We start from the raw sequence: 144,179 nt of genomic DNA, 5'->3' as shown, positions 1-144,179 counted from the left end.
ATTACGACTTGTGATATGGGTGTATACAAAGAGCTGTCGTCATTTCTCATTTACGAACGAATATCTTTAGAAAACTATATCATATCTGCACGAATGATAATTCGCAGTATCCCTTTCATCCAGACCAAATCTGCTGAATATGTCATGTTATATGTGTGAATACAAAGATCAGTTCTCATTTCTCATTTACAAACAAATATATTTAAAACTACAGATCATATCTGCACCGATGATTATTCACAGCATCCCTTTCATCCAGACCAAATCTGCTGAATATGTCATGCTATATGCGTGACTACACAGAGGTGTCGTCATTTCTCATTTACAAACGAATATATTTAAAAATACAGATCGTATCTGCACAGATGATTATTCGCAGTGTATCTTTCATCCGGGCCAAATCTGCATATTACGACTTGTGATATGGGTGAATACAAAGAGCTGCCGTCATTTCTTATTCACAAACAGATAGCTTTAAAAATACAGATCATATCCTTACAGATGATTATTCGCAGCATACCGTTCATCCGGGCCAAATCTGCATAGTACGACTTATCATATTCGTGAATACAACGAGCTGTCATCATTTCTCATTTGCAAACAAATATTTAAAAAAAATAAACATATTATATCTGCACAGATGATTATTCGCAGCATCCCTTTCATCCGGGCCAAATCTGCATATTACGACTTGTCATATTCGTGAATACAAAGAGCTGTCATCATTTCTCATTTACGAACGAATATCTTTAGAAAACTATATCATATCTGCACGAATGATAATTCGCAGTATCCCTTTCATCCAGACCAAATCTGCTGAATATGTCATGTTATATGCGTGAATACAAAGATCAGTTCTCATTTCTCATTGACAAACAAATATATTTAAAAATACAGATCATATCCTTACAGATGATTATTCGCAGCATCCCTTTCATCCAGACCAAATCTGCTGAATATGTCATGATATATGCGTGAATACATAGAACAGTTCTCATTTCTCATTTACAAACCAATATATTTAAAAATACAGAACATATCTGCACAGATGATTATTCGCAGCATCCCTTTCATCCGGGCCAAATCTGCATATTACGACTTGTGATATGGGTGTATACAAAGAGCTGTCGTCATTTCTCATTTACGAACGAATATCTTTAGAAAACTATATCATATTTGCACGAATGATAATTCGCAGTATCCCTTTCATCCAGACCAAATCTGCTGAATATGTCATGTAATATGCGTGAATACAAAGATCAGTTCTCATTTCTCATTTACAAACAAATATATTTAAAAATACAGATCATATCTGCACCGATGATTATTCGCAGCATCCCTTTCATCCAGACCAAATCTGCAGATTACGACTTATTATATGCGTGACTACAAAGATTAGTTCTCATTTCCCATTTACAAACAAATATATTTAAAAATACAGATCGTATCTGCACAGATGATTGTTCGCAGCGTATCTTTCATCCGGGCCAAATCTGCATATTACGACTTGTGATATGTGTGAATACAAAGAGCTGTCATCATTTTTTATTCACAAACAGATATCTTCAAAAATACAGATCATATCCTTACAGATGATTATTCGCAGCATCCCTTTCATCCAGACCAAATCTGCTGAATATGTCATGTTATATGCGTGAATACATAGATCAGTTCTCATTTCTCATTTACAAACCAATATATTTAAAAATACAGATCGTATCTGCACAGATGATTGTTCGCAGCGTATCTTTCATCCGGGCCAAATCTGCATATTACGACTTGTGATATGGGTGAATACAAAGAGCTGTCATCATTTTTTATTCACAAACAGATATCTTCAAAAATACAGATCATATCCTTACAGATGATTATTCGCAGCATACCGTTCATCCGGGCCAAATCTGCATAGTACGACTTATCATATTCGTGAATACAACGAGCTGTCATCATTTCTCATTTGCAAACAAATATTTAAAAAAAATAAACAGATTATATCTGCACAGATGATTATTCGCAGCATCCCTTTCATCCGGGCCAAATCTGCATATTACGACTTGTCATATTCGTGAATACAAAGAGCTGTCGTCATTTCTCATTTACGAACGAATATCTTTAGAAAACTATATCATATCTGCACGAATGATAATTCGCAGTATCCCTTTCATCCAGACCAAATCTGCTGAATATGTCATGTTATATGCGTGAATACAAAGATCAGTTCTCATTTCTCATTGACAAACAAATATATTTAAAAATACAGATCATATCCTTACAGATGATTATTCGCAGCATCCCTTTCATCCAGACCAAATCTGCTGAATATGTCATGATATATGCGTGAATACATAGAACAGTTCTCATTTCTCATTTACAAACCAATATATTTAAAAATACAGAACATATCTGCACAGATGATTTTTCGAAGCATAACGTTCATCCGGGCCAAATCTGCATATTACGACTTATCTTATTCGTGAATACAAAGAGCTGTCGTCATTTCTCATTTACAAACAAATATTTAAAAAAAATAAACAGATTATATCTGCACAGATGATTATTCGCAGCATCCCTTTCATCTAGACCAAATATGCTGAATATGTCATGTTATATGCGTGAATGCAAAGAGCAGTTGTCATTTCCCATTTACAAACAAATATATTTAAAAATACAGATCGTATCAGCACAGATGATTATTCATAGCATCCCTTTAATCTGGACGATATCGGCTGATTATGTCTCCTCATATGCGTGAATACAAAGAGCTGTCGTCATTTCTCATTTACAAACGAAGATATTTAAAAATACAGATCGTATCTGTACAGATGATTATTCGCAGCATAACGTTCATCCGGGCCAAATCTGCATATTACGACTTATCTTATTCGTGAATACAAAGAGCTGTCGTCATTTCTCATTTGCAAACAAATATTTAAAAAAAATAAACAGATTATATCTGCACAGATGATTATTCGCAGCATCCCTTTCATCCAGACCAAATATGCTGAATATGTCATGTTATATGCGTGAATGCAAAGAGCAGTTGTCATTTCCCATCTACAAACAAATATATTTAAAAATACAGATCGTATCAGCACAGATGATTATTCACAGCATCCCTTTAATCTGGACGATATCGGCTGATTATGTCTCCTCATATGCGTGAATACAAAGAGCTGTCGTCATTACTCATTTGCAAACAAATATTTATAAAAAAACCAGATTATACCCGCACAGATGATTATTCGCAGCATCCGTTTCATCCAGACCAAAGCTGCAGATTACGACTTGTGATATGGGTGAATACAAAGATTAGTTCTCATTTCCCATTTACAAACAAATATATTTAAAAATACAGATCGTATCTGTTTGTGAATATGGGTGTATACAAAGAGCTGTCGTCATTTCTCATTTACGAACGAATATCTTTAGAAAACTATATCATATCTGCACGAATGATAATTCGCAGTATCCCTTTCATCCAGACCAAATCTGCTGAATATGTCATGTTATATGTGTGAATACAAAGATCAGTTCTCATTTCTCATTTACAAACAAATATATTTAAAAATACAGATCATATCTGCACCGATGATTATTCACAGCATCCCTTTCATCCAGACCAAATCTGCTTAATATGTCATGTTATATGCGTGACTACAAAGAGCTGTCGTCATTTCTCATTTACAAACGAATATATTTAAAAATACAGATCGTATCTGCACAGATGATTGTTCGCAGCGTATCTTTCATCCGGGCCAAATCTGCATATTACGACTTGTGATATGGGTGAATACAAAGAGCTGTCATCATTTTTTATTCACAAACAGATATCTTCAAAAATACAGATCATATCCTTACAGATGATTATTCGCAGCATCCCTTTCATCCGGGCCAAATCTGCATATTACGACTTGTGATATGCGTGAATACAAAGAGCTGCCGTCATTTCTTATTCACAAACAGACAGCTTTAAAAATACAGATCATATCTGCACAGATGATTATTCGAAGCATAACGTTCATCCGGGCCAAATCTGCATATTACGACTTATCTTATTCGTGAATACAAAGAGCTGTCGTCATTTCTCATTTGCAAACAAATATTTAAAAAAATAAACAGATTATATCTGCACAGATGATTATTCGCAGCATCCCTTTCATCCAGACCAAATATGCTGAATATGTCATGTTATATGCGTGAATGCAAAGAGCAGTTGTCATTTCCCATCTACAAACAAATATATTTAAAAATACAGATCGTATCAGCACAGATGATTATTCACAGCATCCCTTTAATCTGGACGATATCGGCTGATTATGTCTCCTCATATGCGTGAATACAAAGAGCTGTCGTCATTACTCATTTGCAAACAAATATTTATAAAAAAACCAGATTATACCCGCACAGATGATTATTCGCAGCATCCGTTTCATCCAGACCAAAGCTGCAGATTACGACTTGTGATATGGGTGAATACAAAGATTAGTTCTCATTTCCCATTTACAAACAAATATATTTAAAAATACAGATCGTATCTGTTTGTGAATATGGGTGTATACAAAGAGCTGTCGTCATTTCTCATTTACGAACGAATATCTTTAGAAAACTATATCATATCTGCACGAATGATAATTCGCAGTATCCCTTTCATCCAGACCAAATCTGCTGAATATGTCATGTTATATGTGTGAATACAAAGATCAGTTCTCATTTCTCATTTACAAACAAATATATTTAAAAATACAGATCATATCTGCACCGATGATTATTCACAGCATCCCTTTCATCCAGACCAAATCTGCTTAATATGTCATGTTATATGCGTGACTACAAAGAGCTGTCGTCATTTCTCATTTACAAACGAATATATTTAAAATACAGATCGTATCTGCACAGATGATTGTTCGCAGCGTATCTTTCATCCGGGCCAAATCTGCATATTACGACTTGTGATATGGGTGAATACAAAGAGCTGTCATCATTTTTTATTCACAAACAGATATCTTCAAAAATACAGATCATATCCTTACAGATGATTATTCGCAGCATCCCTTTCATCCGGGCCAAATCTGCATATTACGACTTGTGATATGCGTGAATACAAAGAGCTGTCGTCATTTCTCATTTGCAAACAAATATTTAAAAAAATAAACAGATTATATCTGCACAGATGATTATTCGCAGCATCCCTTTCATCCAGACCAAACATGCTGAATATGTCATGTTATATGCGTGAATGCAAAGAGCAGTTGTCATTTCCCATCTACAAACAAATATATTTAAAAATACAGATCGTATCAGCACAGATGATTATTCACAGCATCCCTTTAATCTGGACGATATCGGCTGATTATGTCTCCTCATATGCGTGAATACAAAGAGCTGTCGTCATTTCTCATTTACAACGAAGATATTTAAAAATACAGATCGTATCTGCACAGATGATTATTCGCAGTGTATCTTTCATCCGGGCCAAATCTGCATATTTCGACTTGTGATATGGGTGAATACAAAGAGCTGCCGTCATTTCTTATTCACAAACAGATAGCTTTAAAAATACAGATCATATCTGCACGAATGATAATTCGCAGTATCCCTTTCATCCAGACCAAATCTGCTGAATATGTCATGTTATATGGTGTGAATACAAAGATCAGTTCTCATTTCTCATTTACAAACAAATATATTTAAAAATACAGATCATATCTGCACGATGATTATTCACAGCATAACGTTCATCCGGGCCAAATCTGCATATTACGACTTATCTTATTCGTGAATACAAAGAGCTGTCGTCATTTCTCATTTACAAACAAATATTTAAAAAAATAAACAGATTATATCTGCACAGATGATTATTCGCAGCATCCCTTTCATCCAGACCAAATGCTGAATATTCATGTATATGGTGAATTAAAGAGCAGTTGTCATTTCCATTTACAAACAAATATATTTAAAAATACAGATCGTATCAGCACAGATGATTATTCAAGCATCCTTTATCCGGACATATCGCTGATTAGCTTTATATGCGTGAATACAAAGAGCTGTCGTCATTTCTCATTTACAAACGAAGATATTTAAAAATACAGATCGTATCTGTACAGATGATTATTCGCAGCATACGTTCATCCGGGCCAAATCTGCATATTACGACTTATCTTATTCGTGAATACAAAGAGCTGTCGTCATTTCTCATTTACAAACAATATTTAAAAAATAACAGATTATATCTGCACAGATGATTATTCGCAGCATCCCTTTCATCCAGACCAAATATGCTGATATGTCATGTATATGCGTGAATGCAAAGAGCAGTTGTCATTTCCCATTTACAAACAAATATATTTAAAAATACAGATCGTATCAGCACAGATGATTATTCACAGCATCCCTTTAATCTGGACAATATCGGCTGATTATGTCTCCTCATATGCGTGAATACAAAGAGCTGTCGTCATTCTCATTTGCAAACAAATATTTATAAAAAAACAGATTATACCCGCAGATGATTATTCGCAGCATCCGTTTCATCCAGACCAAAGCTGCAGATTACGACTTGTGATATGGGTGAATACAAGATTAGTTCTCATTTCCCATTTACAAACAAATATATTTAAAAATACAGATCGTATCTGTTTGTGATATGGGTGTATACAAGAGCTGTCGTCATTTCTCATTTACAAACGAATATATTTAAAAATACAGAAATATCTGCACGATGATTATTCACAGCATCCCTTTCATCCGGGCCAAATCTGCATATTACATGTGATATGGGTGTATACAAAGAGCTGTCGTCATTTCTTATTCACAAACAGATATCTTAAAAAATACAGATCATATCTACACAGATGATTAATCGAAGCATATCTTCATCCGTGCCAAATCAGCATATTACGACTTGTGATATGGGTGAATACAAAGAGCTGTCGTCATTTTCTATTCACAAACAGATAGCTTTAAAAATACAGATCGTATCTGCACAGATGATTATTGGAAGCATATCGTTCAACCGGGCCAAATCTGCATATTACGACTTGTGATATGTGTGAATACAAAGAGCTGTCATCATTTTTTATTCACAAACAGATATCTTCAAAAATACAGATCATATCCTTACAGATGATTATTCGCAGCATCCCTTTCATCCAGACCAAATCTGCTGAATATGTCATGTTATATGCGTGAATACATAGATCAGTTCTCATTTCTCATTTACAAACCAATATATTTAAAAATACAGAACATATCTGCACAGATGATTATTCGCAGCATCCCTTTCATCCGGGCCAAATCTGCATATTACGACTTGTGATATGGGTGTATACAAAGAGCTGTCGTCATTTCTCATTTACGAACGAATATCTTTAGAAAACTATATCATATCTGCACGAATGATAATTCGCAGTATCCCTTTCATCCAGACCAAATCTGCTGAATATGTCATGTTATATGTGTGAATACAAAGATCAGTTCTCATTTCTCATTTACAAACAAATATATTTAAAACTACAGATCATATCTGCACCGATGATTATTCACAGCATCCCTTTCATCCAGACCAAATCTGCTGAATATGTCATGCTATATGCGTGACTACACAGAGCTGTCGTCATTTCTCATTTACAAACGAATATATTTAAAAATACAGATCGTATCTGCACAGATGATTATTCGCAGTGTATCTTTCATCCGGGCCAAATCTGCATATTACGACTTGTGATATGGGTGAATACAAAGAGCTGCCGTCATTTCTTATTCACAAACAGATAGCTTTAAAAATACAGATCATATCCTTACAGATGATTATTCGCAGCATACCGTTCATCCGGGCCAAATCTGCATAGTACGACTTATCATATTCGTGAATACAACGAGCTGTCATCATTTCTCATTTGCAAACAAATATTTAAAAAAAATAAACATATTATATCTGCACAGATGATTATTCGCAGCATCCCTTTCATCCGGGCCAAATCTGCATATTACGACTTGTCATATTCGTGAATACAAAGAGCTGTCATCATTTCTCATTTACGAACGAATATCTTTAGAAAACTATATCATATCTGCACGAATGATAATTCGCAGTATCCCTTTCATCCAGACCAAATCTGCTGAATATGTCATGTTATATGCGTGAATACAAAGATCAGTTCTCATTTCTCATTGACAAACAAATATATTTAAAAATACAGATCATATCCTTACAGATGATTATTCGCAGCATCCCTTTCATCCAGACCAAATCTGCTGAATATGTCATGATATATGCGTGAATACATAGAACAGTTCTCATTTCTCATTTACAAACCAATATATTTAAAAATACAGAACATATCTGCACAGATGATTATTCGCAGCATCCCTTTCATCCGGGCCAAATCTGCATATTACGACTTGTGATATGGGTGTATACAAAGAGCTGTCGTCATTTCTCATTTACGAACGAATATCTTTAGAAAACTATATCATATTTGCACGAATGATAATTCGCAGTATCCCTTTCATCCAGACCAAATCTGCTGAATATGTCATGTAATATGCGTGAATACAAAGATCAGTTCTCATTTCTCATTTACAAACAAATATATTTAAAAATACAGATCATATCTGCACCGATGATTATTCGCAGCATCCCTTTCATCCAGACCAAATCTGCAGATTACGACTTATTATATGCGTGACTACAAAGATTAGTTCTCATTTCCCATTTACAAACAAATATATTTAAAAATACAGATCGTATCTGCACAGATGATTGTTCGCAGCGTATCTTTCATCCGGGCCAAATCTGCATATTACGACTTGTGATATGTGTGAATACAAAGAGCTGTCATCATTTTTTATTCACAAACAGATATCTTCAAAAATACAGATCATATCCTTACAGATGATTATTCGCAGCATCCCTTTCATCCAGACCAAATCTGCTGAATATGTCATGTTATATGCGTGAATACATAGATCAGTTCTCATTTCTCATTTACAAACCAATATATTTAAAAATACAGATCGTATCTGCACAGATGATTGTTCGCAGCGTATCTTTCATCCGGGCCAAATCTGCATATTACGACTTGTGATATGGGTGAATACAAAGAGCTGTCATCATTTTTTATTCACAAACAGATATCTTCAAAAATACAGATCATATCCTTACAGATGATTATTCGCAGCATACCGTTCATCCGGGCCAAATCTGCATAGTACGACTTATCATATTCGTGAATACAACGAGCTGTCATCATTTCTCATTTGCAAACAAATATTTAAAAAAAATAAACAGATTATATCTGCACAGATGATTATTCGCAGCATCCCTTTCATCCGGGCCAAATCTGCATATTACGACTTGTCATATTCGTGAATACAAAGAGCTGTCGTCATTTCTCATTTACGAACGAATATCTTTAGAAAACTATATCATATCTGCACGAATGATAATTCGCAGTATCCCTTTCATCCAGACCAAATCTGCTGAATATGTCATGTTATATGCGTGAATACAAAGATCAGTTCTCATTTCTCATTGACAAACAAATATATTTAAAAATACAGATCATATCCTTACAGATGATTATTCGCAGCATCCCTTTCATCCAGACCAAATCTGCTGAATATGTCATGATATATGCGTGAATACATAGAACAGTTCTCATTTCTCATTTACAAACCAATATATTTAAAAATACAGAACATATCTGCACAGATGATTTTTCGAAGCATAACGTTCATCCGGGCCAAATCTGCATATTACGACTTATCTTATTCGTGAATACAAAGAGCTGTCGTCATTTCTCATTTACAAACAAATATTTAAAAAAAATAAACAGATTATATCTGCACAGATGATTATTCGCAGCATCCCTTTCATCTAGACCAAATATGCTGAATATGTCATGTTATATGCGTGAATGCAAAGAGCAGTTGTCATTTCCCATTTACAAACAAATATATTTAAAAATACAGATCGTATCTGTTTGTGAATATGGGTGTATACAAAGAGCTGTCGTCATTTCTCATTTACGAACGAATATCTTTAGAAAACTATATCATATCTGCACGAATGATAATTCGCAGTATCCCTTTCATCCAGACCAAATCTGCTGAATATGTCATGTTATATGTGTGAATACAAAAAGCTGCCGTCATTTCTTATTCACAAACAGATATCTTAAAAAATACAGATCATATCTGCACAGATGATTATTCGAAGCATATCGTTCATCCGTGCCAAATCAGCATATTACGACTTGTGATATGGGTGAATACAAAGAGCTGTCGTCATTTTCTATTCACAAACAGATAGCTTTAAAAATACAGATCGTATCTGCACAGATGATTATTGGAAGCATATCGTTCATCCGGGCCAAATCTGCATATTACGACCTGTGATATGCGTGAATACCAAGAGCTGTCGTCATTCTTTATTCACAAGCAGATGTCTTCAAAAATACAGATCATATCCGCTCACATGATTATTCACAGCATCCCTTTAATCTGGACAATATCGGCTGATCATGTCTCCTCATATGCGTGAATACAAAGTGCTGTCGTCATTTCTCATTAACAAACAAATATTTATAAAAAAACTAGATTATACCCGCTCAGATGATTATTCACAGCATCCCGTTCATCCAGACCAAATCTGCAGATTACGACTTGTGATATGGGTGAATACAAAGAGCTGTCGTCATTTCTTATTAACTAACAAATACATATATTCACTGGTGTCTAAAATAATTCTTAGAATAAAAGCAGAGTTTCCCTTTTTATCACCTGTAATAATCTCAGCTTTAATATTATGTTTGAACAGTTTAATTATTTTCAATCTGGTAATATTGCAAAGGCCATCATTTGTATTTATATTTCGAATGAGCATGACTATTGTACTTTTTTTTTAAAGTCAATTTATCTACTGGGAAACTTGGGAATTTCAGAGAATTTGAATATTCTGTTGGATACTTTAATTCAGCATCACTATGAGTTTCATCAACACCTTTATGTCTAGCGTAATCGATACTATAATATCCCACTCCCGTGAGTGACACCTTCTCTTACCGAGATTACAAGTGGATAGACACTTCTAGTCTTGTCGACCTCTTGTCTTGTTTTGACCGGACAGCCATGAATTCCATCGAAACCGATCTGGAGGGCGCTTTATGCGTTCTTAACAACAATCTAAAATTAGCGATTGATGAATTGGCACCTTTGAAAACGGTTTTCCCACGTAGGAAATATGCTCCTTGGTTTAGACTAGAGCCGAGGATCCTCATAGATAAACGAAATGCTACACTCAAGCGCTATGAGCGCACGAGAGAGCGGAGCTTTTCGATGAGGTTCTTCGACTCACCAATGAGGTCGACATGCGTTCTGCTCAAGAGCGTGAATCCCTCCTTCACCAACAACTATCGGAAGCTCTTGATGATAACAGAAATATATGGAAGGCGATGCGTCATTTCGGCCTCCTGCCTGGGCGTAAGGAGGACAAGAATTTGTTGTTATATGTTGTTGATACGTTTGCTATGCATTATGTTATAGGTAACCACTGCGAGTTTAAATAGAACAGATTTACGAATGTCGAATACAATTAAAATTAGAACTGCAGTAGAAATATTTTCAACTTATAAATTACTACCTATTTTAAAATTGGAGGTTGGCGAGCGAAGCGAGTTTAATTAAAAAATTAATCATTTTGGAATGCACAATCAAAATCGTAATAAGAAGATTTAAAAATTATAAAATTATACAATTAAAAACGAAAATTGAAATGAGGGGGTTGGCGAGCAAAGCGAGCAGCCCCCCCCCCCTCCCCCCTAGTGATTAAATATAATAAACTGGACTTTGGTTAATTGATCTCAGTTCTTTTTTATCTGTTATTTTGTTGCGGAATATATCAAACTCGCCTAACCTTTTGCTTTTTTAAAAGTTAATTTTTTTTTTAATTTTAGTCTTTTTAGTAAATTTTTTTAGGTATTTCATATTTCTCCTAAAAATAAAATATAAGCATCCTTAGCACCTTTTGACCATGGTTTTATTGTAACATTTTTATCACTAACATGAAATTACTGATTGTTCTGATACAATGCCCGCGAATGATTACTCCTAGACACCAAAACCAAGTGCGAACTACATAGACCTCGTCATCGGTCACATTCTACACCTAGACACTGCCCTCGAATTATTTTTACACCTAGACACAAAAAACCACGAAGCGCACCACCTAGATTGGTGATTGTCATCGGCCACCCTGTACACCTAGACACCGTCTTCGAATATCCATTTATCGTCTCTATTTATATCGACCAAAATTGCAGATTTCATCTTGTGATGTGCGTCATTTCATATTCACAAACACATAGAATTAAAAAAAGATTATACCTGCACAAATAACTATTAACAGTATTCCTTTGATCTCGACCAAAACTGCGGATTTTATCCTGTGATATGCATAAATACATACAGCATTCGTTATTTCCTATTCACAAATAGATGGCTTAAAAAAACAGCATATCTACATATATAATTTGTGACATGGGAAGGATTCGCCGGTGCGTAGTGTTCGTTTCTAGCCCTGCCATGCGTCGGGCTGTTGCGCGGATCTTTCCCAGTCAACAAAACGTCGTCTAGGCGACGACGAAAGTCTTACCTTAGCTGCTCAGCGTCTCCGTCTTGACGGACCGTGAAAAGTGGCAGAGTCCTTCTCTACTTGGCTGTGATGCGAGTTGAAAGCGGGGCGAAGAGGATGCATAAATAAGGACTCTAATAATATTCACGCTTAAAAAACTTTCGAGCTTGATCTGCCCTTAGAACGTTTATTGACTCAAAATAACAATGTGCACTACGTGCGATTGTGCGTGCTTGTGTTGTGCATCGAGACGATCATCGAGATCGGCCGGCGCACTATGCGCAATAATCGGGCTTTGCCCTAAGCCCTACTTTAAGCTATGCCTGCTTGTGCTTTTCTGCACGTGGTATGCAATGTACTAATTTAACTATAAGAGAGAGAGAGAGAGAGAGAGAGAGAGAGAGAGAGAGAGAGATGGGCTGTTCGCCGACACAGGACAGACTCATAGATTCACTAACGGACGTTGCGCTGCTGTTGCTGGAAGGGCTAGCTGCTCTGGCTGTCGCCTCGTCGATGCCGTTGTCTGGTCGGCAGCCCACCAAGTATTTCTATAATGAAAGTTTTGCGCGTATTTTGACATGCTTTTAAATCGATTTTTATTTTCGATGAATATTATGCTTTACAAATTTTTGGAGGCTTATTTAAGTTCTATTAGCTAGCTTTATAGATCTAATTAGGCACTTTAATTATTTGATGTATAAAGTTTCTATTTTTCCCGGAGCCGGATAGTCATTTGGATCCAGGATTAGTTTAGGGGGAAAGGATGATTATATACTCCGTTTTTAAATTTTAACAACAATAATCATATATTTGATAGTTAAATCAACAATGTGGCTGATTGATGTTATGGCCTACCTGTAACAGAAATATACATTCGCGAATGTTAGGAATATTTCGCTTGTACAATTCAAATGATTTCAAGCATCGTGGTTACAATAATTTGGTACGATTACAGTGTTACGGTGCGATTACAGGTATAACGATGCAGCATTGGTAATACGGCAAGGTGTCGGGCTTACGGAGCGATGACGGGGATTCCACTCTCAGCACACCTGAGCAGCAGGTGACAATCGGCTGCTACGTAAGGGCGCAGGAGACAATTTTGCAACTATTGCGCGAATTATCAAGCTCTCTCTCTCGCTCTCTCTCTCTCTCTCTCTCTCTCTCTCTCTCTCTCTCTCTCTCTCTCTCTCGCATGCTGCATCACCGCGGCTAAGCTGCGGCTTCTTATGACATGCGTCTGATATTAAATGCAGCTTTTAAACGCTGCATTAAAAAGTATACAACGGTGACTTTGGGCAGCATACTCCCTGCTATCGCATTACATTACAGCTTGCAGCATCTTTCGCTGCAGCTACTAATGAGCATTGACCGAGGGCGGTTCGGGCGGCATAATCCGTGCTGTCGCGACTTCTCTAGGGCAGCACATCTTCCCTTTATCGCTGCGTTCGACTTGTTGGCTGCGGTGACGTCAGCAGCTGGCGAGCAGCTTGTAGCATCTGACCTAGAGAGGATGAAAAATGCCACCCAGCCCCTTTTTACTCTAAACGATTATTTTTTATGAAGTACAGCATGCATATGGATTAGGGAAAAAGAGTTAAAAATAATTATAGTCGCATGTAAAAGAACATTTTTTTTTATTTTTCTAAATATCCAAATTCTATCTTATTCATTAGACCTCCAAAATACTGCATGTTAATTTTTTTTTTTATTTTACATTCTGAACATAATTGCTTGAAAAAATCTTTAGCTAGAATCTTGCTCATTCTTGCGGGTAAAAAGACGCCAAACGAATCCTCTAGTTCGATGAAGGCTCTGTCCCCATATTTTGTTTTGATTTCTCGCACGCTGGTGATCTTATATTTTTTGTCCAGCTGAAGACTTGCTCGTTTCTTTGTCAGTACGAAATCCTTGCATCCAAGACGATTTATCTCATTGAAATCCATTTGTGACGTTCAAGTAACGACGAATGATCTATGAGTACTGACTGAAGCTGATGTTCAAGCAGCGAGCGATCTACGAGGACTGACTAAAGCTGATGTGTTTGCTGCTCTTTTATAAAGCACAGATGATTCATACATATAGCTAAAACCTTTTATAACCTTGTTTTTCAGGCATCAAGTATGTGTTTGTAGAAAATTTTTGAGAAGTATTCTTTTTCGTTGTATCTTTTTTGCTCTTGCAATCTGGAAGTAGAACGTATATTTTTCAATAATATAATATTTTAACCTCTGTAATGAGGGAAAGCCCATTTCATTCATATCGACTACGTGAAAACTGAATTTCTCAAGCCATTGCTTCTTCTCGGCTTCTTTGACATACACAACACTCGCGTCATGTAAAATAATTTTCAATACATTTCCAAGCTCTTCATACGGTAAATCCCCTGAGCCAATTCAGTCATGATGCGTCCGTTGCACTCATCTTTCATTAAGCCAACTACTTTCTTGTTTCTCCTTGGCATTCTAAACATATTGTCCTCTGAATAGTCCGAAGTGTCAAAATGATGAATATCCCGCTTCATAATTTCATATATGTATATTTATATCACATAATTCGTATATTAAACTGTTCGTATCTGTATACAACAGCTTACAGCTATCACCGAACTGCTTTTTCATATAATCATAGTGAAAGCTGTATAGTAAAGTCTTTGATAAATCAAGCACTCAGAGCCCAATATAAATAGGTTTATCCATATTAACTTCGGTTTTAGTCAGTTCTATAATTGCCAAATTTTCATCCAGTATGATGCGACTGTGAAAATTAGGTTTAGCAATAAGTGCTTTACCACTGTATCTTCTGTCCCAATTAGTTACAATTTTAAGATCAACTTGCTTTCGCCGGACGTTCTCCATAGTTTTTCCAAAAACTGCGTTATTCATTAACTTGTAAAGATTGTTTTTAAATTCGTTTTTCTCTTCCTTTTGCATGCTACTATTCAAATCTATATAAGTTTATAGCCATGCCCTCTGATTAAATTGTAAAACTATGTATTCGTTGAAGTTGCAACCCATTAGCCAGAGCTTGCTTTAAATTTTGATAATGTAAAACATATCGCTCTTTAGAGTGTAAAGTCGGCATGAGCTTTGAGTACGTTGAACCTAGTGACTTCATGGATACTTTAAGTACACTTCGAGAATGTAGCCAATTGATGCATCATCGACGCTAGGAAAGTTGGTTTGACTGATTGCTATCTCTGTCATCCACTTAAAGCCGCCATATGGTAGTGATTGTTGCATTGCCAATCCATACAGATTATTAACATCATAATAAATTAAATATTTGGTATCTTTATCATCATCACAGTCGGTGCCCATGTAAATGTTAATAGCTCGAGAATAACGGTTACAGCATTGACTTACTCCTCCTCTTATTCCACGATCGATGAACATTACTTTGTCTATGTCGGTGAATAGTTCTAGTTCAATCTTTGTATATTTGAGCATTGCATCCCATGTTAGGCCTGGAGTTGTATAATAGTGTGCTGGATATAATCCGTATGCTTTCAGACAGCTGATGCGAAAATTTTCAAAAACTTCAGCTAGCAGCAGCACATCTATTTTTAAATAAAGGTCTGAATATTCACCCAAGTAAGAGATTTTGAATTTATCCTAAATATTTTGTACATGTTTGTAATCTTCATCGAAGATCTGGTTATTCAATTTGATGTAGAATGCATCTTTTGACGGCAGCTCGAAATCGTTGAGTTCTTGTTAGAACGAGAGATATTCGCGCTCTAAACTTTGTAGAAGGAAGTCAGGAAGGTGCGATAAATGAGCAGACGTCGTTAATATAAAATATAGGAACTCTTGAACGTTTATTATCTTAGAACTGAATCTAACAGCCTTTGATTCTCTCTCTCTCTCTCTCTCTCTCTCTCTCTCTCTCTCTCTCTCTCTCTCTCTCTAAATCTCGAGCGTGTAACTTCTTCGAGAGCCGAGCGAATTCTGATACTGCGTCGAAGCTCGAGTGCACTTCTTACTTCGCCACCCATCGTGGCGGTTGGCTTGAGCCCCCACATTCTTTCAAAGAATTTAAATAATTATAAGGGAAGACGGAAGCGTCTATGCGCCACCTGCGGGCGTATGCGCGTGCATGCTGCTTTTACGCACAACTGCGTTGCAGACGGTCTGCCTAACCTCGAATGTCGGAACGGAGTCGGAGCAGACGCCTTCGTTGATTTATACCTAAAATTAAATTGTTTACGTTTGAGTACATGGCTCGAAAGTCGATAGCTGATAAAGGAAGGGTTGTTTACTTTTATCATATTATCAAGGTCAGAATTTAACGATGAAGGAGATATAAATCTCACGTAATCCAAGATTTCAAACTACTTTTTTCGGTTCTGCTGTGCTGATGGTAATCCTAGTTATAATTGTTACTTCTAATGATAAAGAAAGACACATTTTCAGAAGAGAATTATTAATGCGAAGCATTAAAAGTGAAGAACTTTATTTTCTATTCAAGGGTTACAAAGTTTTATTACACATAATAAAAATGCAATAATGATTTTATAAAATCGTAACCTCTACAATTTTGAACATTAAGCATTATATAAAAATGTTTGTTTTACTGATGAAATTTTCGGAAACATTATATGAAAAGGAAAGGGTGATAAAACTGTACTGTAAAGGCCAATCAGCTAAGAATGTGCTAATAACAGATAATAAATTAAGAAATCTCTTCTACAAGATTAATATCCTAATGGGAAGCTGGCATATGAAATGAACAATGAGATATTTTTGCTTGATTCCGATGTAAATTTTGATATGTTGATACCGAACATCTCTGATTACAAAGTCATTCTTCCAGCAGGTATTACGAAATAATTTACTGTTTTAATATTTTAGTATTTTACTCACTTACTTATATTTTATCATTTTGGACGTGTGGTAGAAGATAATACCCCTCGTCTTGGTGCTAATCAAATAAGATTGTTTAATGAGATGCAAGAAAAAATTTATGGAAACATTAATGATGTTACAAAGAAAAGAAAGATATGGATCAAAGTAATTTATTTGCATTTATTGATACATTTATTTATATCTATAAACAATTATTTCTGTAATTTTTTCTCAGCTATCAGACCAATGGATAGGAAATAAGAAACAAATAGACTCAACTAAGTACCAAAATGTAAAAACTTTAGTAAACTTGAAATATCAAAAAAGAGTTGTAAATCTTCAGTGGAGATATGCTACCTCGCTCAACGGACCATATAAAAATATGGGAGAAAAAATTTGCCCAAATAAGAAAATATATCTGAATGGAAAACAAAGATATTCCTTTGAGGAAATAGAAGATCTTTTTCTTTAAGAATACCCTAGTGCGATAAATAAGGGTTATTTTGAAAGTTGTATAAAGCCGATAAGAACTGCACAAGGTGTTATAATACAACATTTTGTAAACGAAGAGAATGAAGTCATTGATTTTTGGACATATGTGAAATTGTATGTACCTTGTAACACTAGTCATTACCTTAATATTTTCTTGTACACGCTTAAGGTTGAAACCAAATCAGTACAAGGTGATGAATCAACGTTGAATCTGGACTCCAGAAATCAAAAAGCTAAGCATGGTGGCCCTGTAAAAAAATATTTTACAACAATCAGTATATTTAGATAATTTAGATAACATTCATTCCATGAGCCAGTCACAGACAGTGACAGATTTAACCAATGGTTTAAACCAAAGTGAAGAAAATGATAGTACACTAAAAAACATTGAAGTCAGATCAAAAAATAACAGCCATGAACCTTTTCCATGCTATTCTAAACTTTCCAAATTCAGCATTGTTTCATCGGATCATCGGTAATGAATTGTCGCGCGGGAAGCCGCTTAGGCGTGGATTCCGACTTGTTCTTGTTTTTGAAATTTGCAGAGGAGAGAGGTGTGGGAGAGAAATAAGAGAATTCGATTGAGCGAAAACAAGTGTGTTTTTAATACGCTCAGAATGAGAGGGGAAAGCCGTCCGGCATAAAACCCCTCTCGAAAATCGTACAAGCTGCGGAAATTAAAGAAGTGTGGACTGAGTGTGTGTGTGTGTGTGTGTGTGTGTGTCGTGATCGTGTTCGATTCTCGGAGAGAATCTTCGCTTCGTGTCAGCGGCGCAGTTCCGCTGACTCAAGTCGGTAGCGAATTTTTCTACCGACTTGCATGTTGTCGACGCGCGCGCAACCACGTTCGCGGTACCGATCGCGAGCTAAACACGGCGTGCAACAAGTGATCGAGAGATCGCAGGACCGCAATCAGATCTGGCAATGTCGTAGGCAGTTGTGTGTGTGTTTCTAATGCGGTGTTTGGAGATTGTGTGTTTGTTTGTGACTCTTTTTTGCGCGCTTGTGATGAGTTGCTTGGAGATTGTGTATGTGTTTGTGTGACTGATTTTTTGTGTGCTTGTGATGAGGCACTTGAAGATTGTGTGTGTGTTTGTGTGACTGGTTTCTTGTGTGTTTATGATGAGGTGTTTGAAAGTTGCAAGTGCGATTGTGTGGCTGATTTTTTGTGTGTTTGTGATGAGGTGTTTGAAAGTTGCAAGTGTGATTGTGTGACTGATTTTTTGTGTGCTTGTGATAAGGTGCGTAAGTTTTGTACGGGCAGTTTATGAGAGGAAGTCAAGGTCTTGACTTCCTTGATCATTGGCACACTTGGTGTGCCAAGAGCGGAAGCACGAAGCGACTCCATCGCCTGATCCAGTTTGTCCGCTGCGGTAGCTGTCGGAAGAACTCCCGAATCCCGCAGCATTTGTTTTTTTGACATAATCTAAATATTTATTAATAAAACAAAATAAAAAAAGAAAAGATCCTAAAGCCTCTAATCCCTAAGTTCTCTCTGGTAAAAATAAGCGTCAGGACTCGATTATAATTTTTATAGACTAAAAATCTAACTCTTAATGCCATTTTTTTAAAACCTATTTTCCCTATTTAAAAAAGTCATGACCGGATGAAGTGAAGCCAAGAATGCGTCAATATGATTGGCTCATGTAGTGCGCATGCGTCAAAAGTATCATTAGAATTTTTTGATTTGTTTATGATTTCTAAAATTGATTCGAATATTAAAAATGTAATATAATACTATAATACATATCGAATTATAATTTGCGTATTTATAATATTCTATATTGTAAATATTATTATTGTTACAAAAAGAAACATGATGTGAACGTTGACACAAACTGAATTGAGACACAACCTTAAAATTTTAAAAGGAAGTTGGCGACGAAACTGCTGCAATTTTGAAATTTATATGAGCGCGAAATGAATCATATTGTGTAATGTTTGATATATTTCCGTGATAGAAAACAAATATTAAAAATATCAATCAAGCATTTATTTAAAAAATTATTTGTAATTTTTTAGATGGTTTAAGTAACAATTTTCATGGATCTTACTGTATTTTATCAAATTTAAATTTAAAAAATGGCATTAAAATTTAGATAAATCAACACAATTTTGAACAATAAATAATGTTTATAAACAGCATCACTGACAAGAGCATAAAATATAGCTGGACATGAATATAAAAGAATTTGTCGAAACTCAGTAGCTTTAAATTTGCTATGCTTTACAATATCAATTGGTTTTCGAGCAAAGTCTAGAGGACAGTACTCTTTGACTTGCTCTAACCGAGTACTCAACACTTTCACTTAAACTGCGGATGAAAGCTTAACTGATTCTGAAAACCTACCATCGATCAATCCACACAATATTTTTTCCATGATGCCAAGACAAACTAAGTGCATGTAATCGACCACTATATTGGAAACAACATTAAAAGGAAGAGCACCGATAGGACAGTCTGGTCCCTTATGATGACCACTATCAACTCTACTCAAATACTCATCTAGTGTACGAGCAACAAAATCTACACCTTCGTATACCATAACACCTGCACGTAGACATTTACCTCTAACCCAACACCTAGAACATGGGGCAGTAGAATTGTGTCCAAGATGACCTAATCCAAGGGATCGAGCAGGTCCATCAGCAATAAAACACCTTAATTTTATTAATATTTTGTTGTGAAAAAACTGAAGCCCATCTTCTAAAATTTGAAGCACTTCCTGCACAAATGGTTGAAAAAATTCTACTGCGTCAACTGGTTACCTAATCCTCTATATATGCCTACAACTTCAGGAGCACTATTTTCTATATTTGCAATCCTTACTTGGATTGGCCACAATACTATTTTGCTATTTTTGTCCAGTGATGCTCCATCCGTGTTGAAATCTAATTTCAACTCCTCAGGAATCAAGTGCGAAGGAGTTGATTGAAGAGCCCTGATCAAACCATTAGCTACGCCTAAATGCACATATTCACCACCAGCAATCTGCATAGGAACAGTAGATAAGCTTGGTGTTTTCAAAATTGTCCTTGGATCTACGTGAAGAGCAGAAAAACATTCATGAGTCTTGAGCACTTGAAGTATGGCTTTCGCTTGCACATGAGTCATATTTGTCTCAGTGAATGCTGAAGCCAACTTGTCTTCAAACGCTTCTAAATTTTCTCTGCACGGATGATCAGATTCCACTGTAGAAGCTCCAGAATCAGAATCAGATACAACATCTTAATGCGCATGGGTGCTGTTGTCATCATCACTTGCATCAGAATCATCTTGCAAATGATTGTCAGCATCGTCGATCATACTTGATGAAAGATGATCGTCGTCAACATTCATAGCAACACTAGAACCACTATAACCACTGGCACGATCACCATCATCGCTAACACAAGAAGCTGCAGCAGAGGCATCAATATTATTCGATGCACAACCTCTATCCGACTCTACTGAAATATCATTTCTTTCACTATCAAAAGATTTCCTCACTAAACTAAGCATACGTGCCCTATAAGACTGACTGCACTGAGCTAAGGGTTTGCGAGAACGAAATTTTTTAACCCTATTATCTATTTTAATTAAAAAATTATACACAAGGGCTACTTAGATAAATAAAAATTGAATCTAACCTCAAAGAAGAAGGAAAACAATCTATAACTTATATATAATAATTATAAACTAATTATACCTTGATTCGTCAGACCCTTACACTGCTTGCACTCTACTTACTTTTTCTGCTGCACCCACTATTCATACGTAATATAAATATATTAAATATACTTATGAGCGTACAATTTGTTGCAAACTGGCCGCCGGCGAGATGTATACAAATGAAAAATTGACCAACATGGCGCGAAGAACCCCATCGCATGCGATATAAATTCGAATATATATTAAAGTTAACTATTATCAATTTTATGATAATTATATACAAATATATAATTTTTGTATATATCTAACTATTAAATTAAATTATTACGCCTCAAAAACGTAAAAAACCATCCATTCCCGACGAATATCGTCAGCTGACAGCAAGACGGCACAGTGCAAGCATGTCCTGCTTGACATACACGACAGGAAGTACCGGTACCATGAAAGCACAGTGCCAGCACGATGTGCTGACAAACGTGACGACACCTCGACAACACAGAGACGGCACAGCGTGCCGCGTCATCTGGGGTCTCCGACGTGCGTCGTAGTACAGCACAAAGACATGTTATCCGGGATCCCAGGTAACAGCACGTGCTGAGCATGATGTGCCCACCTTATGCCGCACGTCGTGCTGTCGCTGTGCTGTCTTATCGACTGTTCCTATGCAGATTGCTGCATGTGCTGGTGGTGAATATGTGCATTTAGGCGTAGCTAATGGTTTGATCAGGACTCTTCAATCAACTCCTTCGCACTTGATTCCTGAGGAGTTGAAATTAGATTTCAACACGGATGGAGCATCACTGGACAAAAATAGCAAAATAGTATTGTGGCCAATCCAAGTAAGGATTGCAAATATAGAAAATAGTGCTCCTGAAGTTGTAGGCATATATAGAGGATTAGGTAACCAGTTGACGCAGTAGAATTTTTTCAACCATTTGTGCAGGAAGTGCTTCAAATTTTAGAAGATGGGCTTCAGTTTTTTCACAACAAAATATTAATAAAATTAAGGTGTTTTATTGCTGATGGACCTGCTCGATCCCTTGGATTAGGTCATCTTGGACACAATTCTACTGCCCCATGTTCTAGGTGTTGGGTTAGAGGTAAATGTCTACGTGCAGGTGTTATGGTATACGAAGGTGTAGATTTTGTTGCTCGTACACTAGATGAGTATTTGAGTAGAGTTGATAGTGATCATCATAAGGGACCAGACTGTCCTATCGGTGCTCTTCCTTTTAATGTTGTTTCCAATATAGTGGTCGATTACATGCACTTAGTTTGTCTTGGCATCATGGAAAAAATATTGTGTGGATTGATCGATGGTAGGTTTTCAGAATCAGTTAAGCTTTCATCCGCAGTTTAAGTGAAAGTGTTGAGTACTCGGTTAGAGCAAGTCAAAGAGTACTGTCCTCTAGACTTTGCTCGAAAACCAATTGATATTGTAAAGCATAGCAAATTTAAAGCTACTGAGTTTCGACAAATTCTTTTATATTCATGTCCAGCTATATTTTATGCTCTTGTCAGTGATGCTGTTTATAAACATTATTTATTGTTCAAAATTGTGTTGATTTATCTAAATTTTAATGCCATTTTTTAAGATCCATGAAAATTGTCAGTTAAACCATCTAAAAAATTACAAATAATTTTTTAAATAAATGCTTGATTGATATTTTTAATATTTGTTTTCTATCACGGAAATATATCAAACTTTACACAATATGATTCATTTCGCGCTCATATAAATTTCAAAATTGCCGCAGTTTCGTCGCCAACTTCCTTTTAAAGATTTAAGGTTATGTCTCAATTCAGTTTGTGTCAACGTTCACATCATGTTTCTTTTTGTAACAATAATAATATTTACAATATAGAATATTATAAATACGCAAATTATAATTCGATATGTATTATAGTATTATATTACATTTTTAATATTCGAATCAATTTTAGAAATCATAAACAAATCAAAAAATTCTAATGATACTTTTGACGCATGCGCACTACATGAGCCAATCATATTGACGCATTCTTGGCTTCACTTCATCCGGTCATGACTTTTTTAAATAGGGAAAATAGGTTTTAAAAAAATGGCATTAAGAGTTAGATTTTTAGTCTATAAAAATTATAATCGAGTCCTGACGCTTATTTTTACCAGAGAGTCTTTTCTTTTTTTATTTTGTTTTATTAATAAATATTTAGATTAAATTAATAAACACAGGTCTATAAAACAAAGAGAAACTTTATTAAAAAAATACACACGTGAGTCCGTACGCTAAGGTGTCCCACGGGGATCTGAGCCTCTAGGCCGGTGCTGCTCAGTAAGCCTCTATGGGCGACGATTAGATGGCGCTGTTTGATACAGAAAGCGCGATATTCATGTAATTTTTGATACTCCCACTAATTGAGCGCTTTATAGTAAATCTAAATTATAATAACGATTTAATGCATAACTTATATTAATGAACTTTATAAAAGTATTTAGACAACTACGGAGTGACATAAGTTATACATTTACAATAAAATTTTACATTTTCTTTACACCTAGTTTAGTTCGCAATATTTCAAATTGGTTACAAGGAATAGCTTTGGTCAAAATATCCGCAATTTGCTCTTTACTTGTTATATAATAAACACCTATATCACCATTGGCGTATTTTTCACGGATATGGTGGTAACGCACATCTACATGCTTTGTTCTCTTGTGAAATTCCGCATTGTGCACCAATTTGATTGCACTTTGATTGTCCACATAAATCGATGTTGGTTTTACAATGGGTTCTCGTAGGTCACGTAATAATTGACATATCGACATTGCTTCTTTAACTGTACATGATGCCGCAATGTATTCCGCCTCTGTAGTTGACAGGGAGACTGTTGACTGACGTTGACTGCTCCATGTCACTAATCCATTGCTAACCTTGAAAACATAACCAGACGTGGATTTCCTTGTATCCACATCATTTGCAAAATCCGAATCAGAGTATCCTTCTATTATTTCTGACCCTTGAGTCCTTGTGTATAGTATTCCATAGTCTACTGTATTTTTAAGATACCGGATGATTCTTTTAACAGCAATCCAGTGAGAGTCTTCATGGTTGTCCAAAAAACGGCTTACTACTCCCACTGCATATGCAATGTCTGGCCTTGTGACTATAGCAGCAAATATCAAGCTACCAACAGCCTCTCTGTACGGTACTTTCCGTTTCGTGTCTTCTTCTTTTACTGTTTTTAGTTGTACATGATTATCAGCAGGCGTGCTGACTCCATTTGCATCTTCCATATTGAATTTTTTAATAATCTTATTGATGTAATTTTTCTGATGAATAAGTACCGTTCCTTTCTTTTCATTATGCAAAATCTCCATGCCAACGAAACATCTTACTTTATCACATGTTGTGATCTCGAAGTTCGATTTCAGCTGAGAAATAACTGACTGAAGTTCGGCTTCGTTGTCGCCCATGAGGAGTCCATCATCTACATACAATCCAAGAAATATCTTTGAGTTATTAAAAGACCTCTGAAAAACACATGTGTCTGCTTCACTTTGAATGAAACCTATTCTTTTTAGGAATTCATCAAATCGTTCATTCCATTGACGAGACGCTTGTTTCAGTCCGTATAACGCCTTTTTTAAACTACATACCTTGTCAGATTCAATTTCAATTCCTTCCGGCGGAAGCATGTACACTTCTTCTCTTAGATAGCCGTTGAGAAATGCAGTCTTGACATCAAACTGTTTTATTTTCAGTTTTCTTTGTACTGCGATCGCAAGTAAAATTCTTATCGAGTCATACCTTAAAGTGGGCGAAAAAGTATCGGTGTAATCAATACCTTTCTCTTGTGTATATTTCTTCGCGCATACGCCTGCTTTAAATCGAGGAGAATTTCCGTTTTCATTAGATTTTAGACTAAATACCCATCTGGAATGGATTGCGTTTTTATCCTTTGGTCGAGGCACTACCTCCCATTTTTCATTTTTAATAAGTGCGCTAATCTCTTCTGAAACTGCTTCATTCCACTTATCTTTGTCATCACATTTCATCGCTTGCTCAAACGATTGGGGAATATAATCTTCAGCCCAATTTGCTTCGTAACGTGTTTTCCTGATTCTTGCTTTTTAACGTGTCTTCTTGATTCTTTCGGTCGCAATGAGTACCGTTTATCATTTTTATCGGCGTCTGAGTTATCGACTACATTACGATCGTTACTTACACTACTGTTTACATTTTTGTCTGCCTGCTCATTTTCACAATTTTTATCATTATTTAAATTTTCATGCGATGTTTCATTCTGTGTGTTTACATCTGTTTCAATAAATACTTTCGCAATAATTTTCTTACTTCTAAGCTAACGTTATCTTCATTGAATGAAACATTGCGTGAAACATTAATCTTTTTCGTTGCAGGATCAAATAAACGATAATTCGTCGAATTCCCTTCATAGCCAACAAAAATGCGCTTTTTACTCTTACTCGCAAGTTTGTTTCGTAATTCTTTCGGAACATGCATGAATGCCTCACATCCAAAAATTTTAATATGACCTAACTCGGGAGGTTTTCCCGTCCACATCTCAAACGGTGTCGAATTCGGCGCTTGTGATGTTAGTGTTCTGTTTAAAATATAAACAGCTGTATTTACGGCTTCGGCCCACAAGTACAATGGTGCGTCTTTCGCGTACAACATAGACCGAGCGCTCTCCACGATTGTTCGCATGTCTCATTCCGCTCGTGCGTTTTGTTCGTGGGTATAGGGGGCAGTCGTTTGTAATTCAATATCTGCTTCTGAAAGATAACTATTGAACTTCGCATTGCAATACTCTCTTCCATTATCGATATGTAAAATCTTTACCGAGTTGCCGAATTTATTTTTCGACAAATTACAAAATTGTTTGAAACAGTAATGAACAGTATTGAAATCTAATGTATCATCCTTATGCTTAATAAAGAAAACCACCCTATAGCCCGACAGATCATCTTTGAACAATGCAAAGTATTTAGCACCTTGCACAGACGGAACGGACATCAGTCCACAAAGATCGCTATGTATGTGTTCTCCTAGTTTCGCTTTTATATGGTTTGACGGAGCAAATGACAACTTATGTTGCTTGCCGTACATACACGCTTCGCAAAAGAAACTATCGACATCAGATAACTCTATACCCTGAATCAAATTCTTAGAGACCATTTCCTTTATATATTTTACATTAACGTGTCCTAGACGCTCATGCCATTTACGTAAACTATCTTTTGTTACTACATTCGCCTCTTGTGATAAAACAGTCTTAAATTGCATGTAATACAAATTATTATCTACGCGTTCTGCTGTCGCTATTTTTACATTGTTCTCATACAAACTAGCATTTTTACCTTCATTGATTATTTGCATACCTTTCTTTGTAATTACACCTTCCGAAAAAATGTTTTTATCTAAATTTGGTACATACAGAACGTCAGTAATTAATGAATCATGCCACTCGTTATCTAACAATTTTTTGATTTTAATGTGGCCTTTTCTTCTCACAGGTAATTCTTGTCCGTTTCCTATAACAACTACGGGGTTGTTGTCAATTCTTTGAAAGTCGCTAAAAAAATCCCGACGGTAAGTCATGTGCGATGATGCACCGCTATCTAGTATCCACCGTTCGTTATCTAAATTTGACATCGAATCATTATTCTCTAGTACACTAAAAACAGAATAATTTCCTTGATGAAAATTCTGTTGTTCTTTACTAGTTTTACCTTTTCCTTGACATTATCTGGCAAAATGGCCTTTCTTTTGACATTTGTAACAAGTAATCCTCGATTTGTCAAACTTAGTATTACTGCGCTGTTTGTTTTCATTGCGGTTAGCTCCTTTGTTTACATTCGACGACGCGACAAGGGCTTTCTCGGAATCGTCTGCCGCGGTGAGACTCGTGTCTTCGTCGATCAAGCGCAAAATACACATGGTACAGAGCTATTGACCATCAAAACCGATGGAGTTTAATGGTGTGGAGTGGGATCATTAATGGTTACCTGATTGGGCCATATTTTTTCGGTCAAAATGTTAACCAGAATAGCTATTTGGCATTGCTCAGAGATCGACTGCCAGAGCTTTTAGAGGATGTTGACTTTCGGACGTTTCGGACATAAAATTTCCTGTTCTTTCCGAATCTGCTATCAAAAATAGGGGTTCCTATTTTAAAAAAAAATTTTACGTTCAAATGACCTTGAAATTTGAGTTCAAGGTCAAAACTAATTGCACAAAAAGATGTCCCCCTTGATCCTGGACAACTTTCACCTGAACAATTTTTCTGTTCATGGCATAATTTAGGAGTTATTAGACTGGTTTGATTAAAATGGCCCACCCTGTAGAACGTAACAATAAATAATTTAATAAAAAAAAATTCTAGCGTCGGTAAGACTTGAACCCGGATCCTTTGGGTTAGTAAGCTGAAGGTCTTTTTTTTTTTGTCTAATTGTTCGTTTTATTGTCAAAATAAGTATTACATGGATTGATTGAACAAACAAGTAAACCAATTACATTGAGAATTGTTTACAGAATGGCACAGTGTGCGCTCGCTGCCTTAAATTTTACTACAATTAGATAATCTTGTCGTACATTGTTACAATTGAATTGTATATGGTATGTTAATATTATGCCTAGAAAAGAGACAGATTTACAAAAACTAGACTTACGTTTGTATAAAAAGATTTTACATGAGTTTTCCGTAACGAGATAGAATGCTTCCACGCTTTAATCTGTTATAGCTATATACATATGTACATGAGACTTAACTACGCAATAGTTAGTAAGTGAGTGCTACTTTAGTGTCTTATAGTATCTAAATTTTTTAATTACATCAATATCTAATTTATTTATATCTGTACTGTATACTAAGTCGTGAGTTCTGATGTTCTCTGGAATATATAGTATTTTTTTATTGGCGTTGTTTCTAGCTATATGGTATATTATAGGCCGAGCCATCTCATTTACGATATATCCATTTATGTCCAAGTATAGGAAGGTTTCTGGTGGTACTAGGCCTGATTTTAAGGCATTTTCGTGGTATAGATCGTTTGGGTAAAAGGGACCATAGATGAGGCTGTTGCTCTTATTATTGATTGCACTCTTAATGTGACTTCTGCTTAATTTGATTAAAAAGATATCAATCCTTATTGTGTTAGCTAATCTGTAAAGTTTACTATTTTTAATCATGTACTTATAATTATCTTTTGCTTCCCTGTAATAATCCAGGCACACTCTCAGGCATTTACGCTCAAATTTTCTAATTTGCTCCATTCTGCATGGGCTGATATTATACCAAATTGGGCATGCGTAGCTAATAATGGGTCTTATTAAGCATAAATATGCGATAACTTTCGCTCTTGATTCGAGATTCCTATTATAGAAAAGATTGTGTAATGATTTGAATGTGTTTGCTGCTTTTTTAAGCTGCTCAGTTATGTGTGTGTTATAATTTAATCGATCATCAATATATACTCCAAGGTATTTAACAATTCTCCTGTGAGGGATGTCTGTTACTACATTATTTTCTTTGTCCTTGATTGTAAAATTTCTCCAATTTTTTTTTTTGTTACTTTAGATTTTGCGCTTAGATTGTGAATAAAGAGTATCGTTTCGCATTTACTGGGGTTAATTTCTAGTAGCCAGTTGGAATAGTACGTTTTGATTTTATCGTATAGTTCCTGAATTTTGGTCTGTATTTTGTTTAAGTTCTTGTCAGCGTGGTAAATTATAAGATCGTCCGCGAAGGCTATCGTGTATGAGTTGTTATTACTGTTTAGTTCGAACAAGTTTAATGTATCAGCATTGTAAATGTTGAACAGAGTGGGAGAGTTCACGGTTCCTTGTTGGAGACCTCTTGTTATTATAAATGTTTTTTCCGAGATTTTTTTCCCAACTAGTACCTTGAACTTACGATTTGTGATCATGCTAATTATGATTTTTATTAAATGTTTAGGAAAGTTTTTTTTAATAAGTTTAAAGATGAGTCCTTCTAACCACACCGAGTCAAAGGCTCTCCTCAAGTCGATCAGACATGCTCCTATCATTTCCCTTTTGTTTTGGTGCCAAATTATATCTGAAGTTAGTTTATTTATAGCGTGAATTGTTGAATGATTATTTTTAAAACCAAATTGTTGGTCAGGAATAATATGATTTTGGTTAGAGTAGGTTACTATGGATCTTTTGATTATTCTCTCAAAAATTTTGCTAATGACAGGTAGCAGGCTGATCGGCCTAAGGTTCTCTGGCTCGGTGGGTTTGCCTTTTTTTTTATGAGTGTGATAACCTTGGCAGTTTTCCAGTCATCTGGAAAATATCCAATGTTAATCATATTGTTAAACAATATTGTGTAATTTTTTATGATCTTTTTAGTGCAGTTTTTAAGCACAATATTAGGTATATTGTCAAAGCTGTATGAGATTTTGTTAGCTATTATTTTTATTAATGAGTCTACTTCTTTAAAGTTAGTAAAGTAGTTTAGATCAGGGGTTGACTTGGGGTTTAGTGCTGTATTTTTTTCCGTGAAGATCGTTAGTGGAGGGGCCTTTATGCACTCTTCTTTAAATTCAGATACTTTTTTATTTACTATGTTGTATAGATTTATGTGTTCAATGTCTGGTAATTTGTTTATGTTTTCAAGGTAGGAATCTATAATGTTTGGTGATATTGTCTGTGATATTTTGCCCATCTGTGATATTATTTAATTTATGTTCCTTAATGATGTCCTTGTGTGTTGTATTGTTTAGGGTTAAGTTCATTATATTTTGATCTTTCTTCTTGCGGAAAATTCTGTTTATATTGGGGAAGAATTTCGCTGATTCTTTATAATTAATTTTTTTGATTTCTTTTATCCAATTGTTTTTAGAGTTAATACAAAACTCTGTATGAATTTGTTCTTTGATCTCTTGCATTTTAGCTTTAAGATTATTAATTTCGTTTTTCACATTCGGGTCAGTGTGATATCTTTTTTTGTGGATAGCTGTTTGCAGCTTCTTTTTTTGTTTTTGTAGATTAATAATCTTAAAGTTGGTGAGTTCTTTTAGTTTGTTCTTTAATTTTAGTTTGGGCGTACACGCATCTATTGTTTCGTTTATAGCTAGTTCTAGACTGTGAAGGTGTTCGTTGATTTCATCAATCGTCAAATTCCTGTCAATTGGAATATCTACATCATAGTTTTTGTTCAGGGTGATTTTAAACTTATCCCAATTGGTTTTTTTGTACAGTAGTATCTTTTCCTTATCTTTTTCTAAATCTATCGGTAATGGTTCGTTTATTACTATGAATAAATTAGTAGCTTCATGGTCGCTGTCGTAATTTTGCACTAGAAGCTCTTTATTTAGATTATTTAGACGATAGTCTATTAGTGCAATGTCCAGTAATGACCCGTTTTTGTAGGTGGGTTCATTTGGTATTATTATTTTGAGTTTATATTTCAAATTGTTGTTTTGGTACCAAGATGCTAATTGCGTGCCCATTTAATTCGAAGAGGAATTACCTGTGAGAGCGTGCCTGGCTTTAAGATCGCCCATTATTATATAAAAGTTATTTGCTTTGTCCAGTTTTAGTTCTTGGAATAGTATATTCAAGTCAACGTGTATGTTGTAGCGCTTATTTGAACCTGGAGCGTAGGCACTTATTATAAACAGTGTATCATTTTTGTTTAGTTTTAGTTTAACAATAAACACTTCTAGGAACATCAGTTTATTTATAACTACTATTTCATAAGATAAGTTTCTGTTTATAATAAGTGCTGTGCCCCCGCCTCCCTTTTTTCTGGGGTTACTTACAACGTCATAATTTTCAAAACTTAACCTATGCTTAGAACTAATTTTGGTCTCGCATATCGCTGCGATATCAGGTTTATTTTCTTTAAGAAAAACCGACAATTCAAACCTCCTGCTATTAGCAATCATCGAGTTAACGTTTATAAATACTAAATGTAGATTACATCGTTTTTTAAATTCAGATATGCTATTCTGTACTGCCATTTTTGATTTCTATGTTTAGGTGTTTTGCTATCAATTTAATATTTTCTGCATTCAAGCATACAGACTTTTTTATCTCATCATTTTGAGAGTTGAAATGACTTATAATATCATCTTTCATGTTACTCATCATGTACGCAATAGCGTTGATTGAGTCAGCAGTAGTTGTGTCCTTGTCGGTTTTTTGTGGGTTTTCGATTCTTATTTCTAATGGATTCTTACTAGTCTCACTGGTTACTTCTGCGTAGGATTTATCCCCGTTCACATTTGTACTATCGCTTGATAACTTAATTCTATTTTGATCATTGTTTATTTTTTTTTTTACATTTTGGCTGGCCATGTGCTCTCTGAATACTCTGCAACCTCGATAGGAGGCTGGGTGTCCGTTCTCTTTGCAATTAACGCAATAGAGTAGTTGTTTGTCGCCTAGGGCATTAATTTTACACTCACCCGGAGGGTGTTCATCACCACATTTGACACATCTGTATTTCATAGAGCAGTTAGAGGCCACATGGCCAATACATTGGCATTTCTTGCACTGGGAGACCTGCTGCTTAATGAGCGGTTCCCATTTTATTGCCTGGTATAGCAAATTTTTTATTTTAATAATTTCCGAGACTTGGGAATCTGCTGTTAGTTGAATTAGAAAGATTTTAATCTTAGTGTTTTTAGTATTAAATTCTTTGACATTTATTATATTAACATTCTCTAAATTTAATTCTTTTAATTCGTTGTTTACGTCATCGGCACTAGTTTCCGTGTTTAGGCCTTTTAGAACGATCGATTTTGTTTTGATGCTTCTAGGTGTAAAAGTATAGAACTGTATACCAGCAGATTCCAGAGTCTTTTTGATCTCATTATGTTTGCTTATACTAACGGTTAAAATACTACAACGCTTATCACTAAGATTCTTAATGCTAAAACCTTCACATTTAGGATTTTTTTTCAAGATGCTGATTATTTGGTACGAAGAGTAGTCTTCGGTGCAGATGGGAGGCTGCTTTTTGTTGTCCTGTGTGGCCCTCTCGTGGTCGCTGCTTGTAGTAGATCCGCCGTCGTCATCATCCTCGTTGTGCGTCTGCTTGGTAGGTAACTACGCTGCCGGTCACTGTGAGAAGCTGCCTCCGTCTTCGTTGTACGTTTGGGTAGCTGGGCTCTCCTTTGCCGACTGTGCTTCTTTGTCGCTCTGTTGTTTTTGGCTTTGGGTCGCCTCGTGTTTTTTCTCGGGAATTATGCTTGCTGGCTTTTCGTTCTCATAGTTTACGAGATTGATGCTGTTTGTAGTTTGCAGTGTGTTTAACCCTGCGTATGCGTTTTTCGCAGTTAGCTTACTAGCGCCTATAATCGGTGTCTTTGGTTGCTTGCCGCCGATTACACCGTTCGTGTTTCCGTAGATCATATTGACCATTTGCCTCGTTTTGTAGTCGAGTGATTTTAGTTCTCTTCTCGGGATTTTAGGTGTTTGGGCTATGTCGTTTTCCATTGGCGATATCTTTTTCCTTTTTGAGTTTTCACATTGCGTCAATGTCTGTAGTGACATTGTAGTGGTTTTGCGTTGCAATCGCGCTCGCCTCGTGGCTGCGATTGAGGTTAGGAACTTGATTTTTCTTTTATGCTCTGTGTTAGAGGCACTATTTATGTTTTTGCATATCGAGGAGTCAACCCATGTTACTAGAGGTGACTCTTTCACTGCTTTTGTGTCTATTATCACTTTAGAATGATTAATTTTCTTAATGTAACTTACTGAACCTCTTGGACGCGTGCACAGGTCGCGGCGACCCCAGCGACACTGGTAAGCTGAAGGTCTACCACTGAGCCACAAGTACTCGTTACAGTTAATACAAAAATTTAAACTCATGTACTTCAAGCAGCTTTAGATACTTAGTACTTTTACAATATTAAGTAACAATTGCCCGTAATTGCCTTAAAGCTGCTGTCCGTCGTAAATGTTGGAAAAACATGCCTCAACAGGGGAATCCGTCGGGAATACAAGTTTTCCAGATTTCGTACAAAAATTTCCTCAATTTCCGAAAAACCCACGTGTGTCAAAATGTGCCAAAGTGTGCCAGAGTGTGACAAAGTATACCAAGGTATGCCAAAGTGTAATAAATTTCCGAATTTGAACACCTTGGAACATTATGGCACACTTTGGCACACTTTGGCACACTGTGGCACATTTTGACACACTTTGGCACACTTTGGCACACAATCCATTTCTACTAGGGTGGCACCATATATTGCAACCCCAAATCTCTTCAATTTGTCATGACCATATGCATTCCAAATATGATTTGGCCCAAGAACCGTGTACATCCTTCTCTTTAAACAGTATCTACAACAAGCTTCTACTCCATCAGGATCCAGTATTTTTAGTATTTTCATAACAGTTTTTTGTTTCACTATTAAACTATAAATTTTTCGCAGACTTTTCCACATTGCCTTGTAACCCAAATTGAAACCACTTCCTTGTAACTCCAAAAGAATCGCAATCATAATGTCTTTTATAGAATTTTTATTTAGATTCTTCCTTTGCAATTAATTTGCTGTACAATTCTTGAAAGAGGACGTAGTGAAATTTCAACATTGTGTTTTTTATTCATCATGTGACGAATTTCTTTGAACCAGTAATACTTTTCGAATATATATTAATTTATATTATTATATATTATATTTATATATACTAGGAGGGGTTTCCCCCTGCTCGCTTCGCTCGCCAACCCCCCAAGTGCAAATTTTGAGTGATAATCAAAATTTTCTATGTAATTTGAAAATGAAGCTATTATGTTAATAAAATTTTATATATAATATATAATATTTATGTCAAAATTCAAGCTTACAACTGTTATATAACATTTTTTAAATATTTTTAATTTTATATTCAAAATTTTTTTAAATTTATATCATTAACTTCAACTCAATCAGTATCTCCACCTGTAACTTCATATTTGAATTACTTGTACCTTTATTCTGATGTCGGACTCAGACCTAATTATATTAATCTGAATTTATATTATTTTTATGTCTAACTCTATCCAGATCATCGAACTCTATCCTAATTTTTATTTATATCTATCCTTTTATTAATGCTCTATCTCTATTTTAAACTTTAATTATGTATCTATTTCTTTATTAGTATTTTACTTTTTTGTTCGTCTCTCTGACTATCCATTAACAACTCCAAAATCTATCCCATTCTCTTTCTTTATCCTTCTCTTGTACTTTATATCTAAATTTAATATTTTATACTTATAATTTACACCAACTCTGTTCCTATCTATGTTGTATTTCTATCTTGAGCTTTTCATTTGATCGTTTTGCTTTATCATCCCTATCTCTTTCTCTATCTTTCTGTTCACAGATTGCATTTTTATTCTCGATTTTGTTTCTTTACTTATGTTGACCTCTGTCGCGATTTCTATTTCTGCTTGTAAGAAACAGACAGCAGCGTTCCCTGAAACTGCGCTGCGTACCCTGTGAAACAGGGACTGTAGCCATATCCTAAACGTAAGAGGAGCTCTGTCCTTGCTCAAAGACGGCTGATGTCAGAAATTTTTGTTGTTTTATTTTTATACCCTTTTAGAAACCCAGCGATAAAGATAGCACTACATATGTAGCTCTATCTTTATTGCTACCCAAGCTTCTGATTGGTCTAATTTATCTCTATCTGTAACCTAAACTTTTACGCGCACCTTCGGAAGTATGGACGCCTTTCGTATTTCTTACTTTATAAGGACGCCTTTTGTATTTTATACTTTATCCCTATTACTCATTCCATCTCTACTTTTATCCCTGAGTCTATCACGAAAGCCATCGATATCCCGAAATCTGATTGTAATTCTATCTCAAACTTTTAATCTGATTCTTTTTCTTCATCTCTAATTATTTTCTTTATCACGATCTTGATCCCGAATTGCATATCTATCTTTCTTTTCAGGTTTCATCTCTATTTCCGATCTCTGTATCTGTCTTTCTAAAATGTGTATATAACTTTTTGTTACAAGACAATCCATTAAATATAGGACAACTGTTTGCTTTCGAAGCTCTTAAACTACACTACTATGATCTCAAAGAAAAATTCTTAGCATCAGATAGTGTTACTAGGAATAGAAGTATTATTATACCAAAAACAAATAAGAGAATCAGCAATAAGAACAGCTATATGAAAGCAATTAATGTATATAATGAGCTTCCTAATCGACTAAAAGTATTAAATATAAATAAATACCCTCAAAAGAAAATCATAAAAGACTGGATACGATACAACTGTTAGAAAAATAATAAAAAAAAAAAATTGTTTCTGTATGCAATACACAAACTTGTTATTAGAAGCTAATGCCAAATGTATATATCTTAGTTTTAAGTTTTAATTTTAAGTTTTGTTTATATTTTTCTTTTTCCTTTGTAACCAGACTGCGAACAGGTAATTTTATTTACCTCTGCAGGTTTCCAGGTATGAAATACATACCTTGTAAATTTCTTCTGGTAATAATAAATAAATAAATCCCTATTGATTAATCTCAAATGAGATCTCTATTATTAGATATATACTGCTCTATAATGTTTACTTCTAAAATATTCTTATAAAGTTTGTTATAATTGAAAATTATTTTTGAAATAGTAAAACCGTATTAAAAAATAAATGCATTGAAGCATTCTGAGCAGTAATTTGATTTTAAAATATTAGGCATGAAAATTTCAGGTGAGAAACTCATAGTGATTCGACAAACAATAAAGTGTCATTCTATTATTGACAACTAAATTTTATCGATTTATAAAATTTTAAAAATCAACTTTTCGCATGTGTATCGGACGTTATTTCCTAATACAGGGGTCGGAAAATGTGCTTGCACAGCTGCATTCGACAAATGATATTCTTATTGTTCTTTTATAGTAATAGAAACTGCATGTACTGGCCTGACATCCGGTCAGTACAAGCAGTTTCCACTTGATGCAAACTAGCCTCGTACTTAACGCTCGGGAGGACGCAGCGAGTCGAAGAAATTTCGCGAACTTTCAGCTATTTAAAGCGTTCTTTTTTACTCGACATAGAGTCGCATTTCATTCTTTCGAAAAGTGATTTTCAACGAAAATCTATATCACTCTTGTGATTTGAGTGACTTCCATCACTCTTTTCATTGAATTAGTCATTTTTAACTTTTAAGATTGAGAAATCTTTCATAATCACTCTTTAAAGAGTCATTCGGGTAGTCACTCTTTTGAAAAGTGAAAATTCAACTCTTGCGATTTTAGGGAGTAATGGACGGCAACTGTATCGTGGTACATTGTGATTTGATTTTTGTTGTTTGTTATGAGTGAAATAAAAAATTTTTCTGTCTGTTATATTGTAGCGCGAAATTTTCTTTTTCAATTGACATTTGAAAAGCCCGCATATAGTTTTAAAATAAATCTAATAAAGCGGATTTGTAACTTAAGGGCGCTGATTGAAATTGATTTATGAGATGGACTACCTATCATTTTTAGAAAGTTTCAAGTTAATAATTCGTAGGGGTTAAATAAAAGAACAAAATTAAATGTGACAAATCTTGTGACTTTCGTCAACTTTTATCTACTATTTCGGAAGAGCATTGAAGTTATAAATACCTATATACGTTATCACATATAACGACGTATATAATGGATATATCGTAACGGATTATAACTTAAAATTGATTCAAATGGATTAGGTAACCTAAACAGATTGATACGGATTGGTAAAGTTTATTTTAAAACTCTTCATTAAATGTACTAGAATGTATAATTTAAAATAAATCTATATTAGTTCATGTTTATAAATATCAATTTGCAACTAATTAGTTTGTGTATGTTACGGATTTAAACGAATTTCACACCTTTAATAGTTTCATATAATTGATATGGATTACAATGTATTTTAACGGATTGAATACTACATTTTGATTTACTACTGTTATGGTTTGAAACGGATGATTACAATAATTAAAAAGTTATAATCCGTTACAGTCCATATATACGTCGATATGAATTGGATGTAACGGATATGGATTGTTACGGATTATAACTTTTTAATTATTGTAATAATCCGTTTCAAACCATAACAGTGAATCATAATTTATTCAATCCGTTTCAAACCATAGCAGTAAATCAAAATGTATTCAATCCGTTTCAAATCATAACAGTAAATCCAAATTTATTTAATCCGTTACAATCCGTTATACATGTCATCATCATGTATAACGACATATATATATATATATATATATATATAACAGATTAGTAACGTTTATTTTTTTATTTTTTGTATGTTACAGATTGACACGGATTGAATACTACATTTTTATTTACAGTTATGGTTTAAAACGGATTGAAACCAGGAAAAAGTTCTAATCCGTTACAATCAACTTCAATCCGTTCCAATCTTTTTCTTTTAACGAGGGACTTACATTGGCACTGAGACTTTAAAAACTTTGGAGCTGATCCACGCAGTGCCTTTTGCGTTAGACAAATCGGTAGTACAGCAGTGCCGCGATTCTGGTGAAGCGGCGGTGTTTGCTGATGTTAGTTTTTGGAACGTGCTAAATTTGTCCAACACCCTGGGAGCGTACTAAATCTGTCCTTTGGCATAGCAAATACCGGAGAGCCCTATAAGAACCCAGTTAACAGACTGTTAAGAGACGTCCGTACCAAAGGGACCGCCGAGGGGAATTTCTAGCGTTAACCAAGAGCAATTGACCACCTTTAATATTGATAGCCACGAGAGACCGTGTAGTATAGAACAATCAGCAATCGCCACGTGGGATCTTAGAACCATCGGTTTGTACATACTAGAAATGCCACGCGCGTTGATTTTGTTGTTGTTGAACTCTCTGAAGTTGCTCCTTATTTCCACTGTACGGCCCACCAATGAAATTTTTTGATAACGGTCTGAATTGGCTCCGTAAGAGCTTCAATTCTATACTATATATTACAATCTCCCTTTCAGAAATGAAAATAATAATAAATTTTGAACACCATTTTCGCATAGAACCCTACTGGAAAAAATCTCACGACAATCGCGCGTTTGTCGTGCAAGAATCGCGTAAAGTTTTCAACCAATTTCTCGATTATCGCGTGGTACATGAAAAAAATGTCAGTAAAAAGTTTCTCGCGGGATTATCGGGGTGAGGGTAAAAATTTTGAAAAATATAAACGAGAAAGGGTAAAGATTAGAAATTTAAAATTTATAAACTGAGATTTTGTAATGAAAAAATTTATAAAACAAAAGTGTTGAATTGAAATATTGCGAAAGGTGATATTTGTAGTTAAAATATTGCGAAAGCGATATTTTTAGGAATTTTCAAATTTAGGTTTTCAAAATTATACCTTTCCAATATTCTGGGACTTAAAATTTTACCTTTCGTTATAATTCAATTCGTAATTTTTGCCTTTCAAATATTTATTTTTCAAAATTTTCACCCTCACCCGGGGTTATCGCGCGATGATCACGCAATATTTAAACCAACTGTCACTATTTAAAAATTTATTTTAGATAAATCGCGTTATTATCGCGTGATCATCGCGCAATAATTGCACCATAATCGCACGAGAAACTTTTTACTGTCATTTCTTCCATGTATGGCACGAGAAATTGGACCAAAACCTCAAACGATTTTTGCGCGTTTTTTTCAGTAGGAAACCCATCGACCTTTGAAGCTGCAAATTTCAGGATCATCTTTTTCAAGCTTAATTTACGTAATAACCAAAATGCTGTCATCTATCCATCGCAAGTCGATTTCAGACCTAATTTTACTGGACTAAATGTTGAAAAGACAGAGGTCGGAAACTTAGAACTTATAAGGCCTGGACACTTCAAAAAGGAATATGAAATAACATAGAAATAGCAAGGAACAGCGAGGAACAACTCGCGCTGTGTATCGATATGCCTCGATCAAGTGCACACTGAAAAAAAACAGCTTTTTTGATGTAGAACACGGCAGTTTTAGCAAGTTTTGCCACCGTAGACACTGTTCAGTAAAAACAGCGAGTGGCCACTTGTAGTTTTGCCCTGCTAATTGCTGAAGATTAAAAGCGATAAAATTTGATTAATTTTAATTACATTTTTAATCGTTCTTAATACTTCTAATCCTCTTGATCATTTTAGAAGAATCAATTTTAATACATTTTAATCGCATAGTAATTAATGCTTATTTTTAGCATTAATTTTAATCGTTTTCGATCCGCATTATCACTAACAATTCCATTTAATCTATTTTAATGTCCTTGAAATCGCTGAAAATAATGCGGCAATGTCAGGTTTAATCCGAAGTAATCGTATCGTTTTTAAAAGACTATATTATAACTAATTAATGTCGAAATAAATAAGAGACTCCATTCGGGTAATGCTTGCTTCTACGCCGTGAGTAATTTACTTAAGTCGAGGCTGTTGTCTAAAAACGTTAAAATAAGAATATACAGGACAATAATACTGCTGGTCGTTCTGTACGGGTGCGAAACGTGGGCTCTCACTAAGCAGGCGGACAACCGTTTTAGGGTATTTGAAAATAAAGTCTTGCGAAAAATATACGGGCCGCAGAAAGATGAGGAAACCGGGGAATGGAGGAGACTACACAATGATGAGTTACACAATCTGTACGCGTCACCAAATATTAACAGAATAATAAAATCGCGCAGATTGGGATGGGCAGGGCACGTAGCAAGAATGGGAGACGACCGTACGGCAGCGCGTGTCATGAAGGGCAGGCCGATGGTAACGCGACCTCTAGGTAGACCTAGACGTAGATGGGAGGACAACGTAAAAGCGGATCTAGTAGAAATAGGACGGGTGGGTGTCGATCGGAGAGGTGCATCTTGGGTGGGGCTGACACATTATAGGGCAGCGTGGAAGGCTTGCGTAGATGAGGCGATGAACTTTCGAGTTCCAAATGCCATGTAAAAAAAAAAATGACATATTTTGGAATGATATAGGCACAGTTTTGCTCGATATTGGCCCAGTTCGTCACGATATTGGCACAGTTCCCCGCCCCGATAACATGATGTCGGCGGAATGACGGCACCGAGACTGCTCGGAATGGGCCACGCGTGACGTCCAGGTACCCCTGCTCCGGGACACGGGATCACCAAGATTATTATTAACGCGTTTAACAACATTTATATTCGCCGCTTATTTCGTGTAAGGCGCGAAACTGGCAGGCTGCTGTAACGTCGCCGCCTTTTCCGAAATTTAATATTTTTCACTGAAAATAATATCAAATGCTCGACAGACGAAACGATAAGCTGTGTATACATTAGATTGTATATGCACGCACATCCCGTTTGCCTACGAAAAAAAAGTAATCTCTCCGCGATATACCTACAAGTTTCTGGGTTTTCGGCTTTTCCGTTCCCAGAGACCTTTTTCTTAGTAAACATGATAATAAACCAAGTGGAATCTCGAGTGTCGCTGGTTTCCTTCGGAGACGCGCATCTCAAATTGTCACTGAGTTTATTTTTCCGTAAAACTATAAGTTAACAAAGCCAGCTGCAAGCTATAAAAATCCAGATAGGGCCCGACCGCTCGAACTTTTACGACCCGAAGCGCTGAGAAAATTTCGGGCGGGGCGGAAATCGGGAGATGTTATCTGCCTACAGCCGCGCACGTGTACAGAAAATCGATATTTTTTTTCCTCTTGTCCTCTCAAATAAATCTTCAAACCACTCAACCCCCCGCGCGTGCTGTCCGTTTCAAAAATCGCTCGACAACTCATTTTATGGGTTAGGGCGATAATTTTTTTTCTGAATATAGTAGGAAGAATGTACTACAAGGTATCACTGCGGAAAAATCGATATATGTAAACATAACCTATCAGAGGAAGCGTTTCTGATGTTTCTCGATAAGAATAAAGTTCTCGTTAAAAATAAATTACCGTGAAGGTGAAATGAAGTGCAGACAGTGATCTGGAATGTGTCCATCATTAAGAATGCATACTCCTTACATCTTTCAGGCCCGCTAATAACCTAATATTAAGAATGTTATGTTGCATTTGAGATATATATATATATATATATATATATATATATATATATATAAATTAAATCAAATTAAGTATAAGCCTATAAAACCTATAATCTCCAAAACCCATAATCCCTAAAACTCGAAACCTATAAACCCCAAAATCCCAAAACCCATAAATTCCAAAACCACAAAACTCATGAACTTCAAAATCCATAGATCCCAATGCTCATAAACCCCTAAACGCGTATATCCCAAAACCCATGAACCACAAAATCCATAGAACCCATAACCACAAAACCCATAGAACCCATAACCACAAAATCCATAGACCCCAAAACCTTAAAATCTTATTTCAAATACCATAAAGTCAGTCAGGTGAAATAAAATGATAGAACGATTTGTGATACAGAGAAAATTTATCAAATTAAACATCTTCAAATATTTGAAATTTTATTTGACAGCGATAATTAGCTCTGCAGATTTATAACCTAATAAAGTACTTTTATGAGAACATTCTGTAATGTATACGTTTTTGACCAAAAATCCAGCACTATGAGTTCAAAAATAAGTAGCGGATAGGGATAAAAAAAATATAAACGTTTGCCAACAACAAGATTTTAGGTTAACTCAGGTAAGAGATGTGCCATACACATCTCTTACCTGAGTTAACCTAAAATCTTTAACGATTCGTACAATTGACATGCTGATAAATACGAGGTAAATAAGTGTAACAGAACAGATGAGCAAAATTTCCCATAACTTTCAAAACTTTCACACATATAAATTCAATTCTGCATTGAGAGGAAAATTCAATCTAAAATTATTTTTCAATTTTAAAACCGCTGAATATGTACAAGAAAAATAAATTTTAATATTCAATAAACTATTCATATGTTTTTTAAATAAAGCCATTATAATTTTAACGCTTCACAATTTATAACGCTTTTATATTTTACATCACATTACAATTATATTTACAATAACATGTTTAGGACTTGCTTTGAAAGCTCTTTTTTCTTCTTAACATACTTGATTCTGAGCGAACTTATCATCGGATCGCTTCTTCTGATAGGTTATGTTTACATATATCGATTTTTCCGCAGTGATACCTTGTAGTACATTCTTCCTACTATACTCAGAAAAAAAATTATCGCCGTAACCCATAAAATGAGTTGTCGAGCGATTTTTGAAACGGACAGCACACTGTGGCCCCGCTTGCTAAAGTACCCCGGCCGAATAACGGAAAAACTATTTTTAACGACACTGCATATCTTTCTTATTTTACAAACAAATAGTTGCTTAAATATTAAGAATTAATATTGCCTGTTAAAATATTAAGTTAGTCAATATTTTCTCTCTAAAATTTAAGTCATTTTTAATCTAAATTAAGACTGTTGAATAGCTACAAAACTAATAATAAAAAAAATACTGACCTATAGTTATTAATTAACAATAAAATTTAGTACAAAAGAAATGTGTATCGCACTATTTCAACACATTACTATGTACAGTCAATAAATCCTAATTATTTAGTTAAATAAGATTTAATGTTAGAATTAGTTTATTTACACGTATGCATATGAACATATAGAAAAAACTAACCAAAGCCTACCCTACGAAAGTTATACCGGATTATCAATTATTAAACATACATTAAATTATAAATAAATAATATCAATTGTTAAATGCAGAAAAATCAAAACACTGAAAATTCATCCAAACGCTACAAAATTCTAGTAATTAATATGATGATTATTATTATTATATGTAAAATTAATCGCAACTATTTGTTATAATTTTTATTGTAAGCTATTTCTAAGTTAGAAGATAAGTTGCGTATAACGGACTGAGCATTGCAATAGATTTTTACCCGTGTTCATTAACGATTATTCAACAATTCATTTTGTACAAAGAAGGGGAGGTGCGGGTAAAACGGCGCATAGTTGAACGTGATTTTCCTGTAAAAATTATCTACAAGACATAAACATTTATAATAGGAAATATTATGACTAATACTTATACAAGATTGTTTAAACAGTATTTTCTAAAGAGTAATTATTAAACAAATAATCAAATTACAAAATTTATAATTATTTATTTAAAAATCTATACTTGAAAATAAAAATTTTAGCGAATCAAGATAATAGTCAAATATCTTTACTAACAATAATAAAAATAATCCATGAATACTATATTTTAAACAATCTTTTATAAATATTCATTTTTGCATCTGTAAATGGCACAAGCGTCGCCATCTGTCTCGGGGACAGAGAATCTATTTTGGTATCTCCCCCGGAAAATTTGGTTAGAGTAGGGGGTCTCCAGACCCAAGCGTAGGAGGAGGAAACTCTCGAGGAAACTCGAGTCCCTCGAGGAAACTCTCTTTCCATTGGAAAATCCTCCGAAAATCTCTCGAGGAGGGAAATCGAGGGATGGGCCAAAGGTTATGAGTATCCTCGAGTTGCAATTCAAAAATCACTCCGGTCCCGGCTCCCGCCCGGTAAACAAACTATTCGCGCTCAGTCCGCATTTTGATTCAATTACGACTTCGGTCCCGGCTCTCAGTCAGTTCGGAGGCAACAATCGCGCTTAGTCTGCATTTCTTTTTATTTTACAAAATTCTCAAACGCGCTTAGTCCGCATCTACATTTTTTTATTACGCGCTTAGTCCGCAACTTTATAACTTACAAATTTTACCACGCTTAGTCCGCTTCTCAAATTGTTACAAGTTTACGCGTTTAGTCCGCTTATTGAATATATTACATTTTTTTCAAACGTGCTCAGTCCGCACCTTGAATTTATATAAGTTTGTACGCGCACCGTTCGCTCATTTATTTTTATAATATATACCTCTGACATTTGAACTACGTGTTTCTTTTATTACTAAAAATCCGACACCTTATTCGTATCAAAGGAAAATTTCATTTCTACTTTTACTCGAGAAAGCTCGACGAGTGCAAAACTAACAGCCCAAGCAGCGGGTCAACAACAACATAAAAAAAAGTAAGTAAAGATTATTTCATTTATTTTACTCTGTACTATATTTTATATCGTTATTTGAACTGGTGAATAAAAATAAATTGAAAAATTCATGTATAATAGACTTAATACTAGGAAACTAGCCCGTGAGTTAAAAATTGACCAGTTGACAGCCGAAGAATTAGCTGCATACGACCCTTTCGCGTCCCGAGATCGCATCGCGCGCGATAACGAAAATACTGTCCCTCCTATTAATAGAGAGACTGTAGAAAATTCTAGCCACGAGGAGGAAATAATTCCGGCAATAGAACCTGAAATAATAACGCCGAATAATATTAACGCTGCCAATATGACGGGAGGCACAATTAACGCCACTCCTGGCACTGCGGCCCTGCAGTTTAACCAGGTAGTTTCAATCAAAGATGCGTTGCGAGTCATCCCTGATTTTGATGGCGATAATAGACCTTTTTTGCAATTTGCCACCGGATGCAAAGAGGCAAAGGAAATGATTGAGGCCACTGCTGAGCCCAACCTGACTAAATTAATTCGGTGCCGTTTACAAGGAGAAGCGCGTCAATCTATAACTGATATTTCGTTCAATGCGGTAGAGGAATTATTAAGTTTTCTTTAAAATATTTACGCTCCCGTGAAAACAGTTGTTCAGTTATTGGGTGACATGGGTAATGAATATCAACGTGACGGAGAGAGTGTGATAACTTTCGCAAATAGAATCAAAGACATAGGCAATCGCGTAATCGAATCACATCGGTTAGAGAACGCCGGAACGGTTGTAGAGGCTTTTCGCACTTCGACAGAAAACACTCTCGTCGATTGTTTTAAACGCGGATTAAAAGCCGAAATCGAGCAACGTTTAAACGTTATAGCCAACGAAAACGTAAATGACATCGTAAAAAGAGCAATATCAATAGAAAGAAAGTTAGCTAACCAGCAAGCTTTACGTGGACGTGGTGACGCGAATTTGGGGACTAAAAAGAAAGTATTTACCTGCAAAATTTGCAAAAGTCTGGATGATACGAGTTGTAATTGCGAGACAGAGCAAGAAAAAGAATGCCAATTCTGTAATACAAAAGGGCACACTCTGGATAATTGCGTAGCCCATGCAAAGATCATACTGACAATGAAACTTACTTGTCAGTTATGTAAGACGGAAGGTCACACGGCCAGTAATTGTAAAACAATTGAGACATGCCAATTGTGCAGTAAAATCGGTCATTCGGCCAAGGAATGTACTGCTTCTAACAATATTTATGCAAATAGACCTAAAACTATTTGTCAAATTTGTCAGAGAGTAGGTCATCCAGCCAGCTCTTGTTATTCTTTAAAAATCCGAATAGCTCAACTCACTCGTACACCAACGACAGGAGCAACTAATACTTTCTGTCAAATTTGCAGATTATCTGGACACAACGCTAATACGTGCAACCAGAATCGGCAAAGCCAAATAGAAGCTCGATTTAATTTAGTCTGCCAAACATGTAATGCTCGTGGCCACACTGCTGCTACGTGCAAGCAACGAAATTTACATTTAGAATGTACATACTGTAAAATCAAAGGTCATACAATTGAGACTTGTCGTAAGCGAAATTTTAACAATCAGTCGGGAAACTTGCCTGGGTCTCACCCACAGAACGCAGGGACAGAGACCCAAACCAGATAGTCGCGTTCCAACGAAATGAGCGAGATAAACAAGCTGTTAGACGAGTTAGTTCAATTGAACTAAGTCAACCTAATAGTTTAATTCCGTTTGTATCATTTTTAATACCTTCAACAGATACTATAATTAAATTTATGTTAGATACAGGCTCTGAAGTCAACCTGGTAAAAATCGGGTTTATTAGGGATAGATCGTTAATTCAAAAAAACGAAATAATAAGTCTACGAGGTATAGGACCTAGTCCACAAAGTCGTTAGGTACGTATAAATGGTTACTGCTAGGAGTAGAAGTGACTTTTATCGTCGTGCCTAATGAATTTCAAATACCTACCGATGGTCTTTTAGGAGTTGCGCTTCTCAGTTCTCGAAAATAGATTTCAATTCACGAATTTTTACCTTAAATAATAAAGTCATGACCTTCTATAAACGAAACCATCCGCAAATAAAATCTGAAGTCGGTCGAATTATTAATATAAAATCTGATAGAAAAGAATCACTTTTGCCATTTATTGATGCAGTTAATCCACCTACGTATCGACGGGGTAGATTAATGTTAGATTCTGGTTCCGAAGCTAATATTATGAAGTCATTCTTAATACCGGAATATTGTGAAATTAACCGTTCTGAATTCGCGTATTTAAAAGGAATCGGTGACGAACTTACAGAAACGTTAGGAACTGCGGAAATAACTATTTTCGGGGAGAAAACTATTTTTCATATTGTACCCGACGACTTTGGTATTCCATGTGAAGGAGTTCTAGGAGCCGCTTATTTCTTTTTAGCCCATTGTACAATCGATTTTAAAAATAATGAATTTCGAGTCGGATCTAAACTTGCCACTATTCGTTATGATCATACCGTATCTGATTTTAATTCCTCCAATGCTACGGAAATGGAAAAATTATTACAATCACCTACACCACGCGCCGGAAAATACGGTGTGTCCGATATAGATTTTTCCCACAAAACTGAAAATCAAACTTCCTCGACAGATACTTTCCAAAGGAAATACATTAATTGCGAAGAGAATATTTCGGAGTTAGGGTTAAGCGGTGATTCTAGCACAATAGCTAATCCCTCAACTGAATCTTTATATCGTATGTTATCGGATTTAGAAAGTTATAGCGATTTCGAAGAGATGACCGATTTAGAGGATTATTATTCAAGTAACAGCATAGCTATATTAAGAGAAGATCCTAATTTGCCTATGTATAAAAAACGATGCCCAAAGCGACAAATCTTTTTCATTAATCAACAAGAAATATTCACTGACCTTCACTTGGATGCTCCGTCTAAGGAAGAATCAGATGAATGCTATGATTTATTTAATAACAAGGAAGTTGAGTTATACGATCCATTTGACTTGCCTACGGCTCGCGTTATCAACATTCATGTAAATACCGGGTCAATTTTAGATAAACTTAGGTTAGATCATTTACAGGGTGTTGAAAAGACACATGTTCTTAAAATTATTAATAAATATAAAGATAGATTTCTCTTAGAAGGCCAACATTTAGGTTCGGCAACTAATATCAAGCATAAGATAATTACTACTACTGATGTACCTATAAATGTTAGACAGTATAAGTTCCCATTTTCACTGAAAGATGAGATTACTCTTCAAGTGCAAAAACTTCTTGATGACGGTATAATACGACCGTCCACATCGGATTTTAATTCGCCGATTTGGATCGTCCCTAAAAAGGCAGACGCCAACGGTGTAGTTACCTATAGATTAGTATCTGATTTTAGGAAGCTGAATGAAATTACAATTAGTGATGCTTACCCATTACCGGCGATTTCTCAAATAATTGACGCTATTGGCGGTTATAAGTACTATACTGTCGTAGATTTAGCTTCCGGTTTTCACCAAATTTTAATAGATCCAGCCGATGCGCATAAAACTGCCTTCTCAACTCCTTTTGGACACTACGAATTTGTTCGAATGACGTTCGGTTTACGTAACGCACCCGCGACGTTCCAACGTTTTATGGACGATACGTTAAGAGGCCTACAAGGTAAGGTTCTGTATTCGTTTATCGATGATATAATTATTTTTGCCAATACGCTTGAAGAACATGAGGAAAAAATGAACTTACTCATGGAAAGGTTAGAACAACGTAACCTCAAACTAAACCTAAAGAAATGCGAATTTCTTAAAGAGGAAGTTTGCTACCTCGGGCATATTATTAGCAAGGATGGTTTAAAACCTGATCCTAGGAAATTAGAAGCAGTAGCTAATATCCCTCGTCCTAAAAATGTGAAAAATATCAGACAGATGCTAGGTTTATTCGGTTATTATCGTAGATTTATTCAAAATTTTGCAAAAATAGCCAAGCCATTAACGTGTTTGTTACAAAAAGATATAGAATTTATCTGGACTGACAATTGCGAAAAAGCATTTATTACTCTAAGAGATGCTCTATGTAAGCCACCCATTTTAAGTTATCCGGACTTTTCAAAACCTTTCATTATCACCTGCGATGCTTCAGGAATAGCTGTCGGAGGAGTACTCTCTCAAGGAAAGGTCGGTAAAGACAGACCTATCGCTTATACTTCTCGCGTACTACGAGGACCCGAATTATCTTACGTAGTATACGAGAAGGAAGCTTTAGCCATGATACATTGTGTGAAACAATTTAAGGATTATATTTATGGAAAGAAAATAACAATAATCACTGATCATCAACCATTAGTATGGTTTAGAACCGCTGATTTAAACACTCGTGTTTTGAAATGGCGTTTCAAACTATCGGAATACGATTATGAGATATTATATAAGCCAGGCAGATTAAATTTTAACGCCGATGCTCTCTCCCGTAATCCAATAGAACCCGTCGATGTTCATGTAATTACGAGAAGACAAAAACGTTTAGAAAATGAACTTGCTCAGCCAACTGACAAATCAATCGTTAAAACACCGATAAAGACAAAAACCCAAATTTATTATAAAACTAATCCTAAGTTAAAACCTCAGCCTAAAAGGAAAAGAGGTCGTCCTAGGAAAATTACTAACTCTAAGGAAACTAACAATACTAATATAAAAACATTAACAGATAAGATTAGCCAGATTATTGCAGAATCGGAGAAAAACGCGAAGACCATTAAACCTAAAAGTACGAATGAAACTCCGGCTTTGAACCTTGAATGGGCACCGAGTAATAGGAGCTATTCGAATGTTCAGGAGGACGGAAGCGTACCCGCGGTCGATATGACTGTCGCTAATTCTGTAACTACTTTAGATAAAAGTGAATTAACTATTAAAACTAATAAAACTAACAATAAGAGTAAAATCGTAGAAGCTAAGGATTTATTAAATTTTCAGAAGGAAACGATTATTTGTTTTGTAACTTCGGAAGGCAAACCTTGTGATGAAGGAGCTAAACTTTTAATCGACTCCAATAAAATTGAAAGATCAACTAAATTAGAGATTAATTTTATACATTGTAAAAAACGAAATACTAACAACCATTACTTTATATCCTTATGTATTAGAGGACCTGAATCAGAATCCTTATCTAAAATTAGGGAAAATATTACTAACACCTTATTTCAAGTTAAAGATTTTGTTATAGACAATAATTTACCTATCATTAATATAGCTCGTAGTGAATTTATAGAAAACCTTGATTGGAATGAAGTATTATCTAAGATCAAATCTGTTTTCTTTGATACCGATATTAAAATCATCATTTGCAAAGGAACCATACAATATGTACCTATTGATAAACGTGACGAAATCTTTGGAGAATTACACAATTCGCCCATAGGTGGACATCGCGGAGTATCAAAAACATTTAATCGAATCCGTCAGAATTATTATTGGGAGAATCTAAAAGATGATATTCAAAGACGGATACAACAGTGTTTGGAATGTCAACTGAAAAAGTTAGTAAGATTGAAAACTAAGCAACCAATGGTCATCACTGATACTCCAGGCACTGTATTCGATAAAATTGCTATGGACATAGTAGGTCCTTTGCCAAAAACCAAAAACGGATTTGAGTATATATTGACAATGCAAGATCAGCTGTCCAAATATTGTTTAGCTGTTCCGTTAGTCAATACCTTGTCCTCTACAATAGCCGATGCTTTTGTAAAGCGTTTTATATGCATTGTCGGAGCACCACGAGTTGTACTAACTGATCAAGGACAAAATTTCCTTAGTAAATTAATGGGACGTATAGCTAAAAGATTTAAGATTAAACGCATTCGTATGACTGCCTTTTATCCACAATCCAACGGCTCTTTAGAACGTTCACATCATGCGCTAAGCGAATTTTTAAAAATGTACACTGACAAGGACAATGAATGGGACGATTGGTTAGAAATAGCTATGCTAAATTACAATACCTGTGTACAGGAAAGTACTAAGCATACTCCCTTTGAAGTTATCTTTGGAAAGCTTGCACGTCTACCATCGAACGATCCTTTACGAGAAGGCGATTTATTGCCTACGTACAATGGATATATTGTAGATTTAGTCACGCGTTTAACAGGATTCCGCGGATTAGTTTATGATAACCTTGTGCAATCTAAAAATCGTTCGAAAAAATACTACGATCGTCACCTTAACCCTCGCAATTTCAAATTAGGTGATTATGTCTATTTATTACGAGGACATAAACCAAAAAAGTTCGAAAAACCGTATTTTGGACCTTATAAAATTATTGAGGTAATATACGCCAAGAACGTTCGAATCGCATTAACGAAAAAGAAAAACAAAATAGTAAATACGAATCGGTTGAGAACTTCGTATATATGTAATACCCCGAATGAAAAAATTAAAAAAACCTTGATATGTCGGCATTTTGCGGTCACGCCGTGTTGGCACTCATGGCAGCATTATGACGACATTTTGAGGAGCTACCTGACAGCATTGTGCCGTTGACCCGTGTTCAAAATTTATTAACATTTGGCGCTGTCAGAGTGCTAGCAGAATGCCTGCTGGGAGTGCTGCTCGCCATGACAGCATTCTGTCGGAACGAAATTCCCGCAGAATGCTGGCTTTGTTGGCTGCTAAACTTAGAAAATTTTCAGCCGCACAATTCACAAAATAAGGCTTTTCAATGTATTATATTTTAAGGCTGTTGATTTTGTTAATTTGGGCTATTATTTATCCACCGGACTTTGTTCGTTATCAATTTTCACTAATCATATTATTATGATGACTCTTTTATAACTACCGAATTTATAGCAGCCTGCCGGTTTCACGCCTATACACGAAATAAGCGGCGAATATCGATGTTGTTATCGCGTTGATAATAATTCTGGTTATTGTTTATTACAATAACTTGCAACTTTATTAACATCAACAGCTGCTCGCAGTACATAAGGACACAATTAGCTATGACTTGTAACAAGTGTTCGTGGTCGAGGGGTAAAGTGCCAGCCTGCTAACTGAAAGGTTCAGGGTTCAATCCCCGCTCGGGTATAATTTTTTTCTTTTTTCTTAATTTAAGTGCCGGCACGATGCTGGCACTGCGTGCCAGCATTGTGCTGAGCACAATGCCGTCATTACCGTGTCCCGGAGCAGGGGTACCTGGACGTCACGCGTGGCCCATTCCGTGCAGTCTCCGTGCCGTCATTCGGCCGACATAATGTTATCGGGGATCGGTACAGTTTGGCACAGTTTGGCACAAATCTACACATTTGAATATTCGGTATAAAATTTTGTTTAAGTAAAATTATTGTGAAATAAAAATTTTGGAGTTCACAACCAGAGTTTTGGTGTTATTATCCGGATGGTAATACCTATTTAGGCCTTCATTATATGAATTTTATTAATTTTAATAATTCTAAACAACTTTCCTAGTGAAAAAAAAATTCTGTGCCAAACTATGCCAAAACTGTTCCAAACTGTGCCATTGTGTGCCAACATTGTGTCAATCTGTACCAAATTTTCAGTATGACAAATTGTACCAAACTGTGCCATAAGTGTGTCAAATGTCCAAAATGTTCATGTTTTAGCACTGTTGTTCTACAATTTTGACACAGTATGAGAAATACTTATCATAATTTAATAATTTTTGTACTAGCTGACTCTTTGCATGTGAATAATACTATGTACTACTATGGCATTCGTAAATATCATCTATTGTTTAAACATAAAGCCCCGGAACCACTAGTGTTTTCGTGAAATGTGCTAGTCTTCGCGGCAAAGACGCGAAACGTGCTAATCTTCGTAGGGAGCGAAGATATTATATGCCCGATTGTGAGAAAACATGAAATACTGTGCACAAATATTGCTATAAAAGAACGATTTTTCGAGTTGCCAATATAAATTTGTAAAAATGTGAAGAATTTTGAAAAATCATGAAAATTTGAAAAATTATGACTGGTTTCATATTAGTGATACTCCAAATTTAAATGTAAAATTTTTGCCCATTATGAGACTGATAAGTAACAAAATTGATAATGTTCATGTAACTTATTTGCTAATAGTCACTCAAAATTTTTGATGATTTAAAAGGTGATACATAACCTTTATATCCTCGAGATAGAACAGTCGCTACGTTGGCGACACTTGCTAAAAGTGCCGTGTTCTACAGCAGAAACGGCTGTGGTTTTTTTTAGTGTACATAACCTACAAGCTACGGTAAGTTTATACAAAAATAAGCAATATATTAAATAATAACTTCTATTTTTGACAGTTAACTGTCTTTCTATTTAATTGTTGTTAATAGTAGGAAAATAATTTGATACAGAACCCTGTTGAAAATAATGACGTCATTGACTGACGTCAATAAATGACGTTAAATGACGTTATTTAATGTCACAAATTGGAACCTTTTATGACGTCATAAAAGGTTCCAATTAAAATAGTACATTTTAAGTTCTAATCGCACTATAATATAAACGTAGTGAAAAAGCGCCATATTTTATTACAAAATTCAATTAATTTAATAAGCCATTTTACAGTCATGAATGTCTAATATACAGATAGTAGACCTCCTCTTTGCTACGTTTTGAACACGACACGAATGAACAGCAGAACTGAACGAGCGGAACAACTGAACTGAACCTATTGTAGAAAGACTCTAGCGCGAGCTGTTCCTCGCTGTTCCTTCGCTGTTCCTCGCTATTCCTTGTTATTCCTATGTTTTTTTTGTGTCCGGGACTTATACAGGGAGACACTACCACAATGGTAGTGTCCCCTGGGCCTGGGTCCGATTCGAATTTCCTAATAAGTATTTCAGTAATTCTTGATTTTTAAAATGCCCCTGTTTTTTCAATAATAATATTGAGAATAAGATCGTAATATAAAATCTTAATATAAAATAGCACTCATTTATGTTTTAAGGAAGGATTAGTACATTTTCAATATAATTTCCTAGTTGATGAACAAATATACATTTGTTCTCTTGGATCAAACAAATATTAATTCTTGTTATTTCATAAATAACAACTAAGATGCAATTAAAATTAGAAGTATTATTGGCAAGCATCATTACAAATGTATCGTTTATTGAAGAACAGTTCAGATACAATTAATAGCAGAATTATTGTTAGATAGTCTTAAAATATATGTACTTAATAATATCTGTAAGTCAAGTATTTGGTGTAAGAAAAAGAAGTAACAAATAGAATTCACAACCCCCAGTATACATATTTGCAATGGGTTGAATGATATTTAAAATTTTTTTATACTTATAGTAATTTTATTTTAAAGACTTGAAACTCTTTATTTAATCAGCCCCTATTCATTTCATATATAGACACACACACACACACTAACAACAATAATTTACCTGCTATTTGCTGTTAACTTCTAGAAAATCAGCTCCTCACTATGACATAAAAAATTATAATCTATGTTTCTTATTACTAACTTTGTACAAAACTGAACTTATCATTTGTCAACTAGCTTTTCCCTACTGCAAAATCTTGCATGAGATTTTAACTAAAATCTTATTAAAAATATTACATTACATTTTTCGATAAAAATTTAAAAAAGTAGTTATTAAGTATGTTAGTAAACATATTTTCTAGTGTGTCATCTGAATCTGATTTCTTGTTTTTTATCCCATTAAATTTTTATTTTTTAATAACATTGTTAGAGGGATAAAAATAAAAATTTAATGGGTGGTAGCACTGATGCTATCATCCAGATTTTACCCGCGTGAGAATTGAAATTCGTTAAGAGAGGTCAATGAAATTTACATGAGATCTCATTACGAATTTCAGATATATTAGATCTCATGTAAATCTCATATAATATTTTCACGTGGGTAGCACCTAGACGGCAACTTTTTTTCAATTGAAATGTATTTTACACTATTACTATTTGAAACATAAGTCTGAATAAGCAGGCACAAAAAGTTTACACAAGCGCTACAACAGAAGCTGCAGAAAGTATGAAGAAATATGCATGCCAGGCTGCATGACTTTTTTCATAAAGGTAATTAATTTTGAATTGCAAATATACATAAGATTTTGACATGTGATCTCATATGAGATTTTGTGATACTTCCCTGTTAAAAATATCATTTCATATTTTAATAATTTGATTAAAATTTTATTATTAAAATAATACAGATTTTAGAGCTCACAACCCCAGTTTTGGTGTTATGATTTAAGTATTTATGATATTACTTTTTTCTAAATTATCCAGTTGGATATCTATGTGAATTATCTACGTAGGTATCCATGTGGAATCCATTTCAATCCATGTAGATATGCACGTGGATAATCCGCATGGATATCCAGCCAGATATTTTCAACAGGGTTATGGTTGAAAAAAAAATTATTCTATTAGCACTTATGCACTTATGTATTTTAAGCTTATACAGATTGGGAAAGTGTACTTTTTAATATTTTTTTCTCCTAGAAATGTTGGCAAATGAACTTCAGCTTGCTTTTGCACAAAGCTAGTAACAACTAAGGTAGAGATATCGGTTGAAGAACGCATTTTCAGGGTTTTCAAGTTTTTTTCAAATTTTAAATATGACAATAAATACTCCAATGAACATCACATTTGGTATTAAAACGAATGGGCAATAGATCAAAGATTCATTTTTTGGGATGAAAAATGCAAATTTATCGTGATTTAAAAATCATGTTAAGGAAAAAGTCTAGACTCGCAATATCTATCTGATAGAATATCATTCTCCCAGCTTATCCCAGATTGATGTGCCTATTTTGGAACACTAAATTAACTGGAATGTTAGCTATACTTATTACATTTGATTTCATGTTATTGCATGAATTATAAATAATACACCTAAAATACATGGCAAATAATATCAATATTCAATTAGCTTTCATCTATACAAATTATTGAACCAATTTTTTATATTGTTTGATACTTACTATATCTGAATAATTATAATTATAATGCTAATCAATAAAATCAATACTTTAGTACTAGTAAGTAATAGTATATTACGATATGTGTGACCTAAGTGGCACTTTATCACATGGCGCGTAGTTAGTGCCCAAGCCTAGTGAGGGCTATACCGCAGCGCCGTGTAATAAAATACCAACTTAGGTTACAAGTATCGTATACTATTTTATAGCATCTGCCTGCTCTAAGTCCGCTATACCACAACTATCCGTGACATAAGCAGTCCTGTACTGAGTCCTCCAAGCGTAGCTCGGATGATAAAGCACTGCCTAATAAAGGACTACTTAGGTCACGGATAGGCGTGACATAAACGCGGACTTAGGACACGCAGTGTTATAAATGTATAATGGCTCCTGAACAAAGTTATTTGATAATAATTTAATAAACTGATAAATTTACAGAGTAATTAAAATAATTTTCACATAAAAAAATCATTTTATGATATAATTTTATTATGTTATATACAGAAATAAGTAAGTATATTCTTATGTTTTTATAGAATAAGTTTAAATTTAATATATTCCAACATACAACAAACTCAATAGAACACAAACTCATTGAAAATTGCAATAATAAACAATTTACAAAATTCATTTTAACTTACTTGACAAAGTTTTTTGTATATTTATAAATTTAATTATAATAATCAAATACAAATGTGTATTATTAGTTTGTTGCACAGTTACATACAGCTTGAGCTCAGAACAACAAATAATCAAGCATACTAGCCAAATCCAACACGTGCTTCAAATATTTAATTTTCTTGAGGTTAGAGGTTTAAAAATGCAACAACATTCAGACTCAATATTAGTTTTTCAAATCAAATTGCTTTATTAACAGCTTCAAAACAACTATTACTCATTATTCATTCGCAAATTTTTATTAGTTTTTCAGTTAAAAAAACATAATTTGGGGAATATTTGCAACTGAAACTAGAAGCAGAAATATTATTACTTTTTAATTACATCCATTGATCAACTAATTTCTTGATATTAGCAACAATGTAATACACAGAGAAAAATTTGATGGTAAAAATGTTGAGCACAGTTTAGATGGTATAACATAGTATGGCAGAACCTTGTATATTATGGTAGAATCTCTCTTGTACAATTTAATCTAAAAAAAATTAACTTAAAAAAGTACACTGAGAAAAATAGACATAGTAGAGATTACTATACACCATAGTAATTTGAAATATGGTAGTAATCACAAAATTTATAGTAAATGTAACAATATTTTAGTAATTGTTACTATATTATTTTAGTAAAATTTTTGGCCTTTTTCGTCAGATCGATGGTACAATTTTTATAGTCAGGTTTACTATAAATTGTCTAGTTATATTTTCTATTAGAGCATAGTACAGCGTACTAAATGATTTAGTATTTTTTACTATAAAAATTGCAATAGCTACTTAATATTTATTAAGTATTTAATATATACTTAATATGTTATAGTAAAACTAACTATTCGAATAAAGTAAATTTTACTATTCGGATATAGTAAAAAATAATCGATTTCAAACCGATTTTTTCAAAAATGGTTACTCTAAATTTATAAGTAATAATTACTATAAAATATTGTTGTATATATGCTATATATCTTAACTTACTCTAGCAGTATATATCTTATACTGCTAGAGTTTATAGTTAAATTCTGGTAATGGTCACTATATATTTTTCTCAGTGTAAATGGTCAGGCGAGTTTAATGTAATCTGAAAAATCATCATGTATGTCCACCGTGTAGCATTTCATACATATTTATTATAACAATTCTTCTATTCGTCAAAATTAATTGTCAATAAATGTTGTAGCAAATGTAATAAATATAATCCTGTTGAAAATAATAACGTCATTGGCTGACGTCATTAGATGACGTCATTTGTTGCTACAAATTGGAACGTTTTATGCGGTCATTTTATGACGTCATTATTTTCAACAGGTTGTACTTCTAAATACTTATACTCTTAATAACTTCAAAATTGATGAAATGGTTGCCTATGTAGGTGCTACCATCCGGACAGTAGTACGGAAAATGGGAGCAAACGCCAAAGAAATATTGTTTTTTAATTATTTTTTGTTTAGTAAAGTTATTAAAAATTATTAATTTCCTGGACATTGGCCCCATTTTCCGTACTAGCACCTATATAGGCAAACATTTTATCAATTTTGAAGTATTTATGAGTATTTAGAAGTACAACCTGTTGAAAATAATGACGTCATAAAGGGTTCCAATTTGTAGCAACAAATGACGCCATCTAATGGCGACATTTAACGTCATATAATGACATCATAAAATGGCGTCATTATTTTCAACAGGGACCATAGATTGAAAAAGCAATGAGATCAATGGAGAAAATCAAGTTTTAAATATAAAAATAATATAAATAAGTTAATAAAGGAAACTATAATTTACATACTAAATATGTTAGCAAATAAATAATCTAGCAACAAAATTACAAATAAAAAAGAACTAAGATCAATAAAACAAAGTCAAGTTTATCATATTTAATCATAATAAAGTAAAAAAATTGTTTTGTTCAATAAAGGGTTTACCTAACTTAAAGTTAAGTGATATAATGATCGATTAGGAATAACTTTCAAGATACTTACTAAGTAACTTACCATCCCTGTTTCATTTTACTTATGATATTGTCTATTAGTAACTTATTTGTGCATATTTATTTCCCTGGTAGAAATTGGCCGATTTAAAATGGTGAAAAAGCTAAGACTTGGTAGTTTTCTTTGTCAGTTTTTGTTACAAGATGTAACGATGTAACAAAAAGTTGTTTGTAGAATCTTCCGTTGAATTGAGAATAAGTGCTTTTCATAAGTAATTCGCTAGCTAATAAAATTTCCCCCGTTCTTTTATTATAAACCATAAAGCGCTATTTATTGAAATCGTTTTGACTCAAAATCTAAATGTCGAACCTTTCTAAATTTTAACAGATAATTAGTCGTTTCATGGGGCAGATCCGTAGAAAAACACCAAAAACTGAAAAACGCCGTTTTTCAATGAAATGCGACAACTGGAGTAAAAAGGTAATAATCAAGTTCAAATTTTGGATTTACTTAGCATTATGCAGCACCATGATCCCTTTCTTTGGGCTGTTTACAAAACCAGTTAGTTTCGAGAATATTCAGGTTCAAGAATTTGTCTTTTCCCCCTGTTCAACTGAAAACTGCATCATTTCTATCTCAGCTTCTATAAAATGAATTTTAATCTACCTATGCCCGTTTTTTCTTTTTCTCTATTTATTAATCATAAAAAACAAGATTTTTAGTCTTGCATGTGCGTTTATTTCATCGCGATATTTTGTTGAACATCTGTTAATAAATTATAGCTATGCGAGCGAAAAAGAGAGATAAAGAGAGAGAGAGAGAGAGAGAGAGAGAGAGAGAGAGAGAGAGAGAGAGAGAGAGAGAGAGAGAGAATTATACAAATTATAAGTGATTTCATTGATTCGATCCCGAGAGATAGACCAAATACTGAAAAAGCACGCTTTTCTGGGTTGCACGATAACTGAAAATTTTTCCCACTTGCCCGCTTATGTGCAGCACGTGTTAAATAATTTTATCCATTAAACAGAAAAGTGAAAAGACTGTATGTAATTATATATGAAGTAAAAGCACATGATTTATCACATAATCAATCACGTTATAGATCACTTGAATTCTCACATGGTAAATCACGTAATTTATCACGTGACTATTTGGCGTGATTGCTAGCGTGACAAATCACGTCAGAAATCACTCATAAGAATTATAATATTAAGTTATTTGGTTCTTACTAAACAATTATGAAAAATAGATTTGTTGATAATCCAAATAAATTAACCGCAAGAAATAAAAAAAAAAATTGCCACAATTCATTATCTTACTGCCTCAGCTACCCGTGCTTCTGTAAGCCTTAAAATTCTATGCTGTTTTTACCTTAAAATATGTTAGATTTATAACTTCGTACAGTTTACTCGTATACTCTAAGATAAAAATTGAAAAGATCTAAAATATATCCGAAGTTAAGGGAATGTCATCATAAAAGCTTCGCAAATCCTCCAAGGGGTATTTTGTATTCCCAAACTTTTAGAAAAACAAAAAGTTCAATCATAATTTCCTTTCGTAGAACGATTTCCATTGCAAGCTTTATTTAAAAAGTTTTATGTAAAATTAGATTTTAAGGTTAGCGCTGTAATCGCGTGAGTACGCATAAACATCTGTGTAAGAAATAAAAAAATTCTATGAGAGTAAGACTCGTAAGTTTCTACTCCGCCTCGTCAAGAGCTCTTTCTTGTACTGTTAGTAAAATAAGGATGATTTCTTAAGTTCGCCGTTACTGCTTAAATATAAATCTGGCCGCTACCACCACCACGTTATATTATGATGAAAAAACTCCCCACCAACAAAACCGTCCAATCATCTTAGTGCTGGCTCAACGATCAACCAATTAATTCATCTTGAATAGCGTCAGTTGCTGTCGCGCTTTCTTTGTACCCATATGGGTAACTCTTATATGTTGCAATGAATCGTCGCTTTCCGTACATAGGTTTACATATTTTTGTTTCTTTTTGTGATATAACATCATGAAAAGCAGTTCGATGAATGACAGAATTTAATAGAACTATTTTTGTGTTTGGTGTAGTGATCAATTGATGAATCGTTTCGAAATTTATTTGTTGACTATTTGTATTGTTTAGCAGAATACCTTTAACTCTACATACATACCCTTCTTACCCATTTGGGTTTTTTTATTTGTAGGCGTAAAACTTAGGGCCTCCAGATAAAAATGTTGTTATGTACGTACTAATACCAACTTTGTCAACCAACTCATCCGTTAGACTACTTAGCTGTGACCCAGTCGGTAAGTCATCATCACCGTCTCTACTGATGTAAAAAACAGAATCTGTGTTGTAGTACAGTGCACGAGACCCCACAGTATTGAGATAGTCAAATAACTTGAGACGTGCTTGTGCTGTCGTAAATGCAGCAATAACAACGCTCGTTGTTGGTGATGGTGTAAGAGCCTCAGCATTGTAACGCCTGTTGGCGTACAGCGTGTCATCGTTAATTGGTAAAATCCCATTAACTCCTATCTCTGCACACGTGAGTAATTCCATTAACCTTTCCGGTGTTGTCGCGATCTCTGTCTTTGTCATATTTTCACGTTGACCGAACTTTCCCCATAATAAATTTAAACATAGTTTTGCAACCGATCTTAGTCCAACGTTAAAACATATTGTTTCCTTGTCTAAACTTATACTCTCAGTCGTTTTTACTTCTTGTACATATCTTTTTTTATCGTTTTCAGTGACGCAGTCTGGAGGATAACCTGAAGCCATGATCTTGTGTGCAAAAATTCGTTTATATATTTGGCAAAAACTCCTCCCTTTTTCTCGCCTTAGGAAATATCAGCTTTTCGTGCATTCTCATGGGTAATACAGAATGATAAAAATTTCGTGGTGCTAATACGTCACAAACAATTAAACCATCCACTTTCGAAATGTCATTACTTGGACCTACAAGCGTCTGGCACTCTTCCTGCCCAACGTATTTTTTTGGGTGTCTTATAGGATATTTACCACGTTTACAGATGTACGGATATAGCGAGCATACGTCTACATATTTGCTCTTATCCGATCCCCGACCCGAGATCATATAACTTGTCAGTGTTTCCAGTACGACCACCAAAAAACGCATTCCGTGGATCTAATGGTTTTCGCTTCATACTTGCAGTGTTCTATCATATTAAACGTTGAAGTTCTTCGTTTTCCGAAAATTCGACGTTAAAATCGCATCCCCACTTTTCAATGAGTCTGTATGTCTTGATCTTATCCTGGCACTGATAGCACGCGTTCTTTCATATCTATCGTCCATTGTCTCACCACTTATTAAAGATTAATCTCTATTTATTCTGTAGCATCGTGGACAACCGTGGCAAAAACAACCATGAATTTAGACTATACCTCTATGATCTTTGTCGTCTTGAGGTTCATTATAGCCATCTACGATCATACCTTTAGCAAGTCTTTTCTCTCTGCATCGCCTCGCATGTTCGATAAAACGATTAAGGACACGTCGCTTCATCCAATATAGCCATTGTATAGCTTTTTCAGACCAAGTATAACATTTTCGGTAACCTCGTAGCGGTACGATACCTATTTTATTTTTTTCAAAAACTTTTTTTGGACTTCAAGACGATGCAATTGTTATGCACTCTACAAACGGGTCTACACCAAATTTGATAAAAGTTTTTTGAAAAGCTAGACATGCTAATCGTAAAATTTGTACATCTGGTTTGCAATATTTAATAATCTCTTGTTGAAAGTTAAATATGTATCCTTCTGATATTTTTTCGCTATATCACTCAAAAAATCGTTCTCTGTCCTTCGTATGCATTGTACCTGGTGAGTATGCATCTAACGGTAGAAGTAGACCCACGTACGATTGATTTTCAGGTGTATCGAATAAATGTGGGAACATACCCTTTTCAATTTCGTGTAAACCATAAGCTTTTGGTAAACTACTTAAAGGCATGTGAAGATAGTTCAAACTATCTATAAATCTTACATTTAAGATTTCTATTATAATTATTTTTAAACCATTCATCACCACGGATGGCGTGACACGTTGTTCGTAGTATTTTTTGACAATATCTTTGGATACAAATTGAGCATCAAACCCTTGCGAGTTGTGAGCGATACAAATTACTTTTTTGAATTGCTCTCTTGATGTTAATGCAAGATCGATAAATTGTTTAACAGGGGTATGTTTGAACACGTGTTCACGAATACCACATTGATCACACCTGATAGATATGTCGTCAATCTCTAAACAATACGTACACGATTGTTGCATAACGAATAAATTTGGTACATAGATTATTTTATTCTCGTCTCCAAGCATCTCTGATGATCGTTGAGTCTCAAAATCATGGAAGAGAAATAACACTCCTTCTAAAGTTTCTTGCGATTTTAAAGGCAGTACGTAGCATATATGATTTACTGACAGGTTTAATTTACATGTCGAGCAAAAAGATACACCACATTCAAGCTCTTTACCTTTGTTTAGATCTATCGTTTTAAAACAAGATTGACAAAATTTTATTTCCTTGCAGACAATGATATTTTTGTTAAATAACACCGGCACACAAAATAAAAAAGATGTCTGTACAAAAAATCAGACCCATGTATCCTTATGTTTTTCGAGTCGCTGAATTCGAATCCGGTGTCAGTTTGGCCCCATCACGTCAGGGTCAAGGTCAGTTGGAGGTCAAATTCAGAAGAATCGGTTCAAAAAATTGAAATGCCATATATTTATGTTTTTTTTGGTCGCTAAATCCGAATCCGGGGTCAGTTTGACCCGATCACGTCAGGGTCAAGGTCAGTTCGAGGTCAAATTGAGAATAAACGGTTAAAAAATGAAAATACCATATATTTATGTTATTTTGGTCGCTGAATCCGAATCCGGGGTCAGTCTGGCCCCATCACATTAGGGTCAAGGCCAGTTCAAGGTCAAACTGAGAAGAAACAGTTTAAACCGATAAAAATGCTATATAAAACTTTCCAAAAATGGACAAAAATACCAAAAATTGTAAAAAGTTCTCACGAACAGTTTTGAAACGACGGTTCTGTTTCCCACCGTCACCGTGTGGAGGTGCCTGGTTACAGGCACAAGCAATCGGTATCCATCTCGTGTTAGCAAAAGGAACAACGGCTTCTTTTTATCGATATAGAGAAAAAGAATTTAGGAAATTTTTCACAAACGATGAAGAGAATTCGTTGGTATATTGTACAGATGGACAACAATAAGGTTTTACTAAAAATCCCTGCTTCTTGTGTTTATGGGATAGTAGAGACAGGGTAAATCACTACGTTAACCCATTAACGTCCAAAACAGAGAAATCGTAACTGTGTTTTCAACCGTAAATCTATCACATATTCCACGAATATATTCAAAGCAAACATACTTTTTCTGAAGTATTTTTTTCTCTACTTTCCATTTCTGGTATCAGAATTGCGTATTTTTCACTCAAAAATCCAATATGGCGACGTTTAAAAGAAAAAATGCAAAATTTCGATACTTTTTTTTTTAAATCCAATTTCTTGTTGTGTTAACGTTGAGGACGGAACTTTATTTTTCAACTATGAGTGCATAAATGAGTTGTACTTTAAATTCAGTTTGGTCCCGAATCCAGAAATTCAATATGGCGGCTAGAAAATCGCGCCTGAAGCGCAAAATTTTGCCCAAACTTTCACGAATTTTTTTCTCGAATATAATGCATTCGACGAAAAAATCAATAAGAATAAAAAGTGCTTAGGATCAATCAAGGAATATGTCTAAATTTTTTCACTGAGTTTTGAGCAACTTTTTTATTTTTGCCAATTGGCAATTTATGACAAATTGCAAAAATTCATCGAATCGTCTCGAAAAAAGACTCTCAGATATACTTCTTGGTCAATTCTAAGTACTTTTTATTCTCTAACTTTTTCTATATAACACTTTGTTTTTGAGTAAAAAATCAAAAACCTTAAAAAATTTGAGTTATGCAACTTTTGGAATTGTTTCATAAACTATATTGAATTCTCAATCGAAAAAGTCTGAATTTAATTACTATATTCAATTTGCCGAATTTTGCCAAAAGCTTTTGTAATGTTTTTATCTGAATTTCAAAATAGTGAATCATCATTGAATGTTCATAAATCGATTTTGAAGAATCTTTAGTTTTTTCACTCTTTGTCTACTATACTGTTAGTGTTCTAAATATTAGCGTTAATATTTTACTTGTGTATTTAGCTTTTCAAGTTTTAAAATTGTAATGGCTCCAAAACGCCGGAGAAATGTAAGATCTCAATCAGAGTCTGAAGAAGATTATTCTGATGATAACGATGATCATAATATTTTGGTACCTAATCCAGATGATTCGGGCAGTTCTGGTCAGAGTGACGAAGATTCTGGTTCTGAATCTATTGATAACTTATTACTGAGTACATACGCAGAAACTTCTAATAATTATACGAATGATCAATCTAAATTGGAAAATGAGTATATTTATAAATGGATCGACGGAGAAAAAAGTTATTCCTGCAAAGTTGAAAATGAAATATTATTATCTGATAGTCATAAGAAAGACATTAAAAATATGAGTCCAGTTGACCTATTTGAGACATTTTTTTGCAAAGAAATTAAAAATTATATTATAGAATCAACTAAGATGAATAATTGCAGTCTAACAATGTCAGATTTGAATATATTTATAGGAATAATACTTTTCTCAGCATTCAATAAAAGGAAAAGTCAAAGAGATTATTGGTCTAATGATCCCTTTTTATCTAGTGATGTAGTGAAATCGGCTATGGGACGCCGTACATTTGAAAATATAAAATCTAAGTTGAAATTATCAAAACCAGGGGATGAAGATTGCAATGATAAAGCTTGGCGAGTTCGTCAAGTCATGAATCTGTTTCGTAGAAACATAAAATTGTTCGGGTACTTTCAAACCGCGATATCTGTAGATGAAATGATGGCCAAATGCTACGCTAGAACTAGTATGAAACAGTTTATTCGCGGCAAACCAATTAGATTCGGTCTGAAATTTTGGGGTCTATGTACATTAGATGGATTTTTATTAGATTTTGATCTATACTGTGGGAAGAATTCAACTATTGGGGATAAATTAACCAAATGTGCTTTAGGAAGTCGGGTAGTAATGAACTTACTTGACAATTTTTTTTCAACGCTAACTTTTCGTAAAGTAGGCCTTTACCATCTATACATGGACAATTACTTCACAAGCTTAGACCTTTTTGTACATTTAAGAAAAATGGGTTTACGTTCCACTGGTACTATTAGAGAAAATAGGATAAAAGAAAAAAATTATATTGATAAAAAATCAACAAGAGGCACATACGCCACAAAGCACGATCAGAAGAGCGGAATGAATTTAATTACTATTATTGATTCTAAACCGATTTCAATAATTTCTACAGCATCTGGAGTAACACCACTGTTACCCTCGAAAAGATATTCCAAAGAAGTAAAATCAAAAATAGACATACCTTTTCCTAATGCATTTCATCTTTATAATAGTTTTATAAAACTCTAATAAAAAGCGAAAAAAAAATAAATAAAACGATAAAAAAAAGACAAGATGCTTTGACTCATTCACCTCCACGCGGTAAGTGTCGGGAAACGTTGTACATCAACGGCTAAGAAATGAGAATTTTTCAATGCGAAAATCATATCATCTGGAATGTGACAGATACTCGGGCACAAATTTGAAGTAAATTTGCTCATAATTGACCAAAAAGTGCATATGGAACAAAACATTTTAAAGTTTTTGATTTTTTTTTTGAATTTCAAAAAATCTTAAGAATTTTAAGGTTTTTGATTTTTTACTCAAAAACAAAGCGTTATATAAGAAAAAGTTAGAGAATAAAAAGTACTTAGAATTGACCAAGAAGTATATCTGATTTTTTCGAGACGATTCGATGAAATTTTCCAATTTGTCATAAATTGCCAATTGGCAAAAATAAAAAAGTTGCTCAAAACTCAGTGAAAAAATTTAGACATATTCCTTGATTGATTCTAAGCACTTTTTATTCTTATTGATTTTTTCGTCGAATGCATTATATTCGTGAAAAAAATTCGTGAAAGTTTGGGCAAAATTTTGCGCTTCAGGCACCATTTTCTAGCCGCCATATTGAATTTCTGGATTCGGGACCAAACTGAATTTAAAGTACAACTCATTTATGCACTCATAGTTGAAAAATAAAGTTCCGTCCTCAACGTTAACACAACAAGAAATTGGATTTAAAAAAAAAAGTATCGAAATTTTGCATTTTTTCTTTTAAACGTCGCCATATTGGATTTTTGAGTGAAAAATACGCAATTCTGATACCAGAAATGGAAAGTAGAGAAAAAAATACTTCAGAAAAAGTATGTTTGCTTTGAATATATCCGTGGAATATGTGATAGATTTACGGTTGAAAACACAGTTACGATTTCTCTGTTTTGGACGTTAATGGGTTAAGAAAGTATGGCCAACTAGAACACATTTTGAACCAGGATCGAGGAACATTATACGTACGCCATTGATTGACCCATCAAACTATCTGCTACCACCACTTCATATCAAACTTGGCCTCATGAAGCAGTTCGTCAAAGCTCTGGATAAAGATGGCGATTGTTTCCAGTATTTAGGAGAAAAGTTTCCCGCAATAAGTGATGCTAAATTAAAAGAAGGTATTTTTGATGGTCCTCAAATTCGTACTCTATTTGAAGACGAAACATTTATTACAAAAATGAACGACACAGAAAAAGCTGCATGGCAAAGTTTCAAAACTGTTCGTGAGAACTTTTTAGGAAATAAAAAGAGTGAGAACTGTCAGGAACTAGTTGCACAAATGTTGGAGTATTTCAAAAATTTGGGTTGCTTGATGAGTTATAAAATGCATTTCTTACATTCCCATCTTGATTACTTTCGTCTTAATCTAGGAGACGTCAGTGAAAACAGGGAGAACGATTTCATCAAGATATAAGTGTAATGGAGAATCGATACCAAGGAAGATGGAATGTCAACATGATGGCAGATTTTTGCTGGACGCTGAAGAGAGACATTAAAACAAATAACAAAAAGAGAAAAAGAAACCCATTGCATAGGTCATTTGAAGAAAAAAGAGTTCGTTACAAGAGAAAAAAAGGAGTAAAGAAAGACATCGACAGTTACTAAACTAGTGGAAAAAAATAAGAAAAAAATATAAACGAAAGCAACTTTGCTCTGTACACAAGGAAGATATTAAGTGATCTCTTGAATAAGACTTTTTACAATTTTTGGTATTTTTGTCCATTTTTGGAAAGTTTTATATAACATTTTTATCGGTTTAAACTGTTTCTTCTCAGTTTGACCTTGAACTGGCCTTGACCCTAACGTGATCGGGTCAAACTGACCCCGGATTCGGATTTAGCGACCAAAAAAACATAAATATATGGCATTTCAATTTTTTTGAACCGTTTCTTCTCAGTTTGACCTTGAACTGACCTTGACCCTGACGTGATGGGGCCAAACTGACATCGGATTCGGATTCAGCGATTCGAAAAACATAAGGATACATGGGTCTGATTTTTTGTACGGACATCTTTTTTTATTTTGTGTGCCGGTGTAATCCTTTTCTTAGATGATTTTCAAAACAAGAATTGCCGAAAAATGATATGTTGCAAACCGCGCATGTCCTAGAATTTTCGGTCATATCGCATGATGGTATTGTCATACATTTGTAAAATTTATTAGAACATCTATGTTCTTCAGCGAGCCAATATGTTCCATTATTCCGTATTCAGTTCCAATAATCATGCAAGCTACCTGTACGTATTTGACCTCTTACTGCATAAGCATAAGCAGCAGCCAAACTACGTGGTAGGCATAGATTGTCATCATTTCTTATACAGAGGATAGATCTTTCATTTACAGTTTTCTCAGCTTTACACAACCACTTCCTGCCACGCTCTCAACCACTGCACAGTTGATAATCTATCGGTTATATTGAAATCGTTTGCACTTTGCGCAGTGTTTAACAACATTTTCTAAAGATCTTCAGCGTGAAAATGTTGGATCAGTCTAAATGAAAGCCATAGTGGTCCATGTTTGAAATGCTCCGAATTTAACGTTATACCTATAAAATCAGCAGGTCTACCTCTATTGCAAAGCTGACGATGGAGATTACGCATACATCTCTCCAACCAATCATAAACATTTACGTCTGGTGGTGGTTGCGAAATAGTACATTGAATCTCTCTTCCTTCGAATCGATGATAATGACGTACTGATTCTCTTTCTACAATAAATCGGGGCTCTGATCCTTCACCATGCTGTAATAGATGACTTGTAAGATTAAGGACTTTTTGATTTCTCGAGTAATATATTTGTAAATATATAATTTATGACTGTGATCCTACCGTTAGAACCATCTTCGAAAGATGCATCCGTATCGCTAAACTCGGCCCCATTTACTTCATTCTCTAAGGCTACATAATTGTTTGGTATAGGCGGTCCTAAATCTTGAAGTATTGATATGCGCATTTAAATTCACATTATGCTATTTTTTATAACGCATTCAATACTTACAATTAAGAATAACCTGGTACATTTCATTGATCTCCTAATCGGCCCCCGTTGTGGTCGATTCTGAAACTAAAGTATTAAGATGAGCTTGTATACAAAAATTAAGAAACCATCACGTATACAACTCATTCGATACCTACTTTGCGATTGTTGGTCGATTTGATGATTAGCATCGAGGATAGCTGAAGATGGTCCAGGTTCTGCATCTAAAATAAATAGTTTCAAAAAAATGTCTATGAAAAATATCTATAAATACTTACAATCACTTTGATGCTGTATAGATGAACCGGGGTGAGGCGATCAATTTGTTCAATATCGGGGATAATTGAAGATGACTAGTTCTATAACGAAAGTATTGGAATGTACCATAAATAATTAGAAAAAAAAAAACAAATATTCATAATACATACAATACTTACGAATATACTGCTGTTGCTGTATCGATAAATTAGGCAATGTTTCATTTACGTATTGACAATGATTAATAAAATCATTGCCTTCGTAATCGTCCAGCATTTGATTTATTACTTTGAGTAAAAAATTTCATTTATTTTTTGTAAAAATAAATTGTATAGTTGATACAGTTTGACTACTTACAATGGTGTCTGATCAACTCGGCAGCTAGTGGGTCTTGATGATGGTTTCGTTCTGACAGTCTGTACAACTATGGAGAGCACATCCTTGTTGTGAAAGAGGCCTATATTAAACATGTACCGAACTGTTGCTATACGACAATTAAGCAGTATAAAATGCATTTTTTTGCATAAAGTGTGTAGAGAAAAACGATCTTAAGCACTGCTGCACACAGACCCACACATTTTACGAATGTGTGGTTCGCGAGCGTTTGTGGTACGCAAAACAGATCGCAAAACTTTTACTAAATGACTCGGCGTGGCTCGAAACATTATGACGCACCCTGATGTAGTCTGTTAAGTCTAAAACACACTGGCCAATCGCTGGTAAAAACTGTCCATATATATGCTGCTTCTATCATTATTCGCTGTAGTGTTGGGGGGGGGGGGGGGGATTGTCAGTAAAATCAAACGACGGTAAATTCTTGGAAAATGTTTTGGCAACATATTTAATTTCATTCTAACCTTGTTGTCTGACACGAGGAATTCTTCAATGTAATGTGGCAGAAGCTAAATCTTCAAATTTCATCAAATTCTGCAAAAATTCAAACAACTACTTCTTGCTAAGGTTATAGATACTTTGCTTATTGCGTGAAAGCTTACGTTTCGCTTGAAGAGTGACGTTAAAAATTCTGACTTGTTATGCAATAGCAGTAAAATATTGAATTTCATTTAATTCTGCGGAAAAGTCTGGTTTCCGACAATGTTATTAAAAAGCAGTCGTATAATATCGTCTTTCTGTCAGATCGTGTGAAATATCACATGTCTCTAGTAACGAATCTATCTTCTGTTATCTGACACTAAGCGCAGATTTCAAATATGTAACAAAAAGCGCAACACTCACGTGAAGGTATGTCGCATAGACGGAAAGTCATCGGGCTGTTATGATACGTGATAGCAGCCGGCCTTTCCATAACCAGGGAAGATAACTTTTCACATCAGTCTCGAAGATGCTTTCAAAGGATGAGCAACTGACAGAAAACGTTGACGAGCCAACACCTCAAGAACCAGTGTTAGAAAAAGCTGTGATTTCACGACCAAATTTTGTACTGCTTTCGAAGTTACATGCAAGATGAAGACACGATTATCTGATAATCCTACCGAAATAGAAAGCAAAGAACCAGTAGAGGAGGAGGAAATAGAAATAGATTTCGAAGCAGTATTGGAACCATTATTAAGACAGAAGAAAGTGTAAAAATTGAAAATTCGTTCAGAGATTTCAGAAAAATAAGATCCACACACAGGTGTATTTTTTGTGTAAATGCGAACAGTGGTTGCTCACAAAAAAAAAATTCTTCCTGCCAGATAAGATCTATTGAGTGGATGCAGTAAACGCATGTCTAGGCCCCATCTCCCTCTTTTCCTCGAGGATGACATCACTAACGCTTCGACGAGCTCCCAGCACTATAGCGATGTTTGGGCTCGCCATAATGCTAGAATAACTACTACGGTCCTAACACTTTTTGATGAAAGAATAAAAATCTGCGCATTTTTGAATGGCACACTCGTATATTGTATAATAGGTAGCTTTTTTTATCAATATTTTTGTTGAAAATCATAGTTAAGCATAATAAAATATGATATAAGTCAATATAACTTAGAGACAACAAAGTAAAGCTCCTTATTTCATTATAATAAAAATCGCAAACATTAACATAGAAGTAAATAGTAGCGCGGGCGCCACGGCTTCGTCTGCTTCTCACACTTGCCTTCTCGGCGATATCGTGCCACTTGATAAAAAAAGTGACCCGAGATAGAATTAGATGAAATCAGGGGCTGAACAGGATAGCAAAATTCTGTTCAGGCCTTGGCTGGGATCCTGCCCCGATTCTGACCAGGTTAGTAACAATTTTTTGCTGTGGCCTGGATGATTTAGCCTTAGTAGCTCAAATGAGATCATCTTCAAGCTTTAGTCAGCGTTGAAGTAGGGTCCCTAATCCTCTAACAAACATGAGTGCATACCCAGTTAAAAAATAAACACATGTTTTTATTGTATGTTTTATTATATGATAAAAACATATGATAAAATTTTACAATGACTTCAGGTTATGCATTGTATTTTATAGAGTAGCTGCGTTTAAAATTATCCACACCGTAACCAAACATTGCAAAAGGGACAATACTGAAGTTACAGCTTCATCCTATAACAGAAAGTGTGATAGACGGTCAGCATAGTCCTGGTTGCCCTTCCCTGTCGCAAAAAATCACTCGATTTATCACGTGATTTATTGAGTGATTTATCAAGTGATTTATCAAAAGACGTTTTTGCGCTATTAATTACTTGATAAATCACTCATCGAATTTCTGTATTTAACGTAATTAACAGAAATTAATGTTATTACATAACTAAAAATCCTGTTGCAATGCCGCTACCCTAAGCGGGTCTTGGGCGTTGTCGTCCAGATCGGACGGGTGGGTGCCTATCACCACTACACAGCGCGTCCTTAGGTTGCGGATAGAAGAACAGCCCCTGAGAAAGAGGTTAGCTGCAAATAAATTGAATAAGCAGCCGCGGACAGCCGATAGGAACAGGCGTGGGTGTGATGAGCCCACACTGTCGAACGCATTCATCTAGAAACACTACGCAAGCACCACAACAACAAAAACACTTCACATTAACTCTTATCTCTCAATCTATCTCTTTCATCACACATTACAAAAATGGGCAAAAATCCTGCTGCCGAGGAGGATGCGGGAGCGATGACAACTGCTCCGAAAGGGGATGTGTAGAATGATTCGTCACCTGGTCTTACGCGGTAACGATGCCAGCGAAGGCGCGCTGCCTTGCAGGGGGGCGTTAGGATGCAAGAATGAAACCGTAGTGTGTCTGACGACGAATTGACACTGTCCTCGTCAAAGTCGGAAAGCTCTCATACTTAGTTCTAGAGAGGTATGGGGGTTATCACCTCTAGAACGGTGGACTCACCTGCGATCGGAACAGGATCCGAAGCGCGCGGGTTTAACATAACATCATGGCTCAAAAAAATCAAATCCGAACCAAAAGGGACTTAAGGGTCGGAACTTGGAATGTTCGCAGTCTATACAGAGCAGGTGCGTTTAAAGAACTCGTAAAGGAAGCTGATAGGTACAATCTAGATTTGGTAGCAATACAGGAATCGCGGTGGCCAGATTGCGGAGTACTAGCATCGGGTAACTTCACGTACCTGTATGGGGCCGGGAGTGGGGGATCTCTAGGCACTGGATTTCTCGTAAGCAAAAGCATCATACATTCGGTTAAAAGTTTCAAATCCGTCAATGATAGGCTCTCGTACATCATTATCGAAGGAGAATGGTATAGATATGTATTTATTAATGTACACTGTCCTACGGAGGACAAAGAAGAAGAAGCTAAGGATCTCTATTACGAAACTTTAGAGCAGGTAATCGACCAGTTCGCGTCTTACGACACAAGAATAGTATTAGGCGATTTCAATGCTAAAATAGGTAGGGAGGAAATGTTTAGGCCTACTATAGGTAAGGAAAGCCTGCACGGCGGCAAAAGATCTTATAATCAAAACTACGTGTTTTAAGCACAAGAACATACACAAGGCAACGTGGACATCGCCGGACGGGGCCACACAGAACCAAATTGATCATTTCCTCATTGAAAAAAGACGTCATACTAATGTTCTTGACGTAAGGGCTTACAGAGGGGCAGATAGCGACTCGGACCACTTCCAAGTAGTAGCCAAATTAAGAGCTAGACTAGTAGCGAATCAAAATAGTAAGCGAGCAAACAAGGTAGAAAGCTTCGATATTGAGAAACTACGAGATAGAACAGAGCGAATTAGGTACCAGATAGAAATTAATAACAGGTTTCAGGCACTTGAAGAAGCAAACACATCGCCGGAGGGGAATGACGAACCGAATAGCTTATGGGGGGACATCGAAAAAACGGTAAAAGAGGCCGCGAACAAAGTACTGGGTAAAAAGAAAAAGCCAAAGAGCAAACCATGGTTTGACGAAGAGTGCGAACTCTGGTTTGAAAGGCGCAAAAAGGCTAAATTAGATAGCTTACAAAATAGAAGCGATAGGACCGTAAAAGATTATTCTAACGTAAGGAAACAGACGAGCGCGATCTACAGAAATAAGAAGCGGGAGTATCAAAAGAATCTTATTAGGAGAATAGAAACTAACAGTAAGGAAAATAACCCCCGCGAAATGTACAGAGGGATTAACGCCATCAGAAAGGGTTTTAGGAGTAGAGCGCAATTGATGAAGGACGAAAACGGGGACCTCGTAACAAATGACAACGAATTACTGTCACTGTGGAAAAATTATTTCGATAAATTATTAAACGTGCACGAAAATAGCGAAGAATTAGGGGACGAAATTCACACTGCTGAACCCCACGTGGAGGAACCGAGCTACCAAGAAATAGAGGCCGCGATTAAAAAACTAAAAAACAACAAAGCCGCGGGAAATGACTATACCAGCTGAGTTACTCAAATATGGGGGCGTCAAGCTCACAAAATCTATAAACTAGTATGTGCCATCTGGAAAAATGAAACAATACCCGAAAATTGGAAGAAATCTATCATTATACCAATTTTTAAAAAGGGGGATAAGACAGACTGCAATAACTATAGGGGTATTTCACTTTTAGCAACGTGCTACAAAGTTCTGTCAAACGTAATACAAGCTAGACTCACTCCATTCGCGGAAGATATAGTAGGAGATTATCAGTGCAGATTTCGGCGCAACAGATCGACGAGCTATCAAATGTTTACCATATGACAGTTGTTAGAGAAAAAGTGGGAATTTTGCGAAACCATACACCAACTATTTATAGATTTTAAAAAAGCGTACGACTCTATTAAGCGAAGCAAAATGTATCAAATTTTAGTACTTCTCGGTGTACCGAAAAAACTCGTGAGATTAATTCAAATATGTCTGAACGGAAGCACGGGAAAGGTCCGAGTAGGCGGTAATGTATCAGAACCCTTCATGATACGCGATGGTTTAAAACAAGGGGATGGGCTCTCTACGGTGCTGTTCAACTTAACGTTAGAGTATGCCGTTAGAAAAATGCAGGTTAGCCAGCTGGGCGCAACGCTTAATGGAACAACGCAGATACTAGGATACGCAGATGATTTGGATATACTGGGGGATTGTAGGGAAACGGTAGCAAGAAACGCGGAAATCCTCATAAAAGCAGTGGAGTATACAGGGTTAGAAGTGAGTGAATCAAAAACAAAGTACATGATTGTGGATAAGCTAGGCATCTGCAGAGGGGAGGAAGATCTCAGAGTTGGGAATTTTACTTTTGAAAAGGTTAGCGAATTCAGGTATCTGGGTACGACCATAAATGATAGAAACGAGATTAATGTCGAAATAAATAAGAGACTCCATTCGGGTAATGCTTGCTTCTACGCCGTGAGTAATTTACTTTAGTCGAGGCTGTTGTCTAAAAACGTTAAAATAAGAATATACAGGACAATAATACTGCCGGTGGTTCTGTACCGGTGCGAAACGTGGGCTCTCACTAAGTAGGCGGACAACCGTTTTAGGCTATTTGAAAATAAAGTCTTGCGAAAAATATACGGGCCGTAGAAAGATGAGGAAACCGGGGAATGGAGGAGACTACACAATGATGAGTTACACAATCTGTACGCGTCACCAAATATTAACAGAATAATAAAATCGCGCAGATTGGGATGGGCAGGGCACGTAGCGAGAATGGGAGACGACCGTACGGCAGCGCGTGTCATGAAGGGCAGGCCGATGGTAACGCGACCTCTAGGTAGACCTAGACGTAGATGGGAGGACAACGTAAAAGCGGATCTAGTAGAAATAGGACGGGTGGGTGTCGATCGGAGAGGTGCATCTTGGGTGGGGTTGACACAAGATAGGGCAGCGTGGAAGGCTTGCGTAGATGAGGCGATGAACTTTCGAGTTCCAAATGCCATGTAAAAAAAAACAAAAAAAAAACATAACTAAAGATCTAAAGAACATCAATCAAAAAATATATAAAAAGTTTTGCCTTAATACCATGCCTTAATAGTATGCACTTAATACCGTGTTTTGCACGAGTTAATAACTTTAGGATAAAAGGAAGGGCGGTAAAGAGCTATTTTTTTTCTTAAGTATGCGGTTCTGTTGTATTTGTTATTCAATTTGGATTTGGCCACCTGACTGCAGCGCCACTTGAACGTTGCGGCGACACCGTTCGGCTGCTCCTTCAACAGCCCATTAAATAATGAAAACCATATAATATTGGAATATACGACTTAAAATTTTAATATTTTTAAAATTTTTCTAATAACTTCTGAACTATGGATTCAAAGTATATGATTGAATATGCCTCAGAGAGACGATTACTGACTATGATTCTAAAAGGATAGAAAAGGGGCAGTCAGGGTGACCGGAGCGTACTTTCCGTATTAGAAAAAAGAGGTTTTTTATAGGAGATCTTATCACTTTTATAGAGACTATACATGTATAGTACATGTATAGTTACATTATATATTATCAACAGTGAAAATAGTTAATACTCAACATAATTCCTGGAGACGACGTTGATACTGTCTACCCTGGGCAGCAGGTACCTCGGAGACCGTTGCTGTCGCGATTTTCGTGTTCAGCGACCTCAAAACTTCTGAGTAGCAAGTAGCCGTACATTTTTAATTTATTGTTTTTTTGAAATGCACTTCTAAAATGCATATTTGTTATGCAAAGATGCATTTATTTAAAAGTAATTGATAAACTTAGTTAACAACGTTTGTGGATGTTCTCACAAATCGAAGGCAAATAACCGCATTATATCTAACTACTCAAAAAATCTATGGTTTATTACTTCAATTTTTCGGCCATTTAAATTTTCGCGTCTTCCATGACCGAAAGCCACTTGATCGGACGACAGGAGAGAATGATGAAGACCAGCGAAAAAAAATATAATAAGCGAAAATTCAACTTGCAATATTTCGCTTATAAAGTAATCTTTTAAAATAAATATTTTTTCTCTAGAGAGATTAGGTAAATAGCTTTCAAGTCGATAGCGATAGAACGGGCATAGGTGCAAAAATAATTATATAAATGCGTTTGGATAATTATATAGCAACTTATAATAGGGATGCGTATACTTTACTCGCCAGCGCGGCAATTGCGCTCCTTGATTTCGCGAACTTAATTATTTTCCAATTTTTAGCATTCACATGATATATTTTCTTCCACTTCTGTATCATCATCTCCTACGATAACATCTCAAATTTTACCCGGAAATTGGGCTCCCGTAAATCATAGAAAGTCATATTTATTGTCATCAATAACCCAACCATGGTTTACAGGATTTAAATCACTAGCAATTTTTTTGTCGCATCTGTCCACACATTTGCTATAAACCTAGCCCTCAATAATTGTTGTTTTAGTTCATCTTGTCCATATTGTAACGGACCGCTACCATTCGATTTGAATCATATAAAATGCGTGCGCAGATAATGAGAAAGAGAAGAAGTATGAAGTGAGGAGAGTGAAGACGTCTGCAAACGTCTAAAGAGTGTGTAGGGAGAGAGAGCGGGAGACGTTCGCGTAGCAGCTAGGGAATCAGCGGCGAACCGAACTAATGACTGGCCCGTATGATATGTAATCGGCAGTCGGCGCTGCAGCGCCTAGAGATAATCGCCAGTAATACGATAAGAGCCGTCGGCTTTCTTGACTAAACGTAACGCACTGGCCCAGGAACTGTCAGAAATGTGGACGATGCCCATTTCAAGTAGAGTTCTAAATTCAGTGCGCGCTGCTTCGGCGTGGCGTCGGCCAGCGACGCTTGGATCGAAAATGGTGGAAGGACTCGGCTAGTCGAAGTCGGGTCTGGGCCGCAGAGTCTGCTTCAGCTGGCGCCGGTGCTGCTCCGATGCCCTCGTTGATCTCTCGCTCACACAAGCAAATAAATGAACACTCGCGTTAATAATTGCAAAACGAAATTATTATTGTTGGCCAAAAAAGGTGAGCTTGCCAAGGAAAACCTTCTGTCGCAGGACTTATTTGCAACCTACACTTCTGTCTATTATTTGTCGCATATTGGCGTTTTGAAAAAGCTATAGGAAAAAAGACAAAAGTTTATCATGTGACGTAAGTTGAAATATGTTTTTTGCCACTTTCAGTACCTCTGTTACCATCTTGTTCCTAACATCCGCTTCTGCTAATTTGTTTATTTATCGAGAACGTCGTTACCTACATTCCTACAGTCCTAAAGTCGCGTATCTAAGATACCAAATACCGAGAGTAAAATTGAATTTTTTGAGATCCGCGTTTTTATGGTTTACTTTTTTGCATTTATCCGCAACCTACATTTTTGCTAATTTTATTGGAGCATATTGGGGCCTAGAAGAAGCTATAGGCGAAAAGGCAGAAGTTTACCTTGTGACGTAAGTTAAAATATATTTTTTGCCATTTTTATTAAGACGTTGTTACTTACATTCCTGTAAATATTTAAGCTTGTGCTTTATGACGTAAATTTAGTTTTTGGATTAACGTGTTAAATCTACTCACGCTTAAGTCCCTCATGTACACTTCTGCCCATGAGACTATGCCTAGTTTAATGTGTAAGGAATTGATCTGGATAGAGAATAACTTTGTACCTTATGACAATGTCTTTTAAATGGATGGCGTTTAGGCTATCGGGCAATAAATGCTAAAATTTGTGGCGAATGTTTTATTGGCAAACAGGTACTCAAAGAGATAAGAATGCTTTGCGAATTTAGCCAAGTAATAGCAAATAAATTGGATACGTTTCTACCAAAGATATCACTAAAACTTATCGAACTTATCGAATTATCAATACCTATATGAAGCGTAATTCTATCTTATTAAAAATGGGTAGTTACCAGCAATTTTCAGCCATATAAAATGTTAAAAATTTTTTCCTATTTAAACTACCTAGTTTTTAGTTTTTTTTTCTAGTTTAAGGGGACACACCACATTTGAAATTAAAATCAAAATTTTTCATTAAAAATTTATAAATACTTATATAAATAAACCAATTTTTTTTACTATTCTTAGACATAATTACCTTTATTTTGATGGTCCATAATTCACTGACCGTAAGATTCCAAAGAAACGAATGGCTCAAATGAGCTCAAACTCCAGGATATAGTTTAAAAGTACATTAGTTATGGTATGAATAAGGGGATTTGGTTTAAATTTCATAGAAAAAAAGTTACATGATAATTGTGTTAAAATTAATCAAAAATTGATAAAAAAAATCAATAATATGCTTATAAAACTTTTTCTATAAAATTATAGAAAAAGTGGTTAGCATTCGGGCATACGATTTCACCCACATCGCATCTGCCCATATCGGGGCTCCATATAGCATAATCTATGTAGTTACACTAGCTAAGAGTAACCTTCGCTTCTGAGTTGGGCCTCCTACATTTGGCATCAATCGTGATAGAGCAGCGCCGACTTTTGCTTTATCGCTGACTATTTCTAGATGTTGTTTGAAAGTTAGTCTTGCATTGATGGTGATGCCTAAGTACTTGATGGTTGGTTGAGAAGCTATCTCATGCCCATCTACCGTCAGTTTAATTTCCTCCATCTTCTTCCTACTAGAGATAAGAATAAGTTCCGTTTTGTGGCTGGCTAGTTCCAGACCCGTCTCCGTTAGCCATTCGTGTATTATACAAGTCGCCTCTTCCGCTATTTCTGTTACCTCTTCTTTATGTTTCGCTACTACCACTACTGCTATGTCGTCAGCGAAGCCCACGACTGTTGCTCCTTCAGATAATTGTAGTCTTAGTATCCCATCGTACATGATGTTCCACGTCGGTGGGTCGAGCACTGACCCTTGGGGTACGCCTTCTGTAACTTTATAGGTCTTGGTACCGTCCTCCGGGTCATATAATAGGATTCTGTCCTTCAAATAGTCGGACATCATTCTTCTTATATATAAGGGCACATCCTGTTTCCGGAATGCTTCGTATATTTCACTCCATTTGGCCGAATTGAATGCATTTTTGACATCCAATGTAACTATGGCGCAGTACTTCTTTTTCCCTCCCTTCCATCTTTTCCCCTCTATCGCTGTTTGCGCAGCACTAGGCTATCGCTGTTTGCGCAGCACTAGGCTATCGCTGTTTGCGCAGCACTAGGCTATCGCTGTTTGCGCAGCACTAGGCTAACTGCGTCCAGGGTTGAATGATTCTTCCTAAAGCCATATTGGTGTTCCGCTAATCCACCTTTTCCTTCTATAAAATGATCCATTCTGACGTAGATTATGCGTTCCAGGATCTTACCCGGGGTGTCCAATATGCAGAGCGGTCTGTATGATAAGGAATCCTGGGGTGACTTCTTTCCTTTTGGCAGTAGCACGAGACGCTGTTTTTTCCAGTTTGTGGGGAATGTTCCTTCTTCTAGACATGCATTGTACAAGTCTACGAAGACCTCTGGATAAGCATGGGTGGCATGCTTCAATGCAATATTGGGAATGTTATCCGGCCCTAGGGCCTTGTTGTTTCCTACCCTTCTGCAGGCAGCTAACAATTCCTTAATCGTGATCGGTGGAACCGTCTCTTCATTCGCACCTCTTTCGATGACACTTGGCACTTCCAGTTGCCTGGGGAACAGTGTGGCCACTACCCGGTGTAATAGTTCCGGGCATTTTGGAGGGGGTACGTAGCTTCCTTTAATCTTCTTCATTACTATTTTGTAAGGTCGACCCTAAGGGTCCTGTCCGACCTTATCCTGTAGTTCTTTAAGGCACCGTTGCTTGTTTTCCGGATTGTCTTCTTAAGCTTCCTCTTAGCGTCCTTCATTTCTTGTCCGCGCATCTACTATTTCCTGACCTCTTCCGGTTTTATAGTATTTCTTTCTTGCCCGTTGTTCTCTTCTTCTGGTCCGGTGACACTCGCTGCGCGTACTCTCAACCTCTTTGTCCCATCAATATACTGGTGGTCGTCTACAATTAGGCACTCTTCTCGGCATGGCCGCGTCACAGGCTCGTGTGATATTACCCATCACCTGTTCCGCCTTGCTGTTCGCCGTCCACGAGAGTTGCAATTCTTCCAGTGCCAGTAGGAACATCTGCTTATCATAATCCTTCGTTTTTCAAACGACTCTGTTGGTCCTTGTATTCGCGCTGGGTCTCTGCTATATATCTGTGCTATAACAAACTATTTGTACTGTAAAATTCTTACGCTTTAACAATTGGCTTATAGTCAGATACATTGTGTTTTTCTCCAGATTTATATATAGGTACAATTTTAGCATTTTTGAAGTGAATATTTTTATAGGCTTGTTAGATACACATTGTGACCGGGGAGTGAGTCGAGAAAAAAGCGACTGTTACGAAAAAAAGTGAAAGCTAGGAGGACATACTATTATGAAATCAAAAAGATAAAAGTCTGAATTATCTCGCACACTGCACTCTATGAGATTGTCTGCGTCTCTCTCTCTCTCTCTCTCTCTCTCTTGGCTTGGGCCCAGAGGCCTAAGCGTAGATCTGCTTTGTCTCTCTTCCGCTCTATCGCTTGCCGCGTCTCATTTTGCGTGATGTTCACTTCTCGCAGGAAGCACGCATGCTTTGCGTCCCTCTCACATACACAGGCATAGTTGCTAGCACACAGCATATACATGCAGATACACTTACTCGCACATAAATACAAATACACACATTACATGCACGCGTATACCCCACGCACATCTCTTAATCCCACAGTATGAAGTAATATTATTTATCTTTATGAGTAGGTAAATACTAAAGGTGCTGGAAATAGTTCCTAAGCAATCAACTAATGATCATATATAGTCGAAAAATTACCATAATCTCAAATAAGATATATTTACGTGAAAGTAAATATACAAATTTATTTTAATCATAGGTAATCTTTCTCTCTCTCTCTCTCTCTCTCTCTCTCTCTCTCTCACTTTTCTCTTTCAAAATTCATACAATGGCCATAAATAATGGTAATATCTGCCTGTGTAAAAAGTTTTTCTTTTTGGCCGACGGAAGTCCCGTCGCGAAAGGGCGGAAAATGTATTTCCCATACACTGTTTCAAAAAGAAATCTTCGCTTTTCTTATGCTAAAATAATGCATTCTTTCGCGTCCGTTAGCGTGTGGGCAAAAGGTATTTTTTGCGCACGCCATTTGGAAAAAGAATTGTATACCCCACTAAAAAGCTTACAGGAAAAAGGCACATTGAACACGAAACCTCGTTTGCAAAAACTATGAGCGAATTTTTGAAGAAACAATGTACGATACTCGTACGCACTTACGCACGGTCATCCTTCGAGTTACGGACAAAAAAGCTTGAAAAAATGAGTATCGCAGTCCACAAACCAGTGCGGTGATCGACTTATATGTTTCATAAATTCTATTAAATACTAGTATTTAATTTTGATAAAAACCTGTTCAAATCAAGCTGATTATTTGTTTTTCTGAGATCTATATTTTTCACAATTTTAGTAGTACATTACGATACATACGACATAAGTAGCACGTTATTACCTCAGCGCCGTGTAATAAAATGCCAACTTGAGTTTCAAGTTTCGCATACTTTTTTATAGCATCTGCCTGCCCTAAGTCCGCCATGTTGCGTCTACCGGTGACATAATAGACTCAGGTGACGCGGTGCTATAATAGATCATTGTGCAACAAGGGGAGAAAATAAGCTATTTCTAGCAAGGGTGAGGTGTTCAGCCCGAATTGGAATCGAGAAAGCCAAATGCTCCCAAGACGGAGACGAGTGCTGAAAACCCCTCACTCGAGTCTGAAATAGCGTTTCTTCCCATGTCCCACATCGTAGTTTTTCCAACGAGCGCATAAAAGGTCCTTTTTCGTTACTGAGTGGGAGAGAGGTTGTACATTTTAAATTGTGTACAATATTAATAATATTAAATTAAGTTTAATATTAAATAATAAAACTTGGAAAAAAAATGATTTATTTTTTTTTATTTGCCAATTTCAAAAAACAAATTGACATCTGTGAAATTCCTATAGAGGTGATACCATTACCTATACATAGGCCTGGCTTACTTAAATTATAACTCTGTAGAGTTAATTTCATAACTCTGTAGAGTTATTTTGCGGTTTGCATGTTTCTTACTTGTCGAGTATATAAAATACATTCATACTCATAGCCCTGTATAATTGAATATAGAGTTTCAGAGCACTTGTTTCAAAATACATATCTTTGTGTTATTGCACTTTATTACATTAGATTAGTGACTTCTAGTTATTTTTGTTTAATAGTGACAAGATGTTATCCAATTTTTTAGTTTAATCTTCATAATATTTGTGTTGATAGACATAGTTTTAAGATCTTTTGTACGTGGTATCTTCTTAATGCCATAATATAGCTTTTGTTGCTTATAGTTTTATATATTTTTGGCATCTGTAGACTCTTTTTTCTAGTTATGCTAACTGAATCTATGTATTTGTTTTTCAACTCACCATAATGGCGCAACGATGAGTTATCGATAAATAACTGCTCAAGATTTAACGGGTAATCTTGTGTTACAAAGATGTTTTCATTGATAATTTTTAGAATTCTATTCTTTAAGTTTTGTAGCAAATTTAAATTATTTTTATATGCACCTCCCTATACCATAGTTGATATAACTGTTGAAAAGGCATAATATTTGATTATTAAAGTTTTTGACTGCACTATTTTCGAAATATTCGTGAAGATGAAAACTAGGTATTTAGGTTTTGGTGTGATATTCTGAATATGTTTGTCCCATTTTATATTAAAGTCAAATATTACTTCCAGATATTTACAACTACTTATTCTGTTTAACTGTTATAAAACCTATTTTTATATCTAGATTGTTGGAAACACTATCAACATAGCTTACAAAGATTATATACACGTTTTTTTCTATATCCAATAATAATCTATTTAATGCAAGCGAGAAGGCAACTTTTTTAAAAATGTGCATTCATTTTATGTTGAGCAGTTATCCAAGTATTCTCTGACGAAAGAATAACCGTGTCGCCTGCATACGATAGAATAGAATCTTTCGGCGTGCTTTCTAGTAGATCATTTACATACAGCATAAAAAGTAAAGGTTTAAGAATAAAAAGAAATCGGTCTATAATTAGACGAGCTCTGCTTTTTTCATGTCTTCAATATTGGTGATATTTCGGCTTCCTATAGACATTGTGGCAAAATCGATGTTTCTATGCAGAGATTTAAGATGTGGGTAAAGGAGTCTATTATATATTTGGATAAAGTTTTTAAAGTCTTGATATTTATGAGATCCACCTCTCCAGCTTTGTTTTTCAAGTTTTTTATTATTACTGCAACTTCATCTCTGTTGGTTGGATTTAAAAAGATAGAGTTACAGTTATTGGGAAGGTAAGACTATTCTCTCATTTGCCGGTAGAGCAATTTTATTACTAAGTTCCACTCCAATATGACTGAAGTAACTGTTTAATGATATTTCTGATGGATCGGTTATCGTTTGATCATTTTGATTTATAACTTTTATTGTAAGAGTACTATTCTGTTTTTTATTTCTGTTTAACTTAGGATTTATAATTCTCCACAGACCTTTTGGATTTTAGCTGTTTGGATTAACTTCACGTTTTTCAGTTACTTTTCGCTTCTCTGATACATTTTTCTAAAATTTGTATAGTTTTTGTACTTGTTTTTTAGTACTACGTTAGTTGGATGTTGTCTCCATACACTATACAATGATTGTCTGATTTCAGTCAAAATGATACATTTTTTAGTTGGTGTTCCATTTTTTCTAGGTTCATTAAAATTTGTTTTTCTTCTGGTTTGCGTTGTGACAGTTTTTATACAGTTTCTTATTTTAGTTATTAGTGTATTTATTGCTAGTTCAGGGTCTTGCACATACAAGATTGCAGTCTAGTTAATTTTATCTGCTACTTTAATTAGTTTGTTGTAGTTAATGTATGATTTATTTATATTATGATCTTGCTTTAAGGTTATTTTATCTAGACTTATTATAAATGGAAGGTGATCTGCAATTGCGTAGTGTAATTTATATGACTTTTGCTCAATATTTTTACTATTTGCAAAAATATTTTTGATGAGGGTACCACTTAAGTGTCTATCAGACGGTCTTGTTACTGGTTGGAAGCAAGGGGTACATTTATTCTCTAAACAAATATTTAGAAACTCCTGGCTAATATTATATAAATTAATCGAGTGAATATTAAAGTCACCAACTATGTAATGATTTTTAATATTCGAACATTCTCGTATATATATTTTTAATGAATGTATGAAGCCACTTTTCTGTAAGTCATGGGGTCCATACAGTGCTTAGACCTCAATAGTGCTACCTGAATTTATTCTTACGTTAGAACTTAAAACTCTTAATCCATAAACTATTACGGCTTCAGTTTTCTCGACAACATTTGTTTTAATATACATAACGACACCATCAGCTCTGTTAATTTTGCTATGATTATAGCATGTGGATGTTTTATCGCATTTGTATGTCTGATAAGATCCGCACGAATGATGCACATTTCAAACTTATGCTGTCATTATGGCATTATGTACCACTGCAGCCAAATCTACGGTTAAAGCATGGTCTTGCGTTTATAATGTCATACACTTTGCAATTTTGATAGCTTAGAAACACTTTGTTTTTGTTTTATTTTATATACTGATATAACACAGCGAGAAGTTCTATTATTGCTGTTTGTATTTGTGGTCTTGGAATTTTGTATAGGTGCACTATATTACTTTCGTTATCAAATCCTATCCATAATAATTGATCGCGCCATCTTGAAGGACAGTGAAGAGTCGGTCCGATTGGCTGTTCGTTTTCACGCGCGATCTGTGCAGATGTATGAATTCCTAACCTCAAAAAGTGTATTTTGAGAAAATATATGATACGATAAAAAGTGCGTGAAGCGCGTCTAAACTTGCTAGTTGTTTGAAATATCTATGATTTATGGCGTCTTTCATAGCTTAGTTATCCATCTTTGATTGTTCGTCCATTCCAACTATTTTCATTTTTGGTCTGGCTTTTTTTCTGTTTCAACTTTACAAAATTGTCCAAGTTTTTTGTTTAAGATTTTTTCAGCTTCGGTAACACTTTCTTTGGCCATACAGTTGATTATCACTTTTAAAGTCTACTTTTGCTTCCTCCTAGAGAAAGCTTTGTAATAGTAAAATTTTGAGTTTCATCAAAACTTCTAGACAATAATTCTTGGTGTATTAGAAGTTCAAATCAAGTGTTTTTAGAAAATGTCCGTATGGATGTGTGTGTGTATGCATGTATACCGTAATATTTCTGGAACTACTTCGTCAATGTGAATAAAATTTGACATGCATATCTATTTTTAAATTCTGAATTCGGGAAAAAGTAATTTTTTATTTTCTCAACTATTTTTTTGCGGCCATTTTTTGATTTTTGAAAAATACTATTTTGCGTTTTTTTCGATCATCCCATTGTGACAATTCAGCTAAAATGCATTTAAAAGAGAATAAAATTACCTACTTTTCCTTGTTTGGTCCTCGGGATCGGCCGCTTTGTTCGGCAGATAAACTGAAAAAGATGATTTTTTTTAATTAATATCTCTGAAACTAAACATCATAACCTCACGAAAAAAATCATGTCGATGGGTCACGTGTCAAACTATATCCCATTAAAATTTCAAGTGATTTGACTACTTATTTTTTCAATAATAAATCAAAAACTAGGAAAAATGAGTTCTTTCTGTGCCTCGATTACGGACGTAAAAAAGCCTTATTGCACTTGAGATTTTGGGAAAAAGAAGATCTTTTATAAGTTCATTGCGCAGCTTTCAACCCTTATGGTTCTTAAGATAACAAGGTTTCAATTTTTTTTCAAAATTTTTTGATTTTTTATATCTCTAAAACAATGTAGTCAAATGCTTCAAAATTTTATTTGGTGATTTACCATAAAATCTATTTGCTACTAAAATTGTAAACAATTTCGTCAAGCGGTTCTCAAGTAAATAACTAAAATGTAAAAACCGATTTTTCTCAAAACTTTTGCTTCCTCTTATAGGGGTGTCATTGCACGTCGTTAAAGTCCCTCCCAATGAGTTCATGTCATACTGATATAAAAATTGACGGCAACGTTCGTATTCTGTAATAAAAAAACAGAGGCTCTGCAAACTTTTGGACAATGAACCATTCAAAACTTATATATTAAATTATGTATAAAAAAACCGCCTCATATATTAGCAGGCAGATTATACTGTATATTAAAACAATATTTTATTTATTAGACCTATAAATTTAGTTGGAGGTAGCTACGTGCCAATTAATTGGCAGCGGTTTTGAGTTTAAATATGCTTTTCTTTTGTTGGCTAGAAAAATTTCTGAGAAATAGACCCATTTCTTACCCAGGGAAAAAATAATTTATTCCTAACCTAGGAAGAATTGAATATTTCTCAACACTTTTGAAAATACGCTCGAAATGATAAATTTCCTCTCCCAATTTTATGCTTGAAAAAGGACCTATTCCATGCGCGTGTTGGGAAATATTATATTGTGTACGAAGGGCGCAAAGTGGGCTTTTTTAAACCAAGTGTGGAGTTTGCAGTACGAGTCGAGGTGAGCTAGCACAAGCCAAAGGGGAGTGCGTTTGCGAGCCTAAGACGAGTACTGCAACCACACAGTTCAAAAAGCCCACTTAGCCCTTAATGCATACCATATTTTTTGTAACGTGCGGATGTATTTTCGTATTTTCTCATATACGAGTTAAGAGGGGCTGACTTGACTATTTTTTGACACGGCAACTACGCTCTTGTTCAAAAATAGTGCAAACACATCAGATTCAACACTTTTTTAAAAAGCTCTTTTAAAAAGGATACAAAATTTTTTGATACGCTCAATAGGCAAAAAAGTTTTTTTTTGCCCGCCGGTCAAAAAAGAGTTACTTTATTCCCGATTACTAGCTACGAAAAACGCAAAATCTTTCGCGTGTAACAAAAAATATTTTACTGAGGTTAAACTTTCGTTATTGTTTTATTACCATTTTTATTTTCACTAGTAAATACAGAGATTTTACTGGAGTTTTTGGAGTTAGCTGTACACACTATATTGTATTATAGACAGTTATACCCAAAAAATATTTTTAAGAAAAAAAAAATTTATGGGATTCGAGCTAAAATATCAGATAATCCTGAATTAAATACATACATTGCAAATATTTTAGCACATTTAAAATATCTTATCAAAAAGGATAAAAGTAATTCAATATATATTAATTTAATATTTTTTAATGCACACAAACATCCAGCAGAAAGATTTATATTTAAATTCATAGGTAATGAATCAAAAAAAACTGCATTAAAGTAAGCTAATTTATAAACACTTACGGAGAAAAGTCATAAATAAAATATAATCAAGTATTGTGAAAAATTTATATAGTCCCTCATATATGACCATATAAGTTCATTGACCATGTAGAATTCACTTTGGCATTATTTAAGAGCGATTAAATTAATTTTTTTACAAAAAACAATTTTCTCGAATTATTATTTATTTAATGAAGTAAAGTAGATCGAAATTCGACCATCTATTTTTTATTTTTGCCCTTTTTATTTCCATAACGTAACTTCTGGTTGGCAGTGTAACAGGTGTGTAACGTGCCATGTTATTCAATAGAGTTGCATGTATGTATATACGTGTGTGTGTGTGCGTGTGCAATTCAATTCGACAGACCGATTGTGAAATTACGTATCGAAAGCCGAAAATTGGAGCAAGTCTTCTGACCTCTGCGTTAGCATTCCTCGCACGCGAACGACGACTGTAAAGCGTACGCGTCAATTCTTGGTGTGGCGAATGTTGACTGGATTATCGAGAACTTTACTATCTTAATTTTCCAACTGCTTGCATCGGTACCTAAGCATTAAAAATCCCGGAACCGATTCACGCAGCGCCTTTTCATTTAAACTCTTGGTCTGACAACTGAATCTGGCAACTAGATATGAGTACTGTTTTTTTATTTGCATCGCTTACTGAGTGTCTATAAACCCCTCAAACTCTGTAGGTAAAATACAGTATTACTCTCCGTTGCTAGACGTGAGTTGTAGGCAGCAGTAGTGGAAGGACCGCCTAATGGAATCTCTGGCGATAGCAAGAGCCGATGACCAACTAGTGCAGTCTAACTATAATTGCCACGAGTATTCGTGTAGTAATAAGACTAATCAGCATCCGCTGCACCATGAAGGAGTTTACAACATTCAGGTCGCAAAATATAAAGATTATATTTTTATATCTGTACAAGAAATCAAGCGTATTATACAACTATACAATCTAACAACTACAAATAACGAAACTGTTAAAACATCGCGTGAGAAATTATAACATCTGCTGAGTTCTGGTTGTCTCCAATAAACAAAAAAATATCAATTGAATCAGTTCATCATAATTATTATTAATTATTTAAAAAATTCTTAAAATAACCTAAAATACATTAAGAAGAGAATAAAAGGAGAACTCAGCTGCCAACCATACCACAAGTCCACCATAAGATAAGAGTGAAGTAGCATAGTTGTGGACAAACCATCGTTTACAAAACCGTTACTGCTTTAAAAAATATTGAAAAAAATCCATCTATAAATCGTCGCTCCTTACGAAGAGTAGTAATTTCAGAAATCGAAGACTAGTACATTTCGTTATTTTTCGTAACGAAGACTAGCACATTTCAATTTTTGCCGCGAAAACTAGCACGTTTTACGGCTCAAACTAATATTTGTAGAATTTCTTACGGAAAAAATTTTCAAATTTGAGGGTAATTTGGCACTCTTAACGAGAGTTACTCCCAAATTAAATGTAACTCTCAATTTAAGAGTTAATTTCAACGAAAGACTCTCAATTTGAGTGTATGTTATTGTGTTCTTACGGATAATATTGCCAAGTAAAAATTATATATGAATCGGGACAACATGCCAGATTTCCTCTAATACAACTACTCGGCGCAGAGAGTATCTCGCGACGCGTTCGTACGCGAACGAGAAGGCTGTTACTTGGTGCCGCTACACCAAGTTGGAAAGCTGAAGCCGCTGATACAATGCAGTGTAAAGAGGTCTCAGCCCTAGTTACTTGTAGTCGCAGTTCTGGGTAGGCCGCGCGCGCCGCACTCAACACACATGCGCACTCACACACATTCTGAGACGTCTTCATCTTGCTATCACACACACTTTTACTTCTTTGTACGCTATCAGTATCGTTCGCTGGAGTCAGACTCACACACGAGAGCTTATGCGTTCGCACCAATGGCCGAAAGCTATCTGCCTGTCTGACAGACCGCGACTCATACGCTAGGCCCCGAATCTTGTCTCGGGCTTTAGCAATGTCGCGTTTCAACGATGCGTAAATTTATCCGATTTCACAATTCATTACAATAAAGCCATTTTTATATATAGATACCCCTGGTAGAAAATAAGCCAACTACGATAGCTTATTCACCAACAGTTCGCCCACGGCGGCGGCCAACTGCTGCCCAACCAAATTTATCTATTAGAAGCCTGCTCTGTGTGTATTAGCAAACATGCGCTCTGCGTAAACCTTTTCACATAACCCCAAAATTTATTGAAAGTTTATACTCACTTAAAATCTAATTCTACCATGTCAAAACCATATTGTTTGATCCAATGCTTGTTTATTAATAAATGAGTCATATTGATAAATTATTTGAACAGTCATGGATGATTTATTATCTTTTTGTACGAGTTTTAAAATTGGACAACTGTTGCTCAATGGATAGTGTAAAAGTGTGACGAAATAAACGCGTCTTTTGGCCAATGGCTGCTGGAACTGTTGGCTAAACTTCATAAAATTGGCCAGCCGTTGGCGAATGGTTTGCGAACGTTTCCACCAGGGATAGAAAGTCAACAATAAGAAATAAAATATTAGTATATTCTTATTTGCCCTTACTTATATAAAAGATATATAGAATAGTGGTATAAAACGTAGAGGTAAACAACAAATAACAATTTTTATATGCACCATATACCAGGTGCAAAATTTCTGTAAAGGCCAAAAATCTATCATTTTCATTTTTGCAGGTATCGCAGATTTACTTCAGTTCTATCCATGTGAGAGATCTAAAACTTTACGGATGTACTCAAAACAAATATGATTCATCAGCCAATGTGGGGATTTCAACAAATATTTTAATTTAAAGTTATTATATGGAATTTAACAACAAATCATAATTTATTAAATTTTTTAAACAATTTTTTTTTTCATAAATTGCACTTAACTTTTTTAAATTAAATTTTTTTTAATCCGCGCATCGGCTGCAGATTTATAAGCTATTTAGGAAAATAATGCATTAAAATTGTGTATTATTGTGCATTTAAAATCGTGCACAATGCAGTTATAAGTTTGTAAAAGTCTAGATAAGAGGCATCAACGCTAGAGCGTTGAAAAATAATTTTTGTCCCTGTTTAGAGATTTTCATTTTTCTTCTCTTGAACTTGAACTTTTTCAACCACGCTCGGAATGCACAATTATCTACACTATTTTCATGTATGAATAAACGTTCGTTTCATAACTGAAGTAGGAAAAAGCTTTTTCAGACTCGCGTTGAACACCTTAGCTTCGATGGCACTCAAAATGGAATGTGGTAAATAGCGCTGTACTTGTTTTTAGCTCGCAAACGTCTTGACCCGTGCGATGCTATTGGGATGCAGTGTTACACGGTTAATCTTTATCTGTGACTTTTTCTAATAATTCGAATGATGATGATTTATCGGTTTTACAAACCGAACTATCTGCGTGTCACAACGATAAAAGCATTGTAGCCAGTACGGTCTGTTTAAAAATCATCTAGGCAGAGTTTTGTTTCTAAGTAATTCCACATTTCATAATCATTCCAGCGCCTTAGCAAGAAATCAGAGAAGGGAGGTCAGGCGATACTCAGTTAGGGTGAAGAGTGATCTATCCTTATTTAGCGATCGCACAAGCGATAGCTTCCAAGCAGATAGAAAGCATAATTCGTTTGGTGACAGGTTCAAATATTCAAGATATAAGTATAAAAGTGTTTCAACGCGGCAAACACATCCGCTTCCGTAATTTTTCTGAAATTGAAATGTTTTTCCTGTAGAGTATCTCTGTCTTTTGCGAGGTCATGAAGAATTGCAGTGAACCACGTGTGGCATTTTTGTTCTGGTGCTACAGTCTGCAGTGAGGCGAAACGGTCAATGGCGTTGGTTAGGTGTAAGTTTAGCTAAGTTATGCGTTCGTTAAATGATGACGTAGTAATTGATGACTAGGAACGTCTGCTCTAGAAATCTCTTAGTTTCTGTTCGCAGATTCTCTTATGGTTTCGATAGGAATATGTTCTATGTACGTAGTGTGGCAGTTTTACGTCAAAGGAAGCTGTGATAAGGTCGTGTCCATTAATAAACGGAGTGTCAGTTTTTCAGTATGACAGCAGTAGATCCTGCTCATCAGTTATTGATTTGAGAAAGTTTTCGTCAATAAAGGCTTTGACGAATTTGGCATTGTCAGAGAAAGAGCAGCGTTTACCTAACGTCCATGCTGAAAGAGCGGACACAACATTGCCCACCCAATTGTAACCTCGGACAAACACCGTCCGCATAATTGCGGTCGCACCTAGATTCAGCTGTCCGTGCGTTACTCTAGTTGCATAAGACTCCCGAGCCAAAAGGGTTAGTCTTCAAAATAATAAAATAGAACTCGCGCAGACTGCATTTATATCAAATACGGTCTTCAAAAAACAATAAAATTGTTCATTTTTAACCAACTAGAATTGTCAGATCACGAAAATAACATTTCACAAATAAAAATTACACTGAAATCAAAATGGGGGGTTGGCGAGCGAAGCGAGCAGGGGCGAAGCCCCATTAGTATGAATAGCTGAATAGGTGCACATTATATTCATACATGTATTTGCCCTGTCTGAAAACTTTATATTAGCTTCGCTTAATAAGCCAAAGAAACACATGCAATACGAAACTTATGGTATGCACGAAGAACTACCCTATTAAAAAACCTAAGATGAGACTCAAGTGATTCTCACGTGAAAATCAAGCCAAAATAGTACATGAATCTCATGTGATTCTTATATGGTTCCCATGTGATTTTCATTCGACTAAAGTCAACTTAAAAAAAATGCACATAGAAAATGGTAACTGAGAAAACCATGAATTTTTGAATTGTTGTATTTTAATACTCAGTGATACTATAATTAAATTTACGAAGTGGTTTTGATATTAGAAACATGGGGTGTCGATATTAGAAACACCAGATAGTATCAGTGTGTTTGAGGTACCCAACGATGGTGTGTGGAAGTTATGATCTTGACAGATATTCTGAACTCGATTTTGGTGTCAGTTGAAAGCACTATTTATCATAGTGGTTGTATATACGCAGAGTATTAATGTAAAATGTCTAATTTTTGGTGTAGATACTTGTTAAATTATATGGGAATACGCTAGCGTAACAGTTTTTACTTAAATGTTTTTGCTATAAGATGATAAGTTTATGTATGAAAATGTGAACCGAAACACTTATGATAAAGTGTAAACTTTAAGCTTCCAAGTATAATAGTTATCAATTAAAAACGAAAACAGAATTAGAAAACAAATAATCTATAATCTTCAAGAATTTTATTTTCACTCTCAATTGAAAACTACCATAAAAATATTTTTAAAAAAAATTGTTTTGTAAGGAGATCCTGGCATCCCTTTGGACTATGCCAAACGGCACAAGAACCAAAGGATAACACACGAAGGGGAGGAAATCAAGGCAGTCAATTCAAACGTATACACTTAAAAGGCTGACTGTCGTAGCCAAGCGTCAAAACCAAACGTCCAAATACAGCGACACAATTAACCGTAAGGTCCGCACGCAATGACTATATAAACGCGCGGGGATTTTAAGACAGGCAGTTTCAAAACTACCGCTTTATCAAACAGAGTTAATATAATTATAAAACGCGATTCAAACTTGTCAATACTGAGCGTGATTGTGCTCCACATTAAAAACGCGATATATTGTTTAACCTAGCATTAATAAATAAATTTAAAGTATATTCAATTTAATAACAAAGTGTTTTCAATCAATTACCTGCTCCAATATTCCTGCCCATGAAATATCTGTCGCAGGGGTAATCGAGTGACGTACACTCGTATTAATCGAATATACAAATCTGTTCTCCTACTTATACACAACAAGCAGGTGGCAACCGTGCACTGATCGAAACTAATATGGAAATTAGAAAGTAATATCCTACTGCATACGAGAAGTAGTAGAGGCAAGTTCATAATTTCCTTACAGTTTAATTTTCGTTTATTATTATTATTATTATTCTTTATTGTCTATACCATAAGTATTTACAATATATCTACAATTAAGTACATCTTAGCTTTGCTTTATACATATTATCTTTCTATTTGGTTCTTCCTTTCTCCTTCCTCCCATCTTTTCTCCCGTTCTTAGTCTTCCTTCTTGCGCGCTCTTTTCAAATCCCGTTTCTTCTCTATTTGTTCTCTTTGGCCGTTCTACGTCCGGATCACCTGTCTCTTCTTTTTTTTCCTTTTCCATATAATTCCACTTAGCTTTCCTATTTGGTTTTTTCCTCCCCCACATATCTCTTCCCATTTCGCTCCTTTTATCCTCGTTTCCTCGCAATTTTCTATCACGTGCTATAGGGTTTCCTTCTCTTTACCGCACATTCTTCAAATCCTTTCCTCTTATTTTCTTCAGTACTTATGTCCCCTGATCTCGCTGCCTAGCCTAAATCTTGCTATTATTCCCAGCGTTCCTCTTTGCCGACCTCTGTCTGTCAGATACTCTGGAATATCTCCCAGCTCTCTCATTATTCCTTTTATCTCCCCTGCGTATCTTGATTCCCTGGTTTCTTCCCTCCACTCCTGCCACTGTATGTCCCTGTTTATCATCTCTATTTCCTCTTCTACCCCTTCACCTCATACCATCCTTCTGATATATTCTACCATTGAGATACCACATCTTTCCAGCTCTATCTTCCTAACGTCTTTTCCCTTTCTCTTCGGTGCCCCCAGCTCTCCCTCATTCTTAAGCAGTCTCCAGCATTCCCCCACTATCGAGTCTTCATTTGCCCTTCTTAGTTTCCCCTCATATCTTATCATCCTTTTCCTTGCCCTCGTCTCCAGCTTTGCCCTTTTCGTTTCCCAATGTATGATGTGCGTTGGTGTCGTCCTCTCTAGTTTTATTACCCATTTAAGGGGGCACACCACCTTTGAAATTAAAATCAAAATTTTACATTAAAAATTTATAAATACTTATATAAATAAACCAAATTTCTTTTACTATTCGCAGACATAATTACCTTTATTTTGACGGTTTTAGACCTTCTATATACCTCTATAATACCTACGTATAGTAGGGAGTCCATAATTCACTGACCGTAAGATTCCAAAGGAACGAATGGTCCAAATGAGTTCAAACTCCAGGATATTGTTTAAAAGTACATTAGTTATGGTATGAATGAGGGGATTTGGTTTAAATTTCATAGAAAAATAGTAAATAACTAGCAGGATCACCTCACTCCTAACGTCGCTCGGTGGATAAGGTATATAAATTTATAGCTCTGAAGAAAATTAAAAAGTAATGAGTTATAATAATAACTACAAAAAATTAAAAGGTTACGCCATTAAAATTTTCAATAAATTTTCAATAACAAAATTGAATGCCATGTTCGATTTTGATTTAGATGAATCAGCAATTATGGAAAATGATGTGCGTAGCATGAGTGAAATGTGTGAATTCTTTAATGCTAAACATTTCGAATTTGAAATATCATGTGATAAGAAGTTTTCTAATTGTTGCAATAGAGGAAACGTTGCATTATCTGACAATATCACTAATCCTGAAGGTAGTTCACCAGAATATTTATTTTCTTAGGATATCGCTCGAACTTTCTTTACATATTCAATTAAGTGTCCTCTACAACGTGGTATTTGTTTTACCCCCTCCCCCCCCCCAGCGACATTATTTTAAGAGATAAAGAACCTTGAAATTTTGTATTTTAACATGAGAAGCGAGTTTTCTTAGAATATTTTGAAAAAACTAGCTTATGATGTAAAATAGCAATACAAATCATGGAGAAAAAGTTGGATAGGGCAAACGAGGCTTTTTTTTAAGATACAACAATTTAAAGTTTTCATCCCATGCAATTAGTATATCTATATAGAGTTTTGAGAGTATTTTATACTCTAAAAAAATTTATATCACCATTCTAATGTTTGATACTATGAATTATAAGGTTTTGACATTAGACAACACTGTATAATATCTTAAAAAAGGAATTTTCTAATAAAAACCCTAATTGAACACCACTGCAGCAGGTGAACTACCTTAACGTTTAAAAGAATTAGTTTCTGGAATTACTGACAAAAGTTAACACTTTTAAAATAATATTAGACAATATAATAATACACTTGCCTTCGCAATTTTTAAAGCTAGATTTGACGCTCTTTTCGGAACAGGCCCTCAAGTTATATAAGTGGTCAAATTTACCATAAAATTTATACCTTACATCGAGACGAAATCGAAGCCAGAAGATATGGGCAACTATACATCATTGATAATGAAATCGACTCCCAATTACTATTACAAACTAATGTTACAAACATGTTCTTTAATTATATTAAAGGAATTAATAGTACATTGTGCAACAAGGGGAGAAAATAAGCTATGTCAAGCGTGGGTGAGGTGTTCGGCACGAGACGTAGACGAGTTGGGTAGGAGATTGTACATTTCAAGTGCACAAAAAATTCGAGAAATTTGAGATATTTGAAAAACGGGTATTAACAGAGAGTAGAAAATAATTTTTTATAACACGTGCATAAAAAAGACCATTTTCGGCGCCTATAAACTGGGCCGAAAATGGGATTTTCCGAGCGTCACACAAAAAGTAGAGCGAGAGTCCCTGATCACAATACATGTATCAATTAATCCATTTTCGCTCCCTATATAGGTAGAACGAGCCTACAATAATCGGAGAATCGGAAATCGAGCGGACCGAAAATGGTCGGCGCTCTAGAGGCGAAAACGATCATTTTCGGTCCGCTCGATTCATTTTTTTTTGTTCATCTCCTTACTAAAGCTTTAAATCGGTAAAAACTTGTTGAAACAATTTCCAAAATTTTCAAAATTTCTCAAAATTTTCAAATTTCCCAAAATTTTCTGATTTTCAAATTTTCAAAATTTGCAGTTTATTAAAATTTTGATTTACTAAATTTTAAAAGCTTTACTAAAAATATATTTAAATAAATAAAATAATTAAATAAAATATATATGCATATATATATACACACATATATATGAATCTATACACGCCCACCGTAGTGGACGACTCGAAAAACTCCATTCTCGATCCACTTCATAGGCGACCCAAATGGTCTTCCTTATACACTTGTTATAAAAAGCACGGTGAACAACGAGGGGCGAATGTACTTTTCCAGACTCGGATGATGTTTGAACACTCGTGCCCACGGCGCCCTCGACTACCACTCGTGCTCAAACATCATCCTCGCTTGGAAAAGCCCATTTTTGCCCCTTGTTGTACAATGTACTATTATTCCACACCCGATCAAAATGGCCACTTTTTGCTCCTAAATATCAGGGCAAAAGTAGCATATTTTCCCGTAACCCTGTTTGCGGGGAATAAGAAAAATCAGCGGGGCAAAAGTAAAATTAGCGGGGCAAAAGTAAAATCAGCGGGGCAAAAGTAAAATTAGCGGGGCAAAAGTAATTTTTTTTTTTTTTTAATGAATGAAACAAAAATATAAAAAAACACGTCGGCTTCGATTTTCAGAGACAAATAGTAGCCATTTCAGTCGAGAGTGGAATAAAGATTTTTCTCGCTTCGCTCGGGCAGTTGGCACCAGCAGGAAAAATCTGCTACTGTCGACCCTTGTTGCATAATGTATTATTCTCCCTGCTACTCCTCAAGCGAGAAGAAAATTTTTTTCGCTCGAGCTCAAACTTTTTCTAACACGCTTGGAATGGACGATTTTCTACTCTACTTGTAGGCATAAAAATGGACCATTTCATGCGCGTGTTGGGAAAAAAATTTTTTTCAACAAGTAAACATGTACGCTAAATCATACACACTGATGCACAAAGTCGAAATAGAAGAACAAAATCGTTTAAAAAACAGAAACGTTGAGTTTAATAGTAAAGTAATTATAATGTAAGTAACACGCAATTCTAATCATGATAAACGTAGATGTAACGCAGCTAAATGTGATGAAGTAGCTGTGACATTTGTAGGTGAAAATGGTCAACCAATAGATAGATCTCTGGCTTTCGTACCAGGTTGAAGGAGGCTCGCCTGAGCTCGAGGTGGTCAAGGAATGAAAACTCGTCGATTATGTATAAAAGTAGCTAACGAAGATTTATTGCCAATATTTTACAAAGACTCTCTCTCTAATAGGCTCTGGGCGCTGTTGCTCCGCGAGCGATCCTGAGCGTTCTGCCGAACATGGCGCTCGAGCCTCGCCGCGGCACCGGCCTCGCCACGCATCGTGGCGGCTCGGAGGGGGCGCCGCGGGAAAGGCGGTGGCCGGATGGAACAGCTGGGTTAAAGGAAGTCAGGCCTGGGGATCAGGCACTGCTTCCTGCGATGACTCCGGTGGTGGTCGGCGGGAGCCCCCACAGATCGAGATATATATTCAAAACATAGAATACCTACTAATATACCGTATATTAGTAAACATGTAGATCCTATGTCCTATCCACTTATATATCCTAATATAGGCTTTGTATGGATGCCCGATATGAAAAATAAAAATAACAAAAACAATATTTCAATGCTACAATTTGATTGTCATAAATTCAGCATTAGAAACAATCTCTAAAAAAAATAACTTTTAAAAAAGTAAAAAGTTAGGCAAGTTTAATATATTTCGCAACAAAATTACAGATTGAAAAGTACTAAGATCAATCAAACAAAGTCAAGTTTATTATATTTAATCGTGATGAAGCAAGGAACAACTCTCAAGATAATTACTACGTAACTTGCCATGCCCGTTTAATTTTGTTTATTGGTGAACAACTAAAATTTCCTTTTATGTATTAGAACGTCATACAAACACCATAAGTACAATGAAACGGGCATGGTAAGTTACGTAGTAATTATCTTGAGAGTTGTTCCTTGCTTCATCACGATTAAATATAATAAACTTGACTTTGTTTGATTGATCTTAGTACTTTTCAATCTGTAATTTTGTTGCGAAATATATTAAACTTGCCTAACTTTTTACTTTTTTAAAAGTTATTTTTTTTAGAGATTTCAATCCTTTTTAGTAAATTTTTTTGAGTATTTCATATTCGACGTCGTAGAAATAAAATATAAGCATATTTAGCACCTTTAGATCAAAGCTTTTTTGTAACATTTTTATCACTAACATGAGATCACTGATTGTTGATATACACCACCCTTGAATTATTTCTACGCCAAGACACCAAAACCCACGGCGCGAACTATCCAGACCTCGTTATCGGACACCCTGTACACCTAGACGCCGTCATCGTATGATTTATTTACCTAGACACCAAAAACCACGAAGCGCACGACCTAGACCTCGTCATCAGCCACCCTGTACACCTGGACACCGCGTTCAAGTGATTTTTACACCTAGACACCAAAAACCACGGAGCAAACTACCTAGACCTCGTCATCGGCCACCCTGTACACCTAGACACCGCCCTCGAATTATTTCAACACCAAAAGCCACGGAGCGCACGACCTAGACCTCGTCATCGGCCACCCTGTACACCTGGACACCGCGTTCAAATGATTTTTACACCTAGACACCAAAAACCACGGAGCGAACTACCTAGAACTCGTCATCGGCCACCCTGTACACCTAGACACCGCCCTCGAATTATTTCAACACCAAAAGCCACGGAGCGAACTACCTAGACCTCGTCATCGGCCACCCTGTACACCTAGGTACCGCCCTCGAATTATTTTAACACCTAGACACCAAAAACCACGGTGCGAACTACCTAGACCTCGCCATCGGCCGCCCTGTACACCTAGATGCCGTCCTCGTATGATTTATTTATCTAAACACCAAAAATCACGGAGCGCACCACCTAGACGTCGTCATCAGCTACCCTATTTATCTAGACACCTTCCTTGAAAGATTTTTACACCAAAACACCGAATACTACGGAGCACACATTTATAATTCAAGCAGAGGAGCAGACAATGTAGGCTCAATAGCTTGTGCGGCCAACTTCACAGTCTAACCACTCGGTCAAACTGCACGCAGCTAACTTAACGGTCTTACCACTTTTTGGGCTGAAGAAAAATTAAGCAAGTGATTTCAGCATTTTTGTTCACCTGCATACTTGTTTATTATGTTAAAGCTGGTTTATTGCTGATATTTTGGTTTAAAATCATAGTTTGGCATACCAGTATAAACATTTATCAAAATTAGCTGGTTACATGAATGATAAATAATTTATTTCCTTAATTGAAAATTCGAGAGACCAATATAGAAGTAAATAGTGTCACGGGCGCCGAGGCGTTGTCTGCTTCTCAAACTCGCCTTCGTGGCGCTCCCGCGCCACTTGATTTTAATATTTACTTAAATTTAGGAAAATTAACTTAACAATACATTGCTGATGCTTGGGTAAAAGTTGAATGTTCACGATTATTATTATTTTTTTTTTTAATAAAAATCAACACCAATTAAGGACAGATTTATACAAAGGTGTCATGGATCATTAAAAAAATAAAAGTAACGATGACAACGTAAAAATTAAAAAAATGGTTATAATATACGTTTTTAATGCAAAAATGAATAAATTATGTAATGAAATTCTCAAAAAACATTTTTAGAATATGTATTGCATATACTTAAGTAATTGAGTTTCAGAAAAGAGGTTTACCACACATGCACTTGTTGGCTTTTATTCATAAAAGTCATAAACTGAACAATGTAGATGATGTTGATGAACTTATAAGTGCAGAAATACCTGATGAAACGAAATATCCAAGGTTAGATAATAAATTCACCATGTATGCATAGCAAAACAAAAAAATCAACCAAAAACTTTCCGAAATAGTTTAATTACTAAACTACTTTTAATAATACTAGGATAGCTCCTTTATCGACAAAGTAACAATGGAAAACGAATTCGATAAAAACAATATAGCTGATAATCAATTTGTAGTTCCATACAATTCGTATTTATTGTTCAAATTTAATTGTCATATTAATGTTGAAGATTGTGCAACTATTCAATGTGTCAAAGAAAATTTTAACTATCATGAAATAAAACAATATTCAAATACAAAATATGTAAGCCCTTCAGAAGCAATGTATCGTCTACTACTATATGCAATGTACGTTTTATCACACGTAATTTACCGATTAGCTGTACATTTGAAAATAAACAGTTTGTATTCTTTAAGGAAGGATCAGAGGATGAGTTGATTAATAAAAACTTAAACACGACTATCACTGCATGGTTTGAACTAAATGCAAACGATCCGCAAGCCAGACAATACTTGTATGTTGATATACCATATTTTTACGTTTTCAATGAAAAAATAAAGAAATAGCAAGAACAAATTTGGAAGCCAATTATAAGTAGTATAATCCAAAGGATATGTTACATACGCAATATTACATGAAGTAGATGTAGCTAGAAAATTAATAACCACCGATGAAGAATGGGACGAAAGCTTGGAAGAAGCAATCAAGGTTGAATTTCCTGAAACTCTGTGTAACCTGTTTGGTTATATATGCGATTTCATCGCCCAGTAAATGTTAAAGAATTATTAAAAAAATATAAAGCACATTTTTACAGTCCATTGTTAACTAAAGAAATACTTAAAAATATCTTACTGAAACATATCAATTCTATTTTAACAAGTTACGGGTATACACTGACAGATTTCAATTTACCCAATTTACATAAATATAATTTGATAAAATAAAATTTTCGATGCAGTAATAAATAGTGTAATTAATAAAGTCAATCAAGTGAAGTGTTTCTTTATTGATGGAGCTGGAGGTAGTGGAAAAAGCTACTTACTAAATACAATTATCACTCATTTAAATAAAGAAAAAATTAGTGTTTCATTTGTAGCATGGAATAATACAGCAGCAAATTTATTAATAAATGAAAGAACGTTACATGTTATTTTTAAATTACCATTAGATATAAATGAAGATTCAACGGTCATCATTACTCCCAATTCAATATATGGAAAAAATCTGAAAAATGTAGAAGTCATAATTTGGGATGAAATAACAATAACATCGAAACATGCTATTCAGGCAGTGGATAAGTTATTTAAAGAATTATGTATTAATAACAGTAAATTTGTTGACAAAGTAATAATTGTATCCGGTGACTTCCGACAAACACTACGTGTTGTCAAACATGGGAATCGAACAAAAATTATTAAAAATTGTGTGAAAAATAGTTATTTATAGAGTAAATTCCATATAATGACTTTAAAAGATAAAATGAGAGTTAGTTATTGTGACAAAGAGTTTAAACAATGGCTATAAAAATTGAAGATGGAAAATATTCTAACAAATTTGAAATGGACAATGATATAACTTTACTTCCAACAGAATCATTATTAACTAATGATATAATTATGGAAATTTATAGACATTGCTTTGATAATAATAATGCCAATAAACTCTGCGAAAGAGTAATTTTAGCGCCGAAAAACAATGATATACTCAAAATTAATTATAATATTTTAAATAGGATGCAAGACGATGTAAGAGAGTATCTCAGTATAGATTCATGCGAAGATGATAATAAAGAGGTTACCAATAGAATTTTTAAATTAACTCACGTCAAATGAGCTACCGCCTCATAAGTTACGTCTAAAAGTAGATGCTGTAATTATTTTGCTGAGAAATTTAAATTTAAATAATGAGCTTTGTAATGGTACTCGATTGATAGTAAGGAAAATGATGCAATTCAGTATACAGACAGAAAAAATATGCGGTAAATAAATTGATAAAGTTGTTTTAATACTACGAATTGATTTGACTTTTTCAAAAGAAGAAATTCCTTTTGACATGACAAGACGACAGTTTCCAGTAAGATTAGGATATGTCATGACAATCAACAAATTACAAGGCAAAACATTTAACATAGTTGGTGTCTATTTACCAAATCCAGTTTTCAGTCGTGGTCAATTATATGTGGCATTATCCAGGGTGACATTAAAAAAAATGTAACAATTTTAATTTAGAAAAATTCAAGTTTCGAGGATAAAAGTAAAAATAATGATGATTCAAATAAGATATATACAAAAAATATCGTATATCATGAATTATTAAATTAATAATTAACTAATAAAATATATCAGTTATTGAGAAAAGATGTGAATGGCTTCACGGCACACAGGAAAATTTAAATAATCCAAACTTTTTAAGGCCCAAAAATTTTAAAGCCCAAAAATATTACGGTTACAAATTTTAAGAACCAAAAATTATAAGGCCCAAAATTATATCTGTCTCATAGATCATGTCCGGCTAAGTTCTAGATGTTAAGTTATTGAGAAAAGATGTAAATGGCTTCACGGCACACAGGTACATTAAGCACTTTATTATAATAGTAGATTATGTGAAAACCGTGTTTCGTAAGATTACGGGCTGCGCAAGTTTAATAAATTATTTGTATACTTTGGAACTAACCATCGGCTCGGCAGCCATGTGTTACTGAGCGATACTAGACGTAATGTGTAGAGGTGCACGTGTGGACTTCTCGGCAGCTGTCGAACGAATTTGGCACGCTTCAAGCATGAACATCAGTAACACTGCTGCTACTCTAGAGAAACAGGCACGCTATATGTAGTGATTTTCACACACAAAGCGCTGCGTGGATCAGTTTCTTAGCTTATAAAGCCTCGATGTCGATACACAATTGACATGATTTTCGTAACTCGATAACTTATGACCTATCAGCATCAGCCACTATAAAGATATGCACACGCAGGTGTTGCAATCAATCGCGCGCGGGCAGTACTGACTCGCAGGTTTATCTCTGTTTAATTTTTAGCGTTCGGTTGTGCTATAGCTACTTAGCTTTGAATATTCGCAATTTGTATGCGTGAATGCATGGTTGTAATCGCGCAGACTTTATAAACAATGTTCATGGGTCGTGGACAACGTATCTACTATAATAAAATCTTGGCACGTTACACTTGGCTACGACTCGGAGACGCGCTTGCCTTGGATTTGCCCAGCAACCTCCACACTTAGTTCAAAAAAGTTCACTTCACGATCTTTGTACACAGTACACTTTTAATTTTAATAAAAATGTAACTAATAATCAATCAATTATTTGTTTTGTCCCTGCATCGCTTGATTAGACACATGACTAATCGCATAACATTTGACCTGGAAATCTCGTTCGATTTTTCGTGTAAATTCGTATGCGAACTGCATCGTAATTTTCCACGTTAATATTTTCAGTAGAAAATAAAATAAAAACCTAATAATTGACGGAGGTTTTATTTAAAGTAAACTATGTATCGTTAATATATCGAAAAGCAAAGAACGATTGCATACGTTTAATGTTGATTATGATGTCTAATTTCTACAAGTGTTCTTTTGTTTTGCAAAATATTACTAGCATTATAATTGTGCCGCTTCAGAGTATTTTGCTATTCTCGTCGTGTAAAAAGGTAAATTGGGATCGAAAACATAATTTTTGGTCTATATTCACCTTTAGCCGCCCTAGTTGGAAGCTGTTCACACAATCAAGAAAATAAAAAGTTCTAAATAAACTCAAAGTGATTTATGCTGAATGTACATTAAATAATTATTATTTGATATACGTTTATAAATATCTTTCTTCGCAAGGTATAATTTGCGAACAAATTATAATATTTTGTCTAGAGGCGTGCTGGTAGAACCTTTTTGAGTAAATGTTACACAGTCTGAACTATGTAAAATTCAGTACTACACAAATTTTATTCGCGACTTTTCTCCCTGCTCTTTTAAAATTTTATTTATGTATTAAATATCATTTAAATTTTCAGAACTGACGTATACTTTGAAGAAACAGATAATCAGTTAAAAATATTACGCTTAAAATTATCATCCTTAAAAAAATATTTAAAAGAACTATCAAAATATTCATCATCATATTTAATTAATATTGTTACAAATAATATAGCTTTAATTAATAATGAAAATATAAATCAAGATTTTCCATGGATTATCGATAACTATTTTAAACCAAATAAAAATGGAGTAATATTTCCCATAAACAATCTTAATACGAATTGTTTATTTCTACAATGCTTAACTATACAGTAAAATCATCTTGAAATTATTAATGGTAATTTGTTAATATAAAGCTTACTTGCATTCCTTGTTAAATGTAGGATCTAAACGGAATGAAAATAAGGAATGAAAGAATTCGATTTAATTCATTTTTTTGATCCACTTGAATCCGTTTCAAGCTATGTTCTAACATTGCAGTACGTGTAAATAATTATACATATTACAACGTATTAAACAGATTAAATAATCAATTTTAAAATTTTTTGTTAAATGAAACTTTTTATTTCATTTATATATTTTCTTATCGTGTTCTGTGGATTTTGAACGCAAATCGTAGACAAGATATAAGACTGGTAAAAAGGTTCAAAATGCTATTAAGTTGCATCTTGCCTTTGCCATGGGTCTTAGGTGCTGCGATACAATTCATAGTAGTATTCTTAGTTCGAAGGGATCATTAGATGCATATAAAAATTTCTAAATTTTTATTCGCTGTTGTAGTTTGAAATGAATTAAAAAATCAAAACTTTACAATCTGTTCCCTACTGAAAAAAATCGCGCGATTATTCACGTGATTAAACGCGGGAATAATCGCGCAATCAATCGCGTTAATTTATCGAACTTTTTTCGACGCGATTAGTCGGACGATTAATCGCGCGATTTTTTTCAGTAGCGTTACGTTCCACTTTGATCCGTTTAGATCCCAACCTTAACTTAAACTAAGAAATTATAGATTTCTTTAATATATTATCCATTTTTATCAAAAAATTTAGTATTTCCCCTTACGAAAATAAAGTGCAGAAATCTGTGGATAGATCTCTACAGATTTTTTGCACATTTCTCTGCAAAGATCGCTACACAATTTTTTTCGTAAGATGTTCTATGTACATTTTTAATTGCAGGTTCATGAAGTAAATTTATAAAACTTGAGAAGCATTTTTTACAAGTTAAAAACAATGACAGACAACGTAAAACAATCTCTTCAAGATGAAAAAAAAACAAATACAACAACTATTAATAGGTTAATTATGGCATTCTAAAGAATTAACATATTTGATTAATGATGATTATTTATTCTAAATTTTTAATATGTTATTTTTAGTGATATGCAAGTACACTTTTTAAATACTTCTAAAAAACTTTCAGAAGGCTTTTTGATGATTTATAGAAGACCTTTACTCGATGTGAATCAAGAAATCATTGATTTAACGTAAGTTATTTATACAGAACATTTTTATTTATATAGTATAACATGGATTTTGATTTGAAACCAATATTTTTTAGGATTAAACAAGAACTATGCATTAAAAAACTTCAATTGGAAAACAAAAAATTATGCGACTTTCAAGAACATTTAGAACTTCATAATTTAGTTTGTTTAATATTTTCCTATTTTTCTTATAATTAAAGAGCGATCGAAGTAAATTTTACTTTTAACAACCTACCTCGAGCCATAGATCTTATTTTTTGTTTAAAATATAAATTAAAGGTAGGGCGATAAGGTTAAACTCTACTCGTATTGGGAGTTTAAAATTATATTCGCGCGTTTAAAGGCAAACAAACAAAAGAAATTTTACATAGCTATTACAAACCATGATACAAATTGATAACAATACAAAATTTAATAGCGAAAAGACCGCTACTGTTGTCATTAAATATCACTAGCAATATTTTTTATTAAATAACTGAACTAACTTCAGTACTGAAAATATAATTTATTTTTGCAAAATTTCCATTTTTTGGCCGAGAGTCAGACCATTCTTATTTAAAAAATAAAGCTATCGTACTTTTGGCAGCACACTTATTAGACGAAGTTTTTTGGGTTCCTTAAGACAACAAATTTTAATAAAGCATTGCAAGCCGAAATCAGATGCAAACGGAAAGCTACAAGCCAATTAGCAATCATGAAAATACATCCAATATTACGCGCAGGATAATTTATTACTTGGCTGCGCAAATATTTGTTCCCCAACTTGAATCGACAACTGAGCCCAATTGCTTCTATTGTAACTTATAAGTTTCTGCTAATTCATTGGTACGCAGCCTCTCAAGTAAAATATTATTACAACGTATGGTTTTTTTCTTAAATCTTTTTAATACATTTTTCATAGAATGTTGTAACATAGGGAAACCAGGTTATAAGCACGCTTGGAAGAAGTTAGGGCAGAGCGTCCTATGGTTGAATAAATGTTTATAGAGTACATGATAAATAGCGTCTGTTTGGTTTCGAGGAAACGACGCTGCAGAAGAAGAGTTGCTCGAGAAAAATAAATAGAACGGCAGCCGTCGTCGGCTACCACAGAAAACCAATGACTAAACAGGGTGTTTAAATTAGCACTCTCCTGCCCTGACTGACTCCGAGCAGGCGCTTCATAACCAGTGGCTTTTGGTATTTTCCACGGCGTGGTCGATCAGTCCATGGAGAACAAAGCTTAGTGTATCGTTTCCGGTTTTTTCCCAAAGGCTTTTCTTGCGAGTATGTTGCTCCACGTTTCGATTATTACGAAGAATTAATATGTTTTGTTCGACCAGGAGTCAAGGACATAGTTGTGAGGTATGAATGGGAAATTTTTCAAGATAGGCAAGCGTGTGGTAGTTTATGCGGTTAACGGGTTAACGATATGCCAACAAACCTAAACATTAGGGTTAATGGTTGAGTGTTTACATAGTGTCAAGTATTTCATTGAATAAATACAGTAATTTAAGGGAGTACTATACCAAAGTGATTGACAGCTCATAAAAACCTGAAACTTGGCATACAAATAGATTTCAGTGAGAAAATTACTCAGTTAAATTTTGGTAGAGGTTTGAAGCGTGAAAAAAAAGTTATAAACATTTTAACGTCCGTAAATGCGCGTATTTCTTTTGCGCTTTTGATTATATAAAATGGATGGTTCAGAATTCACTTATATTTTGTAGATTATTAGTTGAATAATTAACGAATACTTTAAGTGCTTGAAGTCAAAACTTCGAACTCTGTGAGCGTAGTAATAAACAAATAAAATTTAAAAATTGTACACTTAACCTTAAAACATGAGTTAAATAAACTCTCTTCTAAAACTTTTTATTAACAATTATGATAAATAGAATCCCTTAATGTAAGCGCATAATCATTATTTGTTGTACCTTAACTTATGCAACTTCTGTTATTAAAGATATTCTACAAAAAGCTAACAATAAAAAGTAGGCTTGTTTTGTCTAGCTACCTCAGTGTAGTACTATCTTAAAGATTGTCAGATGCTATATTCCATCCCCAAACAGCCCACTCTACCCTATCTGTTTTGCGGTACAACCACAAAATCTTGCATCACTCGCAATCAGATCTATACAATGCATACCGAGTCGTCCCGAGTGTTACAAGCTACAATTAACACATCATCTTATTCCGTCCGGAGTCTATACACATGGACAAAACTCTATAATTCGTATGCTAATTTACAACTAATCTGCTTGACGGAAGCACGCACACGCGCGAAGGGTCGACTATGAATCATCTGTGCACAATCTGGGGTTGGTGCTAGACTCCAAACTTACGTTAAAGGGCACGTTACACAATTATGTAAACGTGCGCACTTTTTAATGTACCGGCTCTATTTCTTTCATAAGAGCACTAACCTCAGATTGCGCCAACACCTAGTGCAAGCACTCCTATTTCCCATCATCGACTATTGTGCACTGGCTTACTGCAACCTGACACAAGAACTGGATTTGAAACTACAGAGACTTGTCAACACGGGGATCCGTTAATGTAAAGTAGCCTATTATTGTACGCTTTTCGGACACTTTTTTTTCCAGTAAAAAAACGGATATGTAAATAACCCAAAACCGTAACTTAGACACACCTATCGGATGCGACGTTTAATGTAAAATACAGATATTTTTTTTAAGTTTTTATTTACTGTATATTTTACAATTGATAAATAAAATATTAAAAGAACCTTCTGACCCTATTATAAAACAGGATTTTGGAGCGTGCCCCCATGTTTCATACAGGAATACCCTTATTATGGAAAATGATATAATTTGTTGTTTATTGAATAATTATCAATATTTTAAGTGAATGTTACTAAAATGGGATTCAATAAATTTGTAAAATTAGAAAATAAATAAAATATTCATAAAAATAATTATTTAAAGTAAAATTATGAGAGATCAAAACACGTTATTGTTCTTAGGTTGTAAAATAACTCTGTTTATTAAAATTTAAACATGTATGTTTAACTTGGTATACAATTTTTCATTTTTCATGCAACGAATGACTTTAGCTTAAATTACTTATAATAATAATACTTTCAGTAACGCGAACTAATAAATAGTCAATAACTTATTTAGTTTTTTGTTTGATTTTTTGTTGAAGCAGTTTCATTTCATTCTGTGACCTCTTTTTTTCTTCGGCTAACTGCTTTTCCTTTTCCTGTAATCCTTCCTTTTTCACTAATTTCTCTTCTTTTATTATTTTCTCTTGCTCCTTTTCAGCTTGAATTCGTAGCTATTCCTCAGAAGTCCCTATTACAGGTAGCTTTTTTTTGTTCTTGGCTTCCAGTTTAATTTTTTTATTCTTAGGCAACTATTCAGTCGGAAGAGTAAATGATTGAATGAAATTTTCTTTTTGCTTTTTGAGCGAATCATCTATAGGAATGAAAAAGGCATACATAAGATTATATAAACAATTTCAATTGATATTTATGTTCTTAATTTATAATTTTACCTTTTGCATATTCTTCTTGGTTTTCTAGATTTGATTTTTCTTTAGTAGCTTCTCCTTCAGAAACTAAACTACGTTGATTGGTTGGTTCGATGATCTCTCTGAGAATGCCATTGTCAACTGTATGAAGTTTTTTTGTTGTTTCTGGAACGAGTTCAATAGTTTCCCTTTCAGAACTCAAACTATGTTGAGAGTCACTGATTTCTCTGGATATGCCTTCGTCAGCTTGACCAAGTTGATTTATTACTGGAACGTTTAATAAAAGAGCTGAAAAAAATTGATCGTTGACTAGATATGAATGTTTGTAATTTAAAGTACGCAATATTATACTACTTTAAGTGTTACCATCTTTTGATGCCGCTGAATCCAAATCAGTTACTGAACTTACAGTACTGAGACTTTCTAATGGAAATAAATATGACTGGAGGTAAAATCGTGTATAATTGGTTTTCTGTGGGTCCACCCAAAAATGTTGTACTTTCATCAGGCACAGTTACTACTTCTTCGCTAACAGTATGATCTCTCTCAAAATCCTCCTGAGTTGATTGAACTAATGCGTTAGACAGAGTTGCTACTTGCTCTTCTGTAATGTGATTTAAGGCCTAATACTTTCATTATTTACAACTAAAATTTCATTATTTTCTATTAGAAGTTTACCTAAGTATAAAAATAAATAATTACTTAAAATCATCAAATAATATTAATTGTCATGTGCTGAAAATCAAACCAGTAGTTTTCTTCTTGAGCATAAGCCAATAAGTAAATAAACCTTTATTTTCTACGGAACCAATCCACTCTCCAGATTATTCACAAGATTTGAAAAACATTAACAGCGTTGGAAGTAAATTTTTTTCAAAATGATTCAAACAGTCTTCTTCTGTTGAAGTGCTTTCAGGAGATTCGTTTTCTTTTAACTTTTCAGACTCAACAGACTTCTTTTTGCCTTTCTTGCTTTTCTTCAAGACATTATAATCGACATTATCAGGGTTGAACGGATACAATCCTGCAGTTTTAAAACCATTGACGATTACTTTTCTCTCTTCTGTAAATAACTCCAATGCTATTTCTAAAGCTCTAGGGAAATCTTCTTTTCTCAATCGCCTATTATTGTTTTCATTTTTCCACTTAGGGACTGCTTTTTTATTATAAACATCTTTGAGCGGATGAAAAAAAGAAATGTCCAAAGGCTGGGTAATGTGTGTCGAATGTGGGAACAATGTGATTAGTTGTATTTGCCTTTCTACACAGAAATTTACAAGTGGCATAATAACATGCGATGCATGCCCATCCATGTACACAACAACTGGAAATTCTATTTCACATTTTACTAGCCACGGATAAAAAACTCTGGTAATGTGCCAACACCCCAGCCTTCTGGAACATTATGTATCATTTTCTTTGGGAGTTCTGATGCATATTTGTACAAGACCATCGGTGGTGCCCTTGTTTCCTGGGTATTGTACATGAACAATACTGTTGCATTCTCCCTTTCTCGAGCATCGATGACCTTGTAGACTGTGCGTGCACCTTTCTCTACTAACACTTTATCAGGTTTGGGATGCAACTGAATGTAGGTTTCGTCACAATTGAACACTTTAGAAGCATGTATATCTATTAAATCTTTTTTTTGTAAATATTTTTTGACTTCTTCAAACCAGTTTCGCAAATCATCTTCTGTCACTCCAGCTCGTACAAGATTAAGACTTTGAGCTGTACGTAAACTAATGTTTGGATGACGTAGTACCATTTCTTTCCAGGGCGATTGTTTTTAAAAGACGTGCTCTTCTATTCTTTCACGACATACTTCTCGATACTGTCAAGCAACTCAGTTTTAGTGGCAGGCATACCTGTCTCACCTCTGCAAAACCCCATTTCCAGTTCAAATTATTCAAATTCCTCCAACTCTAATTAAAATTTTTTTAACTGTCACATGAGTCCTAACATCAAAGAATATTCCTACCGTTTTATTTTTTTCTCTTTGGTGCTTCAATATTGAAATATTTTAATGAAACGATGAAATTTTGCACTTTCCGGATTTTTCAGGGAATTTTCCTTGACTTCTTGGAATTTTGGTCTTCCTAGAATTTTAACGCTAAAAATATACTTATGATTATAAATGAGGTTTATTTGTGGTTAAACTTGGTATAATTTAAAAGGTAGCACCATATATCATTTATCATAAATATAATGGGTTAACCTCATGATCATCATGACACCTGGACATCATTTACTGGAAGTGAAAATTTTTGTTCTGTACCTCTGTTGTATACTTAGTGCGTTGTATCATACACCATGTCTCGCCATCTGGGAGGTGATTTTGACATCTAGACATTTTTCAGGGAATTATTCTGGACTTATAATTTTGGTCTTCCTGGAATTTTAACGCAGATCATATACTTATGACTATAAACGAAGTTTGTTGTGGTTAAACTTATTGTAATTTTGAAGGTAGCACTATATACCGTTTACCATAATTATAATGGGTTAATTTCAAAATAATTCTAACACCTGGACTTTGTTTACTAAAGATAAAAATTTTTTTCTAGCACATTTATTATATACTTTGTATCTTAGACCATGTCTCGCCATTCGGGAGAAGATTTTGATACCTGGACATTGTCTGCTGTGGTTAAAAATTTTCTTGGGTACATTTGTTGTGTACTTATAGTACATTGTATCATAGACCCTGTTTTACTATTTGCTATAATAATAAGTGTCGTATGGTTATGTATCAGTAAGAATGTGTAACCTAAATTAGAGGCCAATTTTACCCAGTTTTCATCGTGTAAAATACACGAAAGAATTGGTTATTGTTTAACAATCTAAAAAACTGGACATTTTACCAGTGATTTTCGTCTTAGGTATAAAATAAACCATTTTTATTAAGACTAAATATATTTAATAATGAAAAACGATAAACGATATTTAAAAAAAGGAAATATATTAAAAATTATATATATACTAGGGGGGTACCCCCTGCTCGCTTCGCTCGCCAACCACCTAATTTCAATTTTCGTTTTTAATTGTATAATTTTATAATTTCTAAATCTTCTCACTATAATTTTGATTGTTCATTCCAAAATGATTAATTTTTTAATTCAACTAGCTTCGCTCGCCAACCCCCAATTTTAAAATAGGTAGTAATTTATAAGTTGAAAATATTTCTACTGCAGTTCTAATTTTAATTGTATTCGATATTCGAAAATCTATTATGTTTAAACTCGCAGTGGTTACCTATAACATAATGCATAGCAACCGTATCAACAACATATAATAACAAATTCTTGGCAGCTTTGTATTCACGTCGCGTCAAAAATTTAGTTACGTTTGAGTTAAATTCGAAGTTTTACTCGCGATTTTCCAATGCTATATACACAAATAGTTTGGTTATTCCTATAAAACTGAATTCAAAATTAAATCGCGAATTTTTATGTATAAATTATTGTGCGGGATACTAAATCCAGGCTGCAATCATTTGAAAGAGAGAATGAGAGAGAGAGAGAGAGAGAGAGAGAGAGAGAGAGAGAGAGAGAAAACCATATTCAACATTGAAAGTTAAGTATTTTCAATCTATAAAATTTTGACATAGTAGATAGACAGAATATCCAATAAAATGTCAGAATGTAAAATAGAAAAATAATCCTTGGAGATAGCAATTGCTTCTTTCGTTACTTTTCGTATTTTTTGTTTAATACGGAAGAAAATCATATGAAAATTAGAGCCAAAATTGTAAATCATGTTTATGAGAATTGGGAATATTTTAAGCCATTTATCGTAGGCGACGAATCTTAAATCTTAAATTACTGATAGAAGTACTTATAAAATGCATACGTCAATGAATGGTACGTACGGCAGTGAAGTGGAAATTATAGCATTTGTTCGTCTATATTCTGTTCGTGTTTCAGTTTCTAGTACAAACTTTATTAATCTTATATATTACGGTCGCGATTTTATTACTTATAATGAAAATGAATTGAATTTATTTTTATCTGGTCCCATAGATAGAGGACATTATGACATACAAAATTATAACAATTTAAATGATTAGCCTAATTATCAAAAAAATTCCTATAAAAGTCACTATCATACAAACCGCGATGCTAGAGCGTCAGTGGCTCAGTTGGTTAAGGCGCACGCCTTAGCCGTCCGAAACACGTTCGCTCAAGGGGTCGTGGGTTCGATTCCCGGTGAAGTCACTCGGATTTTTTCTGAGTTACTTTCAATGGCAAAAGTACCCAAAACTACGGCTGTTTCGAGGCAGGTTTTTTCCCCGGAATTCTCCTTCAGTGTAATTCCGAGTTTCCCTGTCCCACATGCGTAAGCCTGAGCGAATGCGAAACAGTGGTAGAGACCGAAGGTAAGGTAGGAATTAAGGTAGCCAACCCGATGCATTAGGCAGGGAGTGCCGGCCTTACCGGTGTAGAGCTGGTCTAATACGTGATCTTCTCCGAGGAAAGCTACACTGAAAGACGGACCCGATGCTCTCTAGGGAGCAGAGAGTGCTGGCTTAACCAGCATGGTGTGTGTCTGAAAATATGCTCTTCATCGGAGAAATCTCTCAGGGTGGAAAAATATAGGCATGGGAGATAGTGACGTAGGAAAGAGATAGGATGGGGCACTACTCCCACACAGAGGTGGTGGAAGGCCCCCTGGCAGCTAGAGCCGAAAGGCTGCGCCGGTAATGGAAAAATAAAAAAAAATAAAACGGGATACTTTAAAATTAAAAAGAGTTGAAATCGATAATTCAAACACTGATTATCGAAAAAAGAAAAGGGAAGGTGACTTAATTGAAAATATGAGTGAAACCCGTTTAATAAAAAAACGGAAAAAAGATAGAGTAGAAAATATGAGTTCTTATTCTTTAGATAAAAAAAGACAAAAAGATGTAGTCAACAACATGAGCAAAGTCAGATTACAAAAGAAAAGGTCTAAGGATATTTTTTAAAATATGACTGATAATAGATTAGCGAAAAAAAGGTGCAAGGATGTAGTTCAGAACATGACGGACGATAAATTAGAGAAAAAAAGGTGCAAAGGTGTAGTTCAGAACATGACGGACGATAGATCAGAGAAAAAAAGATGCAAAGATATAGTTGAAAATATGGCTGAGGTTAGATTAGAGAAAAAAAGATGCAAAGATATAGTTGAAACTATGTCTGAGGTTAGATTAGAGAAAAAGAGATGCAAAGATATTGTTGAAAACATGACTGAGATTAGATTAGAGAAAAAAAGGTTTAAGGATACAACATAAAATATGAATAGCAATCGTGTTAACAAACGTCGCCAGATTCATAGGGCAAATAAACTATTTTCATCAAAACTTCCTTACTTAGATTTTGGTGAAATGGATTACGTATGTCCTTATTGTAATGCTTCTTACTGGTCCGTAGAGTTTTCTAAAAAAAGTTGTTGTCATAATGGTAAAGTAAAATTACCGCCGCTCAGTGAATATGATGATAGTTTAAAAGAATTATGGGGCATTGGCGAGCGAAGCGAAACCGGGTAAAATATATATCATGGGCCACCCAAATAAGGGAAACTTATAATGTAGGGAAGGCAAAATGAGAGGGAGGCCGAATGAGGGGGAGCCAGAAACAGTAAAATTACGTAAAAATTGTTCATTATTAACCCAATAACGAAAGTTGAGTTAAAAATAACGCGAAAAAGGGCATAATTGTAAGCCAATAACCCAAATTGAGGGGGAGCTAATTTCTGAAACGGCGGTGGCGGCGGCGAAGATTTTTTATTAATATAGAGAGATACACTTATATTTAATTAATAGCTAACACTAAAACATTAAATTAAAATAATAAATATTATTATTAGTATAATAACGTACGCAATTTACCCATTAATATACTTTTTCATTTAATATTTTTTAACTTATATAATATATTATAAATTCAAAATTATCTTATTATTATATTCAACATAAATTAAAGACTTCAATTTTATTAACTTACATTTTTATATTATTTTACAATTAAATTTATAATATTAATTAATAAATAGACATAACTGACATAGTAACTTTGATGAACGCGCCATAATATGGCAACAGATCCTGCGTTAAGTATATTAGAAAACCGAGTTAAAACAATCACAATGTCATATATCTGTTGTATGACTCTAACAACTAATCGAAGCAGTTTAATTCAGCTAACATGACATCAACATGTATATTATATCGCGTCTTTTTTAAGTTAATTTGTCTCATCGTCAGATATCAATGAAAAAGACCTAAAAAATATGACCGTCACCATGACAAACATTTCGCAATTTCCCATTTATCGTCTACAGTGATGTAGTTGTGTCTTGACGTCAAATTTAGTCCTTTTTCTCTGATGTTTTGTCAGTCGTAAATAATATCTAATCTCTTCGGCATTATGTTATAACACTCGGTTAATACTTTCCTGCCGTGTTATAACCAGGGCCAGAAGGGTCCTGTTTATTGTAAATTAACGTCGGGCGTGCAGAAGGCACGGCTCGGCCGACTCAGATCATGCACGTGTTTTTCACGAGCCCGCGGAGGCGGCGTAGGTCGGGTCGTAGGAAATAACACACGAGAAGTTTAGATAAGGAAATGTATATTCAACTGTAACTATACACGGTGGTGCAAACGCCGCACACTTCGACGAACGATAAAGAGAGACGAGAGATATTACCCTGTCGACGTGAGGGAGTGAGAGTGCAGGTACTTACAACTCGGTAGTGGCAGTAGTACTTGACGCAACGGACGTGGTCCAGTCTCGGACGTGGAGATGTACAGTTCGGACGGGCGTCGCAGCAGCTCGTCGGTAACGCTCTTAAGATGCTCGCAGGACTCACAACAAATCCGCGTGTACAGTAGCGCGAGCTACTCGTGTGGATAGCGCAGCGAGACTAACTCTAGTCGCGGTTCTCCCGGCCGTCGGCACATCGTTGTCATATCTTGCCAACGCTGTGCGGCCAGGCGGCAACCGCGCTACCTATGCTCTCACTGTCTCTGTCTCTATCTTGCCTCGTTTCTCGTTCTCGCTCGTTTCGGCACTCGTTGGCAGCTTGCTGAAACAATAATCTTATTACATTTAGTACATAATTAGCCGTTAGACATTTGACGTGCACTTGGCCGTCACAATGTTTAATGCATCATATCGCATCAAAATAAATATATTTTTTCAATAACTACATAATATTACTCAATAACTATACATTCTTCGGATTGAATTTAAATTTAAATAATAAGTATTATGCTTTAATGTTACGATGCAATTGCTTCTGATTCTAAAATAATATTATATTTTAATAATAGTATATTATTTTATTATTGTTTTTGTTTCATATTTCTATTATTATAAATTTGTCGATTATATATATTTAAAACTTGAATCAATGTTTAAATATAACGAGCGAACGTTAGCGAGTAAGTTTTTAGTTAGTTGAAATTAAAAACTAACTTGAGATCAGAAAGAAATGATTTTTCATCATTTTTATTACAAATTGGTGATCAAAAAATTGAAATAGGACTTCATATAATATTAGAGTTCTACATACAGTTACTTATTCCTCTTCCACAACGTATCCCCGCAAAATACTACCCAAACCATAAGTTCAATGAACTCTTTAAAAGCGGCCAAGAAAAAAATGGTGTTGTGTTTTGTAAAAGCTTTTACACTTCGCTGAACATTTTTTCTTGGTTATACATTTTTAACAAAATAATTGCGAATTGTATTTGAAGAATACACAAAGGCAGAATAATGATTTTCTCAATAGGCTCTATCATTCGTTCTTGCATTTTACATGCTGAATCGAGTAATCTAGTAGTAGTAATTGAGGATAATAATAAATATAATAATAAAGAGGCACTAATTGAAGGACAATAATTGAGAGAAAAAATGTATGAACCTGTGGCGGCAGTGATGGCGTATCTAGTCGGTTCTCCAGGGTGATCTGTACATGGTACACCGCTTTGTTTTTCGTGTTGAACAGGCTCGAGAGCACCGCGTCGCATCCGGCAACTGTCTACAGAAGTAGCAGTAGCAGATACGCAATTTTCGGCTGTATTTTCAAAAATCTTTGGAAAATGCAAGAGGTCGAGTCGCTTGCCGAGTGCTGAATGCACGGATCAGCATGACACGCGGAATTTCCGATATGGCCCATACACTGCAAAACGCTCTCGCGCGCGCTCGTTAGTGTAATAGCTTAATGTTGAGCATACACGGACAGGAGAAATACAGCAATGTTTTTAGTTGAGCTCGCGCCAATGCAATTTGTGGACCATTGCGCTTAATCAGTCGCTTTCTGTTTGTTTCTTGTGTTACATAATGTAGTGCACTTGTTTCGACTCGACTGCTTGATGAGACTACAGCTACAATAAATTAACAAAAACAGATGTATGAGCGGAATGCAAAAAGAAAAAGAAACGATGTAATCCAGTACGAACATATGATACATTATCGAACGCGCGAGCGCTTTGTCACGCATTCGCCGTGTATGTATAGTATTTATAAGTTAATTATACTTATGTAAGTCATTCGCTATACATGCTACGTGTAACAAAACAACTGATACTCAATGCCTACTTAATATAAGTATATTTTCCACATTTTAAACAAAAAAATGGGGGTTGACGATCGAAGCGAGCAGGGGTGTACCCCCCTAGTAAGTATATAAATAATAATTAAAACGATCTTTACTAAAGAAGTATGACTGCGGGAGTAATTGAGGGGAAGTAAATGAGGGGGAAAATTCTTGAAACGGCGGTGGCGGCGGCGAAATTTTTGTTATCATATAAAGAGATTTTAAAGTCAAAATTGAAGCATTTGCGCTCATCAGTCGATATAAGTAGGAGAAAAAATATTTTCCCAGCAAGGTTTTAAATAACCCAGTGCGTAATTTTCGCTGTTTTTTGTTACTATAAAATTAGCTTGTAACGCTATGTTGGCATATGATTTCGGCTTGCAACCTTTTTCCTTGACATTTTTTAATGCCTGAACAACCCCAAAAAACTTTGATCGCTGAGCGTGCCCAAAGTACAATAGTTCTATTTTCTACCTACAGCTAACTGAAAGAATAAGTTGACTCCTCGTAAAATTCTTCATGAACGTTTTTCATGTTTATGCTTTTCTCTCTTAATTTGTCATATTTCCGAGTACTTTAATGCTATAACTTGTAATTTTAAACTAAATTGAACTAAATAATTTTGCGCAACTGTGCTTTTGCTGAAACAATTTTATATATTTTATCTTAATAAAGGAAATTCACATTTAGTGTCTAACCGATCAGCAACATTTCCACTGATCGCTCTTTAATATATCATTATTTGTAAATGATAAATTTAAATATTTTTTCCATAGTTTGCAGCAATTGAAGCTTGCAATAGAAAATTATTAAACATAAAATGCGATATCAAGGCAGTTCATGAAAGAACACTTAAATTAAAAGTAAATAATTCAAATATCATGAATTATAGTATATTTTTATTTAAAGCTGTTTTAATATGATTTATTTTTTAATAGAAAAAAGTATTGAAATTTTAACATTCTCCAAAACTACAAGAGGAGTAATGTATGGATAAAAACTCAGGACAAGATTTACATTGTGAAACGGCGGCACAGCATTTATGCTCTCTATAGAGAGAGGGAGAGAGAGAGGGAGAGAGAGAGAGAGAGAGAGAGAGAGAGAGAGAGAGAGAGAGAGAGAGAGAAAGAAAGTGAATTTAAACACAAATGACAACAAAGGACCTATACTTTCGAAGTATACGGATCAACCTGGTCCGTTTCAATAAACAATGTTCTCGATCGTCCTACATAATAATTGAAAAATAAATCTGGTGCATAATATTAAAATATTATATTTGTAACAATTTCTAAATATACTTTTATTTTGCAAAAATTTTGAAAATTTGTTTTTGTGTCAAATATATATTGTATATACTAATACTTTACCATGATGTCCAACTTACAATAATTGCACGGCGACCCCGCCTAGAAGGTAAGAGAGCAGTAATATATAACTTGGCTACATTGGTAAGTTACCAAATACTTAAGCGGTAGTAGTCAATATGTTCTACCTAAGCGCGCGTAGAGGGCGTGCGTGCATGAAGCATTGAAGAACAGCGCGGCCCCTTATAAGAAGCTTTGCTGCCTGTACGGAGTTATTCGATCTCTGATCTTTAATTTAGTCGATATATGAGTGGTATTATTATGCAATACTCATGTTAGCATATCAGTTTGCGATCTATTGTGTATTCTTATGAATCAATATGTGTATCTATTTATAGTATTATATCTAGTTTATTTATTGCATTGCTTTCTCCCTTCCATCGTCGCAACTCTCTCCCTCTCTTTCTCTCTCTCTCTCTCTCTCTCTCTCTCTCTCTCTCTCTCTCTCTCTCTCTCACACACACACACACACACACTATTAGCACACATGACTTGTGCGTTCACTAATATCACTCGTGTGTTCACACTTCAGCACATGGTTTGACACTGACTATGTCCGTTAGGTGGTCTCTATTTTTCTACTGTCTACTGTTATAATACAAATTGCTTCTCGTACTTGAATAATGCACTGTATAATGACTCTCTTTTTATTATATTTCACCGCGTGATCTCTTTGCTTGGCCTCTATTGCACAGTTTCTCACTTTGGTGTCCTCTACGCCAGTTGCTACGTATTAACATAGGCACGTGGGTAATGGGAGAGCTAATAAGTACACCAATCTATGTTATATCTTATCCTTTATTCCAGCTATAATGGGTAGGTGTGTACACGTCAGTAGTCGCACAGAGAGTGAGTCTCCGGAGCCCCGTATGGCATTACGCGGCGCTCCCGCACCTACACGCACACTCACACGCCCACGCTGAGCTACATATACCACAGAAATATAACATGAAGCAATCTAAGCACGGTAAGAATATTTTACTGCAACAAAAAAAAACATCAAGGACAACTTAGACAAGACAAACTTAAAATGGTACTAAGTGTTCCGTTAAGCAACATATAGAAATTCACATGAAAGCTCCTGCTTTAAAACTCAAATATTGAGGCTACACTGACGGATAAAAGCACGATGTTCACTGTAGAATCCTTCAGTGTAGACTCGGTCGATAGCGAGAACCCAGATACTGATGCTTATTCGCTCGCTTCTTATTATCTATTTGCGCTCTGTATTATTGATGGGCTAAAATTAAAACGTCTATGTTTAAAACTTTGAAATTGTTTGGTAGCGCATTAAGTATTATTTCATGTAGCTGTTTTTATCACTAATTCTTTTAGTAGTTCTAAGTCTAATAACTCTATATATAATTATTTCATTACTAATGACACTATCAGATTCTTAGTTATACGTTAATATGTTAATAGATTGTCATGCATTGCTAATATGTTTTTGTTAATGATTTTTAGAATTTTGTTTTGTAGATTTTAAACTTGGTCTCTATTATTTCGATACGCTCCTGACCAAGCTATGATACCGTTTTAAAAAGCGCATAATAAATCATTCTGAGTATCTTAGTAGGTATAGATATAGCAATTTTGATGAGATATATATACTTGGTACTTTTTTTCCCAATTATTTTTACGTTCAACTGCTGTAAAAAACATTCTTTAATATTTGAAATTATTTACCCTAGTTATGGCTTTATCGATACTTCCTATACAGCTACGAAAGGTCATAAAAACCGTTCTTACATTTAATGACATCTTGTTTACTGCCAGCCACTCCGATATCATACGTAAGAAATTGTTCATATTTATTTGGGTCTCGATCCAATTATCGCCAATGGCTATTATAGCAATGTCATCTGCGTACGTTATTATAGCCTCCTGAGGACTCCTTTAAGGTATCATTAATACACAGTATGAATGATAGTGTTCCTAAGATCGTTCCTATCTAAAGCTAACTGAAAGATAGGGTACAAACTGTAAAGTTAAATACTATTTATAAATAATCATAGAATAGTAACAATAGGGGGTACCTCAGGGTACTATATTGGGCCCTTTATTATTCATTATTTCTGTAAATGATCTGTTAGAAAGTATGTACGAGAATTCCATATTATCATTTACTGATGATACAGCCATCATATCAACCAAGAATACTTGGTATAAAACCTAAAACAAAATCTTATCTTATCTTCTACATAATATTAAAATTCTTTATTTTGGGAAATTATGTTTTCTGTAAACATCTCTGTATTTCGTTAAAATATCCTACAAATATTAATTTTTCAACATCGAATGTAATCTTTACTTATAAACACATGGATCATACTTATCTCTTATTTAAAACAGAAAAATATAGTTTTTTATACACTGATAGTACAAGTTTGGATGTATAAAAAAGCTAAATAAAAACTTTCGGATGTGGTTAAGATCAGATGATGCTGAGGATAATCATGATAAGGACTATTCAAACGATATGATATACATACTTTCTTGTAGACGATGTCCCTTTGATCAGGGAGTCATCCTGGCACCTAGACATCGTCTACAAGAAGTTACGATTCTTTTTTCGTACATTTGATCTATAAATATATAATAAATAAATATATCTTTTCCTTGTAACGATGTCCCGTCGATCAGAGGGTCATTTTGGCAAGTAGACATCATCTATAAGAAGTTAAATTTTTTTTGTCGTCTACAAAAATTTGAAAGTATTTTTTGGTATATTTCATGTTTCAACTGTGCTCTTCCTTGTAGAGAATGTCGCGTCGACTTGGGCATCATCCTGATACCTGTACATCATCTACCGAAAGTCAGACGTTTGTTTTCAGTATATTTCATGTCTAAGTAGTGCTCTCCCTTGTAGACGTCGCGTCGGCATGGGGATCATCCTGGCACCTAAACATCGTTTACAAGAAGATGATTTCTAATTAAATACTTCAACTCACAAAAAACAGTCATAAAATGTTTAATCTATAATCTGAAAAATCGCGGGTACAAGCCCAGATCTCAACTTTCTTTTAATTGCACAAAAATAATAATTTACTGTATATTAGTCAGCTCTGATGGTATAATCATCCAAGCTAACATATATATTAAAATAATGCAAAACAATCACAGTTTAAAAATCTAGATACAGTTTTGAGCATTAAAGATATATTTGTCCCTTTAATAAGATTCAAACTATAATTTTACAATATTTTGAAAGTGTCCGATTGACTGTAATTAAAAATTCAAATGCTACAAAATGAATTTATGAAATATATATGCATATATTTTAACGGGGTGTAAATTCGATCAACGGATAACTCGTTAAACGACTGGATCGCGTTCCCTCGATGCGGCGGAGGACTCCTCTCCGCCAGTGAAACACCTCCGTTGCATGCAGCTGTTTCAGCTGCTTCTGTTTTGCTCAAGGCATAAGTTGCTCAAGAGCAGGGACTAGGCGCTTTAGTTGCGCTGGCGCTTAAGTTGCGCTTCGGCTAATCAGCTCATACTGGCCGTGCGGGTCCTTTTATAGGCCTCGAAGCGAGCGGGGATCGTGCCGCCGAAAATACTTTCACGTTCACACTTTCACACAGCATTCACACCTATGTACAAAACCCATTCATACGAATAATTTATAATATGCGCGCGCTACGCCGCCGCTTCTCCTTCTCTTGCGCCGCTGCGCTCGCCGCTTCTATATACATATATACATGGTGTGTTGCGCGCTCTCCCTCTTCTTTCGGTTTTGCTGCTACCGCCGCTCGTGGCGCTGCGGAAGTTGTGCTGTCAGATGTAGCGCGGGCTTATCCTAGTTGAAAATGGGGGAACGCGATACTCGCGTAAAATCTAAAAATGTATTCAATAAATTTTAGTTTTTATTCTGTATAGTTTTTTGCAGAGCTTGTACGAGGCGTTACAAATCGCTCCACATAGAAACGTCGTATATGTGAGAGCACTACTTTTTAACACTCCCTCCCGCACACACATATATGTAATGATGTCATTAGGTTCTTTCGGTGTAAGAAGCATCTTTATTCATTAGTTTCTATAACAGAAGAGAATTATAACAGCAAAAATTGAATTTAGTTAGTTATTATTACTTTCGTTATTGCTTTCGATATTCACAATAGAATTTGTTAAACGAGTATGCAAATCAAATACTAATGGTTTAGTAAATACGTCCGCAATTTGTTGTTTCGATTTTACCCATAATATATTCATTCACAAAATCCCTACTGACGCATTCTCTGCATAGTATTCTTTCACGTCTGGCATATGTCTTAGCTTATTGCCTCCGCTAACTTTCGAGTTATATACTGCCGCTTTATTGTCACACCACACTTTTATTGGAAAGAAATTTTCAGTGAGTATCTGTTTCAGAGAATCATCAATGACCTCGCTAGCATTACTCATCGAGATGATCTCAGCCTGACAAGTTGATAATGCCACAAACTTTTGCTTTTGTGTTCACCACGTGATTAAGTCACCAAACAATTTGATAACAAAACCATTGGTCGTTCGAGATTTCTTGCAATCAGCAAAACATGCATCAGAGTATGCTTGTAAATCGTTCCTAGATAATTCAATCCTAGCGTTCGAGTTCTTTTCAAATAACAAAATACTCGTTTAATTATGTTCCATTCGTTTTCTATTGGATTGTATTGATGTCTACTCAGTACGTTTATTGTATAGCAAATGTCGGGTCGACTGGTGTTTTCCAAGTACAGTAACGTTCCTACAGATTCTCTGTATGAAATATTTCCAATATAACTACTTTCCATGAATTCTTCTAGTTTTTCATTTTCTTCCCTATTCCTTCGTTCGCGATTTGCTGTCTGGTTAGTAATCAGTGGCGTTCATTTTGGGTGCAGTCCATCAATGTCAAACTTTCGACACATTCGATCGATGTATTTAGTTTAAGTCAATTTTATTACTAACGTTTTTCTGTTTCGAGTTTTTTCTAGTTCAAAAAAACTTTAGGTTCTCTTCAATCAGTCATTTCAAATTCTTTCATCAGCTTTCTTTTAATCTTATTGAGTTTTTCTGTATCGATACTTGAAAGAAGTATATCATCCACGTATAATATATCAAAATTAAAAATTTAGCTATCTGTCGCCAAGTATACAGACATGGTTTATTTTCATGGGATCATATATATCTATGTGCTGTTTATCGAAATAAACACTAAAACATTGAGTTTTTCTGTATCGTTACTTGAAAGAAGTATATCATCCACGTATAATATATCAAAATTAAAAATTTAGCTATCTGTCGCCAAGTATACAGACATGGTTTATTTTCGTGGGATCATATATATCTACATTGATCATATATATAATAAGCGCTGATTATCGAAATAAACACTTAAACCCTGATTAACAACTTTTCGCAAAGAAATCACATTTTCAGACAGATTCTCAGCCCATATAACATTGTCTAAATGAAACTCTTTGTTTTCGTTCGTTTTACATATAATATCGCCGACTACGTCCGTTCTCAACATTCCTTCTTTCGAATTATTTGCGCATTTAATATTATCAATTCTTTCGTCAAAAGTTTTGAAAATAATGCGGGAATTAGTAAAATGCTCGGTTGCACCGGAGTCAGCTAAAACTTTGGCTAATAGTTTTCCTTTTTCATATATAACGTTCGTTCTTTCCTTAGCCTTCGTATTTATATTTAAGCACTAAGGCAGTCTTTTATTCCTGATTATTACTGTATGGCTGTCTTCCTCCGCGATTATTTTGGTTTCTTTTCCTCTTCCCCTTCTATTATTATACTTTCTTCTTTTTGCATTCGAATAATTCTGATTTTCGTTCGAGTGTTTTGTAACTCCGCAATAATTCTTACCACCTCTACCCCGTTTATTATCACGATTACCTCGATTATTATAATCTCTAAAAAAAATTGACTTTTAAAAAAGTGAAAGGTTAGGCGAGTTTGATATATTCCACAACGAAATTACAAATAAAAAAGAACTGAGATCAATCGAACAAAGTCAAGTTAATTATATTTAATCATAATAAAACAAAAAATTGTTCTGTTCAATTAAGGGCTTACTTAACTTAGAGTTACCCTGGTAGCAAATGGCCGATAAATTCCGGCTCGTTCCCTAGCGACTCGGTAGAAATGAAACCCAGAATCCGTCGAGAAATATGCATAGTTTCTACGCTGAAACCCGAGTAGCAGAAGTTCTCTTAATTTTTTGCGCATACGCGTATAGTAGAGGCTGTCTGCTATGTTATACAGCAGAATAGCATAGTAGACAGAACTACAGTTTTCACAGTTTCAGTCAATGTTGAATGATGAATATTTAGCCTATTAATTCATCTAGAATGATTTTGAAGGGAAAATATGATTTTCAAAGTGCCCATTGAGAGTGAAACCCTTGTAACACGGCAAAATTTCGCCGTGTAACAACGATGTTCGACGCGGTCGGGGTAGAGTGTCTCAAAGCTACCTGTGTGAATGAGAGAGTATACGTATCTAAGTGCGTCGTTTATTTTTTGAGTGAACGACGAGAGAGGAGCAGTGGCTGCGACGAAAGAAAAGGACAACGCACGTCACCGACTCGTGAGTGAGAGATGCGAGGAGACGACGAGCAACGTTGGCGCAGTAGCATCGACCTTTCACCTCGATAGGGCGTTCAAGTTGGCTCTGCGCACCGTAAGACAGCCGATGCAGGTGGCGGAGCCCTTCGTGGGGTCTACCTACGTGAGCATCTGATGCAGCAGGACCAGCGTGATAACAGCTCTCCCGCACGAACGCCAGGAACAAAAACTACAGCGTTTCGCGTTCGTAGTGACAGATGCCGCCCGAGTCAAGGGCCCTGACGACGGGGCATGGGAAGTAACTACACTCAATGTACGAGAGACAATCTTCGTGGCGGCATGGATCGTCTGTCGGCTATGGCGAAAGCTGTGTCGGGGTGGGCCGTGTTACATAGGTAGCACGGTAGCCGTAGGTTACAGACGTGACAAACGCTTTAACAATAACCAGAGACAACCGACAAACGAATCACCTAATAAAATCCTGCCTAACAACAACAACAGACTAATGACACAGATACAGATCTGTTATAACTGCGGAAAATCCGGACATTTCACGCGAGAATGCGAAGGCCAAAAACGCGCGTTTTGCTATAAATGCGGAAAAATCGGAACACGATTTATAAATTACCCGAAATGTAATCCAACGGAAATATTCTGCAACGATTGCGGATTAATAGGCTACCTCAGAGTAAATTGTCCAGAATGTACGGGAAACGCAGACTAAAGTCGCAAAATAAGGCCGATGCGGCTTGGAAAACAGAAAAGGCCTTACTGGTCGAATGAAACAAAAATTTGGATATCTACCCGACAAAAATAAACGCAGTCTGCGACGAAAAAATTTTCACACAAAAAAATGACGAGGCTGACTTAAAAGCTATCTCCGAAAAATCAGGTTATCTAACTAATAAAGACAAAATCGAGCCAAAGGCTATCTGTGATATCTTAAACAATCAACGAGAAAACGCGGAAATTCAAGATAATAACTTTGAATATTTAAAATTTACACCGTCGCAATGGGATATCTTAACTATCGAAGAAAAAGAACAAGTTGCGTTTTCGGATTACCTACAAGACATCGAGACAGTCGTCAGCGAAGCACCTGAATTTCTAATAAAAAATTCAAGCTATAAATTAATAAGAGACGATTTAATTCACGAGGATATCTACACGACGGATAAATTATAAAGCTTACCTTTAAAATCCCCGAACCTACTTTACTCTACCGTCAGCATAGCAGACAATAAATTTAAAGATCTGATAGACAGCGGAGCGAGTAAAACGTTCATAGGACCGAAAATACATAAAATAGCAACGAAAAACGCACTATTAGTGAACAAGAACGTAACTGGGAGAGTCAAGACGCCGCTAGGTTATACAGAAGAGGTACGTGAAATTATACACACACCAATTAAATTCCACGATAGAATACCAGAAATTGAAACATGAGTTCTCGACTGCCTAGATCAAGACTGTATTTTAGGGACGCGTTACAGTTTCGGCGTAATCGCCGATTTCACTAATTTCACGTACACCTTCAGTTCAAAACCGTTCGATAGATATACCTTCGAAAAACGTTTCGCAGAAACGGCGGAAACTGCGGAAGCATGTTACGGCTTACGTGAACTCAGTCCCGCGGAAGAAAAAATTCTCGAAGAATTCCTAAACAACGAAATACCTAAATCATACGGAAAACTCCGGAAAACTTCGCTAATAGAAGCCGTTATCGACATGAATAATCACCCTGCAATTAAACAAAGACCTTATCCAATATCACCGACCGTTGAAACAATTTTATTTAACGAAGTTGACAAAATGCTTGACGAGGACATAATTGAACGTTCGAACAGTGATTGGTCATCACCGGTACATATGGCGCGCAAAGCCAACGGCACGCGCAGATTCTGCCTCGATTTGCGAAAAATTAATGCGATTATCAAAAAGGATGCCTATCCATTACCGCTAATGGGATCGATATTAGATGAACTCCGTGTTGCGAGATACATTTCTACAATAGATCTCAGCCAGGCTTTCTTACAAATTCCGCTAGAAAAGAAAAGCAGAGAAATTACAGCTTTCGCAGTACCGGGAAAAGGACTATTCTACTTTAAACGTTTGCTATATGTGTTATCTAATTCACCAGGCATCTTTCAACGCCTAGTATATTCCTTAATCGGACCCGCATTAGAAACTCACGTTTATTCATATCTTGACGATTTAATCATCGTCACAGAAACGTTCGACGAACACCTAAAATGGCTAAAGGTTGTCTTCGACAAACTTAAACATGCTAACTTAACAATTAATAAAGAAAGAAGCAAATTTTGCCTATCCGAAGTAAAATATCTTGACTATCTAGTAAACAAAAACGGACTTCAAGTCGACAGCGAAAAAGTCGCGCCTATTCGCGAGTACCCCGTACCTAAAACGTTAAAACAAATATGGAGATTTATCGGAATGACATCTTGGTACCGCAGATTTATTGAGAATTTCGCGTCATTAATACAGTCAATCTCCAGTTTACTAAAAAAGGATAAAAAGTTGGAATGGGGACCAGAACAGGAAACGGCATTCGAAACCATAAAAGAACGATTAATAACCGCTCCTATATTAATGCGGCCTGATTTTTTAAAACCTTTTACCATACAAGTCGACACAAGCACCGTAGGGCTAGGTATTGTCTTAACACAAATCATAGACGACAAAGAACGAGTTATCGCGTACGCAAGCCGAACCATAACAAACGCCGAGAAAAATTACACGACCAGAGAGAGTTGGAATGTCTGGGGGTTATCTGGGCGATCGAAAAATTTCGAGGTTATATAGAGGACACACACTTCAAAGTCATTACGGACCATAGCAGTCTGCAGTGGCTAAAGTCACTTAAAAAACCCGTGGGTAAGCTAGCTCGCTGGTCGATGTATCTAACGGCATACGACGTCGATATTGAACATAGAAAAGGGGCTATGCTCCACGTACCCGACGCGTTATCGCGCATGTACGAAAACCAACTCGTCGTTAAAATTAACACTCTTAACGACGATAACGATGACTGGTATAAAGGAAGAATCGACCAAGTACGGAAAAATCCTAAGAAATATCGTAATTAGCATATTGCCGGGGATATCTTGTATCACAAAACCGAAGATACGTTCCTTGACACAATCAAACGCGATCAATCTATCTGGAAGCTCGTAGTAAAATCAAAGGACCGAGACCGAGTACTGTTCGAAGCACACGATGACACGCAGAGCGGCTACTTAGGCATTGACAAAACACACGCTCGCATAGCAAAAGATTATTTTTGGCCAAGCATGTATAAGGATATAGTAAATTACGTTAAGCGATGCGACGTGTGTCAAAAAGTCAAACCCGAGCAATTCGCACCACCGGGAATGCTAGGTCAACGCATTATCGAACACCCTTGGAGCATTATAGCAGCGACATTGTAGGCCCGCTGCCACGTAGCAAAAAGGGAAAACGCTATCTGTTATTACTATATATGTAGGACTTATTCACCCGCTGGATAGAAATCCAACCGTTACGAGAAGCCACCGGAAAATCAATTAAAGACGCTTTACACGATTTAATAATAACTCGCTGGGGAACACCACGAGTGCTCATAACGAACATCGGTACAGAATTCATTAATAAAACTCTAATAGAATACACAAAACAACTTAATATCAAACATTCTACCACACCACCCTATCACCCACAAGCTAACCCAGTAGAAAGAGTAAATCACGTACTAAAAACCGAGATCGAACACTTAAGTCGGATGGTCAAGGAGCAAACACCAGTCAACCTCTACTTCCCTTGCTGGGACACGAGGAGGAAGTGGCCGAATTCTTCTACGAAAACCCGCCCATCCTGTCGGCTTTCAATCAGGTCATAAAAAACATCGTCGAAAAATTCAGACAAAGGCCCTGCATACTCCAGGAATCTTCCCTCTGCATTGGAAAACCAGAAGTACTACCTCGCGCACCGAGAAGAAGCACGATGATCTACGAGCTCAACCCAGCGGTGGACCAAGACACGCAAACCATCGCGGTTCCGCAAAATTTCAGCCCTCTAGGTATGATAGTTTTCAAGTGAGAGCTAAATCAAATTTTATTGATTTCGATTACTTTTTTTCACTATTTTATTTTGGCTCTCATTTGAAAACTCTCGTACTTAGAGAGCTGAAATTTTGCAACTTAATTTGTGTTGGCATGTTGTAACAATATATTCAGTTGAATTCAACTTTCATGTGTAGACCCACCTACATTTTTTGACGCCGAAGCCATAGGGTTCAGGGTGAAAAGCCGAACCAAGACTGTTAAGTAAAAACTAATATGACAGTCTGTATCTAAATAATTGAACAAGTATTAACGCAAAAGAACAGACATCGACCTTTAATATCATGGATTAACCATGATTATGAGAGATTTGGTGGTTGAGAGTAACTGGCTCGCATACTGATGAGATTGAAATACCTATGCAAACCTCATTATTGGTGACTTTGAGTGCATCGATGACACTTTTTACACAGTAATTATACCTGAATAATACAAAGTCAGTCAGTACACAATGCTGTACATACTGTCATGTATGAGAGCATGACTCTGACTTGTGTGTTTTTATTTTCGTCAATAATATGTGATAAATTGAGAGATTGTAATTCTGATTTATGTAAGTCCAGAAAATATTCGAATCGTATATTAACGTTTAATTTAACTGTCTAATTCTCGTCTAAAAGTTTTTATCAAAAGGGGTTCTCTTCCGAAATTCAGAGAAGCTGGTGTAGCTTGTGTGGAGCTGTGCTTAGACGTGTTAAATGCGAAGCGGAAATCGAGAATACGCGCGTCCCGATTGCGATGGTCTTGGTCAACGAAAGCGCATATCTTTGTCCTTAAAACTCGGTTTACTGTTTCAACGGGGTTCGTGATAGAGTGGTGTTGTTGAGTGTATAATATTAAGTTCTTTTGCGTATGTTGTTAATGTTTTGTTAATAAATTCTGTGTCATTGTCTGAAATAATCTCTCGTGGTGTTCCCCAGCGCGTTATCACTAGATCGTGAAGAGCGCTCTTACATGAGCTTCCTGTCGTGTTTCGAAGTGGTTAGACCTCTATCCACCTAGTAAAGAGATCCTGTACAACTAGCAGATATCGCATGCTCATGATGGTTGCCGCGACGACGTTCGACGGGTACTCTATTATGCGTTGTCCTAGTAAACCGGATGGTGCGAATTATTCCGGCTTTAATTTTTGACCGGCAGTATTATTGTCCTGTATATTCTTATTTTAACGTTTTTAGACAACAGCCTCGACTTAAGTAAATTACTCACGGCGTAGAAGCAAGCATTACCCGAATGGAGTCTCTTATTTATTTCGACATTAATCTCGTTTCTATCATTTATGGTCGTACCCAGATACCTGAATTCGCTAACCTTTTCAAAAGTAAAATTCCCAACTCTGAGATCTTCCTCCTCTCTGCAGATGCCTAGCTTATCCACAATCATGTACTTTGTTTTTGATTCACTCACTTCTAACCCTGTATACTCCACCGATTCTTTTGATACTCCCGCTTCTTATTTCTGTAGATCGCGCTCGTCTGTTTCCTTACGTTAGAATACTCTTCTACGGTCCTATCGCTTCTATTTTGTAAGCTATCTAATTTAGCCTTTTTGCGCCTTTCAAACCAGAGTTCGCACTCTTCGTCAAACCATGGTTTGCTCTTTGGCTTTTTCTTTTTACCCAGTACTTTGTTCGCGGCCTCGCTACTAGTCTAGCTCTTAATTTGGCTACTACTAGGAAGTGGTCCGAGTCGCTATCTGCCCCTCCGTAAGCCCTTACGTCAAGAACATTAGTATGACGTCTTTTTTCAATGAGGAAATGATCAATTTGGTTCTGCGTGGCCCCGTCCGGTGATGTCCACGTTGCCTTGTGTATGTTCTTGTGCTTAAAACACGTAGTTTTGATTATAAGATCTTTTGCCGCCGCGAAATTTATGACCCTAATACCGTTATCATTGCTGGCTTCGTGCAGGCTTTCCTTACCTATAGTAGGCCTAAACATTTCCTCCCTACCTATTTTAGCATTGAAATCGCCTAATACTATTCTTGTGTCGTAAGACGCGAACTGGTCGATTACCTGCTCTAAAGTTTCGTAATAGAGATCCTTAGCTTCTTCTTCTTTGTCTTCCGTAGGACAGTGTACATTAATAAATACATATCTATACCATTCTCCTTCGATAATGATGTACGAGAGCCTATCATTGACGGATTTGAAACTTTTAACCGAATGTATGATGCTTTTGATTACGAGAAATCCGGTGCCTAGAAATCCCCCACTCCCGGCCCCATACAGGTACGTGAAGTTACCCGATGCTAGTACTCCGCCATCTGGCCACCGCGATTCCTGTATTGCTACCAAATCTAGATTGTACCTATCAGCTTCCTTTACGAGTTCTTTAAACGCACCTGCTCTGTATAGACTGCGAACATTCCAAGTTCCGACCCTTAAGTCCCTTTTGGTTCGGATTTGATTTTTTTGAGCCATGATATTATGTTAAACCCGCGCGCTTCGGATCCTGTTCCGATCGCAGGTGAGTCCACCGTTCTAGAGGTGATAACCCCCATACCTCTCTAGAACTAAGTATGAGAGCTTTCCGACTTTGACGAGGACAGTGTCAATTCGTCGTCAGACACACTACGGTTTCATTCTCGCATCCTAACGCCCCCCTGCAAGGCAGCGCGCCTTCGCTGGCATCGTTACCGCGTAAGACCAGGTGACGAATCATTCTACACATCCCCTTTCGGGGCAGTTGTCATCGCTCCCGCATCCTCCTCGGCAGCAGGATTTTTGCCCATTTTTGTAATGTGTGATGAAAGAGATAGATCGAGAGATAAGAGATAATGTGAAGTGTTTTTGTTGTTGTGGTGCTTGCGTAGTGTTTCTAGATGAATGCGTTCGACAGTGTGGGCTCATCACACCCACGCCTGTTCCTATCGGCTGTCCGCGGCTGCTTATTCAATTTATTCGCAGCTAACCTCTTTCTCAGGGGCTGTTCCTCTATCCGCAACCTAAGGATGCGCTGTGTAGTGGTGATAGGCACCCACCCGTCCGATCTGGACGACAACGCCCAAGACCCGCTTAGGGTAGCGGCATTGTAACAGATAGATAACCGTATTAGTGCTAAATATGTCTAGACAACTCGAAATATTGTACTTAATATATTAATGTAGAGAACCAGAATTTTTCGCAGATTTTTAAGAGGCGATTTTTATTATTTGATAAGTTAGCCACTTTTCAAGACAACCAAAATACATACTTAAGGGGATGTCGTCCCAAAAAACACTATTATTTTATTACATAAAACTTTTAAAATAAATTTTGCAAATGAAAAACTGAGTCTGTAGCGCCGAAATGTTAAGTTTAATGAATCGTTCTACTAAAAGAAAAATTCTATCGTACTTTCTGTTTTTCTAGAAGTTTGAAAATACAAAATACCCCGTGGCGGATTTGCGAAGCTTTTGCGCCGACATCCCCTTAATTATGTATGAATTTTTGCAATCAAATTTCTATTATTTAATATATACTATTGTTACTAATATGTGTAAGATGTTATAAACTGGCACACGTGATGGGTGCCAATTTATAACGGAAGTTTTCCTGCAGGTATTATACAGGAAAATTGCTGGTTTTTTCGAGCAACGTTACAACTTCCACGTCTCGACGAATCTCGTAGTTATACCCGGGGCGCCAATCTTGTCTTTGATTTCAGCACGCGTTTATTCGCTTTACTCACAATTTACCTTTTGTCGTTTTACACACAGATATTCGGTTTTTCACGACTTATACGACTATTGTCTCATGCAGCAATTTAACATTCGACAAAACCTAATACTGAATTTCCTACAATAGATTGCCCATATTTTCGTAGATAGCCGATATTTCCCTAGATAGTGTAACATCCAACGATGCTACCGCGCTTATAATATAATTACACCTTTAGCCTGCACTTTCGTACAATAGCTGGGTGCTCTGAATGTTTGTATAAGGGAATGAAAGGAAAGTAAATCTTTCAGAAAATGATCCGGGGTTAGTCGGATCTAAATTCTAAAAGGAAGAGAAGAGGGATAAATGACTCGGTGTTAAACGGTTCACTTATCCAAGCGATAGATTGTAGGCAGGAATATAGAAAGTTAGGATAGCAAAAGACAAATTATTTTGTTAGAGTTGTCGAGTCTCCCGAATTTTGTAGAGACTTGTGAATCGTTCTCGAATTGTGTGCAAGGAATTATTAACAACACTCAAATTTCATGATTCAAAGGTATACTCTGTATACCGTGAAAAACTGAAGATGTTTATTAAAAAAAGAGTGTATGTACATGTGTTAATAACTATGGAGAAGTATGTTAAAGTTTGTGAGAAATACCGACGCGAGAACAACTATTTTGTTTAACGGTCGACACTGTGAGGCGAGTACGTGCGCTCACAGTGTTTTGGCAATACGTACTAACTATACATCCGCGAGAGCAGCAGAAGGCCGCTGGCACAACAGGCGGAGAGAGAGAGAGAGAGAGAGAGAGAGAGAGAGAGAGAGAGAGAGAGAGAGAGAGAGAAAGGGAGCAAGCGAGCGTGCGTTGCCATGGCAACTCCCTTTTAGTGTCGTGCGAGCTAGCTATGAAGTCCGAATTTCGAAACAACGACTACGCCTCTCGAACCTTCTCTCTCTCTCTCTCTCTCTCTCTCTCTCTCTCTCTCTCTCTCTCAGTGATTGTACAGTGAGGGTCCTGAGTTCGTATCAATTCTAAAATATTATAAGATATTTAGCATTAGCTATTAACACTGAAATGCACGATGTTGGACTGCAGAAATCGAATGTTCGTTGAAGAAGGGGAGGGGGAAGCAGTGATAATACGTTAACAATATATTCATTATAAAATATCTAAAAAGAAAGGGCACGTCTTTTCTCTGAATGACCGAGAATGCTAATTTTTTCAAGCAATTTGTATAAGATTACAGATCTGTCGTGAATTGAAATAGCACCGAAATAACACGCTGATTTTATGCCCCCAAAGCGATTCTAAATCTACTGATAGATATAGTTTGTTATTCGTACTGTATAGCGAGCTTTTCTATTGATTATTTGATTGATCGTAAATGATTATTTAATGTTACGTAAATTTCCTGTCGCATAGTGTAGGCAACGAAGGATGATTATAAAAACACATGAACAAATATTTTTATTAGTAACAAACAAAAATAATTTCGAGCATTAAAGATCAAATCTATATTATTTGAACATTAATCTAAAGACATTATGTTTATTGATGAGAACCTCAGAAGTAATGCCTATGAACGAGGGCCAGCAGTATTTTAACGTTAAACTTTATTAAATATCTATAATGTTTATTAGTTGATGAAAATATTTTACGCGCTTCGAATATTTTCTGATAGCTTGAAATAATCACGTGTTTGTATGATAAACTTTGATTGGCAGCTGAACAAACAACTTCATTTTTTACAATCTAAATTTTTCTTAAATATCGTATAGACGTTATATCCATTCGAATTGTAACCGATTTGAATCGAAGAAATACCTTAAAATAGAAAAAGCGGATCAAACATTTAACTTTTTCTCTTATGCACACGTACATTTACGTGCGTATCAGATGAATTTTTGTTACGACCCGCTCGATTGCGCCTGTTACAGTCTGACAGGATTCTCGGCTCAATTTATATATATGCCACAAAGAGTAAAACGCAGGAGAGGCTCGTCGCGCTCAGCAGTCCCTGGAAATCTCCGAGCTGTTCAGCTATCGCTTGCGCCACGCTCTATGTTTATTCGAGGTCCGCTCGAGCTCTTCCGAGGTTCGATCGAGCTCGTTCGAGGTCCGCTCGAGCTCATTCGTGGTTCGCTCGAGCATCGTTCGGAGTCTCTCGAGCGTCGATCGAGGCTATTCCGAACTTCATTCGATGTTCAGCGATTAACAACGAACGCGCTCGAGGAACTGTAGCGAGGTCTCATGCCCGATCGATATTAACTGATGCCTACATTACCGACCGCGCAATATACGCAGAGCTGTTGCGCTCGGCTTCGGGCGACATTCGGCAACGCCGCACTAGTCCCATCGCCACGCGGTGCGTGCCGGCAAAAGTGACATTTGACGTGCGACTCAGTGATGGACGAGAGCAAGGTGCCACGACTTATTGACGAAGTCCAACGAAAACCAGCGATTTGGAACAAGACGTTAAGTGCATACAACAATAAAAACTTCGTTGGGACTAAGTGGAACAAGGTAGCGGCCAATGTGAACGTTTCGAGTAAGTATTCTTCGTTCAAGAAAAGCTTTACTAGAATTTCGATATCGCGACGTTAGATTGTAGTGAAGTTGCGTGTAGCGTAGGCATCGCGAAATATCCGAGTTAAAAATCAAAATCGTGAAAAAAATGGGAAAGTATGACCTATTGGCAACGTGTTCTTTCTATATCATAGGACTAATACAGTCAGCGCGGCGTGCGTTACGGCGGAAACAAAAGCAAAGCATGCCGCATCGTGATGTCAACAAAGGAAAGAATTTTTTCGAGAATGGGTACGCGTGTAGAATTACTTACAATTGAAGCGCTACGGCTCGTTTTCATGGCAGCGATCATTCGCTAATTCGCCGGCGAATGCCATGAGTGCGAGAGGACACGCTCTCTCTCGCAAATATTGCTATCTCGCTTGCACTTGTCAAATTAGCTGAGTATGTTCGCTGCGTATATTCGCAGCCTATGTTTGCCGCGAATGTTCCCTGACCATGTTCGCGGATTTGGTATAAGTGAATAAATTTTCGTCGACAATACAATATCGCAGTTACACAACTGAAATGGAACTGTTCTCGGTCTGTCTTGATCTCTCTCGATCTCTCGCGATCTCTCGCGAGCATTCTGAATAACCATTATCAGAATTGATGAACATGAGATCGCTTGCACAAAATTGAAAGAAATATGTATTTTCGGCTCGAATTAAACCTTCAATGCGCGCAGTACTATTTTACAGTACCTTTCTTTATTTCAGAGGCAACTGCTCAAAAACAGTGGAAAGCGCTAGTGAAAAAATTTAAAATGGAACATTCTCGCGCTCCGTTTTATCAATCAGGTGATGGTCATGAGAACGCTTACATATTTCTTTCAATTTTGTCAAACACAAATCTTACTTACTTTTTTTCTTCTTGTTGCTGGCTGCTGCTGGCTGTCATATAAACTCACACAGAGTGTTGAGGTGAGGAATCGCGCAAATAAAACTCAATGACGCGATAAATTTACAAACAATAAACTTTGTTTATTAATTATTGGTAGAACGAACTAGCGTATACAAAAATTAAAGTGCGTACTTAGCGCAGAAAATATAGAGTGTGTACTTAGCGCAGAAAATATAGAGTGCGTACTTAGCGCAGAAAATATAGAGTGCGTACTAAGCGCAGAAACGAAGACTTAATGCGTACAAGCGCGAATTCTAGCAAGCTTCCTTAGAGCCGGGACCGGAGTGACGATCTAGTGAGATGTTTGGCAGCACGTAGAGTCATCCCTCCTTGATGTTGTTGAAATCTTGTTCCGCCTAGATGCCGAAAAGTAGCCAGTGAGAGAAACCGTTATATCTGAGCATTTCCTCACTTACGCCGAATTTTCGCATCTCTCCTCCTACGCAGCTTCGGTCAGGCCCTACGGTCTGCCTACGCCCTCTCCTCTATGACTGTGGTTCATGCAAATGCCGCTTCCGACGCGCACGCCAATTTGTGTAAAATTTCCCAAGCATTTTATTTATCATTAATAAAAGTTGAGTAGAGTGTTGTATAAAATAATCAATATTATAATTTTAATGCTTGTGAAATTCTCTACAAACTAGGGGTGTGCGAGTACTCGAAAAGTCGGGTTACTGGAATCTTTTGAGTTACTCGAGTTTCTCGCACTACTCGAGATTATTTTTTAACCATATATTTATCAAACCACTCAAAAATTTATAATTATATTTACGCATGGCTTTAAGACAGCTGGTGGCTTATCAGTGCCTCAGTAAAGCAGGAAGCAATGAAAGTGAGAGCTCATAAAGCTCATACAAGCGAATTGCTTTTCGTACGGTATATAAACTAAGCAATAAGCTTATAGGTTAAGCTAGTCGTGGTCAAGCCATACAGAAGTCGCAAAAACGCACTACTCTTACTGTTCCCGTAACTGCAGTTGTGAATCCCAAAAAATTTTGTCGTAATACCCAGTAGTAAACCATTCCGTCCTACGCCCAGCACAATAAATTTACAACAGTATAAGTAAATTCACAACGGTATATAGTAATTTTACTATTTTGCGCGCTGTAATTTTACAACGGTGGTAGTATTTTCACACTGAAAGCGAGAGTCTGACCTCTGTAAAATTACTACGCTAAGAGTAGTAAACTAATCCGACCTAAGCTGGGCGGAGCAATTTTACTACAAGAATAGTAAAATTGCTAGATTTTTGTAATTTTACGTAGCTGAGAGTAGTAAAATTGCTATACGTGTTGTTGGAACCTCATGTAATTTTACTACATTTTAGTGATTTAAAAAAATCATTTTATAGCACTGCGTGGCGTAAATCCGCATTTATGTATCATCAAGATTTATAATTGCCGATTTGCGATGGCGTGGTCCATTTGTAGGTAGTGCATTTCACATGTAAACACTTTGAAAATATGGAATTTTCAAGATGCGGGCATATTTGAGAAGATCAGCGTCGATTAATGCACGTTGCGGAAATTCAAAGTTTTTTTTTTCTTAAGCCTTGCCCACCTTTCAGGTACATACTGTAACTCTCTTTGTGATGTTTAAGATATAGACTCTTGCAAAGTGCAATAGCTTCTATTGTCTTGTTATGTCTTTGACTTTCCTCATGCTGCCGTTTAGCAGCACTAGCATCGTTCACTGCTTTAGCAATACCAGTAGTACTACCTGCCAATACATTTGTCGCGCTAAAACAAGCAAATATAAGAATGAGAAACGGTAGAAATCCTCTAATTTTGGATGGGACTGGCAGCAAACGTGGTACACGTACACTTTTCTTTCCTCCAGTCTTGCCTACAGCTTGACGAGTAGCCTTGAGTGCGCAACGAATGCCTTTGCCAGAGTCATTGCTTGGAATGGCAGAGGTGAAAGCAGCTTTGATTCTTTAGCCAGTAAAGTAGATGGCTTTTTTCGTCATTCGTCGTTTCAGACCTATACCAAACTTGGATTTTACCTTCATGGCACTCGCTACGGCGAGAGCAGCTGCTTTTTCACCAACCTCTGCGTCTTTTGCCCAGACTCGCTCCCAGGCTATTGCAGCAAAAATCTTATCTGCAGCGTGAATTGCTTCAACGTTTTCTCGATTCTGTGAGTAGGCAATGTCATGCTCTTTATAAGCTCTATCGAGACCATTCATTCCAGAATCTCCACGTGCTAATCGCTTTGCTAGTTTAGTACCAAGTTCGCAGTACTGATATCCTGGCAGATAAAGCTCCACTGGAAGTTTGTTTATGAGTGTTGTAACATAGTGAAATTTCACCATGTGACAATGTTCGGGAGAAGCGAGGGCAGTGTCTCAAGGTCGAGTGAATGAGTCTAAGTGTATGTGGTCAATAGCGTCTGTTTGTTTTGAGCAAAACGACGCTGGAGTAAGAGAGTTGCTTAGAAAAGGACGAAAGTACAACGCCCGTCGCCAGCTCCCGCAGGGGTCAAGGAGGGGCGAGAGAGGACGACGGGCTCAAGTAACGGCTCGCGCATCATAAGGCGTCGTACGCAGATGGCGGAGCCCTGGTGAAGTCTGCCAACGCTAGAATCCCAAGCAGCTAGATCGGCCTTGCAGTATTCTGCAGAGTGTCGGGAATATAAACTGCTGCGTATCGCGCTCGAAATTTACTAATTGTACACTCGAGTCAAGGGCCTTGGCGTCAGTGACATTTTGTTGTTTCGGGTTCCATAATTCAGAGTTACTAATCTCTGAATTATCTGCGAGCGTATGGCTGTTTGTTGTAAGGAACGCGAGAGTTTGAATTTCTCGGGCATAAGTTCCAACAGTTCACGAGTAGTACCGCGCAGCGCATGCGTCGCCCCCAACGAACGAGAACGGCACGTGCGAGCCTGTGGGCAACGAGCGAGAGCAAGACATAAGTCCCGCGCGGCGGCAGCCAATAAGCGAGAGCGTGAGCCGGCGGCACAGGAGAGGCGGCGACGGGCCTCAGCGGCGCAAGCCGCTCGCTATCTCGTCACTCTCCTGCCCTGGAGGATCCTGAAGGGACTTGCGAACAGCAGCTTTTCGGAAAAGCTTTCTTTGTTTCCTCATTTGGTGGTGCCTTTTTTCTGTGGTTGTCTTAGATTTCACTGGAGGCATCGATGGAAGGATTGAAGTTAGTGGATCGGTTTTGATTTTCTTCCGTCAGGATTTCTCTCGCGGGCATGCAGCTCCACGTTTCTGGGTTTTTCTTTATGCAATTCAAGCTAACTGGTGTGCGGCTATCTCATGGCTGTCTTCGCTAGATTAAGTTGAACTTCGTGGTTGTCTTTTGGATGATTTGGGTTTATTTGTGTAAGTGGGCCCTCGTTGTAAGTCGTTGGACACAGGCGAGCACTACATTATTCAGCGTCTGTAGTATTTGCGGGTAATTAGTTAAGTGTGATCAGGAAAATTGTCGGAAAGGACAAGTGTGATTGTGGATATCTTAAAGTGTGAGTGTGCCTGGTTACGACCAAACCTTGGGGCACGCAAGAGTCGCAAATAGAGTGTATTATCGGTGGTTGTTTTTGTATTTCGGCTACCTTGGCAGAATATCGATTATTAGGACATTTGCGGTTAGAATACGGTTAAGTGGTTACCTGTGCAGAAAATTGGGTATTGTCAAGTCGTGCGATTTTCATAATATTTTTAAAATTTTATACTTTGATTTTCGAAAAACATAAATGTGTACGGGACGCTCGTCCAGAGAAAATTCGGAGATGCGGGCCTGAAGAGAGAAAGCGAGGGACAGATAGCCCTATCGTAAATCTCTGGACCTGGCACGCATTAGGTCGCCTATTAAAAACAAGGCAACGATGTAGTATATTTTGACAATTTTGTCAATTTACAACCACCTCAGGATCTGAGCCTTTCACATCTTTCTCCAATAACTTAACATCTATAATTTTGGGCTTTATAATTTTTGGGCCTTAAAGTTTTTGACCCTCAAATATTTTTGGGTCTTCAAATTTTTTAGCCTCAAATATTTTTGGGCCTTAAAAGTTTTGGATCTTAAAATTTATAACCTTAAAATTTTTGGGCCTTAAAAATTTCGGGTTATTTAAATATTCCTGTGTGCCGTGAATCCATTCATATCTTTTCTCAATAACTGACATATTTATATCTATTTGTATAATTTTTATCTCATTTGAATTTTTTGAAGTCCTATAAACTGTGTAACAACATAGACTTAGGGTAACAATTTCAGACCCGTCTAAACGATCGCCGAAGCGAACAGCGCCACTCCACTGAAACCCATAAAGTCGACAGTCACAACAAGTTTGTAGCACAAACAGTTTAAATGAAAAACTATATACAAGACCAATGCTAATATGACAATACAAAGCAAAATAAAAATTAAAGATCTTCAAATTTCAAAGGCCAGAGCAGACTGAGCAATCAAAACAATTTCTCCGATTATCTATACATATTGGTACGCATCCGCGGACTACATTGATAAATATCAGATATGTATATGAATATTATCGTACAAAATTATTATAATTTTTCCGAACTGGCCACTTCTGAAGTTCAGGTGAGACTGAGGAATCGAAACCACTTTCCCAGCTATTTATACATATTGGTACGAATACGCAGATTGCATTTGTGAATATCAGAAATATGTATGAATATATATATATATATATATATATATATATATATATATATATATATATATATATTTAACTTACACTGCCTTCCAAAGTTTAGTCGGCTTTGACACTATGATTTTCTGCGTCGAATACAATATTAGAGAAATATTATACATAAACTTATAAGAAAATTATCGTACAAAATGTTTATGATTTACTGATCATACTATATTGAAAGATTCGAGCAGACTGATCAATGAAACAACTTTCACATACACACACACTCACAGACATATATATATATATATATATATATATGTATATATATATATATATATATATATATATACACACACACATATTGTCGCAAAGACTAGAACAATCTACAAATATTATCCTATAAAATATTTGTACGCATGCGCGGACTGCTATTGTAATATATGAATATTATGGTACAAATGTTACATGTGAGAGTCTATGGTTTTGTTCTTCGTAAAGTGTTAAGTTCACGATTGCTGCGAGAATATCGAGGCGATGAAATGAGTCCAATAGATTATCGGTAAATGCGTTCGTTTATTAATCATAATTCACAATGTATGGTTTAGTTTTTTTAGATATATATTAGCAACATGTGAAGCCTTTCATATCTTTTTCGTGCAAATAATCTAATCACGCGCCGCGAGCTTACGCCACTGACGTAACTGATTGAGGCAGAGCCCGCACACAAATTTGAGAATTTTCTGCAGTTGCAATATATAAAAAATTACTTAATGAGAAACTTCAATTAATGTAATTTTTTTTTCATTAATCGAACTACATTTTTTACATAGTTCGATCACATAAAATCAATTATGATTCAAAAATTGTCAATGTCGAGTCTATTAACTGTGTTTTGTTTATAATTAAAACTGTTTATAAAACATACATTTTATTTCTAGACCATATTTCAGAAACTTCTAGTGAGTTTGATTGAAAAAAAAAGTAATGTCTCAAAAATATTAACTTTCAACAAAAGTAAAAGGTTTGCCGAGTTTGATTTATTCTATATTACAGTGCATGTCAATAATAGTATGTAACATAATAATTGCGATTGAAACAAAATTACAGATCTAAAAAGAAATATGCTCAATCGAATAAAGTAAATTATAGTGTATTAAATAATATAAGTTATACAATATTATAGTAATATTACAATATTATTTTATTCATAATATAACAAACAAAGAATTGTTGGGATCAAGTTCTGAATCAAATAATTGCTAACTAAAAACTTAAATAATATATTGATCAGATACAAACTATTCTTGTGTACTTACTACGTATCTTACCATGCCTGTTTCATAAATATTAATCTGAGCCCATCATTGAACATAACAATTTTGAGTTTGTGTTATATTATGTTTGCAAAAATATTGTTATAAACTAATTATAATTATATTATATTTGTAACTCATTACACATTATGTTATTAACATGCACAGAAAAATAATCAAACTCGCGCAACCTTTTATTTTTTTGTGTATATCATTACGATATCATTTTCTTTAAATTTTCCTTGGAGCTATGAACATTTATACCTACCTAACATCAACCGAGCGACGTTAGGAATTAGGTGACCCTGCTAGTAATAATTAAACCTCAATTGGCATAAATAAATTCACATCAGCTATGCAGTCACGGCGTACAGATAAGAGTTTGATACTTGTGGACAAACAATCTGCGTTTATACACAAGGTAAAAATAGCGGACATAACGCTGAGTTCGCAGGACACAGAAGTGTCACAACAAACTCGCATTCAACGACCGCAAGTAACACACATCTTACAGTCCGCTTGTAACTCTAGTAACATAAGGCTCTCAAGCTGACGGCTAGTTTCTCTTAATTTAAATAATTATTTGTAAACTCGCGCAGCCTGTCCTTATACCAAGTACGGCCTTGACATGAGCATAAGGTGCACACGATACATGAATTCTTCCCAGCTGTTTCACCAGGCTACAAGATTATTGAAGTACCATCGCCTATTATTTACCTGCCAGTCACTGTCAAGACTATAAATAACTTGCAGCCGTATTTAATTAATTGTCGTGGTGAAGTCATAACTATTAGATTACATATCAAATCAGTCTGAGCATTATGGGCATTGTTTACAATTCTAAAATAGGTAAAGACTATAATATTAACTTATATATAACCTGTCGTATTTGACGAATCTGTTGCGCATTACGAGATTTATGGGCATCAGCCCTATACTTTGTCAAATTTCAACAACAGTGATTAAATTCGCATAGGTATACAACATCAAGATCTATGTGTACTGTCTTCGCGTAGTTCATTACACATACGCGGAAAATCGCAAAAAGCAAATGGCACTGCCCTCACAGGCACAGCGTTTGTAAACAACGTCATATGTTATCTATTTAAAGAAATTCGTTACGAGCTCAACACGATAGAGATTGATTGATCCAAGAATGTGGACTTAACAACTCTCATGAAAGGATTCGTATCATTTAGCCCCAGTCAGAGCTCAATGATTGAAAATGCTAAATGATGATGCGACGCTGTGCCTCCCAACACAGGTGCGCAACACCTAGAGCCTCGCATGCACTAGGATTTTTCTAAACGTAGGATTTGACCGCGATCATCACGTTT

General features: G+C 35.6%; 2 protein-coding genes across 23 annotated transcripts; one reads left to right on the top strand and one right to left on the bottom strand.

The window, feature by feature from the left end:
• Positions 1 to 53,326: 53,326 nt before the first annotated feature.
• LOC100680005 (biogenesis of lysosome-related organelles complex 1 subunit 6) lies at positions 53,327 to 119,095 on the top strand. Of its 22 annotated transcripts, XM_032602154.1 has the most exons (9): positions 53,361 to 53,775; positions 55,978 to 56,049; positions 58,523 to 58,615; positions 104,274 to 104,575; positions 105,420 to 105,538; positions 105,620 to 105,727; positions 105,802 to 105,889; positions 118,558 to 118,644; positions 118,720 to 119,095. In XM_032602154.1, exons 5-9 carry the CDS (start codon positions 105,474 to 105,476, stop codon positions 118,738 to 118,740), a joined length of 369 nt encoding a protein of 122 aa, XP_032458045.1. In that variant the 5' UTR covers positions 53,361 to 53,775; positions 55,978 to 56,049; positions 58,523 to 58,615; positions 104,274 to 104,575; positions 105,420 to 105,473; the 3' UTR covers positions 118,741 to 119,095. The 22 variants fall into 22 exon arrangements, with proteins under 22 accessions (XP_031788857.1, XP_032458056.1, XP_031788853.1 ...); XM_032602158.1 differs by lacking the exon at positions 55,978 to 56,049 and having other exon boundaries at positions 53,353 to 53,420; XM_032602156.1 differs by lacking the exon at positions 55,978 to 56,049 and having other exon boundaries at positions 53,358 to 53,775.
• Positions 108,751 to 111,638, bottom strand: LOC116417885. Its single transcript, XM_031932988.1, has 3 exons — positions 109,568 to 111,638; positions 109,226 to 109,489; positions 108,751 to 109,146 (listed from the first exon to the last, which is right to left on the bottom strand). The coding sequence occupies exons 1-3, from the start codon at positions 109,704 to 109,706 to the stop codon at positions 109,085 to 109,087; spliced, it is 465 nt and encodes a 154-aa protein (XP_031788848.1). The 5' UTR covers positions 109,707 to 111,638; the 3' UTR covers positions 108,751 to 109,084.
• Positions 119,096 to 144,179: the final 25,084 nt, after the last annotated feature.

This window comes from Nasonia vitripennis (genome assembly GCF_009193385.2).
Source record: "Nasonia vitripennis strain AsymCx chromosome 5 unlocalized genomic scaffold, Nvit_psr_1.1 chr5_random0004, whole genome shotgun sequence".
In the NCBI taxonomy this organism is placed as follows: Eukaryota; Metazoa; Arthropoda; class Insecta; order Hymenoptera; family Pteromalidae; genus Nasonia; species Nasonia vitripennis.
The sequence above is the reverse complement of the archived record's forward strand: the minus strand, read 5'-3'. Positions and strand labels throughout refer to the sequence as shown.

Excerpts from the sequence above, each read along its gene's own strand:
- LOC116417885 (XM_031932988.1), bottom strand. The coding sequence starts at position 109,706 with ATGAAAGTACAACATTTTTGGGTGGACCCACAGAAAACCAATTATACA. Across the intron at positions 109,490-109,567 it reads TTCAGCGGCATCAAAAGATG|CTCTTTTATTAAACGTTCCA; the intron begins GTAACACTTAAA and ends AATTTTTTTCAG. Across the intron at positions 109,147-109,225 it reads CCAAGAAGAATATGCAAAAG|ATGATTCGCTCAAAAAGCAA; the intron begins GTAAAATTATAA and ends TCATTCCTATAG.
- LOC100680005 (XM_031932997.2), top strand. The coding sequence starts at position 105,474 with ATGACAGACAACGTAAAACAATCTCTTCAAGATGAAAAAAAAACAAAT. Across the intron at positions 105,539-105,619 it reads AATACAACAACTATTAATAG|TGATATGCAAGTACACTTTT; the intron begins GTTAATTATGGC and ends TGTTATTTTTAG. Across the intron at positions 105,890-118,557 it reads ATTTAGAACTTCATAATTTA|TTTGCAGCAATTGAAGCTTG; the intron begins GTTTGTTTAATA and ends TTTTTTCCATAG.